Source organism: Erinaceus europaeus, chromosome 17 (assembly GCF_950295315.1).
Source record: "Erinaceus europaeus chromosome 17, mEriEur2.1, whole genome shotgun sequence".
In the NCBI taxonomy this organism is placed as follows: Eukaryota; Metazoa; Chordata; class Mammalia; order Eulipotyphla; family Erinaceidae; genus Erinaceus; species Erinaceus europaeus.
In genome coordinates this window covers 24,837,841-24,982,019 of record NC_080178.1, presented here as the reverse complement: position 1 = coordinate 24,982,019, position 144,179 = coordinate 24,837,841, and the positions used below count along the sequence as shown (strand labels likewise).

At 39.2% G+C, this 144,179-nt stretch overlaps 3 protein-coding genes across 8 annotated transcripts; 2 read left to right on the top strand and 1 right to left on the bottom strand.

The window, feature by feature from the left end:
* The first annotated feature begins 8,521 nt into the window (after positions 1-8,521).
* Positions 8,522-11,650, top strand: RAG1 (recombination activating 1). Its single transcript, XM_007521831.1, has one exon. It carries the CDS (start codon positions 8,522-8,524, stop codon positions 11,648-11,650), a length of 3,129 nt encoding a protein of 1,042 aa, XP_007521893.1.
* Positions 11,651-24,572: 12,922 nt separating this feature from the next.
* On the bottom strand, positions 24,573-26,156 carry RAG2 (recombination activating 2). Its single transcript, XM_007521832.1, has one exon. The coding sequence runs from the start codon at positions 26,154-26,156 to the stop codon at positions 24,573-24,575; it is 1,584 nt and encodes a 527-aa protein (XP_007521894.1).
* A 318-nt stretch (positions 26,157-26,474) lies between these two features.
* On the top strand, positions 26,475-132,301 carry IFTAP (intraflagellar transport associated protein). Of its 6 annotated transcripts, XM_060176585.1 has the most exons (8): positions 26,853-27,000; positions 51,950-52,105; positions 87,146-87,303; positions 88,485-88,562; positions 92,005-92,071; positions 92,209-92,296; positions 119,726-119,865; positions 132,070-132,301. In XM_060176585.1, the coding sequence occupies exons 2-7, from the start codon at positions 51,973-51,975 to the stop codon at positions 119,835-119,837; spliced, it is 636 nt and encodes a 211-aa protein (XP_060032568.1). In that variant the 5' UTR covers positions 26,853-27,000; positions 51,950-51,972; the 3' UTR covers positions 119,838-119,865; positions 132,070-132,301. The 6 variants fall into 6 exon arrangements, with proteins under 6 accessions (XP_060032565.1, XP_060032569.1, XP_060032568.1 ...); XM_060176582.1 differs by lacking the exons at positions 26,853-27,000; positions 92,209-92,296 and adding an exon at positions 26,475-26,613; XM_060176586.1 differs by lacking the exon at positions 88,485-88,562 and having other exon boundaries at positions 26,852-27,000.
* The last annotated feature ends 11,878 nt before the right edge of the window (positions 132,302-144,179 follow it).

Genomic DNA, 144,179 nt, shown 5'->3' with positions numbered 1-144,179 from the left:
TAGAGAAATATTGTGCAGATCTAGGCAAAATAATGATGACGACAATGATAATAATAATCAGAACCAAAGAAATTTCTGAAAGAAAGGAAATAAAATCAGGATTTTCCTGAACCGCACTGGTCTAAGTAGGAGATCAATATTTCTCTTCTCCTCTCCTCTCCTCTCCTCCCCTCTCCTCTCCTCTCCTCTCCTCTCCTCTCCTCTCCTCTCCTCTCCTCTCCTCTCCTCTTCTCTCTCTCTCTCTCTCTCTCTCTCTCTCACATTTTTTCCAGCGCACTGATCCACTCTGGTAAAGGTGGCATAGGGTAATGAACCTGGGACCTTAGACATGAGAGTCTTTTTTTTTTTTTTTCCCCACAGACATTATGCAATCTCCACCACTTAAGACCGGTATTTTTGAAAGTGTGACCTGTGGGTCACTTGTAGAAGGATCAGTGAATGTCTTATTAAAAGATACAGTTTCTGGATTCCATCCTAGACAAATTGAATCAGACCCTCCGAGACTTGATTATCTGTATTACTTTCTAAGCAGAGGAGCCCTTAGTGATATTAATACAGCACAGTTTCAAAATTGTCACCATGTGGAGGTTATGTTCTTGAGGTAAGATTCCTGTCAAGGAGATGTGACAGTATATTTCTGCTTCTCAAGCGGCTCAAATCAGAAGATACCTGGAGGAAGGGCAAAGATCTCCAGGTCATTTTGTGTGTGCTTGAGATGTACAAAATGGCTTTTGATATCAATGTTTTGATGATGGTGCTTGGCAAACAGACAATAGTTTTGAGGTGTTGATGAATGGGAAAGGTATGACAAGGAGGATCATACTTGGGCATGAGGTGATCACTTGGGAAGTGGGTGTAGATCACATTGCAGATGTTAAGAATGGGGGAGATTATGAGTCAAGTTCATGGATATGGGCTTGTATGTAAGTATGTGTTAGATGGGTGACCGGTCCATAAGAGTGTTGCTGTGGTCCAGGTTCTTCCCTCCAATTACAGCTCTGCCTCATCCAAACCTCCCAGAATGATTTGTTAAAATGCATCAGTGCCCTGTGGAGAGATGGACCCTTGTAACTGAGGTGGCAGGTGATGGCAGTGCCCTGTGGGAACGAAGCTGAACCAGCAATACCCAAGCTACCTTTTATATATTCTGAGGTTGTTCTACTGCTGAGATGTTTTGTTAGGAGTCAAGAGTTATAGCATTGGCAAGATTTATGAGTTTCAGAAATTATCACAAATTCTTTTTTCATGTCCTCACATCATCCTGTCTTTAAGTTAATAGCTGAGTTTTCCTACATGTTTACCAGGAAAGACAGATAAGCTAACTTTGACAGTCAGATTTGAAGTTTATTCAATGATCAGACATCTCTGGAGAAGATTTAGGAAGAAGTATGAATAAATGACTATGGATACCTGCAACTCTGGTCTTAAATTTTTTTTCTCAAGCTGACACTGTGACTTGGTAGTAGGATAGATGCCCTCTATGAATGTGGTTCTGGATTCAATCCCCAGCATCACATAAAAAAGACAATAAAATAAAATAACAAAATGGGAATGTAGTGCTTTGGTATTTCATGAGAAATAAATAAAACAACTTTTCCACAAAATAAATTGATAATGCATAATTCTAAAAAAAAAATATTTCTGTAAATATTTCAAATGCACTAAGAGGAATAAAAAACAGAGGCCATCTGACCAGTACCAATTCTATTTTCTTAAGAACAAACATTTCTAGGAGTTTTAATATACAATCTTCCATAATATCTATATTGTATAAACTAGGAACAAATATTCATAAGTGAAGTTATTATACTTTATTGTGGTATCTAGTTCTTTGCTTTATCATGTGGCTATATTTCCTTATCATTGATGCAGACTGAATAGGTCTAGGAATTGCAAATATGCATCAATGCATATAGAAATTTTGAATTCTTGTGCAACTTCTCATTACCTGTCTGGATTGCAAATTATTTAATAATGCATGACTGGTGTTTATTCTACTATTAAAGTAGCAAGTGATTCTAAACAAATCTTCCCTAGTTTTCTTTATCTCACCATGTAAATATCACTGTATGCTTCTAGGAATGTTTCTATGTGCCACTCTCTTAAAAAATCAGATTTACTGCATCAAAGATAATACATTTTTAAACTTTTTAAAGATATCAATACAAATTTCACTAGAAATTTAATGTTAGTTTCTATCCCTAGCAAGCATGTATGAAGATATTTTCACTTCCACATACCTTCATTAATACTGAGTATTATCAGCATTTATCATCTTTACTAATAAGATAAAGACTCTCATTAGATTTAGTTCTTAAAAGTTCTGTCTTCTAAGAGTAAAACATGTTTATTTTAGAAAAATAGAAATCATGGTTAAATTAAAGTAGCAATAGCTTCCACAGAAAACCATTCTTCAGATCTTGGTGTATAGTCACTTAAAACCAAGAAGAATGACATATCAAACCTCCTCCCCTTCTTGCTTCTAGCTTGAATATACTTTTGTCAGTTGAATTGAAGAACAATATATTAAAGACATTTGATTTAAATGTCAATGACTAACAACTGCATGGTGATGCCACTCTTCCTGTGAAAGTATTTAAATGTAGTTTGCTAGATTTTGACATTTCAGGCCAATGGGGCTCAGGGGAGGAGTGAGTAAGCAGGGGAGAGAGTTCCAGGGATCCTTGCAACATGCCTTCTAAAAGTTCAATATTTAACTTGCTTTTCTCCAGAGATGGTGATGCAGTTTTTCTAGCAACTCAAAATATTATCTGGAAATGCCAGAGAACAAGTACATTAGAAGAAAACTGGGAAGGGAAAATAGAGTGGAGTGAAAAAGGTATTTGGGTATGGACTCCAGTCAATAAGGCAGAGGAGAAGGGGGAAGGCCTTGCACCTGATCCAGGACAGAATTAAGAAAGCTCATAGAACAATAAACAACTTGACTGTGTTTGCTGGTCTGTGACTGAACAGCTTTTGAGGTTCATGAGACCTTTGAAATGGCTTGGAATTGGTATATTCTCACACAGTCCTGTGTATAGAACAAGCTGACAGGATTTCCTTTCTCAGGCAAATGTAATTCATCCTGTAAGGTGTCATTTTAAAAAATTATTTATTTATTTTTAAAGGAAAGGTGTACATACACATATGCACACTGTAGCACTGCTCAGCTCTAGTTTATGTTGGAGTGTGGGAGAGAACCCTGGGACCACTAGCATCCTGCTCAGGCATGGATGCAGGTCTGATGCACTCACATGTTGAGCTATCTCTCTGGCTCCAAGATTTTCTTTTTCACTACATCTTGGAAATTAACTCTTAGTTTCTGTGAAAGATATTTCTGAATCACAGTATACATCTGAAACATAATACACATGAAACCGGGAAAATAGCAGTAGCCTAAAGGGATGACTTAAAAAGAAACTTTGTTAACACTACTAGTATGGGGAGAAAAACCGGGAAAATAGCAGTAGCCTAAAGGGATGACTTAAAAAGAAACTTTGTTAACACTACTAGTATGGGGAGAATTGCAGCCTCCACCTCCTCCCCAGATCCTATTCCATCCCTGACCAAAGTGAGTTCCTCTGAGGATTAGTCTCCATTACCACATGGCTATTAAAAAACTCATTAACTTGGTTAGTTAATTAATAGAGGGGGAAATAACGTTGCTTGATATAATTGATGGGTCAAAAGCATTAACCCATGTAAATTTGAGAGATATAGATGATAGGTTGAAAATATATAATAGTTGCTCTTCTACTAAGAGGTACTAAAAGTATTTTGCGAAGAGAGGGCCAGTGGGGTTTAGAGAGGACTCAATTGACATTTGCAATTTTTTTTTTCCTGTAACACAGTTCATATCTATTTCACAAGCCAGTTAAGTAGAATTTTCCAGGCATGTGTAATTGCTAGACCAGAAGAAATAAACAGTCACAAATCTCTCTCTCTCTTTTTTCTCCCTCCAGGATTATTGCTGGGGCTTGGTGCCTGCACCACTCCTGGAGGCCATTTTCCCCACATTTGTTGCCCTTGTTGTTATTATTGTTATCATTGTTGTTGGACAGGACAGAGAAATCAGAGAGGAGGGGAAGACAGAAAGGGGGAGATAGACACCTGAAGACCTGCTTCACCACTTGTGAAGTGACACCCTGTAGGTGGGGAACCAGGGGCTCTAACTGGGATCCTCCCCCCCCCTTTCCCCACTCCCTCTCCTTCCCCTTCTCTTTCCCCCTCGCTCTCCTCCTCCTTTCCCCCTCAACTAAAAGACAGCTGTTGTCCCTACGGAAGCCTCTATTGTAATCGCTAAACAAAAAAAATGGAGGCAAATTTAAGGTTGACTTAGTGGCCCTTGGAGAATAGATAAGTGAGCCATGGGGTTTACAGTCAACAGTGTTTATACACCTTTCCCATATTTGAAAGCTATTCTCTTCCCTGATCCAACTTTCTGGTCCTTTTTCCAGCTATGACATCATCTTCCCAGACAATAACTTGAATCCACCTGCATATCAGATTTCAGGCTCAGGGGAAAAAAAAAAAAAAGAAAGAAAGAAAGAAAAAAAAAAAACAACTAGTATAGCCAAGGTACTTTTGGGACCCAAGGAAACAGTATAACAGCTTGAGACACTGAAGTCCCAGGTTCAATCCCTGGCAGCACCATATGCTAGAGTTTGAGCAGTACACGGTTGTAAAGGGAAAAAGAAAGAAAAGGAAATTACATTTTGTTTTGTTTTGTTTTGCTCTGATTCTGGGGATGAAGCCCGAGACTTCACAGATGCACAGCACCGCACTCTCTCACTGAGTTACTACTGGTCAGAGGTTACGCACATTTCATTGTTGCTGAAAGGTTACATATTCCCATGGTACCAGTCAGTCACCAATGAGAAGCCTTCTCTCCCTTCCTGTTCCTCTGTCATCTAGTCCTCGCAGATCATTCTCTGATTTACAAGCACTCACAGTCTGTGTATGTGTGTGCATGTGTGTGTGTGTGTGTGTGCACGCGCGCGCAATTATGAGCACACAAAACACACCACCTCACCCATTCTTCTCCATAGCCTATCATAGAGATCATGTCTGCTCGTTCCTTCCAGTGCCCTTATTCTATTTGTCTGCTTCACATTCCTTTATGTAGATCAGGGGTCTCGTGCACGAAGGCCCTCAGTCAACCAGGCTTAGTACATCTTGTCTTTTTTTATATTATTACAATTTATTGGATAGAGATAGAAATCAAGAGCAAAGGGGGAGATAGCGAGGGGAGGATAGAGGGTGCTGGGCATGGCTCACCGAGTTAAATGCACATAGTACAAAGTGCAAGGATCCTGGTTTGAGCCCCCAGCTCCCCACCTGCAGAGGAGTTGCTTCACAAGCGGTGAAGCAGGTCTGCAGGTGGCTGTCTTTCTCTCTTCCTCTCTGTCTCCCCCCTCTCAATTTCTCTGTCCTGTCCCATTTAAAAAAAAAAAAAAAAAACACCAGCAGCAGAGGACTTGTAGTCACCGAGCTACTACCCTGGAGACAAAAAAGGAAGGGGGAGGGAGATAGATAGGGACACCTGCATCACTGCTTCATGCCTCATGAAGCGTCCCCCTTGTAGATGGGGACCCAGGGCTTGAACTGGGTAACTGTGCATTGTAGCATGTACACTCAACTGTGTGTGCCACCATCTGGTCTCAGGTTTTTGAATTCGAAATTGTTGACAAAAGTCAGTAGCTTAAATATTTTAAAGCTTCTGGAAATTGGATGAAATTTAGTATTTCACTTTTTTTTTTTCCACCAGGGTTATCACTGGGCTCGGTGCTGGCACTACGAATCCACTGCTCCTCTGACAGCCAATTTTTTTTCCATTTTATTTTTATTTGACAGGACAGAGATCAATTGAGAGGGAAGGGGAGACAGAGAAGGAGAGAAAGGAAAACACCTACAGAATGTTTCACCATTTCTGAAGTGTTCTCTTTGCAGCTGGGGAGCCAGGGGTTGAACCTGGATCCTTGCACGTGATGATATGTGTACTTAACGGAGTGCACCACCACCTGGCCCCTAAAATTCAGTGTTTCATAGAAGCTTTCTTCCACACAACCATGATCCTTTGCACATTTCTTATGTCTGCTCCTGAGTGACCCCAGCAAAGTCAAATAATTACAATAAATATCAGCTATTCTGCTGAGTCCAAGATACCTGTTATCAGGCTTAAAAAAAAAGTTTGCTGCCTCCTCACAGAGATAGTCTATAATGTGTTTGATTGGGGGCCTCTCTTCCCGTTGTCATGTGATAATGTATAATTTCACGTGTAGGTACCAAATAGAACGTGAGTGTGCTCCTAGATGTTGAGCTGCTGTCACGTCCTGAGACTGTGTGGCTGCTCATCCTGCTTTTTCCTCTTTCTGTCAAGCCACGGGGGATGATGGGGCTAGCGGATGAACTCTTTCCACTCCTGGAAAAATGAGCCCAAGTAATGTCAAGCTAGGCTTGTATTGAATTCCAGTTAGGCTAGTATCTCGAGGAGTGTCGTTTACCCCTGCTCCTCTCCTGGGTTCTCCAGCCTTGGCCGAGTTGGGTCAGGGTCAGACGCAAGTCTCTAGGGCCGTTGGCTTTGGCTGACTGACTTCTGTGACCCAGAGGTAAAAGCAGAAGCAGAGAGATTATTGTCCTCTCACGCTTGCCTGTCATTTGATTTGAGGTGATTTTTGTTTTCACAAGCTCTGAGAAAATAATCAAAGCAAGTGACCATATGTAATAAGAGAATTGGCATTTGATCAGTTGTGTGCAGTGTGAGTCTCTGGGGGGTGGTTTAGTTCATGGAAGGGGGATGGATGTTTGGAGGCTGCTTGTGACAGTAGCTGAGGGCAATGTCTGGCGTTTATCTCATTTCATCTTCACGTTCTCCTTCAAGAGGGGAAACGGCGGAAGGAATTTACTTGTATCATTTGCTAAGATTTTGTTTTCTGTTTCTTTTTTCTTTTTCTTTTTGCTTCCAGGGTTATCGCTGTGGTGCGGTGCCTGCACTACGAATCCACTTCTCCTAGAGGCCATTTTTCCCATTTTTGTTGCTCTTGTTACTGTTGGGTAGGACAGAGAAATCGAGAGAGGAGGGGAAGACAGAGGGGGAGAGTCATGTGCCCTTTAAACTGCTGCGCTCCCACAAATGTCTCTTCTTATTGCAGATGAGAGAGTAATGACTTTCAGATTAATCTGTGAAAGAGCTCAGATTTCTCCTCTAGAAAGTCCTTTGGAATCTTGATATATATACACTATGCCTTGTTGCAGAGTTCTGTGGGTTTTGTTTCTAGTGTACATGCAGCCTTATAATTTACAGCAGTGTTCACTAATTAAAATTGTAGGCATAATTACTATCCATGATACTTATTATTAGTTTGCATTCATAAAGCTCAAAATTCTCTTCATCCTTCAAGTAATGAGTAATGAGTTTCTTTGGGTTTGTAGCTTTATCATCCCTTTATGACCCATTGGAAGAAATAAACAGTTTCCCAGGAGACTGCTTTAAAAAGCTGGAAATATATTGTCCAGCTAGTGCAATGAGGCTAATACAGTGCAGAAAATGACTTCTCTTTTATTTTAGCAGTTAGTTTTTTCTTGCATTTTCTTAGCAAATAATTAATTATTGAGAATCAATTGTGTATATTAGGAAACTTAGGGACTTGGAGATGAATCACTCAAGATTCTGTCCTGAAAGACATTTAAGGTTTGAGTAGATGGGAATTAAGAATGCGCATGCGTGCACGTGCATATATGTGTGAGTGTGTGTGTGTGTGTGTGTGTGTGTGTATGCATATAGCAAGCCTAGTACATGTACTTATATACAAAGTAGGCATGAGCCTATGTTAAAACAGAATGACACTACAGTATGATCGTTACCTGACACAGTATAGTGGAATAGGAAGTTGAACAAAAAAAAACAATAAAAATGTATCAAAATTGATCATATTAATTCTTCTTCTTTCTGAAATGCATCAATTGAATATTGTTGAAGTGTGCCCGCCCTCACCTGAATTTTTTTTTGAAGAGAAACAGAAAATATAATACTTAATTTAAAAAGAATCAGCAACTGGGGGGTAGATGGTATGTCCCATTGTCATTCCCCCCAAGAGGGAGTTGGAGATCAATTTCTCAAATCATTCCCCTCACCCCCCTTACTAATATAGTCTACTCTTTGCTAATATAGCATCATATAGTCTCCTCTTTTCTGTTTGTGTGCTGGATTCCTTGTTTTCATATGCTAGGAGTCCATTGGGAGCCTCAGGCATGAGTCTCTTTGCATAACCATTGCCTCAGGCGTGAGTCTTTTTGCATAACCATTAAACTATCTTCCTCCACCCTTAAAAGTCCGTCTTATAAAGTTAGGTGTTCCTTTTTCAGTGCAGGATAAGCAAACAAAATTTCTTTTAAAAAAAGACTATAGTGTTTAATGGTCAAATTAAAACTGCTTTTTATTCTAGTAGATATATATACATTGGAGTTCTTTTATTCACACTAAATTAACTTGTCTTCTTTTTTCACAGGTATCTCAGCCAGCATGGCTGTCTCCTTGCCATCCACCCTGGGACCCAGTTCTGTCCCAGAGGAAATCCAGCACCCACATATGAAATTTTCAGAATGGAAATTTAAGCTCTTCAGGGTGCGATCCTTTGAGAAGGCACCTGAAGCTCCAATGGAAAAGAAAGATTCCTCTGAGGAGACACCCTCTCTTGAGCAATCTTCAGCAGTTCTGGATGAGGCTGGTAGTGAGAAGCCAGTCCTGTCTCAGTCAACACTGAAGCCCCACCCTAAATTTCTGAAGCATTCCCATGATGCTGTGAAAGCAAGAGACAAAGTCATTCACCAAGCCAGTCTTCGACAGCTCTGCCGCATCTGTGGAAATCCTTTCAAAGCTGCAGGACACCACAGGCGATATCCAGTCCATGGGCCTGTGGACAGCAAAACCCAAGGCCTTTTACGAAAGAAGGAAAAGAGAGTCACTTCCTGGCCAGACCTCATAGCCAAGGTTTTTCGGATCGATGTGAAGACAGATGTTGACTCCATCCACCCCACTGAGTTCTGCCATAACTGCTGGAGAATCATGCAGAGGAAGTTTAGCAGTGCCCCATGTGAGGTGTACTTCCCAAGGAATGCAAACATAGAATGGCACCCTCACACATCATCCTGTGATATCTGTCACGCCTCTAGTCGGGGCCTCAAGAGAAAGAGTCAGCAGTCAAATGGACAACTCAGCAAAAGACTCAAAAGTGTGGTTGATCAGGCAAGACAAATCCATCAACGTAAGAAACGAAATCAGGCAAAGATCAGCAGTAAGAAAGCGATGAAGAAGATCACCAACTGCAGTAAGATTCATCTTAGCACCAACCTTCTTGCCGTCGACTTCCCAGCCCATTTTGTAAAATCTGTCTCCTGCCAGATTTGTGGACACATTCTGACTGACCCCGTGCAGACCAGCTGCAAGCATGTGTTCTGCAGGATCTGCATTCTCAGGTGCCTCAAAGTCATGGGCAGCTACTGTCCCTCCTGCAGATATGCCTGCTTCCCTACTGACCTGGAGAGTCCAGTGAAGTCCTTCCTGAGCATCTTGAATTCCCTGCTGGTGAAATGCCCAGCCAAAGGGTGCAATGAGGAGGTCAGCTTGGAAAAGTACAATCACCATGTCTCCAGTCACAAGGAGTCAAAAGAGACCCTTGTGCATATTAACAAAGGGGGGCGGCCCCGACAGCATCTCCTGTCCCTGACCCGGAGGGCTCAGAAGCACCGCCTGAGGGAGCTCAAGATGCAAGTCAAAGCTTTTGCTGATAAAGAGGAAGGTGGAGATGTGAAATCTGTGTGCCTGACCTTGTTTCTACTGGCACTTCGCGCAAGGAATGAGCACAGACAGGCGGATGAGCTGGAGGCCATGATGCAGGGGCGAGGCTCGGGTCTGCAGGCTGCTGTCTGCTTGGCAATCCGTATCAACACCTTCCTCAGCTGTAGTCAGTACCACAAGATGTACAGAACGGTGAAAGCTATCACAGGGAGGCAGATTTTTCAGCCTCTGCATGCTCTGCGGAATGCTGAGAAGGTCCTGCTGCCAGGCTACCACCCGTTTGAGTGGCAGCCACCGCTGAAGAATGTGTCTTCCAGCACTGACGTGGGCATTATCGATGGTCTGTCTGGACTGTCCTCCTCTGTGGATGACTACCCAGTGGACACCATTGCCAAGAGGTTCCGCTATGATTCAGCTTTGGTGTCTGCACTGATGGACATGGAGGAGAACATCTTGGAAGGCATGAGGGCCCAAGACTTGGATGACTACTTGAGTGGCCCCTTCACTGTAGTAGTGAAGGAATCTTGTGATGGAATGGGTGATGTGAGCGAGAAGCACGGCAATGGGCCAGCCGTTCCAGAAAAGGCAGTTCGTTTTTCCTTCACTGTCATGAAAATCACCCTAGCACATGGATCTCAGAATGTAAAGGTGTTTGAGGAAGCCAAACCCAACTCTGAACTGTGCTGCAAGCCTTTGTGCCTCATGCTGGCAGATGAGTCTGACCATGAGACCCTGACTGCCATCCTGAGCCCTCTCATTGCTGAGAGGGAGGCCATGAAGAGCAGTGAATTAATGCTGGAGATGGGAGGCATCCTCCGTACATTTAAGTTCATCTTCAGGGGCACTGGGTATGATGAGAAACTTGTCAGGGAAGTGGAAGGCCTTGAGGCCTCTGGCTCAGTCTACATCTGTACTCTTTGTGATGCCACTCGCCTGGAAGCCTCTCAAAATCTTGTCTTCCACTCCATCACCAGGAGTCACACTGAGAACCTGGAGCGCTATGAGGTCTGGCGTTCCAATCCATACCATGAGTCTGTGGAAGAACTGAGGGATCGGGTGAAAGGAGTCTCAGCAAAACCCTTCATTGAGACTGTCCCTTCCATAGATGCACTGCACTGTGACATTGGTAATGCAGCTGAGTTCTACAAAATTTTTCAGCTAGAGATAGGGGAGGTGTATAAGAACCCCAATGCCTCCAAAGAGGAAAGGAAAAGATGGCAGGCTACACTGGACAAGCATCTCCGGAAGAAGATGAACCTGAAGCCAATCATGAGAATGAATGGTAATTTTGCCAGGAAGCTCATGACCAAAGAGACTGTCGAAGCAGTCTGTGAGTTAATCCCCTCAGAGGAGAGGCATGAAGCTCTGAGGGAGCTGATGGACCTTTATTTGAAGATGAAGCCTGTGTGGCGGTCATCATGCCCTGCCAAAGAGTGCTCAGAATCCCTCTGCCAGTATAGTTTCAACTCACAGCGTTTTGCTGAGCTCCTCTCCACCAAATTCAAATACAGATATGAGGGTAAAATTACCAACTATTTTCACAAAACGCTGGCACACGTTCCTGAAATTATTGAGAGGGATGGCTCCATTGGGGCATGGGCTAGTGAGGGAAATGAATCTGGTAACAAACTGTTCAGGCGCTTCCGGAAAATGAATGCCAGGCAGTCCAAGTGCTATGAAATGGAAGATGTCTTGAAACATCACTGGCTGTATACCTCCAAATATCTACAGAAGTTTATGAATGCTCATAATGCATTAAAAAACCCTGGGTTTACTGCAGACTTGCAGGCAAGCATAGGGGATCCATTAGGCATAGAGGACTCTTTGGAAACTCAAGATTCAATGGAATTTTAAACAAGGAAGCCACTTTTGAGTTGATTTTGCAAGAGTTTTCCTCTGGGATACATTAAAGCCTTCTCCTAGCACCCTTCACTTCTGTGTGTGGGGCTTCACTGCTCAAGCAGTGGTTTCCTGGGGAGGCCACAGATGCTGAAACCATGCCACAAATGGGTTAACTGATGAGCTGATTGCTTGAGCTGTTTAGGGAGTTCAGAAAAGCAACAGGAGAAATCAGTTATTTGAAGCTCAATAAGTCAGAACAGGAGTAACTGCAGAGGACTAGAGATGAATAAGGCTAGGTGTGTGTATAACTGAGTGACATGAAAATCAGAGAACAGCAGTGAAATCAGGAAAGGAATTTGTCTTGTGGTTTGCATTGTTTCCCTTGATTTATTGTAGTTTGTATTGCAGTGTGTTTTCTATTTAATTTTTATTGTATTTTACAAATCTTACTGGTTTATTCTATAAGAGTCAAAGGAACTTTTCAGATTGCTCTAATAATAGCATTCTATATTTGTGTCATACAATGACCTTTGCAAAGCATTTTCTCATTTGGTACATTTATGTAGATGTACCCAACATCCAGAAAGGTTTTTGTTTTTTTTTTTTAAGTCCTTTTCTAGGCTTAAATGAAGTCTTTGTTGGAACTTAAAGAGTTTAAGAGGTCATTTGTTGCCATGGATTTCTCAATAATGAAGTTAGAAAAATACAGCTGTTAGCTACAGCTACTTATTAAATCTTCTGACAGTGCATTTACTTAGCTATCAGTAGCCAAGTGTGGCTTTTTATTTCCACATTATAATTTCAATTAATTTACAGTCTCCAAAAGCTTTTCCATCTAATTTCAAAGCCACAGGGCTTTTGCATTCTGAGTGTACTCACTGTTTTAAAAACAGATTTATCCTCTTGCTGGAAATTTCAGCCAGGTTTTCTTCACATGTAACCTGATTCAGTTTTACTAAATGCAGATTTTGTGGAATCCTTCTGTCTGCCCTTGGTTACTTTTTTCTAGTTTTAGGGCGAGTTTACTCTCATTACATTACAATTTTTCTTTCAGTGGCAGGTTATCTTTGCCCTCCATATTAAGACTATGTATCATAGCCTGGGAGATAGTTAATATTTGTAGTATGTTTTCTCACTTTGGAATGCCCTTACATTCTTTTGTCTCATTTTTCCTCATAATAACTTTGTGGACTAGGTACTATTATCATCCCCTCTTAATGGTGAGTTACTTGATAAACTCAAGTTATAGGCTTATAAATACCTGATCTAGAATTTGTCTCTAAATTTTGTGTTCTTTCTACCACAAAAGACTTGAGCATACACTTTTAAAATAAATTGGTATGATAATTATGACCCACAACCAATCAGTACATTTTATAACTTTAGAATTATATTTATTGTTGGCAAAAATGAGTTTGTTTTTAAGTCAGTGATGTGTTTTGGGGCATTTTGATGTAAGAAGGTAATTCTAGGGCTCCTAGGAAACACCCCAAGACACTGGTGTTCCAGTTATTTGGAAATTAATTTCTGCCTTATGATTTGTCAATTGCTGGTAATTTAGAGCAGGTGTGAGATTTTACATGCTAGTGATTCATAATGATATGTTAGTATTAATTAGGTTTTTTGTTTCTTCCTTTGATCTTATTGGCTATAATTGCTACTTTTAATGCACAGTATATCAAAGAGCTTTGTAATTTAGTTGTCAAACATGTATCGGTGTCATCATCTTAACTGTTATTCATTTGGTATTTTTGTAGGAATAAACCCCAGTATTTTCCATTAAAAATATAGCAGTTTCCTTGTTTTATATAATATATATACATATATATACATACACACATACATATATGTGATATCAAGACATTTTTAATTTACTTGTCAAATGATTTTTATACCTACTCTAAAATCACCTTTTCTTGAAATCTTAGTTTTGCATTTTATAAATTAATGCAGTTTTAATCACCCTTTCCTTTCATCTCCTTTAATCCTTACAAGCATGTCTCTGCAATAATAAACAGCTAAATTCATGTAATCATCCTGTTCCCTGAAGCAAGCTAGCATTAGGTTGTAGATTTTTTTTTTCCAGTTTCTGCTCTGCTACTCAATTGGTGGCACTGTAAATACTTTCCAGTTTTAAATTCCCCTTTTCTAACATTATAGGAACTATTTTGAATTCATGTGACTAGCAGTGTGATTTATAACACAGCCTTCCCAAGAACCCCTTAATCAGATCACATTTTGATAACCCCCAAGAACATCTGGCTTCAGGAATTTCAATATGTAGAAATGCTGCCTTTGGTGGTTTTTGTCCTCATTGTTAAGGCTGCAATATCCCAGACCCAGGTTTTACGCTCTAGCTTTATTTCTGATAATGCCCATTGTAAATGCAGTCACATACTTCAGGGAAATTCACTACACTGAATGGATTTTTTCTTTCTTTTTTTCCTCTTTTTTTTTTTTTTAAGTATAGACTGAGACTTTAGAGGTGCAATACATTTTTCTTACATGAAACCCAATTCTACAAGTTTTCTTGCTAAACCAGAAAGCTACACTGCAGGGAATAGTGATAATGGCTGATGAAAATTGATGAATGGTTGGAGTGAGATCAAAAAGTGCACTGGGATTAATAAACATACACTGAAAAGCAAGAGTAGGAAGAAAAGATGTCTTTTCCTTCCAGGTAAATTAGAATTTAGCTTTTCCTCAATTTGTTTTCACAAAATATACATGAAGATAAAGTCTTTTCTTGGGTAAGTGTGGGTTTTGCATTATATCCAACAGCATTCAAATTCCACACAGCTAGGGGGCAGAATTTATAAGCACTATAGGCAGCTGGGAGAAAGGAATCTTCATTTAGGTGCAAATGATTTTTGATTGCAGATTGTATCACGTCCAGTTATTGTATGAGAGAGGGTTTATTCTTTCAATACTATGTGCTTTTAAATAAAAGTGGGTGTTTTGTTACTCTTTTATTTTTTTTTTTTTCCTTTTAACTACAGTTATCTACATAAATATACCTCAGAATTCATTTTTGGTAAAACTTTTCTTTTTGTGCAATTGCACTTCACTTTATTTTCCTATAAATAATCATACTATTTGTTTAATGGATTCCAACAGCCTTATTTTGTCTGTGAAGGGAGAGTTCAAGTACCAGAATGCAATGAATTTATTTGATACTGGGACTTGTATTTGCAAATCAGTGTTTTTAATTAAGTGGATTATATGCTTTAATGCTTACTTTTATTCTTTAATATTTCTGTTCTTTGTTAATATTATGGTTATTGTTAAAAACTGTATGTTTAAGTATTTGAAATAAAAGGTTAAAATTTGGAAATAGTGGGTATTTGTGATTTTTATTCTTATCATAATATTGCATGCAATATTTTAAAACATGAAGCAATCCATTCTCTTTTGAGGAACATGCGATACAAATTTGCCTTTGGAAGAAAAGGTAACAAAACAGTGATAACAAATCTAATTTACTCTAAAATAAGATGAGACATTTTAGTTTTGGATACATGGGGTAAGTAAATAGCCTTTTTAAAATGTAGAATTTGAGTGGGTGGGAGGAGATAGAATAATGGTCATGTAAAGAGACTCTCTTGCTTGAAGTTACAAAGTCCAGGTCATAAACAGACCTGAGCAGTGCTCTGGTAAAAATAAAATAAAATAAAATAAAATAAAAAGTAGAATTTAAATATCAGTGATTTTTTACTTTTTTTGAGAACCTAATGAAAATATGAACTTGTTGTCCAGAAAAGTCACATATTCATAATACTCAAGATATTGGTCAGAGAGGTGACTTGACCTGGGTCACACAGACCTTAACAGGACTGATCTAGTACCCAAGTTCCTTCACCAAGGACTTTTCCTAACAATAATAACAACAGCCGCAACAACAAGAACTACCATTTACCAAATACATTATTGGTGGTAAGCATTTTGCAAATATTTAATCATTTGATCCTTTTGAAACTGGTACTACTATTATTAACTCCATGTCACATAGGAGGTTGCTAGAATTTATCTATCCCCGCAAAATAGCAAAATCACATTTCACAACTTCCTCTAGAGCTCTGTTCATTTTCCCCAGTGCACTACTCAGTAATCTCCTTATCATCCATGAATTTTCAAATATCTCAGCAGCACCTCTGACAGACACTTCTCAACTCCCTGCTGCTTGGAACTGAAACTCAGTTTGCCCACCTCTGTGCAGCAATACCAGTTTCTAAACTATTGCAATATGTTTCTTCTTGTAGGTAAGTAGCCTGTGTTCCGAAAGCCCCAAGAAGTCCTATCTCATCCCTCATCCTTCAGAAACCCACAGCCTACTGCTTAACAGATTAAATCTGGGCACAGCAAGGAGCTCTTCTAGTACCGATAACTTCCTCTCTCATATCATTTTACTAGTATAGTACTTGCCGTGTTTTAGTTCTTCCAAACTCCAATTTATTGAGGAATAATTAACAAACACAAATGAACAGTTTTAAAGTGTAAAAAGCAATCAAGTTAATTAACACATCCATCACTTCATATGTGTACTTTCTTTCTTCTCTTCTCCTTCTTCTCCTCCTCCTCTTCCTTCTTCTTTTTAAGAGAGCACTGCTCAGCTCTGGCTTATGGTGGTGCAGGGGATTGAACCTGGGACTTTGGAGCCTCAGGCATGACAGTCTGTTTGCATAACCATTATGCTATCTACCCCTGCCATATATTTACTTTCTGTGTGTGTGGTGGGGTCACTTACAATAAACATTCTTAAAATATTTCAAATATACAATCCAGTATTATTAGTTATAGCCATCATGTTATGAGTAAGATCCTTAGAACTTGTTTGTTCATCTTACAAATGTAAGTTTTTGCCCTTCCACCAAGTATTTGAATATTTACCCTGCCTTGGTGAATACATGTACTATCTCTTTACTTTTTTAAAAAATATATTATTATCTTTTTATTCATTTATTGCATAGAAACTGTCAGAAATTGAGAGGGAAGGGAGAGAGACATCTACAGCACTGTTTCACCAATGGCAAAGCTGTCCCCCTGCAAGTGGGGACCATGGGCTTGAACCCAGGCCCTTGTGCATTGTAACATGTGCCAAACCAGGTGTACCACCACCCGGCCCCTCATCTCTTTACCTTTTAGGTCCAACTAAATTCTGTTTCATTACTTATACTTCTTCTAACTACTCCAGCTTTATTTTTAAGTGGATTAATTTCATAAGAGAGATAACCAGAGTGTCACTCCAACATATTCAGTGCCATGGGTCAAACTCAGACCTCTTGTATGCAAGTTCTGCCACTCTAGCACTTAGACACCTCCTCAATCTATATTTTAAATAAATGTTTACAGGATAACTTCAATGAACAGACAATGTGTGCCTGGCACAGGAAGGAGATGGAATAGTGAGGATTTCTGAACACATAGTTAAGGAGAGGCAAACACTAAATCAACAGTAAATCTGATAAATGCATGACTAACTCACTCATGAAAGAGAAGTACAGGTCCAAGAAGCATTCAGGGGACCTAGTGGGGGTTGTATTGTTATATGGGAAACTGGGGAATGTTAGGCATGTACAAACTATTGTACTTACTGTTGAATGTAAAACATTAATTCCCCAATTAAAAAAAAGGAAAAAAAAAAAAAGAAACAGAAGTACTTGATGCAGTCAAAGTACAATAGGATTGTGGAACTTAAGCCAGAGAAAGTACAATAGGATTGTGGAACTTAAGCCAGAGAAAGTCTACAGAAAGATGAAAACTAAGCATACACTAAGGAAATGGTTGGAGTGAGGGCAGGCCAGAGGGCAATAGAGCTTGGGAATACTGAGATGGGAGAACAATCAACACAGAGAGGAGCTGGAATAAGGTCCTAGTGGGTAGAGTAGATTGAACAAAGGTGAGGGCAGGGCTGTGAATCTGGAGGATCAGACACTGGCTGTGAGGCAGTGCTTTGGGCAAAGCCTTTGAGTCCTGCCTGCCCTAGGCGCTAACGGAAACCATTAATGAGTTTGCAGTCTCTGTTATGCCAAGAAAAGGGTGTGCATTTGGGATGCTTTTGGAAGAGACTGCATGTGACAGTATTTGTCCAAGATTGAGAAAGGTTTTGCATATGAAGTAGCAATTCCAAGCACTTTTTGGGCACAGTTATACCCTGCCTGCTAATGTACAGGTTTCACTCCCTCAAGTGAGGATACCCAGCATTAGGTCAGAGGAGATGAAGGGAGGTTCCATGGTAGTATCAACTTAGTAGCTATCTCTCTGTTATTCCCTTCAAGTTCAGTGGAGTTTTTCCTCTTAGTGCAACCAGCTCTTCAATTCTAGGATACCAACTGGTCGTTGTTCCATTGGACTCCTTATTTGCACAAAGTTATCCAAGACTACACAGATTAAAGGCTAAATTCAAGAACATGGGGTTTAGGGACTTTTACAGAAGTTTTATAGTGTAGGCATAAGTTATTATATCATTTGCCATTAGTAATTAAACTCAATCTCTAATCTTTCTTGCTAATTGCAAGTTGGAGCTGGTGGCAGAACTGAAAGTGCCAAGCTTCCAATCTAGACTTGGTCTTTTTTGGTGAACAGTTCCCATATATTTTTTTTCTTTCTAAGATTTATATTATGAGTGAATAGGAAAAAGAGAAGGAGAGAGAGAGAGGAAATGGATAGAGAAAGAAGAGATCTCAGCTCTGGCATATGAAATGCCATCACACATGCAAGTCCTTCCCATTGAGTCACTTCCCATGCCACCTGTTCCCGTCTTGAAGCTCTATGTATGGACCTGTCAAGAGTCACCTCCTTAGAGCAAAATATACCACTATCATGCTTACCACTCAGGAGATTTCAAAGATTTTAAGAGTTCTGTGACCTACAAAGCAGGAGCAAAGACCAAATATTTTTTTTCTATAATGCTACATTCACACTTCTTCAGGGTTTAGAATGCATTGGATCGACCTTCTCGTGGTGCATCCCGTGAGTATCCATTTATTGGGGAAACTGACGATCCTTCCTAGCCAACTGAATCCACATGGATCCCAGTCACTTTCAAAGCCAGCAACAAGCAGACATCAGGCTCAGCCTGACGCTGTTGACTGGCTACGTAAGAAGGGCAAACGCTAGAAGAAGAAGAAGGGTTTAGAACTGGGAATTTTGTTATCTTACACACATACACACACACACACACACACACACACACACACACACACTCCCCTCTTTATAGGTATTGCTTGAAGTTTTGAGTGACACATCAAGCTGCTTTTTCTAGATTCTTTTAAAGATGTGTTTATTTCAAGTAATGTGTATCATTTGAAATTATATGTGTGTGTAGTTTCACATGAGATAGTGAAAGACAACAAAGAACCACTCCAGTACATGTTGAAATAACGTGTAAAAATAATTGCAAATATTGGTACCAGGTTTTCAGGGGTCATCTATAAATTCCAATTAATCACCTTCCATCTTTTGGTGTTTGTATGGCCCTGAGAGCTTTAAGCCTTTTACTACCTCTGCCCATCTTCTAGTCCTTCCATACCCAACTGTGACTCATAAGCCAACCTTTCTTGGTCAACTGTTTTATTACAAAAAAGAAACTCTGCTGAGATTTGGGGACCAGAACTTGTAGCATGAGCTAGTTATGAGTAGGTGCCAATAAATTCTGTGTTTTTTTTAAAATTTTTATTTATAAAAAAGAAACGCTGGGAGTCAGGTGGTAGTGCAGCGAGTTAAGCACACGTGGCGCAGAGTGCAAGGACCTGCATAAGAATCCCGGTTGGAGCTCCAGGCTTCCCACCTGCAGAGGAGTCGCTTCACAGGCAGTGAAGCAGGTCTGCAGTTGTCTATCTTTCTCTCCTCCTCTCTGTCTTCCCCATCTCTCTCCATTTCTCTCTGTCTGTTCTATCTAACAACGACGACATCATAACAACAATAACTACAACAACAATAAAAATACAACAAAAGGGAAAATAAAAAAAAATTAAAAAAAGGAAACACTGGCAAAAACCATAAGATAAGAGGGGTGTAACTCCACACAATTCCCACCACCAGAATTCTGTATCCCATCCCCTCTCCTGATAGCTTTCCTATTCTTTAACCCTCTGGGAGTATGGACCCAGAGTCATTATGGGATGCAGAAGGCTTCTGTAATTGCTTCCCTGCTGAACATGGATGTCGACAGGTCTATCCATACTCCCAACCTGTCTCTCTCTTTTCTAGTGGGGCAGGGCGCTGGGGAAGCAGGGCTCCAGGACATATTGGTAGGGTCGTCTGCCCGGGGAAGTCCGGTTGGCATCACAATAGCATGTGGAACCTGGTGGCTGAAATAAGAGTTAACATATGAAGCCAAACAAATTGTTGACTAATCATGAACCTAAAGGCTGGAATAGTTCAGATGAAGAGTTGGGGGTTTCCGTTTTGTAGATAGTTAGTAGTCCTATTTTAGTTATATTCCAAAGGAACCTTGACTATACTAGTGTTTTTTTTGTTGTTGTTGTTTGTTTGTTTGTTTGTTTTCTGGGCCTGAGATCTGATATGCAGGTGGACCCAAGTTATTGAGATGATATCATGACTGGAAAAAGGACCAGAAAGCTGGGTCAGGGAAGAGATTAGCTCCCAAATGGGGGCCAGGTGTATAAATAATGTTGAATAAACTCTGTTTTTCTGCACCCCAGGTGTCATGGCTTTTGTTCAGATACCCATTTATAATGTGAGCTGGGGTTGAGCCTGGAGCCTCAGGCATGCAAATTTTGAGCTCCATCAGTTTTTCTCCAGTTACAGTCCTTTCCACAGAAATGTCTAGCTTGACTCTTTTTTTTGTTTTGGTTATAGCATTTACATTATTTATCTTGAGTAAATTAATTTTCTTATTTTACAAATGTAGTCAATCAGAGCTTTTTGTTGTCTCTTTCTCTTTTCTTTTCTTTTCTTTTCTTCCTTCCTTCCTTTCTTTTTTTTTTTTTTGCCTCCAGGGTTATTACTGGGGCTCAGTGCCTGTACTATGAATCCATTGCTCCCAGAGGCTATTTTTTCCCTTTTGTTGCCCTTGTTGCTTATCATTGTAGTTGTGGGATGCATTGGATCGACCTTCCCGTGGTGCATCTCGTGAGTACCCATTCATTGGGGAAACTGATGATCCTTCCGAGCCGGGCAAATGCTAGAAGAATTGTAGTTGCTATTCTTATTGTTGTTATTGCTATCACTGTTGTTGGATAGTACAGAGAGAAATCCAGAGAGCACGGAAAGACAGAGAAGGGGGAGAGAACAATAGACACCTGCAGACCTGCTTCACCACCTGTGAAGCAACCCCCTTGCAGGTGGGGATCTGAGCCTCAAACTGGGATCCTTATGCTGGTCCTTGTGCTTTGCGCCATATGTACTTAACCCATCCAGCCCCTTTTTGTTTCATTTTATGCTATTTTAGTTTATTCATTCCTTTCCCCCTTCTCATGTTCTTGTGTATATTTCTACCTTCTGCTCTTTTCTCCAGGTTCAAGTCACTCTACACTATTTACCAAGTCTTAAATCAATAATCTTTCAATTACTCTAGAGAGACAAGCACCATTTCACTTGGGTCCAAAGACAAACTACTCCTTGTTCATGTTTTTCCTTTTGCTAACATATTGAACCACTCATACTTGTAAATGAGTAGTCCCTTAAAATCATCATTTTGATAGTTATATCCTAATTTACTGGTATTATTCTTGTGTAAAGGTTTTTTTTTCTTCCCTCATTTCTTTCTTACTCCTTCTGCTCCCCCTCCCCCCACACTCACACACTTCCAGAGCACTGCTCTGCCTTTTAGTGAATGATACAGAGAACTGAATCTGGAAACTTGAGTCCTCAGGCACAAGAGTCTTTTGATGAATTGTTATGTATTTCCCCCTACCCTGTAAACAGTGTTGAAACTTATCTTTATAGTCTATTTTTGAGCCATATCAGAAAAAAAATCATTTTTCTAGGTGTACACAGAAGTCATTTCTGACCAAAATTAGTATTATAATAATGAGAATTACACCCTAAGGGTCTTTAAACAACAATTGTCTGTTTCCAGAAACCAAGTACACTTCTGATGGAGGAAGAGGGACAATGGTTGAGTTGCTCTAAAGGGATGATCCATAGGTCTTAAAGGTGATTGAAATATGACTTCCTGAAACATTTTAAGTAAATGTAATATATTACTGTAATAAGTGAATAGTCTTCTAATATGTTTCACTAGGGTATTTACATATTCTTATTAAAAAAGAAGGCTCATTACACCAAAGCAAAGGACTTTGTGGAAGGAAAGGGATGGAGGATAGGAAGAAGGCTTTGGGGCCTATTACATAGTGAAATTGTATACATATGTCAGTGATTGCACTGCATAGCATTTATCCCCTCAATTAAAAAATAAAAGAAGACTCATTTTCATAAAGTTACATTTGATGGACTCATTGTTTAGATGGCTTAAAAGAACATTTTAAATAATTTAATTAAATTATTTAACTTAAGAATGATTTTAAAATTACATTAATAATTTAATTTGAAATTTATCAAATATTTGCTAAGTTAAGTATTTGCTCTTGAAACACACATACACACACACTCCTAATGTAGATATCTTGGTGAGACATAAGCTTGATTAAAGAATTTAAATGAGCTCAGAATTTAACCACATTATCAAATCTTGGTTGCCTTATGAAACAAATATGGACTAATAATTCCTTAGTTATTCAGTCACTATAAACAAATCAGTATAAGGGGATGTATCTAGTCCTTGAGGAGTAGATATACCTTCAACTTATTTCACTTTCTACCAACAAAAAGAAATCAAAATAGGGTGATGCTGAGCAAATTAAGTAGCATAATTTTGTCCTTCACTAGGCAACTCTGATACCTAATAATTGGTATAAATAATTATAAACAGACGATATCTACATATTTTATTTGTTGGAGATAGGTGACAGAAAAAACAAAAAAGAAAACACAACAGTAAATTGCTCAAAAGGAATATTTATTAACTACATAACTGAAGAAAAATAAAGATGATTTAATTTGTTCAGGTTAATTTCAATATCTGATAAGAACTTGTGTTGCAGGGTTTCATATCCTGTGTGGTTCATGGTTTCCCTAAACAGGACAAAATTGCTTTACACATTGGGGACTCTCAAAAAAGACATATAAGACAATATGGCTTAAATTCTTAGGGCAAGGTGAAGTGATTTTGTCAGAAATAAAATAAATGGGAAGAGTTTTTAAGATATTTGTTTCCCAGGTTACCCATCCATGTCTTGAAGCTTCAAAATTAGTACTTTGAAATTTCCTTCTAGCACATATTTAATTGAACCACTGCAAAGCTCATTGATTTATAATTGGCAGCAGATGTCAAATATCAACTAGAAACACAAGCACAATAAAAAAAATCATTTACAACCCATCAGTTACCTTCATGAAATTATTCAGACTTTCATCATTGGGGGAAAACTGTGATATTCTGCTCCATTAGATTTACTTCTCAGTGTACTTCCATTCATTTCCCCCTTTTCAGAGTGTGAAGTAGCAGTGGATTTCAGTTCTCAAAGAATCAGTGCAAGTGACTGACAAGGATTCATGATCTGTGCACTATATGATGTGGGAAGGCCTTTGAAGAAAAGTGCATGCAGATACTTTGATAAAATGTAACAAACTTGATGTAGATTCTTTTTCTATTCCTTCATGTCAGTGGAGTCTGTTAATCATCAATCTAGTTACCTATCTATCTGAGCTCTATGTTATGATGACATTTTCTTCTGTTCATGGTCATAATGAAAAGGTCATCTTCATGGTAGATAGAAAGCGCTGGTGCAAGATATAGGTGGCCTCAGTTTTCATTTTTGGCTTAATACCAAATTGATATATTGTACAAAATAATCCATTTAATTCCTTTGAGTGCTAGCTTCTTTACTGGTTAATTTGTGTTAACTGTGCTATAAATTATTTCTAAAATAATGTAAAGGGTATAGACATACTTTACTATTACTTTTTTCTGATCAGGAATTATGATTTAAGAAACTTCTGAATGAAATGTTTTTAAGCATTTATCATTGTGTTATGGATCTATTTCTTTGTCTTTTCTTTTTTCTTTCTCCTTTATGTTGTATTTGACAGGACAGAGAGAAATTAAAAGGGGAGGGGAGATAGAGAGGGAGGAAGAGGGACATGTGCAGATCTACTTCATCTCTGATGAAGCATCTCTTGCAGGTGGAGAGTAGGGGGCTCAAATCAGGGTTCTTGCACATGGTAGCATGTGTGCGCCACTGCCCAGCCCCCATACTATTTATTTTTCTATTTTCCTTTAGTGGTTGTCACTGGGGTTCCACTATTTTATGGCTTCTAGCAACCATCCTTCCCTTTTTTTTTTTCAGTGATACAGAGAGAAACAGAGTGATTGAGAGAAAGAGAGACATTTGCGTCACCACTTTTTTAAAATGTTTTTTTTCAATATTTATTTATTTATTCCCTTTTACTGCCCTTGTTGTTTTATCGTTGTAGTTATTATTGCTTTTGTTATTAATGTCGTTGCTGTTGGATAGGACAGAGAGAAATAGAGAGAGGAGGGGAAGATAGAGAGGGGAGAGAAAGAAAGACATCTGCAGACCTGCTTCACCACTTGTGAAGCTACCCCCCTGAAGGTGGGGAGCCAGGGGCTTGAACCGGGATCCTTACTCTGGTCCTTGTGCTTTGTGCCAGCTGTGCTTAACCCACTGTGCTACTGCCCGACTCCTGCATCACCACTTTTGTATCATTCCCCCTACAAGGATGTGTGAACTCAGGTCTGACACTTATTATCAGCTCTTTTCACTTAATACATATAACTAAAAAGAAACATATGTGTTCAATAAGCAAAGAAAAATATTTTGACATTGTTATGATTCTTTAAAATAACCATAAAACTTCAGTGCACTTGCATTTGAAAGGCTTTGTGAAACTAATCAAACAACCGCCTAAGAAAGGATTTCTTGGCAGGAGTAAAGATTTTCCCAGAACTTTTTTTATGGAGCGCTTTCAGGGGAGTCTTTTTTATTGGTAGGCCTCTTTTGGGAGTTTGCAGTGATCTAGCTATCTCCACATGTTCATTGCAGTAATACTTGTTACTGCCTTCTGACAGATGGATAAGTGTGCGTTCTGCCAGACCCATGCACTGAGCATGAACCCAGTGTCCATCTCCATGAGAGCAGTAGATCATGGCAGGTTTGTTGAGCTCAGTTGAATAAAATGGTACCCAAGTGTTGATATCCACATCACAAGTATGGCAGCACGTAATCCAGTAGCCTGTCTCAGATTCATCTTCTTCATCATCTTCATTATAGGTATCAAATTCATCATCACCATCAAAACTAGTTGCTTCTGTACTGAAACAAAATTCTTCTGAGTCTTCAAAGGGTGTGGAATCCCCGGGGTCGTCTGTTGATGTCTGACTATTTGTGAATGTTTTCTGATCTTCATTCACATCATCTTCAGCAAATTTCAACATATGGAAATAGTATACTTCTGAAACAGCCTGTTTGTTGTCTCCGGGTATTCCAAGGAAAACAGTTCCATTTCCCATGTTGCTTCCAAACCATAACTTGCTGTGTTTAATATCTGGGGCCCAATCTGGGGTTTCCATCTCACGAATTTCTATCTTGTTTTCCTCCAAAGACACTATGTTGCAGACCATTCTTTTCTGATTTTCCAGCTGATAACCACCAACAATGACAAATTCATCATTATTTATTTGGGTTAGTATTGCACTGGAGACAGAGATTCCTCCAGGCAAGACAGTGCAATTGACAGCTGGGGTCCCCAAAGGGAGATCCACCCTTATTTTGTACAGGTTAGCAGGGCGGATGTTATTGGCAATTGAATGTCCTCCTAAAATATAAACTGTATCATTTCTGGCAATTGAGACATGAAAAGATAGTCCATCCTGAATTTCTGGAAGAATGTATGTTGTTGAACACCCAAATTCAAAATCCACCAAGAAAATATGGGGCAGGCAGTCAGCTACACTGTTCCATTTTTCTGTGATTCTTTGAGCAGAAGGCATGTATGACCGTCCTCCAAAGAGAACACCCATACTTTTCCCTCGACTATACACCACATCAATGGAATGACCATATCTAGCTTCAGGAACATCTCCTACCAACTCTTTCTCTGTACAGCGAAAAGTAACTTTCTTGTTATTTCTGCCAACAACAGACATAACATATATCTTATCAGAAAGCTCGTTGTTTGGCGTTTTCCCTCCATGAATAATGTATTGAGTCTTTTCAGACTCTGAGCTGCCTTTGACTCTGCAAATGGCTGGGTATCGAAGAGGTGGTAGGTAGCAGGAATCCTTAGAGAAAACTGCAGGCTTCAGTTTGACATGGTTTTGCTTTATATCAAAATGGAACACTCCGGTGGGACAGGATCTCTTGGGCCAGCCTTTTTGACCGAAGAAGAAAACTTGCCCATCAAAATTCATCAGTGAAAAACCCGGTTGGATTAAGGTTATGTTATTACTGACTGTTAACATCTGTAGGGACATGTTTTCTGGCTGTTTGTTTTTACCTGAAAGAATTACCAAACAAAAGACTTAGGATATGTTTTCACATATATTGTTGTTCAGATACCCTCACATCCAAAAATATCAAGATAAAAAATCGTCCCCTGTCTCTAACCCCCACTTCCCCCAAAAGCAGGCAACTAGATAAACAAGGAGTCACAGAACTTTTCAGTCAAATACTCCCCTTAGCTGCTGGGACACGCTTTAGAAAGAACTATTGCTCCCTTAGATTTCTGGGAATTGTAGTCTTTTTCCCCAATGAAGCTTCACTACTTGTCAACAGAAAGAACTACAATTCCCAGCAACCCGTTCTCGCTAATGTGTGGCGACAACAGCTTTTTGTTTCATGAACGAGATTTCTAGAATGTCGCTCTGCAAAAGACGTCCAAAGTGACCAGAGACTAGATGGGCGCCAAGACGGAAAACTAGGGAAGGGGAGGTGAGAGTGACTGATCTAGATCCAACATCTTGGGGTGGCTGGCGCACAACGAGGGGCGTCAGATAAGCCCCCAGCCCTCGCGTTGCCCCAGCCCCTCGCGGGTCGCGAGGAAGGAAACTTCGCTGCTCTTGCCCACCGTGTGGTTGCTTAGTAACCGCAGCGCGACGGGACGCCACAGCTAGAGTGGCCTTGTGGACTTTTGTCTGTAGTATTTCAACTCTGAATCGCATTCGCGAGCATTCTTAGGTTGGTGGGGCGGAGGATTTAGGGGGTTACCGAGCTTACAAAATCTCTCGACTTGTATTGAGCCAAAAGACCAGTCTCTGAATACCTCGAATACCCGGGAGAAGCTACCTGATAATTAATCATGGATCTTTCGCCACCCTGGTATTTAGTAACCGAAATACAATAGTTACATATTGAGGGCCACGTAAAAAAGCTCCTTGTTTTCTCAACAGCTCTTGCAGCTTTTGGGGGTGGTGGGGGGTGGGGATGAGTTTTCCAAACTCTTTTCCTCCTCCCTCTCTTGTGTTTTCCTTCCTTTTTCTTCCTCCTACCTTCTTTCTCTACCCCCTCTTGCTCTCCCTCCCTTTGTCTTTCTCTTCTTTTCTCCCTCCCTCCCTCCCTTCTTGGCAATTTTTTTTCAGACACATGCTATTTTATTACTTACCTTGGAGGATATGAACTTTAATCAGAAATACTTTCTCGGTTTGCAAAGTGAAATCCTAGGCGGCAAAGGTTAAAGGAAGCAAATTAGCACAGATTCATGAACTTTTAGGAATAAATTGTTAATATGCTTCTTAAAAAAAAAACACTGTGTGAAACATGGCTAAAAGTATGAATTCTGAAGGTTGACTGTTTTGAAACCCTGACTATGCTAAGAGGCATTGGGCTAGGAATTTAACTTTTTAAAAATCTCAATGAACTCTGTAAAAAGAGGGGACAATTTTACCTCTTCATAGGTTGATGAAAGTTGTGACTAGTGAGTTAAAACATTTAAAGTACATAGAATGGGGCTTCCGCATACATGCTGTTGATTGAAAGGGTTTTAGGCTCTCAGAATCTCCTGAATAAGATATGTAGAGTAAGAGCTTTTTGGACTAGTCAGAATTAGATAAGCATTTGTAAAGGCAACACTGATGGTAAATATTTCACTCTTACTACTCTTTCTCTGATTTCTCTTTATGTGCAGTCTGAAGTTGGATTTTCTAAGTTTAAATCTGGGCCTCTAAAATACAGTAGTTGTATAAACATTTTTTTCCTTACTGCAAAATGGTAATAATATTATTACCTCTTTATTGGGTTGTTTGTAACTGGTATATAATAAATATTTTGTAAATGTTAAGTTGATATTTATTTTTATTCTCAATTTACTTGGAGTCTGTAGTCAGTATGATGAGATGTTGGCATCTCTTACTATTTTTTAATGAGAGTCTTCAGGATGATATTTTAAATTACAATTTTGTATGTTATTTAACAAATGAGGAAATAAATGGTATACAAGGAAGATTGTATCAATTTTGAAAGCAAACCTCTTTTTTCCTCAGAGCTGGCTGATTTATAATTTCAGTAATTTGACCTGCCTATGAACTAACCCAGGCAAATGTTTTACCTACCCACCCTGTCCAGGGATACAGAAGAGAAACTTAGCTCTGTGTAGCTAAGTGCTTTCTATAGGAACTAAAAGGAAATACTCTCAATTTTTAAATTCAGAACCAAACGTAAGTCATTACAATCAACATGATATGACTGTCAGATAGTTGGTTACTTTTGGATAGAGAAAGTCTAAAACCAAAACTTCTTTCAAACACCTCTCAGCCTGTTATTAGGATATCCAGTGAGGTATACCATAGTAACTGAGTCCAAATTCCAACAGGTGAACATATACTAAGAAACACTTGCATTTTAACAGTAAGTTTTTTTTTTAAAAAAAAATACTCTCCTATAACTTGCATACTTCATTTTAAGGTTGTTATAGGTGTTTGGTTTCTCATCAGTGAAAACACAGTTATTGTAGATTAAACAAACATTTCCTTGGACAGGACATAAGAAATACTACTGATTTTTGCAGCTTGGTCCAAGTCCCTAAAGATTTTTGTGCTAGTATCCCTTTAATACCTTCCTGTTGGCATGCCTCATAATTTTAGGGCCCTGAACATAGTAAAGTTTGTTACTGTAAAGATGAATTACTTCCTTTTATATTTTATATATATATTTTTAAATTTTGTATTATTCATTTGAAATCATAGCTATACAATATACACTTAAAGAATAAATAGAAATATTAAACATATTTGCCATATTTGTTCTTTGAAAACTTGCTTTTAGATTATGTCTTCACTAGCTTTTCATTGTTTATTTTTTCCTGGTTTTAATATGACTGTGTTTGCCACATCTTGGTTTTGTAAAGTTAGTACTAGAACTAAAGTAATCTGCTAAAGTGTTTTTCTTTAAATGCCTCGATCAAAACAGTCCAATTAAAAAAAAAAAAGAGACACCATTCTTCGATGGAAGGAAGTTTAAAAGTCAACATTAAAATATTAAAAATTCTATTTAAAGGCCAGAAATATAGGGTCAATAAATTTATACAATTTCCCAACCCCATACTAACACTTCTCAGCAGGGAAATTTTCATTTATTCACTGTGAAGCTAGGGTATATTTGAGAATCTAAAGAGGACTAATGGTGTGAAGTCTGAATTTATGGCTTCCTGTGTCTGAACTGACTTTTCTGTCTAAAGAAAGATACTTTACTTTAAATACTGCATTTTACTGGTCAGTGTTGCCTGTTTCCCAATTACTTAAAAAAAAAAAAATCACAGATAGCCTTATGTAACTGGAGTCATTCAGTACATGAATTAACTGTCTTACATGGTGAATCAGGTTTGGGGTATTTCTTTTTTTCCTGTTAGCAGTAAAACCATGATTGGATTTTCCTCCTGACACTTATGCCAAGAAGGAATTGTGTACTGTGTACTAAGATGAGTCAAACACATAGACTCTGATGCCACAGGAATCAAATATTGCAGCAGTGTGAGACAAAACCCCACAGTTTCCAGATTCTGTATCATCCCTTCCCCTATCTGCATGACTGACCCACTAACACACTGCTAAGGTGTATGTGGGTGGGTGGGTCCGGGGGACGTACATCATCTTTCTCCCAAAAGTTTTCACATGTAGACTCCCATCTGTTAACTTTGGTAGATATTAAAGCATTGGACCTACCTGGAGGCCAGAGGGACAGCTCACCCCTCTCTGAATGTGCCGCTACCCCAGATACTAAATGCCAGCACTTGGGGGACGAATCACTTGACTGCCCACAACTCTTGACTGTGGCAAGCAGAAGGCTGGGCTTAAGAGAATGTGTATGTGTGTGTGCCTACAGATGTTCCTGTGAACACTGAGCAACTGCCTGTGACCTTTTTTTTTTTTTTTTTCTTTTCCCTCTTTAGATGGTTGAGGGAGATATCTAGCAGGGTGAATGAACCCTTAAACTTTAACTGTTTCCTTACTAGTGAACAATGTAAACAATCCACTATTCATGTATAAAGACAAAAAATATGGTTCAAACCTTTTTTTTTTTTTTTTAAGTTAGTGATTTAATACTGATTTACAGAATATAAGACAAGGGGTATAGATCCCCATCTTTGCCACCACCAGAGTTCCACATCGCCATTCCCTCCACTGGAAACTGCAGTAGTTCTCCCAAGATCACAGATACGGATTGGCTGTTAACTTCTATAACCGTCTGTCTGTGTATATGTATGCGTATTATTATTTGCCTATTTTTTCTTTAGTCTTCTTTTCCTTTCTAAGTTACAGCTGCACCTCTTACTACATCTGAGTGTCCTTCCTTTTTTCCTCCTCTTCTCTCTTGCAGTCCTGATGGAATTGGGGTTCAGAACCCTCTTGTCATCTTTCCTTAACATTTCTCCCTTTCTGGGAGTATGGACCAAAATTCTTTTTTGGGGTGCAGAAGGCAGGAGTTCTACCTTCTGTAATTGCTTCTCTGCTGGACATGGACATTGGCAAGCTGATCCATACTCCCCCTCCCCCAGTTTTAATGATATTTTTATTAAAACTAACTTTGCTTGAGGAAATTGCTATGTGCTATTATTACACTGCGAGGTGATTTAAATGGGCTTTGGCATTAAGGTTCAGCCAACTCTGGCATTATTCAGGTGGAGTCATCTTTATCCTTATTCTCTGTTTCCCAGTCCCTGAAATGGGTCTAGGGGAAATATCTACTTCAACAGGTTGTTACAAAAAAGATGAAATAATACCTTTAAAGGGTTGAGCCAAACAAGACATTGTGCAATGGTTGTCAGCTCTAGTTTATGGTAATACTAGGGATTGAACCCCTGGGACTTTGTAGCCTCAGGCATGAAAGTCATTTTGCATAACCATTATGCTGTCTCCTCAGCCCCAAGCATAAACCTGCACGGATACAGTAGCATTACCCAAAGTCTATATTTCATGGTTCATATCAGCATTTACTCTTGTGTGAACTCTATGAGTTTGGAGCAATTTATATGTCATGCATTCACCACTGTAGTAGCATAGTAGATAGCTTCCCTGTTCTAAAATACTCTTGTTCTCCACTAGTTCTACTCTTTCTTTCCCCTGACTCCTGAGGACCTCTGAATTTAATTATTATTATTTTTACTGTCTCTGTATTTTTGCACTTTCCAGAATGTCATATAGTTAGGGTTATATAATATATAGCCTTTTCTGATGGGCTTATTTTGCTTACTAGGGTACATTTAAGTTTCTTCCATGTCTTTTTTCTTTATTTCTTTATTGGGGAATTAATGTTTTACATTTGACAGTAAATACAATAGTCTGTACATGCATAACATTTCCCAGTTTCCCATATAACAATACAACCCCCACTAGGTCCTCTGTCATCCTTTTTGGACCTTTATTCTTCCCCCCCCCCCCCCAGAGTCTTTTACGTTGGTGCAATACACCTCTTCCATGTCTTTTCATGGCCTGATAGCTCATTGCTTTTTGGGATTAAAGAATGTTTTGCTGTATGGATGCACCACAAATGCTCCTTGGTATTTTGCAGTTATTAATAAAACTGTTCTAAACATACCTCTGCAGATTTTTTTTATGGCTATAGGTTTTTTTTTGGTCACTGAAAAACATTTGTTTATCATAGTTACGCAATTAGTGGACATCAGTGCTCATTCATTAACACTCAGGGAAGAAGACAAAGTAACTTTGTCAGCCAAAATACAATAAATCTTGAAGGACAATATGCCACTTCTAAAGGTACCAATGCTTATAATTACAAGGTGAATCTAATTGGTAGAGGGTTTTTCCTTTTTAATGCTTTTATTTTTCTTATATTTGATAGGACAGAGAGAAATTGAGAGAGGTGAAAGAGATATGGATAAACATCTGCAGCACTGCTTCATAATTCATGAAGCTTCGCAAACCCCCACCTTGCAGGTCCTTATGCATGCTAATGTGTGAGCCACCACTCAGCCCCGTGGAGTTCTCTTTTCTGCCCTCTTTAATCAAACCAAACAGAAAAAGTTCACGGTAATAGAATCACTCCAATGGTTTTTACTCAGTCTTTGTCTAAAAATTAAAATACACCAGAAGGTAAAGTAATAAAATGTTGCTATAGTTAAGGCAAAAATCAAATGTTAAATCTCTTCACATAACAAAAATAATTACTGACTGAAGTTGATAACTGCATTTAGTTATCACATTTACTCCAAAGTCTAACTTTCTCAATATATGTGACAAAAAATATATTTTGTCTTCTACCAATTACTGTAAATCTCCCTTTGTTTAACATAATAACATAAATATTGTCGCCCTTCCAAAAACTATAACCGATTCTCAAGAAAACTATGTAAGACTGTTACATATCCATAAACATGACTTAGTCTCCACAGCATAAAAGACACTTCAAGTTTTATTTTGGAAATAGGCAGAGTATTAAAAAGAAAAGTTCTTATTCCTTTCTACCTCTAAACTAAGCCTTTATTATGGTTAGATGACAATCTTAGGAGAAATTACAGAAACTATTATTCCGTTTGGCTAATCATTCTTGTAAAATTTAAATTTCACTAAAACCAATAGGTAAAATTAAGATTGAATGTTTGTGGGATCTAAGATGAAACTACTTTGGCAGCTGTCTCTGCTGTTCATTTTCGGTTTTCATGGATCTTGCACAAGTACCACTTAGTTTAAATTTAAATGCAAGTGTCCAAGAACAGTTTTATTTTTGCCCAGATTTTACTTCAGATGTAGGGCAGAAGGTGGCTAGTCTGCTTTGCATTTTATAAACAAATTAGTTTTCTTCACCAACAAATAGGGAAGGATAATCAATGAACTTTTTCAATCTATTTGTATGTGCATATATGTGTATATATATATATATACATATATATACATATATATATATACATATATACTTATGGCTTTTGAAGTTTGATTACTAGCTTAATGTTATTGGATATAAGTTTTCAACTCCTTAGGTTAAAAACCAGGGGGCACAACTCATGAATCATACGGCATGAGTATATTTAGTTTTATAATAAACTAGTAAACTGTTCTTCCATAGTGATTGTACTGTTTTGCCTTGCCACCAGTGATGAATGAGAGTAACCACTGATTGCTTCATGTCCTTGCCAGAATTTGGTGTTGTCTATGTCCTGGATTTTGGCCTTTCTAATAGATATGCAGTGGTCTATTTTTCTTTTTAAATTTTGTTTTATTTGTATTTTCCTGATGCCATATAGCTTGGCACATCTTTTCATGTACTTCTACACAATCTATATGTCTTCCATGGTGAGATGTTTGTTAGGGTCTTTGATCCACTTTCTAGTTGGGTTAATTGCTTTCATATGGCTTAATTTTAATATTTTGGCTAACAGTCCCTTATCAAATGTGACTTTTGCAATATTCTTTGCTTTTTTAAAAAATATTTATTCCCTTTTGTTGCCCTTGTTTTTTTATTGTTGTAGTTATTATTATTGTTGTTGATGTCATTGTTGTTGGATAGGACAGAGAAATGGAGAGAAGAGGGGAAGACAGAGAAGGGGAGAGAAAGACAGACACCTGCAGGCCAGCTTCACCGCCTGTGAAGTGACTCCCCTGCAGGTGGGGAGCTGGGGGCTGGAACCAGGGTCCTTAGGCCGGTCCTTGTGTTTTGCTCCACCTGTACTTAACCTGCTGTGCTACAGCCTGACTCCCTATTCTTTGCTTTTTTTTTTTTTTCCACAGAGAGGAAGTTTTTTGTTGTTGTTGTTCTTGTCTCCAAGGTTATCGATGGGGCTCAGTGCCTGCACCACGATTCCACTGCTCCTGGAGGCCATTTTTTCCCATTTTGTTGCCCTTGTTGATATTGTTACTGTAGCCATTGATGTTGTTGGATAGGACAGAGAGAAATCGAGAGAGGAGGGTAAGACAGAGAGGGAGAGAGAAAGGAGAAAGAGAAAGATAGACACATGCAGACCTGCTTCACCACTTGTGAAGTGACATTCCCCCCCTCCCCCCCCCCCCCCCCCCCCCGCATGTGGGGTGCTAGGCCTGGAACCCGTATCCTTATGCCAATCTTGCACTTTTTGCCATGTGCACTTAACCTGCTGAGCTACCCCCTGGCCCCCAAGTTTTAAAATTTTAACGAAATCTATTTGTCAATTATTTCTTTCATGGGGTATGCTTTTAGTATTGTATCTAAGAAGTCACCACTATACCCAAGGCCGTGTAAGTTTATTCTGTTTTATAGTTCACATTTTGAGTTACTTGTGAAGGCTTTAATAAGTTTTATGTTTAGGTTCTTCTTCTCTCTCTCTCTTTGGCATTCTAGTTTTTGCACCATTTATTGAAAAGACTATTGTTACTCCACTGTGTTGCCATTGCTCCAGCGTCAACTTTTTTTTTTTACTGTACTTATATGTGTCTGTTTGGGGGCTTTCTATTTTGTTTATCTATTTGTTCTTTGCTACACTGTACTAGTTACTATAACCAACTGGATGCTACACTGTCTTAATTATGATAACCAACTTGATTTTAAAACTTTATTAGAAACAGTTACATAAAATTGAATTCTACCTCTTAAGTACATTAACCTTACTCTAATATTTTTTTATTTTTTGTGCTAATTTTATAGTATTTGGTAGACTACTAAACATTTATTTCCATATTTTAAATGTTAGTAGTTGCCTGAAATTCTGTTAAATAAATTCAATTTCATTTAGCTGGCCGTGCAGTTCTCTTGGCCACTTAATCAGTTTCTGTGTGAGTTTAGAGTGCAGTGGTCACAGATAAATAGATATGGGTTTGAGTCTCTATTCCATCACTTACTTACTGAGTAGCTTTTTGTAGGCTTTAGTTTCCTAATCTCTAAAATGGATGTGACTTTGCCTTATCCTGAGGGTAAATGGATATAAAGTGTCTGTTATAGGATAGTCAGTAAGCTTTGTCTAACTAATTATCATGATGGTCTGTAAGTGGCTATTTCCTTTGCAAAATTTTATAGTATTTACAGAATTGGCCTTTTAAAATTTGAAGAATAACCAAGTTGCTTTGTTATATTCTTATATTGTATTAACTGAAGAGTTATCCAATATGTCAACTGGATGAAAGCTATCATTGCTATTGATAGGATCTCAAAATTCTCAGTAGTTATTATCTAACATCATAAGTAGGTTAGGGAAATAACTCTATATTACTTGCAGACAAAGAAAAAAATTTACCATGGAAGTAGCCAGATGAGATTAATTTTTTTTTTCTTTGACAAAGCTTTTTTTTGAAAAAAGATTGCTCTTCATTTCAAACAAAACAATCAACAAAGCAACTTGGTGCTTAGCATTGAAACCAAATGTGAAGCAAAAAATACTTTCTTTTCTTTTTTCTTCTTTAGTTTTCTTTTTTTGAATATATATATATTTACATTTATTAGTGAGTTAATAATGATCAACAAGATTGTGGGATAAGAGGGGTACAATTCCATACAATTCTCACCACCAGAGTTCTATCTCTCATCCCCTCCATTGGATGGTTCTCTATTCTTTTTTTTTTTTTAATTTTTATTTATAAAAAGGAAACACTGAAAAAAAACCATAGGATAAGAGGGGTACAACTCCACACAGTTCCCACCACCAGAACTCCATATCCCATCCCCTCCCCTGATAGCTTTCCTATTTTTATCCCTCTGGGAGTATGGACCCAGGGTGGTTATGGGGTGCAGAAGGTGGAAGGTCTGGCTTCTGTAACTGCTTCCTTGCTGAACATGGGCGTTGGCAGGGTGATGCATACTTCCAGCCTGTCTCTCTCTTTCCTAGTGGGGCAGGGCTCTGGGGAAGCGGAGCTCCAGGACTCCTTGGTGGGTACTTCTCTATTCTTCATCCCTCTGGGAGTACGGACCAAAGATCTTTATGGGGTGCAGTAGGTGGGATGTCTGGCTTCTGTAATTGTTTCTCTGTTGGACATGGGTGTTGACAAGTGGATCCATAACCCCAGCCTGTTTCTCTTTCCCTAGTGCAGTAAGGCTCTATTTCTTTTCCTTTTTTTTTTTTGCCAGCTGTGTAATTTCTGGGACTTGGTGCTGGCACTATGAATGCACCTCTCCTGATAGCAGTCATTCTCTCTCTCTCTCTCTCTCTGCCACCTTCCTTCCTCCCTTCCTTCCTTCCCTCCTTCCCTCCCTCCCTCCCTCCCTCCCTTCCTTTCCTCCCTCCCTCCCTTCTCCTTCCTTCCCCTCCCCTCCCTTCCTTCCTTCCTTCCTTCCTTCCTTCCTTCCTTCCTTCCTTCCTTCCTTCCTTCCATTATACCTGATAGGACAAGACAAATTGAAAAAGGAGGGGACAGAGAAGAGAGAAAGATAGACACCTGCAGACCTGCTTCACTGTGAAATGTCCTCCCTGCAGGTGGGGAGAGGGGGTTTGAAGCTAAGTCTTTGCATATAGTAATACGTATGCTTAACGGATTGCACCACCAACCCAGATCCCAAAACATTTCTTGACCCTCCCACTATGCATAGAGTCATGTGGATATTTAGAGAAAACAATCACAGATACAGGTCTTGCCCTTAAGGAACAATCATGATAGTAGGATGAGTCTATTTTGATTGTGTATAATCACACTTTCCACCTCCCACATTCACTCTTCTTTTTGTTTTGTTTTTAAGTTTTTTTATTATATTTATTTATTTATTGGATTGAGACAGCCAGAAATTGAGAGGAAGGGGGAGATAGAGAGAGGGAGAGACAGAGAGATACCTGTAGCACTGCTTCACCACCTGTGAAGCTTTGCCCCTACAGGTGGGGATAGGGGGCTTGAACCTGGATCCTTGTGCATTGTAATATGTGTGCTCAACCAGCTGTACCACCACCCAGCCCCATGCTTTATTTTTTATTAGTGACTGAATTGTGATGAACAAGATTGTAAGCTAACAGGGGTATAATTCCATACAGTTCTCACCACCAGAGTTCCATATCCCATCCCCTCCTTTGGAAGCTTCCCTATCCTTTATCCTTCTGGGAGTATGGACCAAAATTCTTTATGGGGTGCAGAAAGTAGGAGTTCTGGGTTCTGTAATTGCTTCTCCACTGGACATGGGCATTGGCAGGTCGATGCATACACCCGGCTTATTTCTGTCTTTCCCTAGTGGTGTAGGACTCTGGAGAGGTAGGTTCCAGGAAGCATTGATAAGGTTGTCTGCCCAGGGAAGTCAGGATGGAATTACAGAAGCATCTGCAGCTTGGTGGCTGAGGCTGCAGTGCTTATGTGGAAGTTTCTGTTGTAGTTGGTAAATTTTGTTAAAATCAATAGTTGTAAATATTTGTTATTTTATGGGAGAGTCTGGACCATTAATAAACTTCCTGGAAACTTTCTTTTCTCTCTTTTTCTTCTCTCTTCTTAGAGTTATTATTAGTATTATTTTATTTCTTTTTGGGGGATTAATGGTTTACAATCCACAGTAAAATACAATAGTTTGTACATGTATAACATTTCTCAGTTTTCCACATAACAGTTCAACCCCCGCTAGGTCCTCTGCCCTCATGTTCTAGGACCTGAACCCCCCACCCTAGATTCTTTCACTTTGGTGCAATACGCCAACTCCAGTCCAAGTTCTCCTTAGTGTTTTCCCTTCTGATCTTGTTTTTCAACTTCTGTCTATGAGTCAGATCATCCCCTATTCATCCTTTTGTTTCTGACTTATTTCACTTAACATGATTCCTTCAAGCTCCATCCCAGATAGGGTAAAGAAGGTGAGTAGTATTCCATTGTGTATATATACCACTACTTACTCAGGCACTCATCTGTTGTTGGACACCTGGGTTGCTTCCAGGTTTTGACTATTACTAATTTTTCTATATGAACACACGTATATACAAATCTTTTTGGACGGGTATGTTTAGTTCCTTAGGATATATCCCCTGAAGAGAATTGCGGGGTCATAGGGTAGGTCCACTTCTAGCCTTCTGAGAGTTCTCCAGACTGCTGTTCAAAGGGGTTGGACTAATTGACATTCCCACCAGCAGTGCAGGAGGGTTCCTTTGACCCCACAACCTGTGGGGTCAAAGGAACCCTGCTTTTTTGCATTTGCTGCTATCTTTTCTGATGGTTGACATTCTCACAGGAGTGAAGTGGTATCTCATTGTTGTCTTTATTTGCATTTCTCGGACAGTCAGTGACTTGGAGAATTTTTTTTTTCATATGTTTATTTGACTTTTGGATCTCTTCCATGGAGAATATTCTGTTCATATCCTCTTCCCATTTTTGGATGGGGTCATTTGATTTCTTGTTGCTGAATTTGGTGACCTCTTTATATATTTTGGTTATTAGCCCTTGGAAACTTCTACTTATTTACCCTTTCTTCTGTTTTTTAAATGATATTTAAAAAATTATTATTATTGGATAGACAGAAATTGAGAGGTCAGGGGGAGATAGATAGATAGAGACAAACAGACAGAGAGATAGATGCAGCTCTACTTCACCACTGGTGAAGCTTTCCTCCTCCAGGTAGAGATGAGGGGCTTGATCCCGGGTCCTTGTACACAGTAGCATGTACACTTAACCAGGTGTACCACTGCCTGGTCCTCATTTACTCTTTATTTTTTGTTCATCTGATTTGGTGCCTGAGCCTTTGTACATGTGAAGCATACTTTTTGCTACTGAGCTACATCTCTCAATCTTTATTAAAAGTTTGTCAAGCTGTCATAGTAAAGCATACAACAGTTACTCAACCAACTTTTTCTTGGGGGAAGGGATCATCTCTGGGCTTCCCCCTCTTAGCTAACTTTACTTTTTTTGTTGTTGTTGTTGACTTAATAATGATTGACAAGATTGTAGGACAAGAGGGGTACAATTCCATATAATTCCCAACAGAGTTGCATGTCCCATCCCCTCCATCGAAAGTTTCTCTATTCTTTATCCCTCTGGGAGCATGGACCCAGGATCATAATGGGGTGCAGAAGGTGGAAGGTCTGGCTTCTGCATTTGCTTCCCTGCTGGACATGGATGTTGGCAGGTTGATCCATACTACCAGACTGTTTCTGTCTTTCCCTCATGGGGCAGGGCTGAGCTAACTCTCTAAGGTAGCGCTGAAATATTCTTCAGTGGAGTAGGTGGTGGGCTGGAGTTTGGGTTTCACACGTGGAAAAGCAGTGCACTAAGTGAACTATTTTGTCAACCTTACTCAGACCAATTTTTTTTTTTTTTTTTTTTTTTACCTCCAGGGTTATTGCTGGGGCTCGGTGCATGCACTATGAATCCACTGCTCCTGGAGGCCATTTTTCCTATTTTTGCTGCCCTTGTTGCTGTTATTGTTGTTATTGCTGCTGTTGTTCTTGGATAGGACAGACAAATCGAGAGAGGAGGAGGAAGACAGAAGGGGAGAGAAAGACACCTGCAGACCCACTTCACCGCCTGTGAAGCAACCCCTCTGCAGGTGCAGAGTGGGGAGTTCGAACTAAGATTCTTATTCTAAGGTTCTTGTGCTTTGGGCCATGTGTGCTTAACTCGCTGCGCTACCGCTGGGCCCCCTCAAACCATTTTTAAACCTTGAGATAGAACAATAAAATACAAATTCCAATACTAAAGTATAGTAAGTCAGTACTGTACTTTATAAAACAGTGCATAATTAATTTAATACATGCCATTGTAATTACAAAATACATGTTCTCCCATAGTGGGGTTGGAAGAAGGCCATATATTTGTAGTAACTGAATATAAAGGAAGCATAACTGGAGAAAAACCAAATGTTAGAGGTGGAAGATAATTTCAAGTCTACTTCTTTACTTTTACATTCAAACTACTTAAAGCCAGAAAAATGCATACTTGGGGCCAGGTGGTGGTACACCTGCTTGATTGCACATATCACAATGCCCAAGGAGCTAGGTTCAAGGCCCTGGTCCCCACTTGAAGGGGGAAAGTTTCACAAGTGGCAAAGTAGTGCTGCAGGTGTCTCATTGTCTCCCTCCCTCACTTCCTTCCTCTCAATTTCTGGCTGTCTCTAACCAATAAATAACTAAAAATAATATAAAGAAAAAAAAGAAAAATGCAAGTACTGATGTTCTTCTGCCTGAACTGACAACTCAGAATTTACCCTAGATGTGTAAACCAAATCTCAGTGCAAGATTCTAAGCTCTTGACAGAACAGACGCTCAACAAGGGGGGGAAAAGTTAAGGAAATGAGAACTGTGTAACTTTGACCAAGTCACCCAGTCTCTATGAGCCTCTCTATCTCCCAAGCAAGAATACTTAATGGTTCATCTTTGACTCTTTCTTTTCCTAATCCTCTATCAGTCACCTGTGACAAAAGCTGTCAATTGACTTGGAGTAAAGTGTAGCATAGTTGCAGGGGTGTGTCCATGTGGTGGGTTGAGGAGAGGCGGATTCACAGTGTGCTTTCTTAAGAAATGCTACGTACCCCTCAGCCATTTCATCCTCATTTACAAATGGAGAAACAAATTACATTGTGGCCCAATGTAAAAAATAAGTGTTTGAAATGAGATTAGCGGCAGCTTTTCTGCTTTATAATAGGCACAGGCAATTTTTACTCTTTTAGTCAGTGGTTTATTTTCAAGGAAATAAGTATAAATTTAGGATAGATAAGGGAGATGTTTGACTTGTTGAGAGAACCCTGCTTCAGGAACCACAGCTGAAACTGGTGAAGGGTAGAAAAGAGGAAGGAAGAGGAAATATATAGAAGGAAGCAATCTACAGTTAGTCTGATGGATTGTCATGAGAACATGATAAGTGACTTGTCACTTTTCATTTAAAGCAGTCAGTTAAGCAAGTTCACCTAAGTAGAATGCCTCCTATTTTCTGATTTGAGAGAGATAATTTGAGAAGAACTTCAGAGTTGTTTATAAGAAAAAGAATTCACTTAAATTTTTATGTTTAGAGAAGTTTTCAATTTGGTTTTCTTAATTTCTACATTTAAATGTAAAATTAAATTAAATTAAATTTTACATTTAAATGTAAAAAACCATATTGGTAAAAATCATTTGTGTGTGTGTGTGTGTGTGTGATGTGTACACTGACAAAAAATGCAAATACATACTGAGAGAAATTGGAAGCGAGGGAAGTATACTGTATTGCGTCTTAAGTTCCATTTATTATTCCAGTCATAGTAATGTACATCAAAAAATGACTGAGAAGTACGTCTTTAAGGTCTTATGTCTTTTAAGAGAATGTCAAATGAAAAGGTCGATTTTATTTGCAAGATCTGGCATTTTGAAACACCAAAAATGAATTCCTGAAAGTAAGAGTTGATTTATTTTGTTTGGTCTACACTGGCTCCTAACTAGCCTCTGTCTGGTGTTGTGAAAGTGCTTTGTTCTGAGCACATGGCTGACAGTCTCAGGAGTGGAGAGGAAGGGATGACATTAATTAGAATTAACGGTGGACACCATTGTGCCACAATTGTTAATATAGATAAAGAAGACATTAGGTGGTCCAGGAGGTGGTGCAGTGGATAAAAGCATTAGACTCTCAAGCATGAGGTCCTTAGTTCGATCCCCAGCAGCACATGCACCAGAGTGATACCTGGTTCTTTTCTTTCTCTCTCCTCCTTTCTTATAAATAAATAAAATCTAAAAAAAAAATAATAAAAAGTAGAACCTAGGATAGCTTCCCATGTGTAGGTAGAAAGACAACTGATCTAACCAATCTTCAATTGAAAGATTGCTGTCTGATTATAGAGCCATAAAGCTAACTCAGAAACACTACTGTGATGTTGATTAATTTACAGCCTTTAAAGAGGCTCAAAAAATTGCTCACTGATGAGCTCCTTGTTATAATTATACCTCACTGATATAGTTGATCACATTTCTGAGGAGAGGATAATAGTTTTTTAAGTGGTTGAAATATGTGTAATGCACAGATTTCTTTTTTTTATCACTTTATTGTGATAAAATGTAATTTTATTTTTTAAGGTAATGTTAACAACTATTACTGCTTTTTTTTTTTTAAGGACAGAGACAGAGAAGCAAAGGGTGGGAGAGAGAGATTACAGCACTGAAGCTTCCTTCAATATGATGGGGGCCAGACTTGGGTTGTGCATATGGCAAAACAGTACACCGAGCAGCACACTATCCAAGTAAGCTATTTCACTAACCCATCTTTAAAACAATCCATGTATTACACACAGACACACCACACACACACACACATACACACACACACACACACACACACACACACACACACACACACACACACACACACACACACACATCACTCTGGTACATGAAATGCTGGCAATCAAACTCAAGACCCCAAGAATCATAATGCTTTATCCACTATACCACGTCCTGGGCCACTCTAAATTTATATATTTATTTTATCAGTGATATCTAAAATTATAATAGGGATATAATTTCACATCATTTCTACCACCAGAGTTCTATGTCCCTATCCCCTTCTAGCAGAAACTGCAATAGTGTTCCCAAGGTCACAGATATGGGTTGTCTCTCTCACTCTTTCTCACTCCTCTCTCTCTCTCTCTCTCTCTCTGTATCTATCATCTCTCTATTCTATTTTTTTTGTTTTTGCCCATTTTTATTTACTTCTGCAGCCCTGCCTTCACTTCCTAAGACACTCCTGCATATATTACTACTTCCCATTGTCCTTTATTCTTTTTCCTCCCAGATAAGCAAAACACCACTATAAATTCTTTTTAAAGAAAATACAAATGCTAATGGAAAGGTAATAATGCTTTTTTTTAGGCAGTATTTTCTTTGCTTTTTTCTTTATTAGTGATTTAATAATTAACGAGACTGTAAGATAACAGGGGTATGACTCCATACAGTTGCCACCACTAGCGTTCTGTATCCCACCCCCTTCATTGGAAACTTCCCTATGCTTAAAACAGGGTATTTTCTGAATTTTGTCTTGTGGGAATATACTTCATATTTTTGTGTAAAAATTTTGTTTGTTTAGAGACAAAGAATTGAGAGGGAAGAGGGAAATGGGGAGGAGAGAGAGAGAGACCGAGACCTGTAACATTGCTTTCCTCCTGCAGGTAGGGACCGGGGGTTGGAATCTGGGTCCTTATATACTTCAGATTTTATGCAAACAGTTAATCTGCTTCAAAAAAGGTAGAGTTTGTGACCTGAGAGGTTGTTTGCAGTGACTACAGAGTTGGTAATGGAAACTTGAGGTCCTCCTTTAATCCCTGGCACTGCATGTGCCAGAGTGATGATGCTCTGGCTATCTCTACTTTCTCTCTTTTTCCAGTTTTTAATTTTTAATTGTACTTATTTATTTATTGGATAGAGACAGCCATAAATTGAGATGGAAGGGCAAGATAGCACGGGAGAGATACGTAGAGACACCTGCAGCCCTGTTTCACCATTTGCAAAGCTTTCCCCTTGCAGGTGGGGACCGAGGGCTCAAACCTGGGTCCTTGTGCACTGTTTAACCAGGTGTTTAACCAGGTAAACCACCACCTGTCCCTATCTCTCTACTCCCCCCCCCATTAACAAACAACTCTTTATTTTAAAGGTAGGTAGTAATTGGGGAAGGATAATTTCTTTGATTAATGGATTAGTAACTATGTAGTTAAAACAATCCAATACTCAGTTGACCTGCCTTAGTGAGTCAATGCAAACATTTCTGATGACTTAAACAGCTTGGAGGAAGAGTACATTTTGGGAGAATTATGAAACTGATTTTGTATAATTTGCTGATGAATAGCAGGGCTTAATGAGTGATAGCCTCAAGAAACCTCATTATAGTGGCCTGGATGGGTGAACAGGAAAGGGAAGCAAATTTTCAAGAGGAAAGTTTCTCTTTAATTTTATAGATTAGTGTTGACCCCATGCCCCCAAGTTTTCTATAGGGACAAGAAAACAACAATGATAACAAAAAGTCTGAGTTCCAACATTCTTGGTAAATGTTTAGTAATATTGTGTCTTTTCTTTTTTAATTTAAAAAATTCTATCACTAGATCATGGGGAGATATAAAGAGAAAGAGAAATAGAGACACCTTCAGAATTGCTTCACCACTCAGGAAGCTTCCCCTCTGCAGGTGGAGACTTGGGGCTTGACCCTGGGTCCTTGTGCACTGTAACATGTTCACTCAGCCAAATGCGCCACTGCCTGCTCCCTAAAGGGTCTTTATTAGATCTCTTTTCCCTTCACTGCCTTGCCCTTCGTTTCCTATTTCTCTACCTATACCCACTCCCCAACTTTAAAAACTTTTAATTTTAGAAGATTATAGATTTTCAGGGTAGCTTCACATGAAGTTCAAAGATAGAGCCCATGAAACCCAGGTTTAGCCTTCAGCAATGTTAACATTTTGTGTAACTGTAGAATTCACTAAAAGCTGGTAGCTTGATATTGTTACCGTCCACAGAACTTATTCCTATGTGGCCATCTGTACCTGTACTCATTCGTGTACATGTGAGCAGTTCCGCTATATCAGGTATGCAGGCTTGCACAATAGCTACCACAATTAACAGTGCTGCACCTTTACTTCAAGGTGCATGTTACCTCCTTATAGTCATACTGTCAATATTTTGTTAGGAAGTTTATCAATTTTCCCCTTATGGATTATGCTTTTATGTAAACTTGAGGATTTGTTTTGCCTAGTCTGTATCCAGAAGATGATCTATATACTTATTGCTTCCTTTAGGAAACCCACTATTTTGTTTGGCACATTATTATCCTTCTTATTATGATCTTCATTTTGAAATACTTTTACTCAGTTTCGTATTGTTCTAATTTAAAAAGAACCACAAAACAGGTCATTAGAGTTATTCCTGTGACAGTGTAATTCTGTGTAGACTGTAATGCTGTCTGGGGGCAAGAGCTAGATTTTTTTTTTTTCTGTTAGCACAACTTCTGTGATGTCAGTGTTCATGGTAAGCATGTACAGAGCCCATTCATTTTGAATTTTTTTTTCTTTGTATGGTTGTTTACTGCTTTCATTTTTCCTTAGAGTAAGATTTTTGTCAGGGAAAAAAAAGAATTATGGTTCAGATGTGCTTACCTCTAAGAAATACAATTTTTCTCTCCTAAAGCTTTGTAGTCAGCAGTTACCTCCAAGTCTTTCCTGCATTCCACTAAATGCTACCTTTAAAATTCACTGCAGAAAAGAAATCACAAGTAAACAAACTCTCTCTAAGACTTTGTGAGAACGATGGTGGTTATGGTTAGGAGGGTGGGTGGTGGGTGCAATGTGTAATCTGACAATCTTGTAAACCACTGTTATCACAAGAAAAAAAAAGGCTTCACAAAAATAAAATGCACTGCAGAGATTGTGGGACTTTCAATAGAGAGAGCACATGCCTTACTGGGTGTGTGACCCTGGATTTGATCATTGCTTCCACCTGGGAGCTCCATGGATAGATAACTCTAAAGAAAACTCCCAGAATGGTGGAATGGTGCTTTGATACCTTTCCATCTGGTAGTTGAATTTCATTCACCTCCTTAGTTCACTAAGCATGATCATGTATATTATATCCATTTTGCCTCAAGATTAGTTGTTTGTTCTTAATAGTGTAAGAGCAACACAGATGAAACGCTAGGGCACCAGTCAGCTGTGGCATATGTGGTGCTGGAAATTAAACCTAACACCTCAATCAAGCAAGTCCTGTGCTCTGCTGCAGACATACCCACTTGACCTTTGCTTTGAACATTTACTATATTAACCATTCTTGCAAGCAGAGTACTAAATCTCTCTCTTCATTGCCTCCCCCCCCCAATGTGTTCAGTTTATCAATTTCAGGTTACCTTGTCTCTCTTGGGCCACACTAGGTAGCTCTGCCTGTTTGGTGCCATGCTTTCAATATACCTTCTTACCTTTCAGCACAGGTAGAGAATTTTATTGAGCAGAAAATAGGAATAATTGACAAAGTGGGTTTGTTAATCCCTCTCCCCATGCAAATCCTTAAAATGTGTTCTGTTTTTTGCTTTCAATTATTGGTAGTGTACTTCACTATTTAAAAAAGAAGCTTTTGGTTTGGGGAGACGGCATAATAGTTATGCAAAAGACTCATGCCTGGGGCTCTGAGATCCCAAGTTCAGTCCTCAATACTCGTCCTATGGTCGGTCAGTCCCTTTGTCTCTCTCTTCCTTTCTCTGTACCTCTTATTAAAGTAAATGAAATATTTAATATATATATAGTTAATATTTTATTGATTTTAATGAGAGATACAGAGAGAGGGGAGAGACACCAGACCACTGATAATCTCTGACTTATTTTTGGTTATACTGGGGATTGAACCTGGGACCATGGAGCCTCAGGCATGAAAATCTCTTTGCATAACCATTATGCTGTCTCCCCAGCCTGTAAAATATTTTTTAAAAAGCTTTTATTTTTTATAGACTTACAACTCTGCATTGATATCTTAAGAGAGAGATAGAGTGAAAGAGACGATACCACCAAAACTTCCTTTAATGTGGTGGGGATCAGACTTCTTCTTCTTCTTCTTCTAGCGTTTGCCCTTCTTCCGTTGCCAGACAACAGTGTCAGACTAACGTTTGGCCACTCTCATGGCTGGGCAGCACACTCTACAAGTGAGCTATCCCACTGGCCATGCAACTCTATATTGAAAAAAATGATTATGTACTTTGAGAGGAAACTAATATCTAAAGGTTTACTACTCTTTTCTTTGAAACCTCCCTTTAGTCTGTTGCAGTAAGCAGGAATATGAAGATAAACATCAGGACTGGTAATTCCACATTCTATATTTCATACTAGTCCTTTTTGACTGCCTGCAACAATACCTGGCTAGGGTGGTTGCTAGCTTCACAGTAGAAGACAGGACCAGGGAAGGTTATCTGATTCTCTTGCTGCCTCCCAATGTCTTGGCAAACAGAAAATCTTGTCCCTAAATAAGCCTGTGATCTTTCAGTGACACTGGGTGGCCCCAGACAAAGCATGACATCTTCCCCATGTCTCTTTCTGGAGGCTATGATTGTGAAGGTATTACTTCTGATTTACCAGTTGATATTTCCGTACATGCTCTGTGTCTTTCATGTGGAGCTGTTAGCCTAAAACATCAAAACCAGACCAAAACACAGATTTCTGTTATCTAGATTCTCTCTCTCTCTCTCTTTCTTTTGTTAAAATACTTCATGAGGAAAACACAAAAGTATGGTAACTAAAAGAGCATTACTTCCTTCTCGAAAACCACTAGGATTTGCATAAACCACTTGACAGTCTGGTAAATGTTATCTGCTCTGTCAGTCCCTGGAGATTTTTAACTTTAAGTTATCTGTATTTTTTAAAAATTTCTTTATTCGGGAATTAATGTTTTACGTTCGACAGTAAATACAATAGTTTGTACATGCATAAAAATACAGTTATCTATATTTTTATAGATAAGGAGAGTTCTAAATTTGAAGGTGGGTTATTTGTTGAACTCTTCAAATAATGATAGTTTGTGAAACCAGATTTTCGAAAAGTGTTTATAGTTAATAAAAGTATACCCTCTTCTGTATTATGATTACATGACATTAAAAGCCTTGAAGGATTTATGCTGTATACAGCCTAATGATTATTTGCCTTTCATACAACTAAGATGTGTTAAGTCTAGGTACTCAAAATATAACAATTTCAGAATTGTTAGTGAAGTCTAACAAGATTTCTGTTGTCACTCAAAGTAACCAGAAGACATTTTCAGAAATATAAAATGCAGTCTGGCTGCTTCTTTATGTTATGGTATTTGATCATCATAGTGGATTACCCATGAAGCTTGTTATAATAAAGTGCTGGAATTTTGCTAGGGTCTAATTTAGAAAAGCAAATTGACATTGACATTATATAATTAAATACATATCCCACTGACAGTGAAATAATAGCCACTGTTGAGTGTATTTATTATTATATATTATCTAGCAAGTACACATACAATTTCTTAAACTTTGCATGACTGATCCTGACATTACTGCAAGTTTATTTCCATAAGCTATAACTGATAGTTTTCCAGGTACATAATTTTCAGATACAAATTTCTTGAAATGCTTTTATTTTTAGCTGATAAACAGCTATGCTTTTTGTTTTCACTTGGTCTTCTCCAACATCATGTTTTTTTTTTCTTTCTCTCTATTTTTTATAGAGCCAAGACCTCATGCATGTGTGATTTCACCATGGACCTCTTTTCCCTTTAGATAGGAGACACAGAGAGGGAGAGACACCACAGCACTGGAGTTTCTCCCCCCAGTACTGTGTTGTCTATAGGACTATTAACATCTGAGGAGTTATCTTGGCTTATCTTTAGGCAACATTAATATCTTCAAAGTCAGAAGGGCCCCAGTTCATCTAAGATATATATATATATATATATATATATATATATATATATATATATATATATATATAGTTTTAAATAGGCAAAGGACACAATATCAGGACTCACCCATCATTTCTTGAGGTGGCTAGTAGGCTCATTTAATTCTAATCTAATTATTATTATTATTTTTGCCTCTAGGGTTATCACTGGGGCTCGGTGCCAGCACTATGAATCCACTGCTCCTGGAGGCTATTTTTCCCATTTTGTTGCCCTTGTTGTGGTTGTTCTAGCTGTTGTTGTTGTAGGACAAGACAGAGAGAAATCGAGAGAGGAGGGGAAGACAGAGAGGAGGAGAGAAACATAGACACCTGCAGACCTGCTTCCCTACTTGTGAAGTGATCCCCCTACAGGCGTAGAGCTTGGGCTCAAACCAGGATCCTTACGCTGGTCCTTGTGTTTTGCACCATTATGCCTACGTTTAACCTGCTGTGCTACCACCCAGCCCCCTCTAGTCTAATTCTATGAAGTTCATGTACTTCACAATGCCTTGTTTAAAACCCCTAAACTTAGATGTATTTAAGAATTTTGTTTTTCGTTTGTTTTTAGATAGAGACACGGAAGGGAGGGAGGGTGGGAAAGAGAAATAGACATAGAGAGATGGGGGAGAGAGAGAGATACCACAGCATGAAAGCTTCCTTTAATGCAGTGGGATCTGAGATCAAATACGAGTCTCACACATGGCAAATCAGCACACTATCCAAGTGAGCTATTTCAATGACCCTAGTATTCAGAACTTTTTAGAGTTTAGAAAGGTAATCTGTTCAAATGCCTCATATTGCACAGTGTTTCTCCAGTGGAGTCTGGGAGGGTGTCTCAAGTACTAGTCTATTAGTATTTCTTCTCTCTTTCTTTTTAAAGATTTTGTTTTATTTATTTATTTTTAATTTATTGGGTAGAGACAAAGAAATTGAGAAGGAAGGGCAGAGATAGGGAGAGAAAAAGGGATACTGGCAGCATTTTCACTTCTGCAAGGAAACAAGTAGTCTCACTGAGTTAGCAAATAAAAGTCATTAATATTTTAATGTTAAATTCAAAATAGGCCTTTTTACCAAAAATACTTTATCATAATCTTATGAAAACATTTTTTTTCCTGAGCTTTTTGGCATTCTTGTTTTCAGAGAAATAGAAGAGGCCTGGTGCTGTATGTCCTGCTATTTTATATTCAAGAACGCTTCTCTTTACTGTCCCTCACAAATTACAGTGACTTCTTAAGTTTGTAGTTACTTTTCTGAAAGCTATGTAAGAATGATATTTGTTGCAGAATGGGTGGGATTTGACAAAATGAACTATCACAAGTGAAAACAAAGTTCAGACTGCAAGGGTTAAAGCATTGTGTCTTAGCTGACAGGTGTTTAGCTAGCAGACTGTTAAATGTGCTCACAATGTGAAGGGCCCCTCAATGAAGGGCCCCTCAACACTGTGATCTTCAGCTGTGAGACAAGTCTGTAAGATTTAGAGCGTGAGACTTAATCAAATTTCACTGTGTCCAGCCACACCAGAATCCTCAACTTCATTTGTAGATGGCTTATTATTAGTATTAATTAGATTTCTTTATTTAGTGAATGAGTGAGAGGGAGGGGGGGGCGGAAATAGACAATGCCCTGAGGGCACAACATGGCGGAACAGGCACTCCGAGAATGTCCCAACTCTCTCGGGAACTAGCAGTAGCCTGAGGGGACAACATGGCAGATGTGACTGCATCTGCACAATTTCCCAGCAGGAAAGAGAGAGAGAGAGAGAAACTGAGACCAGAGCACCACTCTATTCTGGTATATGTGGTACTGGGAATTGAACCTGGGACCTCAGGTTTGTAAGTTCTGTGCTTTATCACTGAGCCCCTTCCCTGGCATTATGGATGAATGGCAATATTTTAAAGGGATGCAGTAGTCTGAAATCTTTTCCAGGTAGAATTATAAAAAAGGTAAAAATACTTGAAGCCATGTCATGTAGTAACACAGGTGTAGTAAAGCAAGTTTAGTTGTTTCCATTGCCAGCTTCTAGCAGTATTTGACTATAATACTTGCTCAAATAAGTAATTTTCTTTTTACTTTTGTTTCTCCTGCCACTGAAGTTGAATTTCTGACTTTATTTCTGAAGATACTGTCATGGAGTGTTTTCCTTTCTCCATTTTATGCTTTTGATTCCTTTTGCCATCGATTAACTGTTCATTTATATTAGTTCTTGTTTCTGGGCTCTCTGTTCTACTCCATTAACCTTTGTGTGTACTTTTATTATACTACCACACTGTTTTGGTAGTTATAGATTTGTTGTATATTTTGAAGTTGGGGAATGAAGTCCCATTATTATTATTAATTATTATTATTGTTTTAAAATCACTTTACTGAGGAAATGTTGATTTATAGGATTGTTGTCAGGGGGTTAAAGTTCTGTATGTCCCCATCACCCATAAGGCACTGCATTCCCAACCTTCCCTACACTCTCTTTCTCTGCTGTGAAAGGCCACAGTGATTATGGTTTCATCTTGTATTCTTTGTTTTGTTCCTTAGGCCCTACATATAAGTGAGATTATCCACTGTCCACCCTTATTCTGGTTTAGTTCACTTAACATTGATAATGACTTTCTCTACTTCTGGTTCTTTTATTTATTTACTAGTGAGAGAGATAAGAGAAAAGAGAGAGAACCAGAGCATTGTTCTGAAATATGTGCTGCTGGGGGCCAAACTTGGGACCTCATGCTTTATAGTCCAGTGCTTTGCCCACTGTACCATCTCCTGTACCACTTATCTCCTGTTCTATTCACATGGTTACAAAAGAGACTTATTATTATTTTTTTATAGCTGAGCTTGACTGATTCGGAAGTTAGTATTCCAGTGCTCAGACAGTACCTGGTACATTGTAAGTGCTAAATAAGTAGCTAATAGGTATTAACTATTATTATTGTTGTCATTGGATGGGCATAGTTTGGCATATTTTTTGGAATTCACATCCTCTTGAAAGACTAGATTTCTAATTGTGTGATGATATTTCAGGGATAAGGAAGCAAAATAAAAAATTTAATGGTAATTGCTAACAAATTCACCAACAAAGATGTAAACAAATAGAGAATGGGAAATCTATCAGGGGAGGGGATGGGATATGGAGACCGGGTGGTGGGAATTGTGTGGAGTTGTACTCCTTCTATCCTATGGTTTTGTTAATGTCTCTTTTCTTAAATTAAAAAAAAAATTCTGGACTCTTGCCCCCGGCTCCCCAACTGCAGGGGGTTTGCTTCACAAGTGGTGAAGCAGGTCTGCAGGTGTCTATCTTTCTCTCCCCCTCTCTGTCTTCCCCTCCTCTCCCCATTTCTTTCTGTCCTATCCAACAACAAAAGCTATGACAACAATAACAACTACAACGAGCGCAACAACAAGGGCAACAAAATGGGAAAAATGTCCTCCAGGAGCAGTGGATTCATAGTGTAGGCACCGAGCCCCAGCAATAACCCTGGAGACAAAAAAAAAAATTCTAGTCTCTTGAGCAGCCCATTTCAGAACTGGGAATATTTTCAGGAGAGGCTGGTACCACATGGCTTTCTAGCTTATGGTTTTCTTTTCTTCACAGATAAAGTGACCTTGTGAAGAGGAATGCCTGCTTACCTATCAGGACAGGACATCATGGATGAACATCAGTTAATTGAAGAAGTCTTGGACAAGTTTGTTAATGGTCATGAGCAAACATATGAAGAATTTCTGAGTACTTTCACTCATCTTTCTAAAGGTAAACTGGAGAATTAAATGTTCTGTAGCAGTCAGGGTCAGGCTTTTTATTACACTTTTGTGTCTTTGCTGCCTTTAAAGAAGCTCTATTTAATGTTCATTCTTTCCCAGACCTTTGATCAAGTAATTTTCAATAGGGCATATGCAGAAAATTCACGTTGATTCCCAATATGTTAATACAGCCAGGAGTTGTATTTGAGCCACTGACTCTGAGAACAAAGTAAGGACATGAAAAGTTGTTTAGGGGGCTGGATAGGGGCACACCTGGATGAGTGCACGTGCTACAATGCGCAAGGACCCAGGTTCAAGCCCCTGGTCCCCACCTGCGTGGGGAAAGCTTCACAAGTGGTGCACTGTTGCAGGTCTCTCTCTCTCTCTCTCTATATATATATATATATATATATATCCCTTTCAATTTCTAGCTATCTCACCAATAAATAAATAAAGGTAATAATAAAAACTTAAAAAACTGTTTAATATAATCCTTTCATTTAATTTTGAAGAAATGCAGGTGTAAAGAGTGGAGGTTGTTGGGCAGGGATATAAACTCAGAGGTGGATGGAGACTCATGGAGATAATCCATGTAAAACAACACAGTGTCAAAGCACTTAGTGAATGTACTGTATTGTTGTTGTAATGCTGCTGTTACTGTTGCTGTTACAGTTTCTAGAGAATGGGAACAGCTCTTTACACTAGAAATGATAAACTGGACCAAATCTCTGTTATTTCATTTGTTCGTCTGTAGAGTATCATACTTGCTAGTTGTTTTGTGGAATCCTCATACATGTGTAATTTCACTGCTCCCCAGCAAGCAGATTTTTTTCATTCAGACAGAGAGACAGAAAGAGACAGAAGGGAAAACACAGAGAGAGACAGACAGTCAGAGAAGGAGCAACACCACAGCATCAACCTTTACTCTGTTGCTGTGACACTCTCATGTGGGTCTTGCATATGGCAAGGCAGCTATCACTCCAACCCAGTTGTTACGTTTTATTTGTGTCAACTTTAAGTGAGGAGACCTATAATCTGTTATTTTCTTCATGTCAGTAGCATGCATGGTTTAGGAGCTGTTGTCCTGTGAACTCCTAGATCATCATGCTCTCTTGTTCTCATGAAGTCTAAAAATATGTATATACACTGCCTGCATTATTGACTTCTGTGACACTGTAATTACAAACTCAAAGGCATTTGAGTTTGTCACCTCTATTCTCAATTCTGCTTCAGATTGCCATTGACTTGCTCTCAAATCTGACCTTTTCTGGGAAAGATCTCCACAAGTGGTTGCGGCCATTAGTTCTCCTCCAGTCTGCATATTGGACTCCACAGAGAGTATCTAGAGCATGATGATATCAGAAACCACTTTTGTTAAGAATATGAATATATATATATATATATTTAAAGAGAGAAAGAGACCAGAGCACTGCTTGGCTCTGGCATATGGTGGTGCTGGTGATTGAAAACCTAGCCTCAGGCATGAAAGTCTTTTTTTTTTTTTTTTTTTTTGCCTCCAAGGTTATCTCTGGGGCTTGGTGCCTGCACTATGAATCCACTGCTCCTGGTGGCAAGTTTTTTTGGATAGGACAGAGAGAAATTAAGAGAGGAGGGGGAGATGGAGACTTGAGACAGGAGAGACACCTGCAGACCTGCTTCACCACTTGTGAAGTGTCCCCCCTGCAGGTGGGGGGGGCTGGGGGCTCAAATGGGGATCCTTGTGAGGGTCCTTACTCTTTGTACTCTGTGTGATTAACTGGGTGCACCATCACTTGGCCCCTGAAAGTCTTTTTGCAAAACCATTATTCTATCTCCTCTGCCCCAGAAGCCACTCTAAATCTTAACTGGGACTTAGGTGTAATCAGTGTTTTGTAAAATTTACTTTGACGATTTTAATATTTATCCAAGTCTAAGGATAGGGAATTTCATAATCTCAGAGCTCATAGTACTCTTCAAATAACTTGATTTCATGGTGTTAAGTCATGATTTATCATTAATCACTGTAATACAAAGGTAGGTAAGGTAGTTATAATAGAGAAAAAGGAAAATTAATTCTAACCAGTTTCTTTTATTATTGCAAAATATGCCAGATGTCAATAGATAACTCTTTTTGTACTAAAAATGTGAACTGTGGTTTTGTGTACACTTAAGGGAAATAGAAAATTCAAGAAATGCCTATTTTACTTTGTGACCCAGAATGATCTATTTTGACATAGTATGTAGGTAAGTTTCAACTTGATTCTGACCAAGTCATCTTTGGTCTATAAATTTAACTTTAAGACTTTGGACTTTGTCTCTTCTGAGCCTTATGATTTAGATTCTTTCTGAGCCTGAACATGGTAGCATGAATACTGGGAATGGATATGACAGTAAGGGTAAAACTAGCAGAAATAATGCATTTCAGTATGTTAGTGGAAATTTGGCAATCCAAATTATTTTGGAAATTATTTGTAGGACTGACTTGATTTTTATACTCTCAAGGAATGAGAACTTTGTACCAGAGTTCAAATAGTTTAAGAAGGTTATGGTGATTTTTTTGCTTAGTACTAATGGGTCTAGTCTATTTTCAGATTTCTGTACAATCATTGCATGCTGAGAAAGTAACTGTTAGACATGTGATGACTTCATTTTGGGTTCAGTTTTGAGTCCCAAATTGAGCTGAAATAAATGATGACGCACGTCACATAAACTGCATCTCCAAGCACACTAGGCTTTTTTTCTTTCAAAATATCCCTAGGCAGCACTTCACATTATAAACTAATGACCTGAAAAATTTCCTCTTAAAGCACAAAGAGTTGTGAATGCAAAATGTGCCCTAAATCAGTAGGAGTCCTTCTTTCTGCCCCCAAACATAATATCTTCTGAAAAAGCAAAGTAGACTTAGGGACAAGCCTGAATTGAGTGATAAGCAGCAGAATTGATCAAAGTGAACGTGGTTAGTTTTCTTTTAAAGATATGCTTTTTCTTTTTAAATTTTCTCCTTCACTCCCCACTTGTCTTAGTATGTTTGGCTATTTTGTTGATATGTATAGAAATCCTTTCTCTGTTGAAGTGGTTATGACTACACACTTAGGCATATTTCCTTAGTAAGGTTAGTTTCTCAAGTCTATTACCATTTCTGCTGATTGACTGTTCTATTTATTTTTATAATAGTTATACACTAGAATGCTTATGGGATTCATTTTTCTTTCCAAAACTGTTAAAAGGGTCAGTAATCCTATTAAAAATATTTCCCTGGAAAAATTAAACTATAGCCTAATTGAAAGAAATTCACATTACTGTTTCAGACTCTTAGAAAACAGTTGGAGACTTAATATAACAACATAATACAGCACATTTATGTTGATTATGTTTTGCAGGGTTTTTTTTTCCCCCTAAAGAAACTGTGTTTTTAAAACATGGTACATATTAGATGATATATACACTATTTTCTCAATGTGTAAAGGTATAGGTTAATTGTTTTAAATAGTTAACTTGAATTCTTAATAGTGCCTTTGGTTTAAAAGAGTAAGATTAAATTATAAGATTTGTAATAGAAAATCAGCACACAGTTTGGTTTTATTCATTATAGATGAAAATGCTACAATGTTTAAAGGTAAGAGGCTAGGTTCCTATCTTTGGTGTTTTGGTCTCTTTGTAAGTATGAATAATTTATAGACTTTTATATAATATCTCTCTATAGGAAAATGCTTTTTGCTTCTTTGCCATAGTTTTCTCATTTTTTAGGTTATAGAGACACAGGTCTGAATATTGGTGCTTGATTTTTTTTGTTAGTACATTTATTTCTTCATTATTTTTGAGTGTCTTTTTATGGTTTAGGTATTATTTGCCCTGTGGATTCAAAAAATAAAGTATAATTTGTGTTCTTGAGCATTCATAGTCCAATGAGAGACATAAACATGCAAGAAATTACACTTATGTATGATGTCATTATGGAGAGAAGCACAGAGTTCTGTGCGAGCTTATACAAGGGCCATGCAGTCTATACTGTTTGGAGAACATTAACTTCTGCTCACTGGTAAAGAAGCCCAAGGTTCCCACTGAACCAAAAATGTCTTGGGTCCTAAGACATTAAATAAATGGAGTGTAGGAGGGGTTGACAGATCAGAGCTAAACTTGAAGCATGTTAAAATACCTCCACTGGTAATGAGTCGTATTTTAATATGTATATATATTTTGTTCTAAATGTATATATTTATACTAATTGTCTAGTTGTCTGTATGTGAGCATAAGGATCATTTTTTTTTAAGTAGTAAGCTTTTTAAATCTTTTTAAATATCTTATCATTTGTTTTGGATAGAGACAGAGAGAAGTTGAGAGAGAATGGGAAAATAGATAAGGAAGGAGGGAGAGTAAAAGAGAGAGAGAGAGAGAGACTGAGAGAATCTAAGCCCTGCTTTACCATTCATGAAGCTTCCCCACAACAGGTGGGGAGACTTGAACCACCTGGGTCCTTGCACACTATAATATGTGTGTTCATCTAGGTGTGCCAGCACCCAGCCCTCTACGTAGTAAGCTTTTGAGATGGAAATGTAACCTTGCTTTTGAGTCAAGTTATTTCTAAACTGCTGAAAGAAAATTGCAGGTTCTTTCCACATATGTATTAATACCACATGATCCAATTTGGGACGCATTTACTCCCATCTTGTAGAGTTCCCATAACACTGCTTTCACACTGAAATTACGTATTTAGGGAGCCAGTCACTTAGAAACTGACAGTCGATTCATCTCCATTTTTTTATATAATAATCTTGGATTACAATACGTAGATAATTCTCACTTCCTCTTACTACTGTTTTTTTAAAAATGTTTTATTTACTTTATTTTAATGAGAGAGAGATACAGAGAAAGACAGAGATGAGCCACTGCTCAGCTCTGGCTTATGGTAGTACTAGGGACTAAGCCTAAGCTATCAGACAGAGCCTCAGACATGAGTTTTTTGCATAACCATTATGCTATCTCCTCAGCCCTTCCCTTGCTACTATTACTGATCAGATTTTGCACAGGCTACACTTTAATTTCTATTAAAGCTGCCAATTTCATTAACTATTCAGCTTAAAGTAGTTTGGTGTTTATATAGATCTAAAGTAATTTTGTGGTTAACTTTTAGATAGGCCTTTGCATTTCACTCTTGAAGTGAAATACAAAGTACCTAACATCCCATTTCTCAAGTGAGTCTATCAGTTCTGATATTACCTCATGTTAACAGTTTTCTATTCACTGCCAGGTTTATTTACCTTAACTTGGTTTTGTATGTCTGTGTCAAAAATGTTTCTGGTTCTGATGTATAATTTGAAGTGCACTCTCCCTAAAACTCAGTAGTTCCTCTTCTAGCAATCTACTCAAAAACACCTATGTGAAGACATCTGTGTACACTTATATTCATAGGAGCACAGTTTGTAACAACATTCTTGGAAACAATCCAGATGCCCAAATACAGATGAGTGGCTAGGAAAGCTGTCTGTATCTGAAACACTCACCTAGAGGAGTGAAGTACAGGATATAACAACCAACCAAATCAGACAACGAAAAAAATCTTTTAGAAATGTATTGTAAATTACCACAGTAATATTTTTATTTTAAATATTTTTTAATTAGACTTTTTTTTTTTTTGCCTCCAGGGTTATTGCTGGGGCTGGGTTCCTGCACCACAATCACACTGCTCCTGGAGGCTACTTTTTCCTCTTTTGTTGCCCTGTTGTTTTTTCATTGTTGTGGTTATTGTTGTTGGATAGGACAGAGAGAAATGGAGAGGAGAGGGGAAGACAGACAGGGAGGGAAAGATAAGACACCTGCAGACCGGCTTCACTGCTTGTGAAGCACCCCCCTCCCCCACAGTGGGTGGGTGGGGGTGTCTTGAACTGGGATCCTTATGCTGGTCCTTGCGCTTCGTGCCATGTGCACTTAACCCTCTGCACTACCGCCCGACCCCCTTTTAAAATATTTTTATACTGACTAGATTTGAAATGGCAGTATAACTATATTTGGAGATAGTGCCTTTTAAGGAGATAACTCAGACTATCTGAGATCAGGGGCTGAGGACCTGATATAGTATGACTAGGGTGAGAGGAATACCAGGGAATACACCCTTAGAGAAAAGACCCAGGGAGGACACCAACAGAGGGGCCTTAAAAGACACTCAAACTGCCAAGGTCTTGACCATGGGCTTCTAGTTTCCAGAATTTTGAGAAATTACAGTTCTGCTGTTTAAGTCACCCAGATTCTGTTGTTTATGACTACTCCAACAGACTTGCTTAGTTAGTGTGGCACTAAAGCCCATACTCTGACCTACTTTAGTTTTCTTCCTTCCTCACAGTGCCATGCAGTTCTTTTTCAAGATCTGGATGTGCATTGGCTTGTATGAGCCATAGGAATGGATATGTTGTCTCAGAACACTGTTATTCTGTCTTTGCTAGAGTGTGAGCTCCATGAGGTTGATTTCTTGCGGGGTTTATTCATCATCAGTACTCCATCATTACACTATTACTACCATAGCACTATCAAGTAATAGAGAACGACTAGATGCTTCATAATTACTTGTTAAATAAAAGCAAATAAAAGGGAGTGAATATGAAACGAGAGAAAAAAACAAAAACAAAAAACGAAAACCAGGAAGGTGTTAGTGCAGACCCTGAAGAATGTCCACATTTGATGAACAGACTCAGAATGCCCTATGCAGGAGACTTTGTCTCTGTTCCCCAGATTTGGATTTGACATACCAGCTGGTTGGGGGTCATAGTAAAGCACACACGTGCATGCAAACATCACAGGTGTTTTTGAAAGATAGTCAGCCTCTTGCAAAGGAGGGAACTAGCTGGATTTGGGGACTCTAGCTAGGAGACTGAATAAATAAATATGTATATATAATGGTGTTAGTGTTGGCATGAGGGGAGAAATGAGAGCAAAGGGCCAATGAGAAACCCCAAGTAAATTGATAGCATTTGTAACAGGTGACTGATAGAGGATTAGGAAAAGAAAGAGTCAAAGATGAACCATAAGTATTCTTGCTTGGGAGATAGAGAGGCTCACAGAGACTGGGTGACTTGGTCAGAGTTACACAGTTGTCATTTCTTTAATTTTCTCCCCCCTTGTTGAGCGTATGTTCTGCCAAGAGCTTAGAATCTTGCACTGAGATTTGGTTTACACATCTAGGGTAAATTCTGAGTTGTCAGTTCAGGCAGAAGAACATCAGTACTCATACTTGACACTTCTAAGAACAATATAATTAAAAATGAAGCTAGTGGCAGCGCATAAAACAACCTGTTTCCAAAGCTGACATATTTTTTTTTGTCCCTGAAGCTAGTTTGGATTTGAATGCTAGAAATTCATCTTTAAACATCCAGAGGGATGCAAAGAGTCTTTTCCCAATCTGAAGAATGAATTTAAAGTCTGCTGTAGAAAAACACCACTGAGAAAAATATAGTGAGCAGCTGGCCCCCTTACCAGTTTCAGAGCAGGAAAGAAATTTCAGTAGAGCATAAAAACAGCATACTCTTATAAAAGAAAACACAACAACAACAACAAAATAATCCTCGCTTTGTAGCCTTTTGCAGTTGTTTTCTTTCGAGTATTAGATAGAGACCAGTGGGCTTAACATTGTTTTGATACCCTTGCAACTGGTAGATTGCCTGCCAGAGGAAGTTGGAAAGGAACTGACCAGTTTTATGCTTCCAGGTGGCACTTAAGCCACATTTTCTGCACTGTTGTTATCAGTCACTTAATTCCCTGCTGAATATTGAGTGGTGTTTTTTAGTTCACAGGCCATTTGCAGTGCCTTTCTGTTTCCTTTTTTTCGTTAGCCACGTTAAGAAAAAAAAGCAACTCGGGAAGCACTTTTGCAAATGTGAGCCTAACAGTAAAGCACACAATTGAAAATAACACAGCAGATCATAATAAACTTACTTGAACCTAAGGCATACCCATTGGGATGGGTTAACCTCAAGAGAAATTTATAGAAAACATCATATGAGGGTTTGCTATAAAAGCAACTAGACAATGAAAAGGAAAAACCACACCTAATTAATCTGCTCTTTCAAAGGAGGAAATAAGGGAGCAGTATTATTTGAAAACGTTTCATCCTTGTTTTTTTTTTGTTTTTTTTTTTAACTCTTACTGAAAAGCACAAAAGAAGGGGAAAGTTTGTAGTTTCCTCTTGGCTATAAATTCCATCTCTCTGTATGACTTTTTTTGTTTTTTAAATTACAGCTCTATGTAGCAGGTATAGAGAATGCTGAAGGAGAGAAAAAGGATTGGATGAAGTGAATTAATTTATAGCAGAATCCTATGGAAGCAACAGCATCAGCTGCATTAACCTGTCCTTTCTTTTTTGGGGAACATCTGCAAACTATAATTAAGCAATTTGCATTTGTTTCTCTATTTCTCTTGTCATCGCTAAATCACTACACTTAGTGAACAAATTGACAAATTAGGAGACACAGAAAACTGCTGGTTCAGTTGCATGAGGAGTTCTCTTCCATCAAACTATGATGGATTTTAAGCTGATCGAGCCATTTTGTTTTAGATACATTAGCATAAATCTTCAGCTGTGGTTGTTAAAATTCATATTCATTCTATACATGAATATTTGGTCCGTAGATACACTTTTGTTTTCTGTGTATTCTATAGTTTAGGTATAATTGGGTAAGGAGGGGCTGAGTGGTAGTGCTCCCAGTTGATCGCACACATTACCATGTTTGAGGACCTGGGTTCAAACCCCCAGTCCCCACCTGTAGGGGGAGAGCTTCATGAGCAGTGCGGCAGGTGCTTCTCTTTCTCCCTCACTGTCCTCTTCCTTCTCAATTTCTCTCTGTCCAATTGAATGAAAAAAAAATTAAAAGGAAAAAAACATAAAGAAAAATGTATTTAAGTATTTATAACATTTTGTATTGGATTATTACATTTTTTGGCATTTTTTTTTTTAATTTAAATTTTTAATTTAAGAAAGGATTAGTGAACAAAAGCATAAGGTAGGAGGGGTACAACTCCACACAATTCCCACCACCCAGTCCCCATAACCCACCCTCTCCCATGATAGCCTTCCCATTCTCTAGCCCTCTGGGAGCATGGACCCAGGGTCGTTGAGGGTTGCAGAAGGTAGAGGGTCTGGCTTCTGTAATTGCTTCCCCGCTGAACATGGGCGTTGACTGGTCGGTCCATACTCCCAGTCTGCCTCTCTCTTTCCCTAGTAAGGTGTGTCTCTGGGGAAGCTGAGCTCCAGGACACATTGGTGGGGTCTTCAATCCAGGGAAGCCTAGCCAGCATCCTGGTGGCATCTGGAACCTGGTGATTGAAAAGAGAGTTAACATACAAAGCCAAACAATTTGTTGAGCAATCATGGATCCCAAGATTGGAATAGTGGAGAGGAAGTGTTAGGGAGGTACTCACTGCAAACTCTAGTGTAATCCTGCTTTCAGGTATATATTTTGCAGTAGTTTATGGATACGTGTGCACATACGCTCTCTCTCACAGAAACTGGTGTATGTCTAGGTTATGGGACTTTGTTAGAAAGTGAACTACCTGAGATGAAATTAGAGTGTACTATAAAAGGAAAGGTCTCACCCGAGTAATGAAGCTGAAGGGTTGTCATTCCACACGTGAAGTCTCTGGATACACACTGAGGTGAAGCATGTTGAGATGGCAATCGTTGCTTTGGTTAGGTTGTGATCGGCGGATGCAATATTATTTGGTATGGATTGGGAGAAGCATACGGGAAAGTGAGCCCTATCCAAGGGTGCCAGGACTGGGGGAAGTAGGGGCTCTATTGTGAAGATGTGAGGTTCCTGCTGTCTTAGGGTTCAAAAAGACAATCAATAGTTAATATTATCATCACATTATTTGTTAATTGGGTTAACTTTGAAAAGTCCCTTTGTTATGGTTTGCTGTACAGTACCCAGTATCTTGTATATAGCTGTACTATTGGAAGCTTCTAATCTACTTGGTCTAGGCTTTTGAGAGAGTCCACATATCAAACACGTAGCCTATCTATTAAAAAGATTCAGTTTGTCTTTTGAGAACCTTTGAGACATACAATTGATTTCCCCCTCTCATATTAATTAACTACTGATTTATATGTCTACATTTTGCTAGGAGTGTACATAAACACCATTCCCATCACCAAAGGACCGTGACCCATCCCTCCCGCCCATTCCCACCCCCCACTGGCCCAGGAAGCTACATGTCTACCCCTCACCACTGGGTTTTTACTTTGGTGCCCTACTTACAATTTGATCAGGTCCTGCTTTTAGTTTCCCTTTCAAATCTTCTAAGTCAGCTTCTGTTGATGAGTGGGATCATCCCATACTCATCTTTAACTTTCTGACTTAGTCCACTTAACATAATTCCTTCTAGCTCTGTCCAAGCTGGGTCAGAGAAGGTGAGTTCATTGTTCTTGATAGCTGCATAGTATTCCATTGTGTATATATACCACAGCTTTCTCAGCCATTCGTCTGTTGTTGGGCACCTGGGTTGCTTCCAGGTTTTAGCTATTATGAATTGTGCTGCTATGAACATAGGAGTACACACCTCTTTTTGGTTGGGTGTTATGGAGTCCTTGAGTTATAACCCCAGGAGAGGAATTATTGGGTCATATGGAAGGTCCATGTCTAGCCTTCTGAGAGTTTTCCAGACTGCTCTCCACAGAGGCTGTACCAATTTACATTCCCACCAGCAATGTAAAAGAGTTCCTCTGTCCCCACATCCTCTCCAGCATTTGTTGCTACTGTCCTTTTTGATGTATGCCATTCTTACAGGAGTGAGGTGGTATCTTAGTGTTGTCTTAATTTGCATTTCTCTGACAATCAGTGACCTAGAGCAGTTTTTCATATGTTTGTTAGCCTTTTGGATCTCCTCTGTGGTGAATGTTTTGTTCATTTCCTCTGCCCATTTTTGGATGGGGTCATTTGCTTTTTTGCGGCTGAGTTTGCTGAGCTCTTTATGTATTTTGGTGATTAGTTTCTTGTCTGATGTCTGGCATGTGAAGATCTTCTCCCATTCTGTGAGGGGTCTCTCTGTTTGTTTAATAGTTTCTTTGGATGTGCAGAAGCTTTTCAATTTGATGTAGTCCCATTGGTTTGTTTCTGCTTTGGTCTTCCTTGCAATTGGGTTTGATTCATCAAAGATATCCTTGAGGTGTAGATGGGAAAGTGTTTTACCAATGTTTTCCTCTAAGTATTTGATTGTTTCTGGTCTGACATCTAGGTCTTTGATCCATTTGGAGTTGATTTTTGTTTCTGGTGAGATAAAGTGGTTCAATTTCATTCTTCTGCATGTTTCAACCCAGTTTTCCCAGCACCATTTATTGAAGAGAGCCTCCTTCTTCCATTTAATCCTTTGGGCCCCCTTATCAAAGATTAGATGCCCATAGGTGTTGGGATTTACTTCTGGGCTTTCAATTCTGTTCCACTGGTCTGTGTGCCTATTTTTGTTCCAGTACCATGCTGTTTTGATGATGATGGCTTTATAATATAGTTTAAGGTCTGGGAGTGTGATGCCTCCATTTCTGTTTCTTTTCCTTAGGATGGTTTTGGCAATTCTAGGTGTTTTCAGGTTCCAGATAAATGATTGTAGTGTTTGTTCTATTCTCTTAAAGAAGCTTGGTGGAACTTTGATGGGTATTGCATTAAATTTGTATATGGCTCTGGGGAGAATGTTCATTTTGATGATATTTATTCTTCCAATCCATGAGCATGGGATATCTTTCCATTTCTTGGTATCAGTTTCTATCTCCTTGAGTAGCGACTCATAGTTTTCAGCATACAAGTCTTTCACTTCTTTGGTCAACTTTATTCCTAGGTATTTGATTGATTTTGCTGAAACAGTAAATGGGAGTGATTTCTGGATGTCTTCTTCTTCAGATTTAGTGTTTGCATAAAGAAATGCCACTGATTTTTGTACATTGATTTTGTAGCCTGATACCTTGCTATATTGCCTAACAACTTCCAGTAATTTTCTACTGGATTCTTTAGGTCTTTCTATGTATACTATCATATCATCTGCAAATAGTGAGAGCTTGACTTCTTCCCTTCCAATCTGTATCCCTTTGATTTCTTTCTCTTGCCTGATTGCTATGGCAAGAACTTCCAATACTATGTTGAAGAGTAACGGTGACAGTGGGCAGCCCTGTCTAGTCCCTGATCTGAGGGGGAATGCTTTCAGCTTCTCTCCATTGAGTATGATATTGGCTGTAGGTTTGCTATATATAGCACTGGTCAACTCTGGTTTATATTGGTGCAGGGGATTGAACCTGGGGTTTTGTAGCCTCAGGCATGAGAGCCTCCTTGCATAACCTTTATGCTATTTGGCAGTTTTTTTTTTTTTTTAGTATTTATTTGTTAGCACTAGAGAGAGATAAAGGGTTGGAGATAGAATCAGATAGTCATCTGGGTACATGTTATGGTGGGGAATGAATTTGGGACCTCATACTTGAGAGTCCAATGTTCTAGCCACTGTGCCTTCTCTTATATGTTGCATTAAAAAAAATACTTGGCACCATTTTTAATGCACAGCATTTTTTTCAATAACTAGCTTTCTCATAGCTAAAATAAATACATTTTTCAAGAAAAATAAATGCCTTCTCTAACATAGTTTCATAGTGAAATGAGATATTAGTTGGTCTAAAATTTGTTCAAATAAAATAATTGTTTTTTTAATTTTCTGTATCTTTTAAACTTACATATATAGTATATTTTATGTGCATATATAAACTAAGAAATAAACTTTATTTTTAAATTATTTATTTGTTATTTGATAGGACACAGAGAAATTGAGGGAGGAGGAAGAGGTAGAGAGGGAGAAAGATAGACACCTTCAGCTCTGCTTCACCACTTGTGAAGCATTTCTCCTGCAGGTATGAGCTTAAACCCAGGTCCTTGTGCATGGCATTATATGATGAGCTCAGCCAACATGTGCCATCACATTGTTTGTTTTAATGGCAGACACAGATCAGACCTAAACATCAACATGCAGGGAGACTGCTCAGAGTGTATGCATGGAAAGCATGCATTTTATCCACTGAGCCACCCCAGCAACTTCTTTTACATTTATTTATGTGCTTATTTGTTTGCTTACTTTGGTGACAGAGCTTTGAGCCTGCACAGTTCCAGTAGACCTTTTCTCCTTTTAATTTGAGATAGAAATGGGGGGCAGGGGGTGGGGAGGGAGGACCATAGCACCACTGCTCCACTACTCATGGTAAAATGTGAGCTATCCCCTAGCCTCCAAAGAAGTAAACTTTCTTAAGTCTAGTTGTCAGATTTTACAAAGAGTGATCAGAAAACTACTTAATGACAAACTTTTCAGATGGTCACTATCATGTTTGAATAGTTAATATAATGTTAAGTGTATACTCCAACCCTTTGTAGCTTTTTATCTTTAGCTTGAAGATGATTTTTTTTTTTTTTTTTTTTTTTTTTTTTTTACTTTTTAGATATTTTGTTACTTAAGGAAAAGAGTAAGTAAGTTATTTAGCTTGAAACTGAAGTGGTCATAAGACTGCATCCTTTGATCAGTTAAAAGCACATGTATTCAAATCTTGGATGGTTTTAGCCAAGTGCTCTTTCAGCCATAAAACAATAATATTTTCTTTGAAATGGTCAGCTAAACCCAAAGGGATACAAACAGGAAACTTTGTCTTAACCAAAATGATATCTTCCTTATATGAAAATCAAACCACAGTTGGTCTAGTATGAGCTTTTTAGTGCCACCCCCCACCTGCTCCCCCCAACTTGGCTTCTTTCCAGATGAGATAAATTTAAGTTAGTTCACTATAGTTGTAGCCTATTGTTTCCTTTAGCACAGGGAGGAATCTTTGTAACACTTTCCTGTGTTTTATGGGCAATCTGCATTTGTATTCAATTTTATAGTATATGAATTGCTGATTAGAAAAAAAAGGAATTATGAATCAAGCACTATATGCTCTCCATTCCTCCCTCCATAAATTTTGCTTTGTGTTACTTGTTAATTCTGGGATCAGCCCCTAATTATAGTGCTAATCCTTTTCTTGCTTATTTTGAGGTAATTTTAAAATTGACTGTGTCTTGTATCTTGAGCTTTGAGCTAAGGTCTAGGAATAGAAGTTGGAAGAGGCAGAATCCCACCTTAGTATTAGTATTACTTTTCTTTTTTTAAACTTCTGTTTGATAGGTGTTCCAAATGTATATGAACACGTAATTAATCCACTTGTTATAGATGGTTACTTAGGGTTGATGGGCAAGGCAATACTTCAAATATCCAGAGTATTGTCTTTGGTTTTGGGGGCCTTAATTTTGGATTGAATAAACATACACGTCCCAAGAAATACTTATTTGTAAAGGAGACAAATATAGCTCTATATAACTTTCTGTGGTTAATGGGAGTAAAAAGGATTGGATCTTTCATTATGTAGATAAATTTTTATGCATCATGATCTCTCCTCAAGGGAATTTTTTTTTTTTGGCAGGTAGGATTTAGTTTCATAAAGTGTTTAGAATACTGTACCTGTATTTCTCATTTTGTTGTGGGCAAGGCCAGTATAATGGAAAGGCACTATTTCAGGTTCAGAAGATCTACTTGAGGCATTTGTTAATTTTTTGAAGCTAGAGACCTGCCACTTGTTCTTTCTGAGCCTATACATCGGGTAATTTTGCTCACATGAAACATCTCAGGACTGTGGTGAGAATCAGATGAACTATAGACAAATGTATTTTGGCAGTATTTAAAGATTTACTCAAGTGTGCAATTTTGTGATTATAGGTACAATTTATGATTCAAAAGAGGAACATCAAGGTTAATTATTAGCAAAATCTTGAATCTGTAATAATATAAAAATATAAAATACTGCCTATAATATTAGTTGTTCACTGCCTGTTCCTTTAAGTAGTTAAAACAAATTATACATAGTATGTGTTGTACAGTGTGTATGTATAGTGTATTGAATAGTGCAAGACTTTACAGTTTAGGGGCTAATCCTACACTGGCCTCTGGTGGACTAAATAATATGTGTATACCTTAGGTGAAGGTATTTACATGCTTTGACAAAGATAAGACATCATATACTTTTTTTTTAAATGCACATGATTTTATTTTACTTTTTTAAATTTTAATTTTATTAGTGATTTAATAGTTATTGACAAGATTGTGAGATAAGAGGGGTACAATTCCATACAGTTTCCACCACCAGAGTTTCATATACTCTCCCTTCCACTGGAAGGGTCCTTACTCTTTTTTTTTTTTTTTAAATATTTATTTTATTTATTTATTCCCTTTTGTTGCCCTTGTTGTTTTATTGTTGTAGTTATTATTGTTGTTGTCGTTGTTGGATAGGACAGAGAGAAATGGAGAGAGGAGGGGAAGACAGAGAGGAGGAGAGAGAGATAGACACCTGCAGACCTGCTTCACCGCCTGTGAAGCGACTCCTCTGCAGGTGGGGAGCCGGGGTTCGAACCGGGATCCTTATGCCGGTCCTTGTGCTTTGCGCCACCTGCGCTTAACCCGCTGCGCTACTGCCCGACTCCCTGGGGTCCTTACTCTTTATCCCTTTGGGATTAGCATGATGTTTTTTTTTTTTTTTGCCTCCAGGGTTATCACTGGACTTCAGTGCCTGCACTATGAATCCACTGTTCCTAGAGGCCATTTTCCCCATTTTTTTTGTTGCCCTTGTTGTTGTTTTGCTGTCCTCATTGTTGGACAGGACAGAGAGAAATCGAAAGAGGAGGGGAAGACAGTGAAGGGAGAGAAAGATAGATACCTGCAGACCTGCTTCACTGTTTGTGAAGCAACCTCCCTGCTGGTGGGGAGCAGGGGGCTTGAACCAGGATTCTTGGGCCAGTCTTTGTGCTTTGCACCATGTGTATTTAACCCGCTATGTTACCACCAGCCCCTTATTTTTTAATTTTTAACTGTTAGATTCCAACAGTTTAGTCTCTTACCTTTAGTATATGTAAAGGTTACTTGAGAGATGTTAATTAAAATGTGCATAGCTGAGGATCATTTCCCAGAAGTCTGATTCAGTATTTCTTTTGTTAATTTTTTGTTTCTTTATTATTTTATTTTAATTAATTAATTAATTTTTGCCTCCAGGGTATTGCTGGGGCTCGGTTCCTGGAATACAAATTCACTGCTTCTGGAGGCTATTTTCTCCCATTTTGTCGCCCTTGTTGTTGTTATTATTATTGTTGCCACTGATGTTGTTGTTGCTGGATAGGAAAGAGAGAAATGGAGAGAGGAGGGGAAGATAGAGAGGGAGAGGGAAAGATAGACACCCGCAGACCTGCTTCACCACTTGTGAAGCGATCCCCCTACAGGTGGGATCCTTTACACTGGTCCTTACACTTTGCACCATGTGTGCTTAACCCACAGCGCTACTGTCTGGACCCCCTGATTCAGTATTTCTAGGGTACGTCTTAGGAAAATTGCCTTTCAGACCAGTTTTGAGAAATATGCCCGAATGAGATTAGGAAGGATAGTAATATATATGTATGACTCAAAATCCTGTGCTTCAGTATTAACTCTATTTTTCTAGTAATAAAGTCTGTAGCTTTTATGAAATGCTCCACATTTTCCATCTAAAAGGGAAGACTATATTTTCTGAACAGAACTTTTTGTTTAGTGTTATTACAACTTACGAGTAAATCACTCAGTGAAAGTGTGTGATGGGTGACATGACCAATTTTACTGTGATTTAGGTGATTTCTGATGCAGAGACTAAGATAAGGTGTAATAGCTCACAGAGTTTTAGGATGGACTTTAGATCAGGATACATTCCTTCTCAAACCTGAAGGATTAAAGTGCATGTCTATAGCAGGTCATGGGCCATGTATGTATAATTTGGTTTGGGCATGCCAATATAACCGCAGGGAGGCCTCAAGTTCAATAAACCTAGGATATTTTTTCTTTTTATTAGTGATTTAATATCGTTTACAGAATTATAAGGTGATAGTGTAATTCTACACTGTTCCTACCACCAGAGTTCTGTGTCTCCATCCCTTCTCCATTTGAAACTGCAATAGTTCTCCCAAGGTCATAGATATAGGTTGACTTATTTATTTATTTATTTACTTACTTCTTTATTTATTTTTGCCTTCAGGGTTATCGCTGGGTCTTGGTACCTACAGTACAAGTCCACTGCTCCTGTGGCTATTTTTTCGATTTTTTTTTCTTGGATAGGACAGAGAGAAATTGAGAGGGGAAGATAAAGAGGGAGAGAGACAGAGAGACACCTGCACACCTGCTTCACTGCTTGTGAAGGGACCTCCCTGCAGTTGGGGAGCCAGGGGTTTGAACCGGGATCCTTGAGCAGGTCATTGCTTTTTGTACTATACGCGCTTAACATGGTATACCACTGCCCAGCCCCTGGGTTCACTTTATATCTCTAACCATCTATCTATATCTACTTATTTTTTTCCTTTTTTTTTTTTTAACAGTCCTGTCTTCACTTCCTTTCTAAGTCACACCTAAACCTATTACTATTTATGAGTGTCCTTCCTTTTGTCCTCTTCTCTCTCAGATAAGAGAAACAGTGCCTGACTTCTGGTGGTTTCCAGATTGACTTCCCTTTCAGTGATGGTATAAAAACAAGATTGCTGGTGACCAACTATTTGGGTCCCTAGGAATTTTTTAATAGCAATGTTAAGTGCTGATTTTTAAATTGATAATTTACTATGACCTGAGAATGATAGAAATATTCAAGTAGCCCTAAGGAAAAACAAACCCCCCCCAGAAAAGTAACGATTCCCCACTCCTGGTCTATCGGGAAATTTTCTGGCTCTCTACTGCTAACCAAAGAACTATATTCTTTGAGTGTTTTAACATTAGCAAGTGCACAGGGAAAAAGGTAGAAGCCACACAGACTAGAGGCATCTTGTTACATGTATTTCTAGGAAATAACCTCCTCTCCAATAAGGTTTTTTAAAAAAAATTTTTATTTATAAAAAGGAAACATTGACAAAACCATAGGATAAGAGGGGTACAACTTCACACAATTCCCACCACCAGAACTCTGTATCCCATCCCCTCCCCTGATAGCTTTCCTATTCTTTAACCCTCTGGGAGTATGGACCCAAGGTCATTGTGGGATGCAAAAGGTTGAAGGTCTGGCTTCTGTAATTGCTGCCCCCACTGAACATGGACGTTTACAGGTCGATCCATACTCCCATCCTGTCTCTCTCTTTCCCTAGTGGGGAAGGGCTCTGAGGAAGCAGAGCTCTAGGACACATTGGTGGGGTTGTCTGTCCAGGGAAGTCTGGTCGGCATCATGCTAGCATCTGGAACCTAGTGGTTGACAAGATAATTTTTTTTAAAAATTATTTATTTATTTATTTATTTATTTATTTATTTTGGTATGTTTAGTGAAAGAGAGACATTTTGGTTAGCTCTGCTCTGTTCTGCTTCTGGTAGTGCTGGTGATTGAACATGGAACTTCAGAGCCTCAGGCATGAAAGAGTAACCATTATGCTACCCTCCCAGCAAAGCATATTCTTTCTATGGCAGTAGAATTTTTAGCTACTCTGTGGCCACTCAAAATAAAGATTATATCTTCTACTCTTCCTTATAGTTATTATAGTCATTTGACTAAGTGTGGACTAATAAGAAGAGGAGTAATGTATGTATGTAACTTCCTTAATAAATGTGCTTTGAATTACTAAAACTGAGGTCGGAACAATAGCTCATTTGAACAGTGAGCATGCATGCAACCCAGGTTCAAGCCCAGCTCCATTGCATTTAAGGAAGCTTCAGTATTATGGTCTCGGTCTCTCTCTTTCTCTCTCTCTTTCTGTCTCCTTATCTGAAAAAAGTCTGCCTGGTATTGTCTGTCTTTCCCTCCTCTCTCCATTTCTCTCTGTCCTATCCAACAATGACAGCAATAACAACAATGACAACAGAAATGGGGAAAAATAGTCTCCAGGAGCAGTGAATTCATAGTGCAGGCACTGAGTCCCAGCAATAACCCTGGAGGCAAAAAAAGAAAAAATATATAATAAAAAAACAAATTATGAAAATTATTCAAAATGTCTTGTCATTAAAAATGTGCTTCAGTATCACCACTGATATAGTGGGTATGATAATCCCTATCGTTAGTTATATATAAATAATAAATTTACACACTTATTTATACTGTCTTTGAATAGAAAAGTAAATATCAACCCATTATTTTGTATTCATTTACATATTCAACACATTTTTAATACTTTTCAGAAGTGGGATCATACAATATGTAGCCTAATTTTTGCAGTTGTCAGGGCTTCATTGCTATGGGATAACTTTCTGATAGAGAGAGAGAGAGACAAAGGGAAAGAGGGAAAGATATTATAGCACTAAAACATCCTCTAGGGTGGTGGGGCCAGGCTTGGGCAAGGCAAGTGCACTGTTGAGACGAGCTGTCTTTCAGATCTTATAATCTTTGTTGCTTGCTTTTCCACATAACATTAGATTATACTTGTAATTTTTTATAATACTATGTTACTATATTATGAATATCTTTTCATGTCAAAAAATGGTAATGTGTAACAGTTTTTAATGACTGCATGCTAGTCAGTTGTATAGAAATGTCATAATTTAACTCATTTTTGTTGGACACATGTATTTTCATTTTCTCGTTATATGAGTGATTGTACATTGTTCACTCATTCATTCAATAAATACTTATTGAACAACAACTATTATGTGCCAAACAATACTCACATATGTAAACAGAAGAGGTAAATAAAGATCATTATTTTCAGGGAATTTGCAGCCTAGAAAAATACTGATAACAGAACAATAAACAACACAAGAAAAATGTCTATGTCAGAAGAAGTTAATTGTTATGGAAAAGGAAAAAAGAGCAGAATTTGGGGCATTGTTGATATCCTGTGATTAATTATGAATGCTGTTAGGGCTGGAATAGAATTACACTTTGATGTTGAATGATCTAGGTAGGTCTTACTGGGAAGGATTAAAACTTCCTAATTTGTAAACCATGTAAGGGAAAAGAATGAATCTGTCTACCTTGTGCATGGCTGCTGTCCAGAGCATAACTTTATATAAGATTGGAACCCAGCGAGGGAGTTAAGTCTGAAGATTAAAAAAATTTTTTTTTTAATTCCTAAGGGAAAAGCTTATCTGAGTATTGTGACCCCAACAGGAGTTTGTGACTATTAGCATACAAATGACATCAGCCTGAGGAGAAGACACAGAGAAGGAAATATATAAAAACAGGGACTTGGAGCAGTGCACGCTCTTGGTTGCATCACATTCACCACAGCACGCTTCGGTTTGTTTTTACTGTGGATTTATCGCTACACATGGTGGTCTTGGGTGGCTTGGTTGCAGATTTTAGACTTTACCTACTTTCTATATATATAACTTTTATTTATAAAAAGGAAACACTGACAAAAACCATAGCATAACAGGAGTATAACTCCACACAATCCCCACCACCAGAACTCTGTATCCCATCCCCTCCCGATAGCTTTCCTATTCTTTATCCCTCTAGACGCATGGACCCAGGGTCATTATGGGGTGCAGAAGGTGGAAGATATGGTTTCTGTAATTGCTTCCCCGCTGAACATGGGCATTTGCAGGTTGATCCATACTCTCAGCCCGTCTCTCTCTTTCCCTGGTGGGGTGGGGCTCTGGAGAAGCGGGGCTCCAGGACACATTGGTGGGGTCATCTCCCCAGGGATGTCCGGTTGGCATCACGGTAGCATCTGGAACCTGGTGGCTGAAAGAAGAGTTAACATATAAAGCCAAACAAATTGTTGACTAATCATGAACCTAAAGGCGAGGACATTTGTTAATGTATGGAAGGGGCGATACGCTTTACCTGAATCTTTAGGAGTCATAGTCACAGCTGTGCTCCGAGAAGATAAAATGGACAGAATAGAGCAGAGTGGTTTGGTACTGAGGGTAGATAGCATAGAGCCTTTACAGTATTCCAGGCAAGAAGTAAAGGGAGCCTCAGAGGTTGGTTTCAGAAAGAAGGGCGGTGGTGGGTGGCACACCCAGCTAAGTGCACACATCACCATGTGCAAGGACCTGGGTTTGAGTCCTCACTCCCCACCTGCAGGGAGGAAGCTTCACAAGTGGTGGCGCAGGTCTGCAGCTGTCTCTCTTTCTCTCACCCTCTCTGTCTCCCATTCCCTCTCAATTTCTCTCTGTCTGGTCAAATAAAATAGAAAGAAAAAAAAAAATACCACCTGAAGCAGTGGATTCATAGTAGCGGCACCAAGCCCCAGAGACAATGCTGGTGACAATTGAAAAAAAAAAAAAAGATAAAAAGAAAAAAGAAGGAGAAGCCCCAAACTTATAGACATTTCATTTTTCACAAGGGGGCCAAAACTATTAAATGAAGAAAGGAGGGTCTCTTTAACAAACAGTGTTGGGAAAATTAGATTGAAATGTACCAAAGAATGAAAGTGAACCACTACATTTCACTAAAAACAAAAGTAAACTCCAAACGGATCAAGGGCTTGAATGTTAGACCCAAAACTATCAAATACTTAGAGGAAAATATTGGCAGAACACTTTTCAATCTAAGTTTTATAGGCATTTTCAATTATAAAAACCCAACTATAAGGAAGACAAGAAGAAGAAGAAGAAAAAGGAGGAGGAAGAGAAGAAGGAGAAGAAGAGGGAGAAGAAGAAGAAGAAGGAGAAGGAGAAAAGAAAGAAAGTAAGAAAGAAAGAAATCAAGGGGACTACACCATGTTAAAAAGCTTTTGCACAACAAAAGAAACCACCACCCAAACAAAGAGACTCCTCGCAGAATTGGAGATCTTTACATGCCATATATCAGTCATAAGACTAATAATCAAATTATATAAAGAGCTCACCAAACTCAGCAACAAAAAATAAATAACTCCAAAAGTGAGGAGCAGATATGAAAAGAATATTCATGAAAGAAGAGATCCAAAAGACCAATAGACACAGGGGGGAAAATGCTTTAAATCATATTCTATTCTAGAGGGAGGAAACATAACCATTTGGAGATAGTGTCTTCATTTTTGTGTTAGAAACATGAAAATAACACTTTTATTTATTTATTTATTTAAGAAAGGAGACATTAACAAAACCATAGGGTAGGAGGGGTACAACTCCACACAATTCCCACCACCCAGTCTCCATATCCCATCCCCTCCCCTGATAGCTTTCCTATTCTCTATCCCTCTGGGAGCATGGACTCAGGGTCGTTGGGGAAAGAGAAAATAACACATTTTATGTGTTCTTTCACCCTTTAAAACTATTTTATTGGGGGGTTAATGATTTATAGTAAGTACTGTTGTTAATACATACCATAGAATTCCTCAGTTTTCTGCAAAAACACTGTCACCCCCAGCCTAGGTGCTCTTCCACCATCGAGTACCAGGACCTGAAAGGTCCTCGCCTCTCTTCTAGAGTACTCCATTTCTGCCTCAGGTCTTGTGCTTTCCCAGGTGGGTGCTATGCTCACATAGTTTTCTCCTTTGAGGAATGACTCTTCCGGATGTGCACTGCTCAAATTATAGCTGTCTTTCAAAGCCTAGTGACAGTCCCTTGTGATTCTCCCAAACCAGTCATGACTTTTACCTTCTCTTGACTTTGTGCTGCCCTTGAGTCCCCTGTCATTATGGTATCTCATTTGGGTGGTTTGCATTCCTGTCATAACTTCCTAGTTGGTAAACTCTCTAAGGTCAGGGACTGGGGCTCACCCATTTTGGTAACTTGCACATTGTTGGTGCCCAGAATACAACTTTGGGATTGCATACATTGTATGACACCACTACCACTCTGAATTTCCCCCCTGAAAATAAACTTTCAGCAACTTTCCACTTTCTTCACATTTTTCCCCCCTCTACAAATGCGTAACACTGGACATTTCAGAAATTTCAGCTTACTGCTATTGTGTGTGTCCCTCATCTTGGCTTCTGACACACGTTTTCCCGGGCCAGGGTTGTGCATTTGTGTCTTGGCAGCTTGAGAGCTATGACTGTGAATAATGAGTCAATTATCATCCAGCCTCGGGAAAGCACAATTATTCCCGACCGGCCAGGCTGAGGTAATCCTCTCCTCCCTGTGCCCTTTCAAACGAAGAACATAAAACAGTTGGAATTCAGAGCACTGCAAAGGGAATTTAGACAAAACATTTGTCTGCTGAATTTAGCTTCTTTGGATTTATTCTGATTTATGATTGATTGGTTTTTAAATTGCTTATTTAATCCTAACGACTATCGCTCCAAGGGAGGCCAGCTACCAAGGAGCATGTGATCAAGAAGCAGTGGAGTGAAGTAGTTTGGCTGGACAAATCAAGAGCAGATATTATTGTCCAGAGAAACATTGCTCTAGGCTAGGAATATAATGTGAAAATCACCCCTTTACTTTCAAAGCACCCAACCTTGTTATAAGCTTGATTGCTTATCCCCTGTTCTCTTTGCAGAAGCCTTTTTGCGACTGCCCAGTGTTGCACAGAATTTCTCCCTAGCACCCCCCATCCCCGCAGAAATTTTCTTTTCCTTCTAGCAACATAGTCAATATCCCTTTGTGACTGAGATCATGTTCTTGATTGATAATGCGATTGACCAGGGTGCAGAAGAGCAGACACACAGAGGTTGCTAGCAGGATTTGGCTTCGGATTTGAATGTTGGCTGTGTTGTTCTGTAGAGACTGTCCTGAATATGTGGTGATGTTTCTCAACATGTGAATTTATCCTGGTTTTTGTACGGATGGATATGAATTTTTTAAAAGTGTCTTTCACCATTGATTTCTTTGAAAGTGATCGCTTTCATCTGGATGATAGCTAATGAATATGTGATTAGCGTTACAATATATGAAGGCGGCAAGTGTTTCTGGTCTTTTCAAGGAGTGTAACCCATTCTCTCTGGCCTGAAATTACACACTGTAGATGTAGTTGGTGGCCTTCTCAGGGAGGTCTGTTAGAAGCTTGTCTGTTTGGTATCAAAAGGAAATTGAAATTCCATTGCTTCAGAATAATGAAACCTTTTTTAAAAAAAAAAACCTTTAGAAAAGACCTCTGTTTCATCTGCATTGAAGTTTTGACTCAGAAATGCCCAAAGACTTCCTCTTTCAGGTCTCAATAACCTACTTGTTCTCTGAAATACTGCTGTCAGATTTCTAAAGTGTATTATGTCTGACACTTATTTCAAAGAAAGAAACATTAGGGATAAGATGAAACAGTAAAAAGGGACCATGATGAAAAATAGAAATTGAAGAAGATGAGAGAGGGACACTTGGGGGGCACTTTTGGATTGCCACCAGGATGACTCTGGGAAGTCGCGTCTGGCCCTCTCTAATCAGACTTTAGGCCACTTTGGGTTCCAGGCTGTGCAACATCTGGCATTTTGACATTATCATATTGAAAAAGAACTTTCATCCTACCTCATTTGCCAAGAGATTTATTATTTGCTGTTTAAAAAATGATAAAAGCCTGTATTTGGAATTTTTCTGGGTATCTGGAGTTATATAGTATATACTCTTATAAAACTACTTTTAAAGATGAGGAAGTTACTTAAAAACCGTAAGTTTAATCATAGAGAAAACCAGGTTGTTTTCTGAATCTTCTGATAGTTTAAAAATTAAGGTTTGTTTTTTTTTTTCTAGTTTTGCTTCTTTTTTTAAAAAAATCTTTTTTGGGGAATTAATGTTTTACATTCGACAGTAAATACAATAATAGTTTGTATATGCATAACATTTCCCAGTTTTCCATAAAACAATACAACCCCTACTAGGTCCTCTGTCATCCTTTTTGGACCTGTATTCTCCACCCCACCCCCCACCCCCTAAGTCTTTTACTTTGGTGCAATACACCAACTCCAGTTCAGTTCAGTTTTCTCTTCTTATCTTGTTTTTCAACTTCTGCCTGAGAGTGAGATCATCCCATATTCATCCTTCTGTTTCTGACTTATTTCACTTAACACGACTTTTTTTAAAAAAATAATTTATTTCTTTATTGGGGAATTAATGTTTTACATTCAACAGTAAATACAATATTTTGTAAATGCATGACATTCCCCAGATTCCCATTTAACAATACAACCCCCACTATGTCATTCATCATATTTCATGGACCTGTATTCTCCCCATCCACCCACCCACCCCAGAGTCTTTTACTTTGGTGTAATACTCCAATTCCATTTCAGGTTCAACTTGTGTTTTCTTTTCTAATCTTGTTTTTCAACTTCGGCCTGAGAGTGAGATCATCCCATATTCATCCTTCAGTTTCTGACTTATTTCACTCAACATGATTTTTTCAAGGTCCATCCAAGATCGGCTGAAAACAGTGAAGTCACCATTTTTTACAGCTGAGTAGTATTCCATTGTGTATATAGACCACAACTTGCTCAGCCACTCATCTGTTGTTGGACACCTGGGTTGCTTCCAGGTTTTGGCTATTACAAATTGTGCTGCCAAGAACATATGTGTACACAGATCTTTTTGGATGGATGTGTTGGGTTCCTTAGGATATATCCCCAGGAGGGGAATTGCAGGGTCATAGGGTAGGTCCATTTCTAGCCTTCTGAGAGTTCTCTAGACTGTTCTCCACAGAGGTTGGACCAATTGACATTCCCACCAGTAGTGCAGGAGGGTTCCTTTGACCCCACACCCTCTCCAGCATTTGCTGCTGTTACCTTTTCTGATGTGTGACATTCTCACAGGAGTGAAGTGATATCTCATTGTCTTGATTTGCATTTCTCTGACAATCAGAGACTTGGAGCATTTTTTCATGTGTTTCTCGGCCTTTTGGATCTCTTCTGTGGTGAATATTCTGTCCAAGTCCTCCCCCCATTTTTGGATGGGGTTATTTGTTGTCTTGTTGTTGAGTCTGGCAAGCTCTTTAAATATGTTGGTTATTAAACTCTTATCTGATATATGGCATGTAAAGATCTTCTCCCATTCTGTGAGGGGTCTCTTGGTTTGGGTAGTGGTTTCTTTTGCTGTGAAGAAGCTTTTTAATTTGATGTAGTCCCATAGGTTTATACTTGACTTAGTCTTCCTTGTAATTGGATTCATTTCATTGAAAATGTCTTTAAAATTTATGCGGAAAAGAGTTCTGCCAACATTTTCCTCTAAGTATCTGATAGTTTCGGGTCTAACATCTAAGTTTTTGATCCACTTGGGATTTAGTTTTGTATTTGGTGAAATATTAGTGGTTCAGTTTCATTCTTTTGCATGTTTCAGCCCACTTTTTCCAACACCATTTGTTGAAGAGACTCTGCTTTCCCCATTTAATAGTCGAAGATTAGATGTCCATAGGTGTGGGGGCTTACTTCTGGGCTCTCAATTCTATTCCACTGGTCAATGTGTCTATTCATGTTCCAGTACGAAGCTGTTTTGATGACAATGGCCCTATAATACAGTTTGAGATCTGGGAGTGTGATGCCTCCAGTTCTGTTCTTTCTTCTCAAGATTGTTTTGATAATTCTAGATCTTTTCTGGTTCCAGATAAACATTTGTAGCTTTTATTCTATTCTCCTACAAAATGTGGTTGGGATCTTGATGGGGATAACATTAAATTTGTATATGGATCTAGGTAATATATTCATTTTGATGATGTTAATTCTTCCAACCCATGAAAGTGGAATATGTTCCCACTTCTTTGTGTCTTTCAATTTCCTTGAGTAGTGACTCATAATTTTCCATATAGAAGTATTTCACTTCTTTGGTTAGGTTTATTCCTAGATATTGCATTGTTTTTTTTGTTATAGTAAAAGTAATTGATTTCTGGATTTCATCTCTTCTACTTTAGTGTTTACATAGAGGAATGCACTGACTTTTGAATGTTAATTTTGTAGCCTGATACCTTACTGTATTGCCTGATGATTTCCAAAAGATAATTGCTGGATTCCTTAGGTTTTTCTATGTATACTATCATGTGATCTGCAAATAGGGAGAGTTTGACTTCTTCTCTTCCAATCTGTATTCATTTAATTCCTTGCTCCTGCCTGATTACTATGGCAAGAACTTCCAACAGTATGTTGAATAGTAATGGTGATAGTGGGCATCCCTGTCTAGTACCTGATCTGAGGGGAAATGCTTCCAGTTTCTGACCATTGAGTATGATGTTGGCTGTAGGTTTGTTATATATAGACTCCACTATCTTGAGGAATTTTCCATCTAGTCCCATTTTTTGTAGTGTTTTGATCATAAAGGAATGTTGTATTTTGTCAAAGACTTTCCTAATATGTGCTTGTATGGCTATGAACTTCCCTCTCAGTATTGCCTTAGCTGTTTCCCAAATATTTTGATAGCTTCTGTCTTCATTTTCATTGGACTCTCGAAACATTTTAATTTCTTCCTTTATTTACTCTTTGACCAGTAGTTACTAAATAGTATACTGTTGAGCTTCCAAATTGTGGGACTATTTTGTTGATTGTTAAGTGTTAGTTTAATTCCACTGTGGTCTGAGAAGATGCCTAGGATGATTTAAATGCTCTTAAATTTGATGATTCTGTCTTTGTGGCCTAACATATGGTCTATCCTTGAGAATGATCCATGTGGACTTGAATAGAATGTGTATTCCAGTTTCTTGGGGTAAATGGCTTTGAAAATGTCCAATAGTTCTAGTTTATCTATCTCCTCATTTAGTTCTCTCATTTCTTTATTGATTTTTCTGCCTGGATGATCTGTCATGTTGAGTGAGTGGAGTGTTGAAGTTCCCTACTATGACTGTGTTGTTGTTAATATATTGCTGTAGTTCTTTCAGTAGATGTTTGATGTATTTTGATGGCTTCTCATTGGGTGCATACATGTTAATAATTGTTAAGTCCTCTTGATTGACTGATCCTCTGAGCATTAAATAATGTCCATCCCTATCTTTTTAAATTTTATTTATTTTAAAGTCTATCATGTTAGGTATGAGAATAGCTGTTCCTGCCCCTTTTTTTGTGGGCCATTGGCTTGTATGATAGTTTTCCATCCTTTCACTTTGAGTCTGTGTTTGTCTTGTTGAGTTGGGTGTGTTGTGTTTTCCTACTCTGTGCCTTTTAATAGGTGAATTCAGGCAATTGACATTTATTTACATCAAAGATTGAGGATATATTTTAATACCATTCTTGTAGATTTTTAGAGTGTTCTGATATATGGCCTGTTTATGGTAGTCTCACTATTTATAGGAGACCTTTCAGAAATTCTTTCAGGGCAGGCTTGGTGATAGTTGATTCTTTCTACTGTTGCTTGTCTGAGGTTTTTTTTTTTGTCTCCATCTAGTCTGAATAACAGTCTATCAGGATACAGTAGTCTTGGTTGAAAGCCTTTCTCATTGAGCACTCGATAGACATCTTGCCATTCTGTAGTGTTTGTGTGGAAAAGTCAGCTGCTAATCTTATGAGGTTTCTTCTGTATGTGACTCTTTGTTTTTCAGCCTTCAGGATCCTTTCTTTATCATTATTCCTGTTCATTATAAATATGATGTGTCTTGGTGTCTTTTAAGTCTGGGTTAATTCTATTTGGGACCCTCTGGGCTTCTTGAACCTTTGTGTCTTTGATGTTGTCTATACTAGAGAAGTTTTCAGCTATTATGTCCTGAAGAATGCTTTCTTCCCCTCCCTCTCTTTCTTCCACTGGTAGGCCTATAATTCATATATTATTTCTTTTGAAGTCATCCCATATGTCTCTTTTGTTGTTTTTAGTATCTATTGATCTCTTTTGAGATCTCTTATTTCTTTATTAGTTTTCTCTAAGTCTTCCTCAATCTTGCTAATTCTGTTTTCAGCCTCATTTATTATATTCTGTCTCCCCTATGTTGTTTTCTGTAGCTCAGCTATTTTGTTACCCTGTACTGATACTGTTTTAACTTGTTCAGCTAGTTGTGTTCTTAGCTCAGCTATTTCAGTTTTTAGCTCTCTAATAAACTTGAGATAATTAGTGTTTTCTTCCAGAGTCTCATTATTGTTTCTGAATTTCTGATGACAATTCTTTCAAACTCTTTACTCACTCCTGTGATCATTTCCTTAACTAGTGTTTGGATGTTGACCTCATTATTTTTTACTTCAGCCTTTGGGGGACTTTTAGCTGGACTCTTTCCCTGGTTCATTTCTCCAATATTTCTTCTTGTTGGTTTAACCATTCTATATAGTATGTTATGAGGTCCCTCTCTCAGTACTGTTCAAATTACTGATAACTACTGCCTGGATTGACTTGTGTCTAAGTAAGGTATTTAAGGGGTTCACAGTTGTTGAAATTGACAGTTGTTTCAATATTGTTTTAATCCCTGAGTTGGAACACAGTGGCTTTATTTGCTTCTTTTGTTCTTTTTCTTCCCTGTAGGCTATGGGAGCCTGAGGGCTTTTAAACTATAAGTAGGCTTCTTAGCTTAATCACTCACTCCTGACCAAGAGATAAAGTAGGGTAGGGGAGAGATAGTACAGTGGTTATGCAAAGAGAGTCTCACATACCAAGGATCCAAAGCTCCAGGCTCAATTCAGCTGCTATGCGAAGCCAGGCAGCACTGTTGGGCCCTGTGAGTTTCTAAACAAGTCCCGTTTATAGTCTGTAGGTTCTGAGGCAACTATTCACTATGTCCTCATCAGGAGAACAACATGAAAAACTCCCACCACACAGCCCCACCACTGGGCCTCCAAGGTGTAGATCTTCTCCTGAGTTTCCTGGTCAATTCTCTATCCCCAGATGTCAGCATAGGGCCTCCCCACTGCTGCTCCAGCCTCTGAGGGGAGTAGCAATGGAGACTCACAGTTGCATTTGGTGAATTTCAGGGGAGTCCTCTTCTCCCTTCAGTGGTCCCTTTGTTGGTGAAACAGACGGAGGTGGGGCCTCAACTGGTAAACTGCTGGACTGTTACCAGTCACTTAATCTCTCCCTAGACTCCTCCCTGTCCATGAGCCACACGTATTTGCACTCACCAGTGATTTGGTGGGTTCCTGAAGTCATTCTAGTCCTGCCTTGTTTCGGTCTCAGATGATCTCCTTTGGTATTCCTAGTTGAGGAGAGGAGAGGAGAGAAACACAGGAGAGGAGAGGAGAGGAGAGAAGAGGAGAGGAGAGGAGAGGAGAGGAGAGGAGAGAAACACAGCTGCTGCTGCTCCGTAGCCCTCTAAAAATTAAGCTTTTTTTTGTTTACAGAAGAAATTTTAAAAGTATTAACAAGAAAATTTGTTATATCTGAGACTGTAATATTAGTTCAGCGTCTGCATTAGAAGTTGGAAATACACACATACACACCCCATTATTTTGAAGAGGTTATTTCGTCTGGTTATCTGTCAAATAACCTGGATATTTCATTAGAAATAGTAAAGGAATACATGGATTGATTATCAGTACAAATTGAACATGCCCTTTTAAAACATTCGTTATTTTCCATGACTTCAATATGCTTTTCAAGTATTGATGGAAGCAGACTGTTATAATAGAATTGTTCAGGGACATAAGTACTCTCTTAGTAAATCATTTAAAAATCTTTTATTTTTTATTTCTTATTTTTTTATTGCTACAGGGACATTCCTCGTGCTTGGTGCCTGCACGATGGATCCACCACTCCTAGTGGCTATACTTTCTTTCTTTCAGTATGACAGAGTAATTGAGAAGGTAGGAGGAGACTGGAGAGACAAAGAAAAACACCTGCAGACTTGCTTCACCACTAGAGATGCTTCCTTCTTGAGCAGGTGGGGATCTGGGGCTCAAACCCAGTTCCTTAAGTATCACAATGTGTGTGCTCAACTGGGTGTACCACTGCCTGCCCCTCAATACATTTTTATAATAGATTAAGATTGTGTTAGACTTGAAGGGTAGGCAGGGAGAACTGAAACAATTCTATCTCTGGTAGAACAGTATTATGAGGACTGGCAGGTTTTCTTGCTCCGAACTTCGATATGGTTTTAGGGCTCGCCCTTTCATCCCTCAGATTACTTCGCCAGCTTTGCAAGCAGCTTGATGCCTGCTTTGTTCTTTCCTCTCACTACTGCTTAATTTTGCCTTAAGACTGATTTAAATCAGGACATGTTGTGGCACTAAAGAGAAACCCAGGGTGTCACACACCCAGTTAAGTGCTCATTTTACCATGCTCAAGGACTCTGGTCCCTGACTCCCAACCCCCCTGATCCCCACTGCCTGTGAAGCATCCAGCCTGTAGGTGTCACTCTTTCTATCTTCTGTTCTTCTCTCAGTTTTCCTCTGTCCTGTCCAAAATAAATAAATTAATTAATAAATAAAATTAAAAAGCCACCAAGAGCAGTTGGATTTGCAGTGCCAACACTTGAGCCCCAGTGATAGCCCTGGTGGCGAGAGACAGAGACACACACACTCAGATTAAGATTGATTGATTCAAGAGGACCAGCCTTTTTTTTTTTTTTTTCTCTTTTCTTTCATGGTGCTTATTATTGTAGTAGTATTCTTAGCAACACACTCCTTACCTTACTCAGACCCCCTCCCCGCCCACCATGTCCTTCTGCCCTCAGTAGTGAAGGCTAGTGCTTCACATTAGCATTTCTGGGGGTTAGTTGAGACAAAAGCAGAGGTTATTTCTTTCAGTAGTAATTAGAAGTGTCTTGGGTGTGGGTGTGGGCGACAGTAGAGAGGGCTGGCCAGGACTTGTGTTATTTTCTTTCCTTTCCTTTCCTTTTCTTTTTATAAACCCTCTTTTTAAATATTTATTTATTTATTCCCTTTTGTTGACCTTATTTTATTATTGTAGTTGTTTTTGTTGTTGTCGTTGTTGGATAGGACAGAGAGAAACAGAGAGAGGAGGGGAAGACCGAGAGGGGGAAAGATAGACACCTGCAGACCTGCTTCACCACCTGTGAAGCGACTCCCCTGCAGATGGGGAGCCAGGGGCTCTAACCGGGATCCTTAATGCAGGTCCCTGCGCTTTGCGCCACGTGCGCTTAACCTGCTGCGCTACCGTCCAATTCCCTTGTGTTATTTTCTAATAATAGCCCCATTGAAGAGAAAATGAAGTGCTTAAGCTTTGTTTTCCCACTCTGGCTTATTGCTCCTTAGCAATATTTGTATTCAATGAGCATCTCTATTAGTGATGGGGGTATTCTAATAATACAAAGAATTCCAACTGCACAACACCAGGTTGTGATCATTAGAATAGCAAACATTTCGGGGCTGGGCGGTAGGCAGCAGGTTAAAAGAACATGGTGCCAAGTGCAAGGAGCAGCATAAGGATCCAGGCTGGAGCCCGGTCTCCCCACCCGCAGCGGGGTCGCTTCACAAGCGGTGAAGCAAGTCTGCAGGTTTCTTTCTCTCACCCTTCTCTCAATTTTTCTCCGTCCAGTCCAACAACAGCAGTGGTTACAATAACAACAATAAGGGCAACAAAAATGGGAAAAATGGGCTCTATGAGCAGTGGATTCGACGTGCAGGTACTGTAGCCCAGCGATAACCCTGGAGGAAAAAAAAAAAAAAAAGAATCAACAGACATCTCACCAATTTGGGGGCCATTTAACTAGTTGCTCAAGAGAAAGTTATTTTGCTGGGTTGGGCTGTCTCAGAACCTCACTAGTTTCACCTGCCTAAGAAATTTACAGATTTAACAATCCCATTGTCTCTAGAACCTTTTCATTGTGGGACAGTGTATTTGGAATAGGGTTCCCCTGTGTGATAGGATCTTTCTTGACTCCTGCCACTTCTTTTTTGTCCCCTTTATCACTCTTCCAGTGATCACTTATATAGATTACCTTACCTGCCATTGTCATCTGCAGTGAGTAAATTCTAGTTTTGTAATGTAACTTACACCCTTGGATCTTGTACGAAACTCCCCCTTTTCTGTTTATTTTTTTATTCTTCCTTTTTCTGCTTCATTCTTCGATTACAGAAGAATCCTTGTACTTCTTGCTTACCTCACTTAATATGACTGTTTCAAGTTCTATCTAAAGAGATTTCCTTATTCCTTGTAACTGTTAACTTTTGTGATTAATTTTAATATTATATCTCACATTAAGATAAATTTATGTATTAAGCCATGACTCCAGTATAACTAGCAGTTATTGTCTATAGCTATGGTAACTAGCCCACATTATTTAAATTAATTTTCTTATTGATTTAATGATGAACAATAACTTTAGTTGAAAAAAATGGGTATATTCCCACATAATTCCCACCATCAGAGTTCTGCATCCCATTCCCTCCACTGGAAACTTTCCTATCCATTATCCTCCAGGAGTATGGACCCAGGATCATTATGGGGTGCAAAAGTGGAAGGTGTGGTTTCTGTAGTTGCTTCTTCACTGGACATGGGCATTGGCAGGTCGGTCCATACTCCTCGCTTTTTTTCTGTCTTTCCCTATCGGGGCAGACTAACCTACATTTTTAGCTTATCTTTGCAGTTGACTCTGTGATATTTCCCTCAGTTTTTGACAACAGCATGACCTTGAGAGCTTGCCTGGAGGTTCTAGCAGGGGAGCGCAGCTACTCTTATACCCTTGACCGAAGACCGGTCAGTCTCTATTGGGGAAGGCCTTCCTCTTTCATGGAGTGCGCAGCTTCGGGAGGGACACACATGGAGCGGTGAGGAAGGAAGGGGACACCGCCTAGCCAGCCAGATCAGCCGAATCAACCCTGGCGATCAGTGGGGTGACAGATGTGGCAGCCTGATCGCCTTCACATCCGACAACAGCATGACCAAAGTTTAATTTTTCTTCTTGGGAGTCGGGCGGTGGCGCAGCGGGTTAAGCGCACGTGGCGCGAAGTGCAAGGACCAACTTGAAGATCCTGGTTCGAGCCCCTGGCTCCCCACCTGCAGGGGAGTCGCTTCACAGGCGAAGCAGGTCTGCAGGTGTCTGTCTTTCTCTCCCCCCTTTGTCTTCCCCTCCTCTCTCCATTACTCTCTGTCCTGTCCAACAACAACATCAATAATAGCTACAACAATAAAACAACAAGGGCAACAAAAGGGAATAAATAAATAAATAAATAAATAATGTTTCTTCTTCTTTTCTTAACCAGCGTATCGCTCAGCTCTGGTTTATGGTGGCGCAGGGGATTAAACCTGGTACTTTGGAGTCTCAGGCACGAGAGTCTCTTTGCATAACTACTATGCTATCTCCCCCTACCCAACCAGAGTTTAATTTATGATTTCATATTTCTGCTAATAGCATTACAGTTTTCTCAGTCTCTTAATTTAGAATTTATTGCAGACTCTTATAGTCATGACTGTGAACAGATTTAGTACAAAGATATTTCTTGTTTATAATATAAAATGTGGAGAATAAGAGATTTACTAAATAGATTGTATTAAAATTGTATTAACATAACATAATATTTGTAGAACTGTTACTAAAATTATGTAGAAAAATATTCAGTAATATAAATGGAATATCATTGTTAAATTGAGTTATAATATTTGTAGCATAATGACAAAATTTCATATGACTTTTATAAATGTATGGGTGCAGAGATAAATGACTGGAAAGATGGACATGGAAGATATTTACTACACCTTTTCTGTCTAGTAGGACTGAAAATGATTTTCAGATTCTAACCTTTTTCTCATCATTTTTTGTTGTTGTCACTGGTGCTTCATCACTTCAGCCTGACTTTTTCAGAGATACACATACACGTATGTACGTGTATCAGAAAAAAACAGAAAACAGGTTTTTTTTTGCATAGAAAATACATCATGACTTTTCTGACAACTAGATATAGATATTTGTGGGTCGACAGCATAGCACTGGAGTTTACCCCAGTGTTGTGGGAGCTTTGCTTGACTCTGGGTCACATGTATGACAAAGTAGATATCCTCTCAGGTGAACTTTCTTCCCTTTTCTCAACAAAATTTCTGAAAGCATCCAGACATGCTTTCCATAGAAGAAAAAAAATCCCTGGGACTTAGGGGGGACATGAAATAGGCAGTCTCTAAGAGAATTGCAAATATTATACTTTCTGTACCTTCAAGTAATGACTTGAGACCAGTGCTGGACATATAGTAAATACTTACTTAATATTTATTTCTTGACTAGTGAATGAAATAATTTTGTGTCTCCAGGAGTAATTTTATAAGGAGTACTTATTACTTCATGCTTTAAGTTTGTAGATTTATTGGAAAACTTTTTTTTGTAGGTAAGAAGTATTCTCAAGAAATAAAAAAATAAATATAAAAAGTAATAGTATGTGGTAGATGCTTTCTAATGTTATGTAATATATCATTTCAGAAGATCATGAGACCAAAAGAAGGGTATATGGAAATGATTCTTCAGAAAACATACTTACATCTATAAAATTTGCTAATGGAGATAAGCCAGATGACCACCACCTTGAAAATAAAACCATCTCTCTTCCTACTTCATTGCAGTGTTCAGAAGAGGAACAGGTGATGTCATGGCTTGTTAATGGAAACAGTCTGAGGGAAAAAAAATTGAAAGCATATATTAAAAAAAAGATTGTAAGGATACGAGAAGGTGTGGATAGTTATTGGATCAGTAGTTTAGATTCCTTATTCTAGAAGGGATACACTTCTAGAATTGGACATTTTACGAAAATCATCATTATATCTTGTGATTTTATAGCCAAAATTTATGACAGTAACTTGGATATCCCCAATCTTTGTTAAAAACTTTGAGTATCTACCATTCTTCTTGGTTGTTTGTATTTTTTTTAGTTTATCCACTATTTGAGACAGAAGAGTTCCTTTTTTATCATTACTTTTGTGAAATTGTATTTCATTTACCTGTTCTAAATTCGTCTCATTCATACAAAGTTTGTTATCTTGGTTTTACAAGAATTGGTCAATAAATGTTGTATACTCACATTTTAATTTTTAAGAGTTTAAAAATTATTCACATTCTCTTGAGTAGTTACTGTCTTATGAAGTAACCCAGCTGGAAGCTGTTCTGTTGTTTTTTTTTTTTAGCTATTTGAGTTTCTACTTTTTACATCGTCACGCCTACCTTGTGATATTATTAACAGAAATGTATAGGCAATGGTGGTTTTATAAAAGTAACAAAATCTGTGTTAGAAATATATTTATTTCTATTTAATAGACACTTATAATTCTTTAATTTCAAAACTTCCAGTGAGATGATTACAAGACAATGGCTTTTTAATTTTCTCTACTAGCAATTAGCCTTTGACAAGTGAGATATTATTTGTTGAATCTTTAACCAGTATGTGCGAGGCAAAGAATCACTCAATGGCATAATTTATAAGAACCTGAAGCTGCTGTTAGTATTCTTGTTCTTTAGAGGTTCAGTGGGATGGGTTAGGGTGGGAGCTGAGTGGGCAGTTCTTCACATGTAAGAAACTTGTGGTTAAGTAATCTGCTTTAGGTTATATAGTGTTGTAGTGGGTGAATCTAAGGAACAGAAATAGAAATCAACCCCAAAACCTCTTTCCCAGCTACTGATATGAATCAGTGAATCTGGTCCATCATGTATAGCTCATTAACAGAAACGAGAAGGGAAGTTATTTGTCATTGGAAGGGCTACAAGATCAGCTCCTGCATTTTCCAGTTGTTTCATTTTCCCATCAGCATGTCCTTATTACTTCTTTCAGTTTCAGATAGTGCTGGATGAAGGGCAGAAAGTGGGCAGTTCCTTACAAGGTGATCTGAATCGGGCAGGGAAGGTGAAGGTAATGCATGATTTAATTTTTTTTTATTTTTTTTAAAATTTTTTATTTAAGAAAGGATTAATTAACAAAACCATAGGGTAGGAGGGATACAACTCCACACAATTCCCACCGCCCAATCTCCATATCCCACCCCCTCCCCCGATAGCTTTCCCATTCTCTATCTCTATTAATTTTCTTTCATGACAAGAAACTGTTGAGGTGCAAAGGAAATCATCCTGTGTCGCTGTGGGTTCCTCAGAAGATGGGCTAACAAAAAAAAATCAAGTAAGCATTAGATTGAGGAAACAAATCAAAAGGAAGTTTAATAATATCAAGTATATGTCCTATATACATAGAGAGACCTGGAAAGACTGAATACATCATCACGTGGTTTCAGACACCTTCTTATAATAGCTTAGTTAAGACAAGACATTTGGAAGAAGAAAGAGAAGGCCTGTAGGGAGCATATCAGGCAAGACACTAAACTAAGTTATGCAGATTTCAATTCTGTCTTCCCCCATTACCTCCCTCCAGTTCTAAACTCTGCCCCCATCAGAGCCAGCTGTTGCCACCATTGTCAGTCTGGTATTAGTAAATAAGGGAAAAAAGGGAGTCGGGTGGTAGCACAGGGGTAAGCGCACGTGGCGCAAAGCAAGGACTAGCAGAAGGATCTCGCACATGGCGCAAAGCAAGGACTGGCGGAAGGATCTCGGTTGGAGCCCCCAGCTCCCCACCTGTAGGGGAATCGCTTCACACGCGGTGAAGCAGGTCTGCAGGTGTCTGTCTGTCTCTCCCCTCTCTGTCTTCCTCTCCTCTCTCCATTTATCTCTGTCAAATCCAACAACAACGGCATCAGTAACAACAACAATAATAACTACTACAACAATAAAACAAGGGCAACAAAAGGGAATAAATAAATATAAAAAAATTTTTTTAAAGAATAAAGAAAAAAAACACTAAAAAGATTCGATCCTTGGGTGCATACAGTAAGGGAAGTGCCTTTACAGAGAAAGTTTACGTATAAATGATTATATTTTTTCTTTTTTTTTTTTCCTCCAGGGTTATTGCTGGGCTCGGTGCCTGCACCATGAATCCACCGCTCCTGGAGGCCATTTTTTCCCACTTTTGTCGCCCTTGTTGTTGTAGCCTCATTGTGGTTATTATTATTGCTTTTGTTGATGCTGTTCGTTGTTGGATAGGACAGAGAGAAATGGAGAGAGGAGGGGAAGACAGAGAGGGAGAGAGAAAGATAGACACCTGCAGACCTGCTTCACCGCCTGTGAAGCGACTCCCCTGCAGGTGGGGAGCTGGGGGCTCGAACCGAGATCCTTTTGCCTGTCCTTGCGCTTTGCGCCACATGTGCTTAACCCACTGCGCCACCGCCCGACCCCCTATTTTTTCTTTTTTACAAAAGCAACTTTGGGGCTCGGTTGTGCGCACCTGGTTGAGCGTACATGCTACCGTGCTCAGGGGCCCCGGGTCCCACCTGCAAGGAGAAAGCTTTGCGAGTGGTGAAGCAGGGCTGCAGGTGTCTCTGTCTTTCTCCCTTCCTATAACCCCCTTCTCTCTCAATTTCTGGCTGTCTCTAGCGAATAAATAAATAAAAGATAAAAAAAAACTTCCCCCCATCTTCAGGGGGTTTGCCTTACAAGTGGTGAAGCAGGTTTGCAGGTGTCTATCTCCTTCTCTATCTCCCCTTCCTCTCTCAATTTCTCTCTGCCCTATCCAAAAATGAAAACAAAGCTCTGCCACCCAATTTTTAGAGCCCCTCCCATGAAATTATTCTTTTGCCAATGGCACATTTGGGGGTGGCAGACTGTTGCTCCTCTATAAAACCATAAAAGCACAGGACTCATTTGCTGCTTCTGATATAATTAGGAGATTTTAGAAGATTTTATCTTTACGCTTTCTGTAAAAGTTGATATTTTAGTGTTAAAAATCGTTGGTTGGAGGGATATTGGATCTTTTTTCTCCAAAGCTTAGCAAATAGAAGGGGTGCTTCGATAGGGAAAAATGGGTCTAGTACCCCATAAGAAATACCACTCAAAGATTTGACAGTATAACAGACTCTTAAGGTACACTACTGGAGCCGATAATATAGAAGAACATTTTTATTTTATTTTATTTTTTTGTCCTTTAGATGCCAAGAAATAGTTGTAGTTATACATGTACGAACAAGGGGAACTACCATTTTTAGTTTCTGTGTAATAGTTGTGAGCTGGGGGAAGAAAGATCCAGACTCTCTTTTGAATTTCAATTATGAGATATAAATTCTTAAGTTTAAAATATTTTGTTTTGTGCTTGTTTTTGGTCACGAGCTTAAAAATCATTTTGAACTACACCTTTTACTAGGTCTCTTTCAGTAGTGAAATTATTTTCTTATTTATACTCTTTGATATTTCCTAGAGATGAATTAGTTTGGTTCTGAAATGTTGCCATTTTGTTAATCTAACATGTCTCATTGTCTGCTTGCAATGGAAAGCAGTATTCCATGTAGAATAGTTTTTCATTGAAATTCTGCTATTGTGCCTGTAAAGGTCATTTGCTCTACTTTTTACCTTTGAAGTAATTTCCAGTTTTATTTGCTTGAAAGAGAGAACACTTGATTTTTTGCCCTGCTCACCTCTCTTGTGATTTACCTGGGGCAAGATGATTTTGTTTTGAATGAACTTTTTTTTTTTCTGTTTTCTTTAGTTTCTTCTCTCTGACTCTTCTGATTGAAAAACAAGCTGTTACAATAACAGCCAGACCATCACCACCACCATTTACTTGAGAAGCAAAAGCAATAAGACAGAAACAAAAGGACAAAGACTTTGTTTAGGATTTTCTTGGTGATAGTATGTATTCTAGGGTAGAACATGGAACAAAGCCCCTTTTCAAAAAAACTACTTTTTCTTTTTTTCTTCTGGCACATAGGACTTTACTTCCTATGGAACTTATAAAATCCAGGTCAAGGGGGTCGGGTTAAGCACACATGGTGCAAAGTGCAAGGACGGCACAAGGACCAGCGTAAGGATCTGGGTTTGAGATCCTGGTTTGAGATTTTGGTTCGAGCCCCCACCTCCCCACCTGCAGGGTGTAGCTTCACAAGTGCAGGTCTGCTGGTGTCTTTCTTTCCCCCTTTCTGTCTCTCTCAATTTTTCTCTGTCCCCTCCAACAACAACAATGGCAAAAATAACAATAAGGGCAACAAAATGGGAAAAAATGGCCTCCAGGAGCAGTGGATTTATAGTGCAGGCACCGAGCCCCAGCAATAACCCTGGAGAAAAAAAAAATCCATGTCAAATTTACTGTTTTTTTTTTTTTCCGGATGTCTCTGGAATGACATGTATCTGGGACTCAAAAGTTAGGAAGAAAAGTAGATTCAGTTGTTCATTTGAGTATTGTAGAGTGGATTCACTGATTCTTACATTATTTTTCTTCAGGTCTAATATGCATTAAAATGATGTTAATCATTTTCTAGGTAGACAATTTCCTAGATTTAGAAGATTTGGACTTGGATGAAGAGCTTAAGCTGAAAATGAACAGTGGTATGCCTTCCTTTCTGTATTATTATTACTGTTGTTGTTATTATTTTGTCACCAATATTATCATTGTAGCTTGGTATCTGCACAGCGTCATTGTTCCCACTGGCCACTTATTTCCCCTTTTACTTTACATTTGATAGAGGATGAGAGACAGAGTAAGACAGAAGGACAGATGAGAGAGACAGACACATGTAGTAGCTGTGTTCCACTAAAGCTTCTCTACTACAGGTGAGAACATGAGGTTTGAACCTAGACCCTTGCACATGGTAGATAACCTATGCTCTCTATTAGAGCACACTAGTCGTATTGTCTGGCCCCTCTGCTTTCTTTCTGTATTATTTGTCTTCATTCTAGAATGTTTAAGGCTTTAGATAGCTTTTTAAAATTCCTTTTTCTTTCCTTTTCTGGAAAAGGACTACCTTTCCTAAGGGGTGTGTGTGTGGGGGGGGGAGCGTGAGGGGGACTGAAGCCCTGCAATTCTTTTTCAGTTACAAAGATTTTAGTTGATGGGTGTCAGGTGGTGACACCAAGTGCAAGGACCACCTGCTGGGGGAGATGATGGTTTTTGTCTGCAAATTATTTGTTATATAAAACTAAACCCAAAAAAGTGCATGGGCTGGATTTTCTTTTTCCCCTCAGTGTTTTAAAGTTCTTGCTTCCCGCCAATAAAGAGAAAAAGGTCTGTATACTGACATTGTCACTGAATCTGATTTTGCTTTTTTATCTGTCTTAAATTAGCCTCTTTGCCTTTTTTAAATTATTATTTTCACATTCTTAGCTTTAAGCACTTTTTCAGATTGCAGTTCTATTGCCATGTCTTTATCTTTAGGTTACAATTTTCATAAAGTATCTCATTAGTATGATTTCCCCAGAAATCAGATAAACAATCTTGCCTTGGTGTATAAAAGGCTACTGAGGCTGAACCAAGTCTCAGTGGACTTGCATGAGCTAGTCAAGACCGTCCCACATGTGAAAATAATGTGAAAAATTAGGTTGAGAAGTATCCCAGCCTTCAGTGATTTATTCCAATTATGGAAAAAGACCACCAGGGCTTTACAGTTTTCATAACACACAATCTGGGTCATTTGAAAGGGGAAATATTAAATAGCTTGTGCCAAGGTGAGTTTTAGTTTCAGCCTAATTTGTATTACATTTCAGGAATGTGAGCAGAAGGCAGATATTTATATCAGATGGGAAATATGACATTTTCAATAGGCAAGTTGCTTGTATAATTTTGGCAGCTGAAAGGTTTACTGATTAGATTCTGTTGTTATTGTTTAAGCAACAGATTTGCCTTGGGCAACAAGGAAGTGAGTTTCATATTGTTTTTCCACCATTGATTTTATTCGTCCACTTTTATAAATATTCTCCAAGATTCAGGAACATGCTTTCCAGTAGTAGGTCTATCATTTTGACATCCCAGGTGGAAGTTTTCTGAGGAGCCAAATCATACCAAGTAGTTAGTTGTCTGTGGGTGACTTTTGCCTCCAAATTTAATACCCTGTGCATATTTGATATTAAATTAACCAGTTTCCTCCCCCTTGAGTGATAACCCTCATAGTTTTCCTAAGGTCATAGATATGGGTATAAATATGGGTTCTCTCTCTATATATATATACTCCCAGATGGGCTGTGGGCCAAAATTCTTTTTGGGGTATGGAAGGAGATCTAGCTTCTGTAATTGCTTCTCTCTGGACATGGACATCGACCAGTCAATCTATACCCCAGCCCTGTCTCTCTTTCCTTAGCTGGGTAGGACTCTGGAAAGTTGAGGTTCTGGGACATGTTGGTAAGGTCATCTGCCCAGGGATGTCAGGATTGATGGTAGAAGCATCAGGAACTTGTTGACTGAAAGACGGTAGATATAAATCAGCACAAAATATTTAATGATGAGGAACCAAAGGGAACCACTTAGAATAGGGACCCCAGGATGGAAAGCAGCAAGGATGTCTATCTTAGATATGTTCCTAAGATCCTAGAACTTGAGTGATCTTTGCTTGAGTTTGATGGCTAACATGAAGGTGGACTAGAAATAAATACTGTCTTGAAGGATGGTGTGGGACTGGAGAGTAGAACTTGAAAGCTGGAGTCAGGCAGAGTGGCTCCTAGACTTGAAAAAGTACATACATACAATTTTCACTTTGCTTTTCTTTCCTTTTTTTATTTTATTTTTTATTGGGGGATTAATGTTTTACAGTCGACAGTAAATACAATAGTTTGTACATGAATAACATTTCCTGGTTTTCCACACAACAGTATAATCCCCACTAGGTCCTCTGCCATCATGTTGCAGGATCCATGTATATTCATATTTAGCACAGGAGTCTATATTACCTTTGAGTGCCTGTCAGTCAGAGCTTGCATTCCATGGTCACAGCTGTGAACATTCTAAGCTGTACTCATTACATGACCAGTCTTCCTCAAATGGCAGAGTAGGATGATCCAGCCCCACTTCAGAGAGTGGAGCAGGCCTTAGCATTGCTAGTTTATAGTGAGGGTAAGGTACTAGATAGGCCCACAAAAGGGCCAATGAAGACATTCCTAATGGAAGTGACCAGTGATGGTAAAGAGAGGGATCTCTTAGAAGATTGGCCCCTAGTATCTATGGGAGAATCCAACGATTCCCTGAGTAGGATCCCAGGTGATGAGGTGGCTTGGTATTAGCCAAAATGGCCATCAGTTATGTGAACCATTATGAGATACTACTTTATATTTGTGAGAATGTCATACATTAGAAAGGACAGTGACAACAAATGTTAGAGAGGAATGTGGGGGAAGAGGGACACTTCTGCACTGCTGGTGGCAGTGACAGTTGATTTCAGCCCTTATGGAAAACAGTCTGGAGATTTCTCAGAATACTAGAAATGGACCTACCAAATGATCCAGCAATTTCTTTCTTGGGGAGTTTTCTAAAGGAAACAAAAACACCTATCAGAAGAGATCTGTGTACATCTATGTTCATAACAGCCCCAATTTGTAGGAACCCAAACTTGAAAGCAACCCAGATATACAATGACATATGAGTTGTTTTTTAAAATGTGGTATAATTCAATCACTAACAAAAATTTAAAAAAGAAAAAAAAGGCAAAATATATAGGTAATTATAGAAATAATAGTCAACCCGTACATGACCTTGGGAGAACCATTGAAGTTTTAAGGGAATGGGAACACAGAACTCTGGTGGTGGGATGATGTGGACTTGTACCCCTGTTATTTTGTAATTTTGTAAATCACTAATAAAAAGTCTAAAGGTAAACAATTGTGTTATATAAGCATGACAATACTACTCATCTGTTAACAATGATAAAATCATCTTTTTTGTATCATCTTGGAAGGAACTAGAAGATATCATGTTAAGTGAGTTAAGCTAAAAAGATAAGGACAAATAATTATGATCTCACTTAAAAGTAGAACATAAAGTGAAGTGTGGACTGGGCATGGTGTATTACATCAAGAAAAAGGACTCTGGAGAAGGAGGGAGAGGGATGGGCTGAAGTGAATCTTGGGGTCCTGGTATATGATAATGTAAGAGGATCTAAGGTGTGGATGAGAGCTTTCAGCAGAGTACTTTCACAGGGAGATGTGAAATTGTGCCTCTGTGTGAATGACTTTTCTGTAAACTGTTGACCTCCCCCGCACCCAAGAAAATGATAAAAAAGAAAAAAAGAAAGAAAAAGACCCACTGGTTAGTCAATAAAATTTGATTTTTAACAAATCAGAAATCACTGAAATGACTATTTTCAAGGAAAATGTCCTTAACGACTTGGAAAAAAAATGATTTTTGATTGAATATTAATCCTTTCCAATGTTTTGTGTGCTGAATCAGTGAGTAAACATAAAGCACTTGTATACATACTGCAATACAACGGTTATCATATAGAGAAACATTTGTGTGACTGACTAGTGTGCTGAACTATTTTTTTCTTACTTTTATGGATCAAAATTTTCACTTGGAGGAATGACAGCTTTGAATTCTGAAAAATGAATGAAGTACATGCATCTTGTGAAGATGGACAACTGATAGTATCTATTTCCAATAGCAAAAATTGACAGTGGTTCAAGTGGAAATTAGATTTTTGGAAAATTCGTTTCTAATATCATGAACAGACACTTTTCCAATATTTAAGGTTCTTCTAATAAAATTGATGTTGTTAACAAATGTGAATTACACAGGATAATTGAAATATGTCAACATTTGAAGATTATACATAGCATAGTAAACCAGTGTTTTCCATCTGTGATGTTAGAAAATCATTCATGGGGCAAGATTTATTCAGTGTATCAGACCAGTGGATTTTGACATGACAGTATGAAAAAACTGTTGAAATGGTTTCAGATTTCACATTAAATCTGATTAAAGACCCCACACATATGAACATCTAATTTTTGATAAGGGGCCCCAAACTATTAAATGAAGGAAGAAGGGTTTCTTCAATAAATGGTGCTGAGAAAACTGGGTTGAAACATGCAGAAAAACGAAACTGAACCACTTTGTCTCACCAGAAACAAAAGTCAACTCCAAATGGATCTAGGACCTGGATGTTAGACCACAAACTATCAACTACTTAGAGGAAAATATTGTTGGAACACTTTCACATCTAAAACTCAAAGGCATTTTTGATAACACACACCCAGTTGCATGGAAGACTAAATTAAAAACAAATCAATAGGACTACATCAAATTGAAAAGCTTCTGCACAGCAAAAGAAAGCATCACCCAAACAAAGAGACCCCTCACAGAAGGGGAGAAGATCTTTACATGCCATATATCAGACAAGAAGCTGATAGCCAAAATATATAAAGAGCTCAGCAAACTCAGCATCAAAAAAGAATATCACCCAATCCAAAAGTGGGGAGAGGATTTGAACAGAATATTCACTACAGAAGAGATACAGAGGGCCAACAAACATATGAAAAATTGCTCCAGGTCACTGATTGCCAGAGAAATGTAAATAAAGACAACAATGAGTTACCATCTCACCTCTGTGAGAAGTCATATATCAAAACTGACAGCAACAACAAATGCTGGAGAAGTTGTTGGGGACAAAGGAACCCCACTGCTGCACTGCTGGTGGGAATATAAATTGGTCCAACCTCTGTGGAAAGCAGTCTGGAGAACCCTCACAAGGCTAGAAATGGAATTTCCATATGACTCAGTAATTCCTCTCCTAGGGATATATCTTTTTTAATTATTTAAAAAATATATATATATAAAGGAAACACTGGCAAAACCATAGGATAAGAGGGGTACAACTCCACACAATTTCCACCACCAGAACTCCATATCCCATCCCCTCCCCTGATAGCTTTCCTATATCTTAAGGACTCAAACACCCATCCAAAAAGGTATGTGTACACCTATGTTCATAGCAGCACAATTCATAATAGCCAAAACTTGGAAGCAACCTAGGTGTGTACCAACAGATGAGTAGCTGACAAAGTTGTGATATATATTGCAGCTATTATGAACAATGAACTGCCTTCTTTGACCCATCCTGGATGGAGCTAGAAGGAATTATGTTAAGTGAGATAAATCAGAAAGAGAAAGACAAGTATGAGATCATCCTACTCATAAAGAGAAGTTGAGAAAGAACAGAAATGGAAATTCAAAGCAGAATCTGACTGAGTTTGGAGTATTGCACCAAACTAAAAAACTGGGTGGAGGGTAAGGGTAGATTTTCAACTTCACTGTGGGGGTTGGGGGGTAATGACACAGATGTTTGGTGATGGGAATGTTGTTAATATACACTCCTATTAAAAAAAAGGTTAACAAACTGTATAGTATAGTCACAAAGAAGAATATCCATAATTACACTGTTAAAAAGAACACTTAAAAATCTCTTCTTCCTACTACTTATGTGAGATTGGATTTTTTTTAAAACTTTATTTCAACTAAAATAGTAATATAGAATCTAGTTTTCTATTAAAGGCTAGATTAAAAAAGGTTTTATGTATGTTTGAATTGGAAAAAAAAGTTTTCATAAAAATTTATTTTTTAGCGCAGTGGGTTAAGCACATGTGGCACAAAGCACAAGGACCGGTGTAAGGATCCCGGTTCAAGCCCCCAGCTCCCCACCTGCAGGGGAGTTGCTTCACAAGTGGTGAAGCAGGTCTGTAGGTGTCTATCTTTCTCTCCCCCCATTTTCCCCTCCTCTCTTCATTTCTCTGTCCTATCCAAAAATGACGACATCAATAACAACAATAATAAAAAAAAGCAAGGGTAACAACAGGGAAAATAAATATATAAAAAATTTTAATAAAAAATTTATTTTCAAAATTTGTCGATTTTAATTTTTAATGTGGTGAATGTTGATAGCTATAATCTCTATAAATTAAAGATCTTTGGTGTCTTCAAAATAATTTTTTAAAGAACTGGAACCATTGATAAAGACCAGGAGTAGGGATCCTTTTTTTCTGATATTTGAATATTTACAACATCATTTACAGGCCATAGAAAATTATCAACTTAAAAATTAGCACTTTACATTGCTATAAACAATGGTCCAAGACATTGTATTTTCAGTTCTGCCTGCGGTGGTGTCAAACTAGCAACACGAGAGAGATGACCCAGGAACCAAGCTCATGGCGGCAAGACAATTCAAATCTTTATTCATTGCAAACACCCCAGAGTCGAGTGGTAGCACACCTGGTTAAGCCACGTGGCGCAAACCACAATGGCGGTGTCAGCCTTTCCAGTCTGCCTACTCGCCTCTCCAGCTGGAAAAGGGCAGAGACAAGTTGGAAATGGAAGTGACTTGATGATGCCATACATGGTTAGGAAAGGGGCGGAGAAAGGTGGACGGGGCTGGGAATGGTAGGGGCTTCCTTAGCAACTGTTGGTAGGGGTTTAACTGGTAGGATTAATAATACCCTGTGGTCTTGAGGGTAGAAAAGGAATATGTTAAATGAGCAGAATGGGTGGGAGAATAGGGTGGAGGCCTTAAGTCATTTGTTAGACAAAGCAGAAGACTGATATGTAGATAATAAAAGGACAGGCCATAGTATCAGGAATGCAGGGTGGAGCAGGGAGAGCTAGCTTAATGTTTTAAGGAATGCTGGGCTCCTGGAGGCAGAAAAATGCAGGGTGTTTTGTGAGGCAGGGAGTCTGATATGATATAATCCTTTGGGGTTCCTGTGTCCCCCCTTGCTCAACCTCTCCATAGAGAGAGACTAACAGGATGGACACAACCCTTAGGTCAAACCCTGCCAGGCTCTACCACCTCCTCACAATTTCCCTACACAGTGGCTTTGGTAGGGCCAGACCAAATGATTTCCAGACTATAGACAACCCACAGGACAGATGGTCCTTCCCCCAACTCCCATATAAACTTTCATAAATAGAAGCTATGTGTGGAAGAGGCCTGTATTATGAAATAATTTTTATTTTATTATAACATTGTATAAATTTCATGTGGCATCATTGAAAATCAATGTTAAGTTTACCTGCAAGCTTAATTCTATCCTTCATCACACATTTGTCTCATCCTAATTTACCCATCCTCTTTCCCATCTTCCCTTCTAGTAACCACTAATTGATCTTACAGTACAAACAGTGATGAATTTTATTTGGTGCATTTGTTTTCTTTCTCTATATATCACATATATGTTGATGGGAAGGAATGAAATCATATGGTGTTTGTCTTTTTCCATTTGAATTATTTCAGATTCATTCAAATTGTTTCAATTGACAGAATTTCATGATCTTTTATAGCTGAATAGTATTCAGTTTTACATGTATATATATTTCCAATGTATCTCCATCCTGTTCCTTTCCCTCCTACTGGGGTCCATTACTTTGGTGTAGTACACCATAGTCAGTTGAAGTTTCACCTTACATTATCCCTTACTGTACTTCGTTTTTAAGTTCCACCTATAAAGGACATCATTCAGTTTTGGTCTTTCTCCTTCTGGCTGGTCTCACTCAACATCATGCCTTTGTGTTTTGATCACTATATAGCAAAAGATATGTCCATGTCATTTTTAACAGCTGCATAGTACTCAATTGTATGTATGTACTACAATTTCTGTAGCCATTAATCTGTCATTGGGCATCTGGCTTGCTTCCAAGTTTGGGCTATTGCAAACTGTTGCTATGAACCTATAGTGTGCATAGGTATTTTTGGATAGATGTTTTTGTTTTCTCTGGGTAAATCCCTAGGAGAACAACAGCTGGGTAATAAGGTAGGTCTATTTCTAGAGTTCTGATAAATCTCCAGATTATTTTTCCATAGGGGTTGGACCAACCAATTTACTTTCCTGTCAGCAAGGTAGGAGAGTCCCTTTCTCCTCACAGCCTCTCCAACTTTTCTGCCTTTTCTAGTGTGTGACATTCTCATAGGCATAAAGTGGTGTCTCATGTTTTTATTTGCTTTTCCCTGATCATCTGGTGACTCTGAGCATTTTTTCATGTCTGTTGGACCTTTGGATATATTCTTTGGAGAAGATTCTGCCCATACCTTCCCACTCATTTTTCAATGGGGTTGTTAGTTTTTGTGTTGTTGAGTTTGGTGAGTTCATTGTGCATTTTGGTTATCAGTCTTCTGTCTGATGTATGACACTTAAAGATTTTCTTCCACTCCACTGGGGGCAGTCCTTTTTGTATGTGAGTGATTCCTTTGCCATGCAGATGCTTTTTAATTTGATATATTCCTATTGACCTATTTGATTCAAATCATGAATGTGGGTCTGATGTGTGTTTGAGCATGGATGGCTGGACCCCCCTCCCCCCCCAAGCTCATCTCAGTCTCCCCTTGGCATGCCAGCCTTGTGGTTGAGCAAGATGTGGCAAGAGTAAGTGGGGGAATTCCAGCCTTCCTATCAGCCTCACTGCATCACCCACTCCTCCCCTCTTTTCTGGTGGACTTTGCCTTCCTTATAATTCTATTTCCCTGTTCCTGCATCACCATCCATACCCTATCATTGCCTTGCTTTATTTTCCCTTATAAGGAGATATTGACCTCATTGGCTAGCTGGCTACTTCCCCTGCACAGCTACCCCTTTATGAATTTGTAACTGCATCAATAAAGTTGTTCCATTCCCCGCAATGGGACCCTAAAAAGGTTTGTGTATCATCCACTGCCACAATATGCTGGAAGACCCCTTTAATAAACTCGCTCCTGCGTCGTTCCCCCCAAGGAACCCCGAAACATGATGATGATGCAAAAATTTATATGGAAGAGAGTTCATATATATATGTTTGTTTATTTTCCCTTTTGTTGCCCTTGTTGTTTTATTGTTGTAATTGTTGTTGTTGATGTCGTCATTGTTAGGACAGAGAGAAATGGAGAGAGGAGGGGAAGACAGAGAGGGGCAGAGAAAGATAGACACCTGCAGACCTACTTCACTGATTGTGAAGCAACTCCCCTGTAGGTGGGGAGCCGGGGGCTCCAACCATGATCCTTATTCAGGTCCTTGCAGTCTACGTTCTGTAACTTTGTTTGGAGTTTTCTTTGTAAATTTATAACTCTGATCAAATGAAGTCCGAGTCTTGTATTTGTGTCTGTATGTTAAGTGTATATTCTTAAGTTGCCTCCATAATGGGTTTTCTGAATTTTATCTCTGAATTTTTTTCCAGATCTTTGTTGTTTGACCATTTGTATTTTCCCCTGTGGTTTAGTTGCTCGTAAGTTCACTCAAGCATAATTTCTGTTGTTAAGCCAACAGTTGACATTATAACTATGTTGTTTATAAGTCATATTATGAGGATGAGATATTTTACCACTAAACCTGGGCAGAATTAATGCTTGGTGACAACAAAATAGGGTCTTGCAGCCTTTAGAGTCTTGTTTCAGTTTGTACTCTGGCCTCTGGATGCTGTCTTCTGCAGCATGGGCAGACCACAGAACTTTAGTTTTCAGCAGGTTTTACTCTGATAAATTACCTGACTTCTTAGGGCTGACCTTGTGCTCTACTATCTAGCTATGAAGATGGTGCCAGCTGCCTCCTGCCTTAAGCAATTTCTTTTGAGAGTTTCTCCTTTATCCCTTTCCATGTGTGCCTGCATCCACCAAGTTCAGCGAGTTTCTTCTGAAACCCCATATGTAATTTGGTGTGGTACCAGGTAGTTTGTTAGTGCTTTATCTACTTGATCCTAAGAATGATCTTTAGGCTGCTACTTTATGGTCACACCCCTGGAAGTCTAAAAAGCATTTTTTACTTCCCTGGTCACCACTCAAGGCCTGAAGGTTTACAGTATTATAAGTCAACTGGGATATAATTCCACACCATTCTCACCACCAGATTTCTAAGTCCTCATTCCCTCTATTGGAAATGGCAGCACTCCCAAGATCACATATATGGACTGACAACATATATATATATATATATATATTATTATTATTATTATTTCTCCTCTTCTGACTATGAGTGAGATCATCCCACATTTACCTTTCTCTTTCTGGCTTGTCTCATGTAAGACAATTCCTTCAGACTACATTCAGGATAAAATGACAAAGGTGAATTTACCATTTTAATGGTTAAGTAGTATTCCTCTGTCTATATATTCCATAACATATTCAGCCACACACCTTTTGCTGGACACCTAGGTTGCGTCCAGGTTTTTTGCTGTTACAAATTGTGGTGCTATGAACATAGGTATATACAGATCATTTTGGATGGGTATATTTGGTTCCTAATACCTGGAATCACCAGAAGAATCTTGAGAAAAATGAATAGAACCAAAGGCATCACACTCCCAGATCTCAAACTAGACCACAGGGCTATTGTAATAAGAATTTCCTGGTACTGTAACAAAAATGACACGCTCACCAGTGGAATAGAATTGAGAGCCCAGAAATAAACCTCTCACCTATGAACATCTCACTTTTGACAAGGCGGCCCAAATGATTAAACAAAGAAAGAAGATTCTCTTCTACAAATAATGTTGGGAAAATTGGGTGGAAATATGCAGGAGAATGAAACTGAACTACACAAAAGTAAACTCCAAATGGATCAACGACTTGGGTGTTAGACCAGAAAGTATCAAGTGCTTAGAAGAAAACCCTGGCAGACTCTGTCTCCCTCCCTCTCTACCCCCCTCTTCCCTCTCTATTTCAGTCTGTTTCTATCCAATAAATAAAGATAATAAAAAAGAAAAAAAATGAAAAATAAAGAGAAAGAAAGAAAACAAAAATTAAAAAATTTTTTTAAAAGCATTTTTTAGGGGCCATGGAGTGGCACAACTGGTTAAGTGAACATATTACCATGCACAAGACCCAGGTTCAAGCTTCAGAAGTGGCAAAGCATTCTTTCTGTCTCTCCCCCTCCCTCTCAATTTCTCTCTGTCCTATCAAATTAAAGTTTAAAAACACTTCCAAAAACACAGAACATTAAAAAAATATTTATAAAATAAGAAATAGAATATATCGACAAAAACCATAGGATAAGAGGGATAAAACTATATACATTTCCCACCACCAGAGTTCCATATCCCACCCCCTCCACTGGTAGCTTTCCTATTCTTTATCTCTGTGGGAATGTGGACCCAGGATCATTATGGGGTGCAGAAAGTGGGAGGTCTGTCTTCTGTAATTGCTTCTCCAGTGAACATGGGCATTGGCAGGTCGATCCATACTCCCAGCCTGTTTCTATCTTTCCATAGTGGGCAGGGCTTCAGAGAGATGGAGCTCCAGGGTACATTGGTGAGGTTGTCTGCCTGGGGGAGTCAGGTTGGCATGATAGCATCTGCAACTTGGTGTCTGAAAAAGCATTAAGATATAAAGAAGAACAAATTGTTTAGTAATCCTGAACCTAAAGGCAAGAATATAGCGGATGAGATTTTGGGTTTCCATTTTGGAAAACTTAGTAGGTCTATTTTAGATATATTCCAAGGGGCCCGTGATTTTATTAGTTTTTGCCTGAGCCTGACAGCTAACATGCAGGTGGGCCAAAGGTATTATCTAGGGAGATGGTGTCAGGTTTGGAAATAGGACTAGAAAGCTGGATCAGGGAAGAGAGTAGTTCCCAAATATGGGAAAAGTATGTAAATACCATTAACTGTAAACCCTATCAATTTGATCTGGGGCCTATATTCAGTGCAGAAGGAGTTTGTGTAACCTCTGCATCCCTGTAGGTCTGAGCTCACATTCTGTGGTCATAGCTAGGAATGTACTAGGCTGTACCCATTGCCAGGCCCATCTTCCTTGAGTGGTAGAGGATTTTGGTCCAACCTGTCTTTGGAGAATGGGGCAGTCCCTACCATTGTTGATGTACATTGAGGGCAAGGTCCTATGGGGGCCCACAGTGGGGTCCATTATGCTATTCCTGATGGAGATGGCCAGTGACAGTGGAGAGGGGGATCTATTTGAGGTCTAGGCCCATCATGTCTGTGTAGGAATCCCAGGATTCCCTGAAGATCATTCCCAGAAGATGAGGTGGCCTGGTAGTAAGCCAAAGAACCATCATTAAAGTCTGCCAGTCTCTTACCCTTAAAATGCATGAAAAGCATTTCTTATCCATTTTCTTTTGGAATTGCCAGAATTTCATTATATTTTGTCCTTGTCTGCATGAAAATAAAGGAACAGATTGGTAAATATCATAAGTAAAAATAATCTTAGCAAATTAATTTTATAAAAATCTTATAAATAGGGAGTTGGGCGGTAGCACAGTGGGTTAAGCGCACATGGTGTAAAGCACAAGGATGGCATAAGGATCCCGGTTGGAAGCCCCGGCTCCCCACCTGCAGGGGATTCGCTTCACAAGCGGTGAAGCAGGTCTGCAGGTGTCTTATCTTTCTCTCCCCCTGTCTTCCCCTCCTCTCTCCATTTCTCTCTGTCCTATCTAACAATGACGACATCAACAACAACAACAATAACTGCAGCAACAAGGGCAACAGAAGGGAAAATAAATAAATAAATAAATAAAATTTAAAAATCTTATAAGTAAAATTATTCTTATAAAAGCGAGGTCAATAACCCCATCCAAAAATGGGCAGAGCATATGAACAGAACATTCACTACAGAAGAGATCCAAAAGACTAACACACGCATGTAAAATTGCTCCAGGTCACTGGTTGTCGAGAAATGCAAATAAAGACAACAATGAGATACTACCTCAACCCTGTGAGAATGGCGTATATCAAAAAGAATAACAGCAACAAATGCTGGAGAGGCTGTAGGAACAAAGGAATCCTCTGCACTGCTGATGGGAATGTAAATTGGTCCAACCTCTGTGGAGAGCAGTCTGGAGAACTCTCAGAAGGCTAGACCTGGACCTTCCAGATGACCCAATAATTCCTCTCCTAAGGATATACCTTAAGGACTCCATAACACCCAACCAAAAAGATATGTGTACACCTATGTTCATAACAGCACAATTTATAATAGTCAAAAGGAAGCAACCCAGGTGCCCAACAACAGAAGAATGACTGAAAAATGTGGTATATATACACAACGGAATACTATGCAGCTATGAAGAACAATGAACCCACCTTCTCTGACCCGTTTTGGATGGAGCTAGAAGGAATTATGTTAAGTAAACTAAGTCAGAAAGACAAAGATGAGTATGGGATGATCCCACTCATAAACAGAAGTTGAGAAATAAGAACAGAAAAGGAAACTCAAAGGAGAATCTGATTGAGTTTGGAGCAGGGCACCAAAGTAAAAATCTCTGGGTTGAGGATAGATTTTCGTCTTCACTGGGGGTGGGGGAGATAGGATGGGGCACAGTCTTTTGGTAGTGGGAATGGTGTTTGTGTAAACTCTTTTAAAATTTTTTTAAATTTTTTAAATCTTTTTAATTTAAGAAAGGATTAATGAACAAAAACATAAGGTAGGAGGGGTACAGCTCCACACAATTCCCACCACCCAATCTCCTCCCATGGTAGCTTTCCCATTCTCTAGCCCTCTGGGAGCATGGACCCAGGGTCATTGAGGGTTGCAGAAGGTAGAAAGGTCTGGCTTCTGTAATTGCTTCCCCGCTGAACATGGGCGTTGACTGGTCGGTCTATACTCCCAGTCTGCCTCTCTCTTTCCCTAGTAAGGTGTGTCTCTGGGGAAGCTGAGCTCCAGGACACATTGGTGGGGTCTTCAATCCAGGGAAGCCTGGCCAGCATCCTGGTGGCATCTGGAACCTGGTGATTGAAAAGAGAGTTAACATATGAAGCCAAACAATTTGTTGAGCAGTCATGGATCCCAAGCTTGGAATAGTGGAGAGGAGGTGTTAGGGAGGTACTCACTGCAAACTCTAGCATACTTCTGCTTTCAGGTATATATTTTGCGGTAGTTTATGGATACATGTGCACATAAGCTCTCTCTCACAGAAACTGGTGTATATCTAGGTTATGGGACTTTGTTAGAAAGTGAACTACCTGAGATGAAATTAGAGTGTACTATAAAAGGAAAGGTCTCACCCGAGTAATGAAGCTGAAGGGTTGTCATTCCACATGTGAAGTCTCTGGACACAGTCTGAGGTGAAGCATGTTGAGGTGGCAATCGCGTTGGTTAGGTTGTGATCGGCGGATGCAATATTATTTGATATGGATTGGGAGATGCATATGGGAAAGTGGGCCCTATCCAAGGGTTCCAGGACTGGGGGAAGTAGGGACTCTATAGTGGAGACGTGAGGTTCCTGCTGTCTTAGGGTTCAAAAAGACAACTGATAGTTAATGTTATCATCACATTATTTGGTAATTGGGTTAACTTTGAAGAGTCCTTTTGTTATGGTTTGCTGTACAGTATCCAGTATCTTGTATATAGCTGTGCTATTGGATGCTTCTAATCTACTTGGTCTAGGCTTTTGAGAGAGTCCGCATATCAAATACACAGCCTATATATTAAAAAGATTCTATTTGTGTTTTGAGAAACTTTGAGACATACAATTGATTTTCCCCCTCTCATATTAATTAATTACTGATTTATATGTCTACATTTTGCTTGTGTAAACTCTTATTAACTTGTCATATAAATTGTTATTTAATTAATATGAGAGGGGAAAAATTGATTGAATGTCTCACACTTTTAATGCACACACCATAGCCCGAGTCTTTGAAATGCTGACTCTCTTAAAAGCTTAGACCAGGGAGAACAGAAGCAACTGGTGGCATTACTCTATAAGACACAGTTATATACAAAAAATGTCAAAGGACATAAATTATGGTGATGTTGTGTATGACACAGCAAATCCTAACAAAGGGATTTTCAAAGTTAATCCAATCGACAAATAAATTGATTATAGCAGTAGCTATCTATTGCCTTCTTAATCCTTAAGACAGCAGGAACCACCCGCTTCCTCTATAGAGCCTGTATTTCCCCAGGTCCTCAAACCTCTAGGGCAGGGCTCACTTTCCTGCATGCTTCTTTCAACTCATACCAAATGATATTGCATCTGCTGATCCCAGCCTAATCAACACAAGTACCACCTTAGCATGCTTCACTTCAGACTATGTCTAGAGATGTCAGGCATGGAATGCCAACCCTTCAGTCTCATTACTTGGGTGAGACCTTTCCTTTTATAGGATTCTCTAACTCCATTCCAGGTGGTTCACCTCCTAACAAAGTCCCAAAACCTACATATAGACTAGGTCCCATGAGATAGGACATATGTTCACATGTATCCATAAATTAGGGCAAAATATATTCCTGAAAGCAAAAGTGCACAATAGTCTGCAGTGAGTCAGTATATGCAGCAAGCAAGTAGAAAGAAGTGAAAAGACACCATAAAGTTCATAATGAAGTAGTGTCTACCTAGACTTAGATACCCTCCTCACCTACTTCATATTATACTTCCCTTACTCACTCCAAAGCTAACACTTATCAAAGTAAGGACTGCAAAAGCTGAATAAGGGCAAGAGACTGGCATACTTTAACAATGACTCTTTAGTCACTATCAGGCCACCCCATAGCTGGGGCCCTATTTGGGGAGTCCTGAGATTCCCAAACAGATGATGGGCCTAGACCTCGAATAAATCCCTCTCTCCATTGTTACCGGTCATCTCTATCAGGAACAACAAGATAGACCCCTTTGTGGGCCCCCATAGGACCTTGCCTTCAAGTTCGATCAACAATGGTAGAGAATGTTCCATCCTCCGAAGGGAGGCTTATCAACATACTCTTAAGTTCCACCTGAGGAAGATGTGTCCTGATATTGGGGCAGCTTGGAACATTCCTGCTCATGACCACAGAATGTGAGCTCGGATCTACAGGGCTGCAGAGGTCACATAGGCTCCTAAGCTGAATATGGGCCCCAGATCACATCAAATCGATGGGGTTTACAGTCAACAATATTTATACACCTTTCCCATATTTGGGAGATACTCTCTTCCCTGACCCAGCTTTCTGGTCCTTCTTCTAGCCATGACATCATCTCCCCAGACAATAACTGGATCTACCTGCATATTAGATGTCAGGCTCAGCAGAAAAAAAAACAACACACTAGTATAGCCACAGTCCCTTTGGAATATAACTAAAATATGCCTACTAGCTATCTACAAAATGGATTCCCCACCCCCCAACTCTTCATCTGAACTGTTCCAGCCTTTAGGCTAATGATTAGTCAGCAATTTGTTTGGCTTTCTATGTTAACTCTTTTTTCAGCCACCAGGTTCCAGATGCTAACATGATGCCAACCAGACTTCCCTGGACAGCCAACCCCACCAATGTGTCCTGGAGCTCTTGATTCCCCAGAACCCTGCCCCACTAGGGAAAGAGAGAGGCAGTCTGGGAGTATGGATTGACCTGTCAACACCCATGTTCAGTGTGGAAGCAATTATAGAAGTCAGACCTTCCACTTTCTGCACCCCATAATGACCCAGGATCCATACTCCCAGAGGGTTAAAGAATAGGGAAGCTATCGGGAGGGGATGGGATACGATGTTCTGATGGTGGCAATTGTGTGGAGTTGTACCCCTCTTATCCTATGGTTTTCTCAGTATTTTCTTTTTATAAATAAAAAAAAGCCAAATTAAAGAATCAGACAAAAAAATAAAAAACAGGTCAAATATTGTTGCCTAATTTGTCAGATAGATTGTTTACATTTTACTCTTTAATGCATTAGATTACATGATTTTAGCCTTTAACTTGATAATGAAAAAGCAACATTTGGAATGTATGCATAGTTTATAAATATTGAAAACTCTTACCATGTAGTTGAGAAATAAGTGATTGAAATGTATTTAACTAGTCTTGGGGGCCAGACAGTGGTACACTGGGTTAAGCACACATAGTATGAAATGTTTTTAACTAGTCTTGCCATCTAACATCAGGAATAGTCTTTGAGAATGGTCTTGACTCACTAGCACACATTCGCCAGGATGTTAGTATTTAGTTAAGAGAAAAGCAGCACCTTTGTTTCATGCACACGTATTAGTAAGCTTGGGCTGAGTTTCTTAAGACCTTTTTGATTTAGAAACTTTAACACAGAACTTCCGATATCCTATTACTTACCATCAGTGAGTATGATCATTTTCATTCAAGATAACATGAGTACGTAAACAGCCCACCTATGATTGTGAAATGGCTAAAAGAAAAGATATCTTTCTTCATAATAAATACCTTATGAGACTTTCCACTCTAACTGGTTTCACTTATTGACAAATCTCTCTTTAGTTCATTCTTATTCTTGATTATTTTCTTATTGATTTTATGCATAAAAATCTTACCAAATTCATTTTTTGAGGATAAGGAATATACATATTTTATATCACCCACGATATCCTATTGATAGACACAGTCTTTATACTTTGTATTTAGTTTAAAAGTTGAGTTGTAGGAAATTAATTATTTTTCTATTCTCAAAATATCTATTGAGAATATACTGTATGTATATGGTGCTATGTTAGGCACCAACTTGCTTTTATACCTTTTGTTTTTACACTGAAGAAACAAATGACAAGAATTTTAATGTAGCGGATGCTGAGTCCTATTGTTTTGAAAGAATTGTTCCTATGGGCGTAGAATGTTTATGAAAGAAATGTTTTTTGTGTTGTTGAAAAAGTCTGCCTTCTCTGTAAACATGTTAGAGAGGGGAAGATTTTCAGCAAAGGAATGGCAGAATTATCTTTCTTAGTGCAAAATGTTGTTAATCTGATTTTAAATAATATTGAAAGCAGAATTGATTTTCTTTTCTTTTTTTTTTCTATTTGAGTAAGGATTAATTAAAAAAACCAGAGGGTAGGAGGGGTACAACTCCACACAGTTCCCACCACCCAATCTCCATATCCCACCCCCTCCCCTGATAGCTTTCCTATTCTCTATCCCTCTGGGAGCATGGACCCAAGGTCATTGTGGGTTGCAGAAGGTAGAAGGTCTGGCTTCTGTAATTGCTTCCCCGCTGAACATGGGTGTTGACTGGTCAGTCCATACTCCCAGTCTGCCTCTCTCTTTCCCTAGTAGGGTGGGTCTCTGGGGAAGCGGAGCTCCAGGACACATTGGTGGGGTCTTCAATCCAGGGAAGCCTGGCCGGCATCCTTATGGCATCTGGAACCTGGTGACTGAAAAGAGAGTTAACATACGAAGCCAAACAAATTGTTGAGCATGATTTTATTTTCATGTTTGGACTGATGCTTGCACTGGTGGGTTAATGGGCCTGGTAGTATTGGTTCTCACATTAAGAGACTTTCTCTTTTTATACCTTAGTTGCTGGCAGACTCCTAACCAAGCTTGTACAAGTCAGTCCTTTACTCCAGGGAACTTGGTGAAGGAGTTTGATTTTGAACTGATAGATTAAATAACTAGTTATGGGCCAGTGAGATAGCATAATGATTATGCTTTTATGCCTGAGGCTCTGAAGTTTCAAGTTTAACCCCCAAGAGCACCACCTGAATAACCAACAGTATAGTGGTAAAAAAAAAAGGATTAGATAGCATTTCTTCTTCTAACGTTTGCCCTTCTTCCGTAAGCCAGTCAACAGCGTCAGGTTGAGCCTGATGTAAAGTTTCGAGACCTCCTTTGAATCTGGAGAGGTGGCAGTCGTTGACTATGTGGGTCATAGTCTGTCTGGAGCCGCAGGGGCAGTTCGGGTCGTCTCTGGCTCCCCAGCGATGGAACATAGCAGCGCACCGGCCATGGCCTGTTCGATAGCCATTGAGGAGGGCCCAATCATAACGTGCTAGGTCAAAGCCGGGTTGACGCTTGCAGGGGTCTGTGATGAGGTGTCTGTTCTTTACCTCAGCTGACTGCCAACTCTGTTTCCAAGAGTCTGGAAAAGAGAAGTTCAGTGTAGGCGTAGGCGACCATATTGGGTGACGAGACGTCAAGCGTTGAACAGGGTGGGCGAAGATATCCGCGTATATTGGCAGGTCCGGTCGAGCGTAGACATGGGAAATGAACTTAGATGATGCCGCATCCCGACGAATATCTGGTGGGGCGATGTTGCTAAGAACTGGCAGCCATGGAACCGGGGTGGAACGGATGGTTCCAGAAATTATCCTCATGGAGGAATATAATTTGGAATCAACCAAGTGAACATGGGGGCTACGGAATCATACTGGGGCACAGTATTCTGCAGTGGAATAGCATAATGCCAGAGATGATGATCGTAATGTGGAAGCGCTCGCGCCCCATGAGGAGCTGGCCAGTCTTGCAATGTTATTCCTCGCGCCCACCTTTGCTGCAGTTTTTATGAAATGTTCGTGAAGTGACAGATTGTGATCGAGAGTAACGCCAAGATAGACTGGCTGGGCTTCATGCCGGATTCTTGTATCGCCAAGCTGCACATTAAGCTCACGTGAGGCCGAGGCATGGTGTAGATGGAAAACAGATGATACCGTTTTTGCAGTGCTAGGGATTAGTTGCCATTTTTTACAGTAATCAGATATCAGAGACATGTCTTTCGTTAGTGTTTCCTCGAGGATGTCGAACTTTGATGCCTGAGTTGCACAGCAGATGTCATCTTTGATGCATTGGATCGACCTTCCCGTGGTGCATCTCGTGAGTACCCATTCATTGGGGAAACTGACGATCCTCCCTAGCTGACTGAATCCACATAGATCCCAGTCACTTTCAAAGCCAGCAACAAGCAGCTCCTGACAGCTTTCAAGCTGTTGGTCCTGCTCTTCGAGTCCTCCAACTTAATGTTGAGGGGCTGTCCTTTGCCAAACGCGTTCTTATTGGTCAATTGGCGATACAGCATCAGGCAGATGTTATCTGCCTACAAGAAACACATATAGCAGTCGATGAAGCTGCTCAATTCACCATCAGTGGGTTAGATTTAATATGCTATAATCTCCATCCTAAACACGGCCGAGCCATCTACGCCAAATCGTGTCTTGCGGACGTTTACCATACGGCCTCTTCGACCTTCTATGACTCCATTACTATTGGAACTATTCAGCTCGTCAACGTATGTAAGCCTCCCAGTGCCTCATGGGATAATGAGGTCCTGCCTAGCCCGAATCACCCAGCCGTTTACGTTGGAGACTTTAATAGTCATCACCAAGACTGGGGATATTCCTCCACTTGTGCTGATGGCTTTATCTTAGCCGACTGGGCTTCAGCGAATGACCTCTCCCTATTATATGATCCCAAACAGCCAGGCTCTTTTCACAGTGCTAGATGGAATAAAGACTCGTAACCTGACCTGTGCTGGATTAGCACAGTCAACGGCCAAGCCTTTCCTGCTACGAGACAAGTTCTCAAGATCTTCCCGCACAGTCATCACCGCCCAGCTATCATCCACATTGGTCTCCAGCTCCCACTGATTCTGTGCTCAGAGAAACTAAGATGGAACTTTCGGAAAGCAAACTGGCGTCTGTTTAGTGATCTTACCAACAAATCTATTCCTGCAATTCCAATTAACTCTATCCCCTCTGAAGATTCCTACAGGCACTTCCGCCAAGCCATCTTCAAAGCAGCTTCCCAAGCCATTCTTCGTGGGAGACGTGCTAACTATACGCCTTGTCTTGATGCTGAATGCGAGCAACTACTAAAGCAGTATGATGAGTCGGGCGACCCAGATGTGGCTGACCATCTCATTGCCTCCCTAGATGCAGCACGCCAAGCCCACTGGCAACAACTCACGGAAAGTCTGAACTTCACCCACTCAAGTAGGAAGGCCTGGAAGCTTCTTCACAGACTGGGTGCCGGTAGCCAACCCCCTCCCGTCTCCCATCCTCCCGTATCTCCAAACTCAGTGGCCAGTCACCTAACTCAAGTTGGACGTGCTAAGATCGACCCAGTCTGGAAAAGAGAAATTTCCCATGAGTGGTCATCCCACTTCCGGTTATCTTGTCCATCTCCAAAACTCTCTCCCTTTACACTGTCTGAATTGGAAGACGCTTTGAAGAGGGTTAAACCGGGAACAGCTGCTGGCTATGATAACATCACCCCAGAACTCATTCTTAACCTGGGTCCCGTGGCAAAGAAGTGGCTCGCTTCATTCCTGTCCCACATCTTGGAATCTGAGTCTATGCCCAAAGTTTGGTGTCGTGCGAAGATTATAGCGGTTTTGAAACCAAAGAAAGACCCAACACTGGCCACCAGCTATAGACCAATTTCTCTCCTCTCCGTGTGTTACAAACTCCTCGAGAGGCTGCTTCTGTCACGTATTTCTCATCTTACAGAGAAATTCCTATCACCCGCCCAAGCTGGTTTCTGCCCAGGAAGATCTACCTGCGAACAAGCCCTGGCCCTCTCAACTTACATTGAGAATGGATTCCAGAAGAATTTAAAGACGGGTGCTGTCTTTGTTGATCTCACAGCAGCCTATGACACGGTTTGACACCGTGGTCTCCTAGTCAAGATCTCAAGATGCCTGCCTCCATGGATGGCCAACACTATATCGTTTCTTCTCCAAAACAGAAGATTCCGGGTGCATCTGGGTGACAAGTCTAGCAGATGGAGACTTGTCTCAAGTGGCCTCCCCCAGGGCTCTGTTCTGGCTCCTATGCTATTCAATATTTACATCAATGACCTCCCAGAAACTTCTTCAAGGAAGTTCATCTACGCCGATGACATCTGCTGTGCAACTCAGGCATCCAAGTTCGACATCCTCGAGGAAACACTCACGAAAGACATATTAGATAGCATAATAGTTATTCAAAGAGACTCACATGCCTGAGGATCCTTAGTCCCAGGTTTAATCCCCTGCACTACCATAAGCCAGAATTGAGCAGTACTCTAATATATATATAGAGAGAAGAGCCGCTTATTTCACCTGCTTTAATGAGTATTTTTTAAGTTCACTTAATGGTACTAGCCATATATATACTGGTGTAGTGACATTTGTCATCACTGAGTTTGAGTGCATAATCTGATTCATAATGACAATGTTTATTTAAAAGAAGTTCATAATGGGACCCTATAGGCTAAGAGCTTGGACTCTAGATACATTCCCAACTCTCCACCACTTTGTACTTGTGAGTGCAGCTACTCTATGTGCTTACAATATAAAGAATAACATGTAACTAATATGCTGCAAATAATAGCAGGTTGGAAGGATTAGTTGAGTTAGTGCATGTAAAATGGCAGTTCGTAAGTGTTGGCTATTATTTCTTAGTTTATTTTAATTAATTTAATCTCATTCTTTGATTTCAATAATTAACTGTAGAACTACCTTTTTTACAATTCCCCCATCCATGTTTCTTAGTTTCCAGAATATCTGTGTTTTTCTTATTGGCATCTTAAAATTTTTGTAGTTGTTTTTTTTATTATTCCCTTTTGGTTCCCTTGTTGTAGTTATTATTGTTGTTACTGATGTCGTCGTTGTTCGATAGGACAGAGAGAAATGGAGAGAGGAGGGGAAGACAGAGAAGGGGAGAAAAGGATAGTCACCTACAGACCTACTTCACCGCTTGTGAAGCGACTCCCCTGCAGGTGGGGAACCAGGGCTCGAACCGGGATCCTTCTGCCTGTCCTTATCCTTGTGCTTTGCGCCACGTGCGCTTAAGCCACTGCTACCGCCCGACTCCCCAGTTACGTTTTTTTTTTTATTGTGAAGGTGGTATCTGTTATTGTGAGAGATGTGTTTCAAATATTTTTCAGTTTTTGAATATCAATACCTTCTCAATTATCTCCCTATATATGCTGCCATTGGCAACAACCAAGGCATGCCTGTTGTTAATCATTTCCATTGAGAACTTAATTAGTGTCTTAATTAGGATCATCATTGAGTAGCAGGCAGCATCATCCTGAGCCAGCTGCAAATTATTGGCTAGCTCCAGCAGCACTCCTGTCTGAAAACAGTCTGTGCTGCTGCTTCTACCTCCTTTTCTCCTTCCCTTCCCTTCCTTTCCTTTCGTCTCCCCATCCCCCTTCCTCTCCTTTTCCCCTTCCTTTCCCTCATCTTTCTTTGCTTCCTGTCCTCCTTAAAGAAAGCTGTGGAAGATCATCAGTTTGTGATGCACTTATGTTATGCTACACATGCAAAAATAGAGACTATATCCATTTAATAGATCAATCAGAAAATCAAGATTGATTATTGAATTCTTGTGATTATGCTACAAGTTGGAGCTATAGTGTTTTTGTTTTTGGAGGGATTGAGAATTAGACCATGAATTCTGAATATGACAGAGTATCTCATTTTTCCGCTGCAAGTAAAAGTTTTTCCTTCTGGCATCATTGTTTTTTTTTTAATATATTTTTTTGAAATATTGCCATATCATTATAAGATGAAATCGGCACTCCATTTTCTCTCTCTTTCCCCCTCAGGAAGATAAGGAAAAATGAAGCAAAAGTAGCATCTTCTTGTTTTATTGTTCTACAGAAGTAGAAATTGGGCTGGGGGATGAGAGACATGATAAGATTATTCTCAAAACCTTATTTCCTCTAGACCTTATAGTAGTGGTATATTCTTTTGCAGCAACTGATAAAAATTAATGCACCAAAGACTTCTATTTTTATAGAAAGTGAAATTCCTTGAGTCAGGTTCCCAAGTGAAAGCAGGCATTATGAAATATACTCTTTATTTGGGTTTATTTGCTTCACTTTAAATTTTTTATTAGTGCTTTACAAGATTATAAGAGTACAGCGGTTTAGTTCTTTCCTGCACCCACCACCAAAGGTCTGTGTCCCTCCATTCCACCTACCCCCAATAATAACAACTGTAGTTCTCACAGAGTCTTAGACAGAGATTGGATACTTTTTTTTGTTGATTTCTTTCAATTATCTATATTTCACTTATGATTGAAATCATCTGGTAGTTGTCTTTCACCTCCTTAACTTAATTTGTTAGTTATAATCACCTCTAGTTCCATCCATTTTGTACTGAGGCACATGATCTCATCCTTTAAAATTGCAGAGTAGTATCCCATTGAGTATATAGCTTATAACTTCTTTATCCAGTCATCTGTTGATAAGAATTTAGGTTGCTTCCACTCCTTAGTAATGCGAGTAATGCAGCTATAAACATAGAAATGTATATGTTCCTTTAGAATTAGTGTTTTTATGTCTTTTGGATATATGCCTAAAGGTGATATTTCTGGTTCACAAAGTATTTCCATTTTCATTTATTTGAGTACTCTCCACAATATTAGTTTTTTTTATTTTTATTTTTTATTTAAGAAAGGATAAATGAACAAAACCATAGGGTAGGAGGGTTACAACTCCACACAATTCCCACCACCCAATCTCCATATCCCACCCCCTCCCCTGATAGCTTTCCCACTCTCTATCCCTCTGGGAGCATGGACCCAAGGTCATTGTGGGTTGTAGAAGGTGGAAGGTCTGGCTTCTGTAATTGCTTCCCCGCTGAACATGGGCGTTGACTGGTCGGTCCATACTCCCAGTCTGCCTCTCTCTTTCCCTAGTAGGGTGGGTCTCTGGGGAAGCGGAGCTCTAGGACACATTGGTGGGGTCTTCAGTCCAGGGAAGCCTGGCCGGCATCCTGATGACATCTGGAACCTGGTGACTGAAAAGAGAGTTAACATACAAAGCCAAACAAATTGTTGAGCAATCATGGACCCAAAGCTTGGAATAGTGGAGAGGAAGTGTTAGGGGGATACTCACTGCAAACTCTAGTGTACTTCTGCTTTCAGGAATATATTTTGCAGTAGTTTATGGATAGGTGTGAACATATGCTCTCTCTCACAGAAACTGGTGTATATCTAGGTTTTGGGACTTTGTTAGAAAGTGAACCACCTGAGATGGAATTAGAGTATACTATGAAAGGAAAAGTCTCACCCGAGTAATGAAGCTGAAGGGTTGTCATTCCACATGTGAAGTCTCTGGACACAGTCTGAAGTGAAGCATGTTGAGGTGGCAGTCGTTGCATTGGTTAGGTTGTGATTAGCAGATGCAATATTATTTGATATGGGTTGGGAGAGGCATACGGGAAAGTGGGCCCTATCCAAGGGTTCCAGGACTGGGGAAGTAGGGGCTCTATAGTGGAGATGTGAGGTTCCTGCTGTCTTAGGGTTCCAAAAGACAACTGATAGTTAATGTTATCATCACATTATTTGGCAATTGGGTTAACTTTGAAGAGTCCTTTTGTTTGGGTTTACTGTATAGTACCCAGTATCTTGTATATAGCTGTGCTATTGGTTGCTTCTGATCTACTTGGTCTAGGCTTTTGAGAGAGTCCTCATATCAAATACACAGCCTATATATTAAAAAGATTCAGTTTGTGTTTTGAGAAACTTTGAGACATACCATTAATTTTCCCCCTCTCATATTAATTAACTAGTGATTTATATGACTACATTTTACTAGGAGTGTACATAAACACCATTCCCACCACCAAAAGACTGTGACCCATCCCTCCCACCCACTCCCACCCCCCACTGACCCAGGAAGCTGCATGTCTACCCCTCAGCACAGGGCTTTTACCTTGGTGCCCTACTTACAATTTGGTCAGGTCCTGCTTTTAGTTTCCCTTTCAGATCTTCTTCCTCAACTTCTGTTGATGAGTGGGATCATCCCATACTCATCTTTATCTTTCTGACTTAGCTCACTTAACATAATTCTTTCTATCTCTGTTCAAGATGGGTCAGAGAAGGTGGGTTCATTGTTCTTGATAGCTGCATAGTATTCCATTGTGTATATATACATACCACAGCTTTCTCAGCCACTCATCTGTTGTTGGGCACCTGGGTTGCTTCCAGGTTTTAGCTATTATGAATTGTGCTGCTATGAACATAGGAGTACACACCTCTTTTTGGTTGGGTGTTATGGAGTCCTTGGGGTATAACTCCAGGAGAGGAATTACTGGGTCATATGGAAGGTCCATGTCTAGCCTTCTGAGAGTTTTCCAGACTGCTCTCCACAGAGGTTGGACCAATTTACATTCCCACCAGCAATGTAAAAGGGTTCCTCTGTCCCCACAACCTCTCCAGCATTTGTTGCTGCTGTCCTTTTTGATGTATGCCATTCTTACAGGAGTGAGGTGGTATCTTAGTGTTGTCTTAATTTGCATTTCTCTGACAATCAGTGACCTAGAGCAGTTTTTCATATGTTTGTTAGCCTTTTGGATCTCCTCTGAGGTGAATGTTTTGTTCATATCCTCTGCCCATTTTTGGATGGGGTCATTTGCTTTTTTGGTGCTAAGTTTGCTGAGCTCTTTATATATTTTGGTGATTAGTTTCTTGTCTGATGTATGGCATGTGAAGATCTTCTCCCATTCTGTGAGGGGTCTCTCTGTTTGTTTAATAGTTTCTTTGGATGTGCAGAAGCTTTTCAACTTGATGTAGTCCCATTGATTTGTTTCTGCTTTAGTCTTCCTTGCAATTGGGTTTGATTCATCAAAGATGTCCTTGAGGTGTAGGTGGGAAACTGTTTTACCAATGTTTTCCTCTAAGTATTTGATTATTTCTGGTCTGACATCCAGGTCTTTGATCCATTTGGAGTTAATTTTTTTTTCTGGTGAGATAAAGTGGTTCAATTTCATTCTTCTGCATGTTACAACCCAGTTTTCCCAGCACCATTTATTGAAGAGAGCCTCCTTTTTCCATTTAATCCTTTGGGCCCCCTTATCAAAGATTAGATGTCCATAGGAGTGGGGAACAATATTAGTTTTCTATAGGGGCTTCAACAGTTTGCATTCCCACCAAGAGTTCCTTTTTCTCCAGTTCCTCATCAACCTTTGTCATGTGTGTTCTTGGTGTAGGGCAGTCCCACAGGTATGAGGTGGAATCTCCATGTAGTTTTAATGTACATTACTCTAATGAAAACTGAAGTGGAAAATTTCTTCTTTGATTGTGGACCGTATGTACATTTTCTTTTCTTTTTTTTAAATTTATTTGGGAATTAGTGTTTTAAATTCAACAGTAAAGACAACATTTTGTATATGCATAACATTTATCAGTTTTCTGTATAACAATATAACCCCCACTAGGTCCTCTGTCATCCTTCTTGGACCAGTATTCTCCCCCCCCCAACCCCATATGTACATTTTCTTTAGAAAACTATCTACTCATCTTTTTGCCTACATTTATTGGATTATTATTTTGTTTGTTGACTAGTATAACTTCCTTTTTTTTAAAAAAAAAAACAAACTTATGCTAGTAGACTTTTTTTTTTACCAGAGCACCGCTCAGCTCTTGCTTGTGTTGGTATGGAGGATTGAACCTGGGACCTCAGAGATTTAGGCATGCGAGTTTGTTTGAATAAGCATTATGCTATCTACTCCCTCCCTATATGATTTCTTTATAAATGTTTGATAACAGTTTCTTGTCAGATATCTGTTATGTAAATATCTTCTTCCAGTCTCTTTGACTATTGATAGGCTTTTAGGTCATTTGGTTAAATGGTGAACATGGTGCCAGCATCAAGTGAAATATTTTGTATCCAACAGATTTTCTGCTGCTTCCAGGAGAAGTGGAGCAGGACCTAAGTGTCAGCATTCCTTCTTACATTCCTTCCATGGTCCAGTCTTCAGCCCCTGCAGTAAAGTTGAAGTCCACTAAAAAAGGAACCAATATACAGACTGAGGAGGTACTTTATAAAGAATTTGATCAATTTCAAAATTACCAGGGAGTTGGGTGGTAGTGCAACGGGTTAAGCGCAGGTGGCGCAAAGCACAAGGACCACAGTAAGGATCCTGGTTTAACGCCCCCCCCCCAGCTCCCCACCTGCAGGGGAGTCGCTTCACAAGCAGTGAAGCAGGTCTACAGGTATCTATCTTTCTCTTCCCCTCTTTGTCTTCCCCTCCTCTCTCCATTTCTCTCTGTCCTATCCAACAATGGTGACAATAAAAACAAGCGCAACAAAAGGGAATAAATAAATAAACATAAAAAAACCCCACAAAATTACCTTGATTTTTAGAAATTCCACTTTAATCATTACCTTCTGTATTTTTCTCAGAGTTGGGAAAGTTTAGAATTGAATTGGTTTAATTGAGTCCTTCTTACATCCATCTCTCATGTGCTTGTTTCTTTTTTTATTATTTTTAATTTTTTTAAATATTTATTTATCTTTTGTTGCCCTTGTTGTTTAACATTGTTGTGGTTATTGATGCCATTGTTGTTGGATAGGACAGAGAGAATGGAGAGAGGAGGGGAAGACAAAGAAGGGGATAGAAAGACAGACACCTGCAGACCTACTTCACCACTTGTGAAGTGACTCCCCTGCATGTGGGGAGCCAGGGGCTTGAACTGGGATCCTTCTACCAGTCCTTGCATGTATGTTTCTTTTTAATCACAGGGTACAGTAATGTTATATGGAAACTGCTGCATTTTAGAAAAGTCATGACTCATGTTTGCATAGAAAGCCATCGAAAAAATATGTCATGACTTTTCCAACGACTGAGTATTTTTGTTTATTATACATAATGTTCATGCTAAGCACATTGGAGACTATGCCAAAAAAAAGAGTGGAAAGTTTTTGGTTTTTTTTTTAATCTTCTAGTCTGAGCCATCTATTTTTCTTTCTACTGCTATTTATAGGACCTTACAAAGATTTCGTATTAGTTAAAGAAAGGCCAGGCTGCTACGGTGAAGGATCCCAACAATGACTCATTTGCTGAAGAGAAATAGGAGTGTACTTTTTTTTTTTTTTTGCAAGTTACAGTCTGTTGTAGAATCTTGGGAGTGAGCAAGTGGCTCTTCTCTTTGACGTCCTCGGGGATCCAGGTTCCTTCTCTTGATCTTAGCCTTAGCTTAGGACATTAATGTAGTGTGTATATCCCAAGCTACTTCAATGTCCTATCTGGAGGGACAGATGGTAGCAAGTTTCCCCGAGGCTAGGACCCAGAGTTTCACATTTCTGCTCACCTTCTATTCACAGCCTTCTAGTAATATGGTCCTGACTAGTGACAGGAGAGACTAGAAAAATGCCATCTTGCCATATGTTTCATGGGGAAATGCAAGGGAAAAAGGAATTTCTGCCACATCTTTACTCTCCCAGATAGTCAACTTTAAAGTCATGTTTCAGGGCTGGGGAGACAGCTTAATGGTTATGCAAAAGACTTTCATTCCTGAGGCTCTGAGGTCCTGGATTCAGTCCCCTGAACCACTAACAGCCAGACCTGAGCAGTGCTCTAGAATTAAAAAAAAATAAAAAAAAAATAGTGTGACTTGACTGAGCAGTGGTCAATCTCTGAGCATACAAGTATCATGTACAAGGATCCAGGTTCAAGCCCCTGATTCCCACCTGCAGGGTTGAAGTTGTAGTACAAGTCTCTCTCTTTTTCTCTCTCTTCCCTCATTTCTATTTTTTAAAAGTTTTATTAGTGACTTAATATTGATTTATAAAATTATGAGATAATAGGGGTATAATTCTTTTTAAAATTATTATTGATTTAATAATGATTGACAGGATCGTAGGATAAGAGGGGTAAAATTCCACACAATTCTAGCCACCAGAGTTCCATATCCCATCCCCTCCACTGGAACTTTTCTGAATTCTTTATCTCTCTGGGAGTATGGACCCAGGGTCATTATAGGGTCTGGCTTCTGTAATTGCTTCTCCTCTGGACATGGGCATTGGTAGGTTGATCCATACTCCCAGGCTGTTTTTTTTTTTTTTTTTTTTGCCTCCAGGGTTATCGCTGGGCTCTGTGCCTGCACTATGAATCCATTGCTCCTGGAGGCCATTTTTTCCCATTTTTGTTGCCCTTGTTGTTATTGTTCTTGTTGCCATTGATGATGTTGTTAGATCGGACGGAGACAAATCAAGAGAGGAGGGGAGATAGAAAGGGAGAGAGAAAGATAGACAACTACAGACCTGCTTCACCGCTTGTGAGGTGATGACCCCCTTGCAGGTGGGGAACCAGGGGCTAGAACCGGGATCATTACGTTTTGTGCCATGTGCACTTAACCCACTGTGCTACCGCCCGATCCCCTCCCAGCTTGTTTCTATTTTTCACTGGTGCAAGAGCCCTCTGTGGAGGCAGGGTTTGAGGACACATTGGTGAGGCCATCTGCCTGGGTAAGTCAGGTTGGCATCATGATGGCATCGGCAGCTTGAATGTGAGCTGAGACCTATATGGATGCAGAGGTTGCACAGGCTCCTGTGTTGAATATGGGCCTCAGATCAAAACAGTGGGGTTTACAGTTAAATATATATATATATATATATATATATGTCTATACTTTTCCCATATTTAGGAGCTACTCTCTGCCCTGATCCAGATTTATGGTCCTATTTCTAACTCCCCAGACAATACCTTTAGCCCACCTGTATATTAGCTGTCAGACTCAGGCAAAAAATTAGTAAAGTCATAGCCCCTCAGAATATATCTAAAACAGTCTTCCTAGCTATTTCCATAATGGAGACCCCAAATCTCTTCTGTTTTATTCTTACCTTTAGGTGCCTGATTATTAAACAAGTTGTTCTGCTTTATATCTTAATGCTTTTCAGCCATCAAGTTGCAGGGGTATAATTCCATATCATTCCCACCACCAGAGTTCTGTGTCCCCATTTCCTCCATTGGAAGCAGATATGAGTTGACTATTATTTTCTATAATGGTGTCTATATTTATATATATTTTGTCTTTTTTTTTTCTATCGTCCTATCTTCTCTTCCTTTCTAAGTCACACCTACACCTATTGCTACTTCCAAATATCCTTCCTTTTTCCCTCTTCTCTCTCTAGGTCCTGACTGAGTTGGAGTTCAGAGCCCTTTGGTCATCTTCCCTGTCATTTCTCCCCTTCTGGGATTATGGATCAAAAAATTTTTATAGGGTGTAGAAGGTAGGAGTTCTATCTTCTGTAGTTGCTTCTCCAATGGACATGGGCATTGGCAGGTCAAACCTCAACCCCAGCCCGTTTCCATTTCTCCCTAGTTGGATAGGGCTCTGGAGAGGTGAGGTTCTGGGACATATTAGTGAGGATGGAATGATGATAACATCTGCAACCTTCTGGTTGATAAAAGTGGTAATATATAAAGCAGGACAAAATGATTAATGAACAGGAACCAAAAAGTAGGACTAGAACAGGTGAGAATAGGAATCTTATGGTGGAAAGGAGGTAGGAAGTCTATTTTAGGTATGTTCCTAAGGATCCATGTCTTTGGTAATTTTTGCTTGAGTTTGATAGTAAACATAGAGGTGGACTAAAAATATTGTCTGTGAAGATGGTGTCAGAGTGGAGAACAGGGCTAGAAAGTTGGATTAGGGCAGAGAGTAGCTCCCAAATTTAAAGGAAACCTTAATTGCTGGGGGGCTGGGTGGTGGCATACCCCACTAAGAGCACATAGTAACATGCACAAGGAGCCAGATTTGAGGCCCCACTCCCCACCTGCAGCTGGGAACACTTCACAAGCAGTGAACCAGGTGTCTATCTTTCTCTCCTTCTCTACCCCTCCCCTCTCAATTTCTCTCTGTCCTGCCAACTGAAAATGAGAAGAATGGCCACCAAGAGCAGTGGATTCATAGTGCCAGCACTGATTTCCAATGATAACCCTGAAGGCAAATTAGTTAATTCTTAACTGTCTACCGCATCAACTTGACTTAGGGCCCATATATGTTCATATTTTGCACAGGAGCCTCCGTGTAACCTCTGAGTACCTGTCGCTCTGAGTTTGCAGGTCCTGGTCACAGCTGGGAACATTCTAGGCTACACTCTTTTCAGGACCAGTGGCAGGGTAGGCTAACCCAGCCTCCCTTCATGGAGAGTAGGGCAGTTCCTGCTGTTGCTCCTTTATAGGGAGGAAAAGTTCCTGACCCACAACAGGGCTTATGATGACATTCCAGATGGAAGTGACAATCACTTTCTATCTCCCTCTTTCCTATCAATTTCTCTCTGTCCTATCAAATAAAACAAAAAGAGAAGGAAGGAAGGAGGGAGAGAGCGAGGGAAGGAAGGAAGGAAGGAAGGAAGGAAGGAAGGAAGGAAGGAAGGAAGGAAGGAAAATTGGTTATTGGGAGAGGTAGATTTTTTGTGTAGGTACCAAGTCCCAATAATAACCCTGGTGACAATAAAAAATAAATGGTATGTGTCAGTGTGCTTTTAGAATTATAGACTTATTTTTCTGAATAGTACCCTTTTCCAGTAAGTATGTCCTGTAAAAGTTTACCAAAGGACTATTTTGGGTAAGAGGTGGCAGGTGCTTTTGGTGACCTCAGTCTCAAAATGTAAAAATGTAGCCTGAATGTCTTGACTTCCTCCTAATTACCTAATCACAATCTATCAACTTCCTGATATGGATTGGGCCCATTTAATCTCTCCTCTAATTTTATTGATGGTTATAGATGTCAACATCTTCTGTTTAGGTTCATACATTTTCCAAGAGTCTTCCATTGCTTATTTGTGAATAAATCCTTGCCTTAATTACTCCATTTTGATGAATTTTGGAAGCTTTGTATTGGAGCTAAAAGAGTTTACTTTTAGAAAGTTAAAGATTGTGAATTTTCTCCTCTGCCCTCAAATAGTAGAAGAGATCATAGGAGAAACTTGTAGTATTCTAATGAGATCTCTCCTCTCTCTCTCCAACTCATAATGGTAGTATAAAAGTTTTTACCTATAAAGACAGTTTATTTACATTATTACTTTCTGAGATAGCCTACAGCTAAATGCTGCATTTTTGATTTGAGCATTAGTCCTACTTTCTTTAATTTGCCTATGTGGTACTATAAATGAAAAAGATTCCTCCTCTAGCAGTGTCTTTGTTAGAATAAGTCACATGAACAATTTTAAGGAAACTAGCCATTTTTTGATAGTGTACAAATTCTATTCCCTGAGAGGGCACGAAAAGATTTCAATTAGATTTGAAATTAGACATCTGAAATCCACATATTTCTCTCAGCTCCTTAGGCAAAAAAAAAAACAAACAAAAAAAAACAAGTTAATTTAATTCACAAGTTGTTTTCTGTTTGGTAGCAGGGGACTTGGTTTCCATTGCACAAATTCTTCTCTTTGAAATAAATCAGAATTTCAGTTTGTAATCTAAAAACCTTACAGTCTTAGAGCTTAGAACCCATGAATGAACTTAACTTGAAAGAAGAGAATTCCCATAGCAACCAACAGCTGAAATACATAAATAGAAATTCAACCTTACTATATTTGAAAGGCTGCCATTTTTAAGATCACAGTGATGCCTTATGAATTGCAGTATACATCTAGTTTTACTCTGAATTATATGCCTCTTGTCTTGGAAGATTAAATGCACTTGAGAGTATTATCATAAACTTACTTAATTAAAATACAAAAAGGTCAGAACTAGTGCTGCGTTCAGTGCCATGCATGTTGTGGGCTTGCAATATTTATTGAATGAGCATATAAACAAAAATACCTTCCTACCTCCTACCTTCTGGGAGTGATTTTCTTTTTCTTTTTTTTTTTTCAAATAGTTTCTTTTTTTTTAAATTTCTTTTTATTAATTTTTTTATTTTTGAGAGAGATGCAGAGAGAGAGACACAGAGAAACACCAGAGCACTGCTCAGCTCTGGCTTATGGTGGTGTGGGGGACTGAACCTGGGACTTAGGAGCCTCAGGCATGAGAGTCTGTTTGCATAACCATTATGCTGTCACCCCCACCCAGGGAGTGATTTTCTAATATGATGTGGAAAAGGGTCATTCTTCTTTATTGGTTCATTTTCCCAATATGGAAGCCTATTCAGGCTTCTCTTTTTTTAAATTTTTATTTATAAAATGAAAATATTGACAAGACCATAAGATAAGAGGGGTACGATTCCACACAGTTCCCACCACCAGAACTCCATATCCTGCCCCTTCCCTTAAAAGCCCTCCTGTTCTTTATCCCTCTGGGAGTATGGACCCAGGATCACTATAGGGTGCAGAAGGTGTCAGGCTTCTCTTATCCTTAACAAAGTGAAAGGGGAAAAAAAAGAAAAACCTTTTGTTTACCTTGAACCTTTTTTAGGCTACTGGTCTATATTTTGTCCTTTTTTTCATCAAGACTAAAGAAATCTTTAGAATTGACTGCCACTGTCCTCTGCTTCTTCATTTGGTACCCTGCATTTTTTTTTCTTCAAACAACTGCCTGAATGTATTCAGAATAAAGACACCAATTGCTTCATAGTTCCTGAATCTCAGTGGACACTCTTCATTTGTGCAGTTTCTACATTAATGGATCAGTCATTCTACTGTGTTTGACACCGGTAATCATTCTTGATGCTTGTGCTGATTTTTACTTCACTATTCTCCTCAAGATTCTTTGTGTACAGCAAATCTTCAGATAGCATCATTGTTGTTTTATTATAGCAAAGGTAAGAGAAGAAAAGATTCCTGACTGTGTGGAGTTTGCTTGCTCCACTAGTGTCTGTGTGGGTTCTCTCCAGGTACTTCAGTTCCCAGTATCCCAAAGATGTGTTTGTTGTTTATTGATGTTTCTATTTTCCCCGTCTGAGCTAAAGCGGGTGTGTGTGAGTGTACCCTGTGACCGAAGGGCATCCTGCCCAGAGTTGGTTGCCACTTGAGCCCTGGGCCATTAAGATCACCTCTTCCCATCTTGAGACTCTAACCTAGATAAAGTGGGCTGGTAATTTAATACATATGATTATTGAATATTAGAAGGTATTTTTTTGTTGTTTGTTTTTGAGGGGGGTGTCTACCTAAAAGTGTGGTGATGCATTTTATGACTTAGGGTAAATTTAATGTTCCTTAATTACACTTTCTATCCATGCCATTAAATAAAGGCTTAGATTACCAGGGGCCAGGTGGTGGCACACCTGGTTAAGCATACACATTACTGAGCACAACGTCCGTGGTTCAAAGCCCTTGGTCCCCACCTGCAGGGGGAAAGCTTCAGGGGTGGTGAAGCAGGGCTGCAGGTGTCTCTCTGTCTCTTCTCCTTTCAACTACTCTCTGTCTCTATCTAATAATTTTTAAAAAATTTAAAAAGACAATCCCCCCCCCCTCGTTCAGCTCTGACTTACAGTGGCGCCGGGGGTTGGATTTTGGACCATGGCATGAAAGTCTTTTTGCATAACTATTAGGCTGTCCCCTCCATCCTGATTGTTCCCTGATTGTTCTTTCCTGGCCTCTTGGGAGTTTCGCCTCCTTGGGTGAAACTTGGGCCTTGTATGAGTTGGTATTCCACAGGACCCAAGTTAAATCTATAGCTCTTCCCACTTATGTGTATGAATTCATTTTCATATTTAGATTATCTTACATCCTTATGTCTCCAAAATCTGTCTCTAGCCTGACCCCTTTTTCTCCGCTTCAAGTCTCTGAATTCATTTGCATGCTGACCTCTGTATCAGGAGAAGATGCTCTTAATGTGTCTTCCAGCACAGCAGATTAAAAATTAGGCTTATTTCCCGATTATCTCCTGCATTCCTTTTTTAAAAAATATTTATTTATTTATTCCCTTTTGTTGTCCTTGTTGTTTCATTGTTGTGTAGTTATTACTGTTCTTGTTATTGATGTCATTGTTGTTGGATAGGACAGAGAGAAATGGAGAGAGGAGGGGAAGACAGAGGGGGGAGAGAAAGACACCTGCAGACTTGCTTCACCACGTGTGAAGCGACTACCCTGCAGGTGGGGAGCCAGGGGCTTGAACCGTGATCCTTACGCTGGTCCCTGCACTTTGCACCACCTGTGCTTAACCCACTGCACTACCGCCCAACTCCCTGTCTCCTGCATTCCTACTCTCACTCCCTCCCTCTCCATACCTCATCACATTTGAAATGCATAGATACGCATCTGTCTGCCCTGCTTTCAAAGTATTCTTCAGTGAGTTTTCATTGTCTCTAGGATAAGTACTACTTAAGATGTGCCATCCTCTCATGTTATCTGTGTCACTTGCCACTCTTTTTGCTCTGACAAGACTGAACTACATGTAAAATCACACATGCGATATTCTGTTACCTTATTTTCATTCCCTATTCATGACGACTCTCCTTGTCTACAAAGGTTTTCTTCATTCAGTCTTACCAATATTACCTTTAACATTCTGATTAGATGTCACTCCTTGTAGGGAGACTTCTTTGATTTCGTCCTATTGCCTTCCAACCTGGACTAGTTAGATCTCCCTTCTCTGTACCCATCACCTCCTACCTTTGCCATTTATATTTATTATGTTTTACTACAATTACTGCTTGTGTATCTATTTTGTCTTTCTAATTTCTTATCTCTTCATCTTTATATCCTTAGCATCTAGCAAAATGTATATAGAATATAATAGAAATTTAGAATGGGGGGGCGGTCAGGCGGTAGCGCAACGGGTTAAGTGCACGTGGTGCAAAGCACAAGGATCGGTGTAAGAATCCCAGTTCGAGCCCCCAAATTAATTCTACTATCTAGAATTAATTTTTAGTGTTAACCTTTAACAAAGAGTTTAGATATTCAACATAGAAGCCTTATTTTGGGTTGTTGAAGCAAGGTGGGTTTTGAGTGGGGTGGCTAGTAGGATTTTCTATAAATTGGCAATGCTCAATTTAGAGTAAGATAAGCTTTAGCATTTTCTCTCTCTCTCTTTTTTTTCCTCCAGGGTTATTGCTCCACTGCTCCTGGAGGCTGTTTTTTTCCCCTTTTGTTGCCCTTGTTTTTTTATCATTGTTGTGGTTATTAATACTATTGTTATTGTTGTTGGATAGGACAGAGAGAAATGGAGAGAGGAGGGGAAGACAGAGAGGGGGAGGGAAAAATAGACACCTGCAGACCTGCTTCACCATCTGTGAAATGACCCCCTCTCCCCGCAAGTGGGGAGGCGGGGGTTTCAACCAGGATCCTTAGGCAGGTCCTTGCACTTAACTCACTATGCTACCACTGACTGCCAGCATTTTCACAACTTTGCTTTTTTATCCCTTTTTACATTTCTCCCTCTCTGTCTCCCTCCCTCCCCCCTCTCTCCCTGTCCCTCTCTCTCTTCCTCTTCCCCCCACCCCCATTTCTCTACCAGATCAGTGATTAGCTCTGGCTTGTGTTGGTGGTGGTAGGTGGTGGAGATTGAACCTGGGACTTTGGAGCCTCAGGCTTGAGAGTCTCTTTGCATAGCCACTACACTATCTACCCCTACTCCCTTTTTATATTTCTCTGTTGGAAAATAATGGCACGTGGTATTGAATTTATTTTCATTTTTTTCTTTGAGGTCAGGAAACCTTGTGGACTCAGTTATTTTTCTTCTTTCTTTTTTTTCCCATCTTTGTGTTTTCAGCGTCTTAATACATTTTAAACACTCAGTGGGTACTTAAGAAGCAAACAAATAGAGAGGAGGCAGGTGGGAACGTGAGGGTAGTTTGTGTGTATAGAGGGTGTTTTAAGTATGGTATGGTATGGCGTTTATGAGGTTCTAGCACAACAAAAAGATTTCTTGAATTTGAAACTGTATTCCAGACTCAGAAGGAAGCAAGAGAAGACCCAGTGAGCACCTAGTGAGGGCAGTTTGTAAGACTGAAACAGGCTTCAGAGAGTCCATAAAGGGGTTCAAAGTCCTAGTGCAATAGACACGTGGGTAAAGGCAGCTGAAACCCTCGCAGACATGTAGATGCCAAGCCACTAAGCAAGCATGAAAAAACAGCCAGGATCCCACTAGACTAAATGCACTGGGAGAGTTGGGGGGGGGGTCCTTCTGCCTTCTGGATCCCCTTTTCTTATTTCCATCACTGATCCCCATGGCAGCACCTTATCCTTAGCTCAGGATGGAGCTGTGTCCAAACCACAGGCCTCAGCTTTTACTGCTGAGTAGAGTTGGGCACAGTAAGAACACTTAACGTTCAGAAAAGGAACGTGCCGTGACACTGTGTGTGTGTATTTCTCCATCTCGACAGTTCTGGGTCATTTTGCCTCACTGCCACTTTGACTGTGGTGATGATAAATTTCAGAAGGTGACTGAAAAGAATAGGTCAATTACTCTATACACTGATCCACTTCCTATGGACAGCTGCTTTTTTTTTTTTTTTTTTTTTTGCCTCCAGGGTTATCACTGGGGCTCAGTGCCTGCACTATGAATTCACTGCTCCTGGCGGTATTTTTCTCCCATTTTTGTTGCTGCTGCTGTTGTTGGATAGGACAGAGAGAAATTGAGAGAAAAGGGGAAGACAGAGAAGAGGAGAGAAAGATAGACACCTGCAGACCTGCTTCACAGCTTGCCAAGTCCTTCCCCTCCGGCAGGTGGGGAGCCAGGGGCTTGAACTTGGCTCCTTACCCTGGTCCCTGTGCTTTGCACTATGTGTACTTAACTGGTGTGCTACCACCCAACCCACACATCTGCTTTTTTTAGAGCCAGTTATGGCATTGCATGAAGCTCTGAGTGTTTTTTTTTTTTTTTTTAGATTATTTATCATATTCAGGAAAGGTCATTTCTCCCAAAGAGGTATGACTTGACTTTATGAAAAACTTAAAGGTTATTTGCTGAGTTTTGTTGTTGAGAAGGTAAAGCATTATTAGAAGCAGAGAGGGCTGGGTTCAAATCATGCTTCTCCCTCATACTAACTGTGCAGCCTTGGGAAAGTTACGTCACTTTTCAGAGCTTACAGATGGGCAGGGCTATTTGGAGATTAATTGCCTGTGTCCATAGGGTCCCACACAGGGCTGCCATCTGGTAGGAACTCAATGGCAGCTCTGGTTGTGATCTTGTCAGGAAATACAGACACTTTTCTAACACAGAGGAAGAGAACAAGTCTCTAAAATTTGTTATTTTGCTGATTTTTATTAAAAAGGATGATAGATGGGTGTTTGCTATTAGCACTACACACCTAATTACAAGACAAAAAAAAATCAAGATACAACTTGCCAAACAGATGAGTGATACCTACTAGTCATGTTCTTTTTTGTTTGTTTGTTTATTATTTTTTTATAACTGTAATAGCAGAGAATAGTTTCTAAGATGTATTTTTCCATTTCTGAGAACATTGCAAAACCCACTCAATAAGATCATTTTTCATGCAAGGATATTTGAGGCTGATTATAGCTCCAGGACATTTTTTTTCATTCTTTCAGAAACCATGGTTTTCAATTATTTCAGAATCACTGTACATATTGCGGAGCTACAGAGAGATGCTAGATGATTTCATTTATCACACCCTGTTTGTTTTTGGAGAGGTTTTTTAGGGTGTGATACAACAAGATTTAAGGCATTTGTCTTTGTTTACTGGAAATTATCATTTTTTTAAATTTACCTTCCCTTTAGGTAGGAAGTCATTAAAACTCAAAGATTATGAAACACACACATTCTGTGTCTTCTATACAGCGCTGACTTGTAGATAACTCATGTGGTAATTTCTCACTTCTTGGTGGGAAAAAGAGATCCTGGGTTTTTAAAAGCTAAGGTCGTGCTGTGTATTTAAAATTTTTTTCTTATCGGGAATTATATCTAAACAAATATATATAAATTAAAAGAAATTTTTATCTTTGAAAATTTTACTTTATGATACAAGTCTTTTTAGTAAGTGGTGACAGTAGGCATAAAGCTGATCAAAATCTTAGGACAGATTTTTCTCACACTCTAATATAACTCTTGGCTTTTCCCATATGACTCTAGCCCTGATACTACAAGTGGTAAAAATGTAATCAGTGTGTGCAAGAGAGACTTTCTGATCCCTGCCGTGGGTGGAATTAGTTAATGATACTCATTCAAATGTAGGATGGTACAAATGGGGCATATTAAGAGGCTTAAATTAGGTCAGATTGAATAATTGAATTTATTCCTTTGCTTAAAAACAGCTTAATCAGCCAAGGGTGCTGAAGTCTAAAAAAAAAAGTTTAATTAAATATTAATAGGGAGTTTATATTTTCTATTTTATTTTCATTTACAAAGGTTATATGTGCGTTTCCCCACTCTGTTACCTTTTATAGATACTTGGAGATGAAGTTCAGCCCTTCTCACTTGATGAAGAATTTGATTATGACAACGTGATACTCACCCCCAAGTTCACTGCTGCAGAGATAGATGCCATCAAAGAGCTATCCAAGCAAAAGAAAACTGCCAGCACAGACTTAGACTTAGAGGCACCCCATGACTGATTCACCAAGACATCTTGTGTTCATCTTGTGTCTAAACAACATTAGAATAAAATTAAGCTTATTGCAGTCCCCTTTGTGGAAGTCTATGTGTGCATTAATTTGTTAGAGATAGATATTTGTCACTAGGGAGATATGACCATAAGACCAAAAAAGACCTTTGGCCTTCCAGAATTCTCTTCTGTCATGTTGTCATGCATCTCATAACTGATAGAGGGAGATTGAAGTGGCAAATGAGAGCAAGCAACACTTAGAGAAAAGTTCATAGATAAAGTGAAGTAGTATAACAAAGACTGGGCGTGAAGAGCAATTGTACATGAAAATACACTGAATCACATTATGTGGATATAGGGATCTGGTTGCAGCTACCAAGAGATAGTGGTGTGAATATGAATGTTGAGAAGCTAGACTAGTATAGTTGGTAAAAAATCTTCTGAAAAAGAAGGTATCTACGAACTGATTATATATCATATATTAAGTATTTTTTACTTTGTCATCATAAATCACATGTACGGATGGTTGGGAAATATAAGAAGTCATCCACTTTTAGAAGCTTTAAATATAATTTGACAAGGAAAAGACAAAATAAAGGAAATAACGGCAATGTTCAAACATGTGGTATATTTATTGTTTAATTGTGCAGTGTGTAGACTCATTAAAAAAAGGGTAAAGGGGATGAAGATATAGGAGGAATGGTATGTAAGGCATGTATAAGGTAGCATTTGTTATTATTATTTAATTTTTTAAAAATTATCTTCAGTCATTGGATAGAAATAGCCAGAAATCAAGAGGGAAGGGGGAGGTAGAGAGGGAGAGAGACAGAGAGATACCTGCAGCACTTTGTCACCACTCATGAAGTGGGGTCCAGAGGCTTGAACCCAGGTCCTTGCACATGGCAACATGTGTGCTCTACCAGGTGTGCCACCACCCAGCCCCCAGCGTTTATTATTGAAGCAATCTGTAGTAAATAAAATTTTATTTTATTTCCCCTATAGGCTAATGTTCTATTCATATGCATGTGTGTGAATTTAAAAACGGTCATTTATAACATTTATTTATTTATTTATTTATTTTATTGGATAGAAACAAAGTCAAGAGGGAATGGGGTATAGAAAGGGAGTGAGAGACCCTTGGTCCATGCTCCCATAGGGACAGAGAATGGGAAAGCTATCAGGGGAGGGGATGGGATATGGAGATTGGGTGGTGGGAACTGTGTGGAGTTGTACCCCTTCTACCCTATGGTTTTGTTAATTTATCCTTTCTTAAATAAAAATAAATTAAAAAAAGATCTTTGGCCCATACTCCCAGAGGGATAAAGAATAGGGAAACTTCCAGTAGAGAGGAGGGGATAAAGGATAGGAAAGCTATCAAGGGAGGGGATGGGATACGGAGTTCTGGTGGTGGGAACTGTGTGGAGTTGTACCCCTCTTATCCTATGGTTTTGTCAGTGTTTCCTTTTTATAAATAAATACTAATAATAATTAAAAAAAAAGAAAGGGAGTGAGAAAGAGAGACACTTGCAGCACAACTTCACTGCTAGAAAAGCTCTTCTCTCCTCTTCACCCCAGTGGGGACCAGGGTCTTGAACCCAGGTTCTTACACATTGTAATGTGTGCTCAACCAAGTGAATACTACCTGGCCTCTTCTCTTATAATCTTTACAAAATTATGTTCTTAGTCTAATATTGTGGCAGAATCAAGTAATTTCCCTACATATCCCCATTTTTTTTTTAGTCAACTTTCACAAAACATCAAATATGTGTCAGACTTTATCCTTGGCGATGAGAAGGGTAAAGTCAGACATGGTCTGATTTAGTGGGGAAGACAGATGTTCTCACAAATAACTATAGTAGAGCTCTTCTCCTCAGTATAGTGGCCACTAGTTACATGTCACTGGTGAACATTCAAAATCTAGCCAGGAATGATTTTCAAATGTTAATTTTATTTCAGTTTAAAACAAAGCTGATATTTGATGTAGTTTTTACAAAGAATTCAAGTTTATTTGCAGCAACATGGTTATATAAATCTATTTTTCAGCTATAAACTTTAGGACACCAAAATTCAGATTTACTATATGTTAAATTAGTGTCTAAATTATGCTGTAATGTTCATCACGTTCATACCACTACACACTGGATTTTTAAAGAATTAGCAAAAGCTTTGCCTTCTCTTGTATCTTTAGCCTTGATTACATATTGAAATGAATATTTTTCATATTCTTGTTAGATAAAAATATATTACTAGGCTCAGGGAGATAGGGCAAATGGTTACGCAAAAGACTTTCAGGCCTGAGGCTCAGAAGTCTCAGGTTTAATTCCTACCACCATAAATCAGAGCTGAGCAGCGTTCTGGTAAAAACAAAAACAAAGAAATGTATTACTAAATTCATTAATTCAACAAACCTACTGAAGATTACATAATGTGACTTGCATGTTTTTGTTTTATAGTATTGGAGTAGAGACAGATCTGTGTTGTAAGGTACATACTGAGAACTTTGGGAAAAAGCAAGTTGGAGTTTTATAATCCTGTCCAGTAGAGCTGAGGAGTCTTCGATGATGTGAACAAACATTTGTTTCTTGGAAATTGATGGTAAGTGAATATAATAATGTGAGAAGTGTAATGAAAGAGACAATTTTATTACATATGTCTGTGTATATAGAAGAAAAACTCATATTCTCACCATGGCCTACTCGGTCTTTATGTAATACCCCCTTCATTGAGTCGTCAATCTCATTCTTAACCCCTTGTCCTCATTTTTATGTTTTGACAAGTTTTTACTGTTTTCAATAATCTTCTTTATTTCCACCTGAGAGCACTTTTTTTTCTTCTCTCTCTCTACCTAGTCTTCCCTGATCTCCCTGTGGCTGGATTATTCAAACCTCAGATATTCAAACTTCACAGTCCCCAAGTCTCTCAGATTACCATGTCTAAAGTAACTTCTTTCTCACAAACCTCTACCAATCACTGTGCATTCAAATACCCTGCCTTGCATTGTTTGTTATCTGACAAGTTAATAGAGCAAGTTGCAAGAGGGCAGGAATCTAGTCTGTCTTTTATTTGCCAAACCCCAGCGTCTGAATAACACCCGGAGTACAGTAGGTGGCCGATAAACATTTACCAAATGAATGAACTATGATATCTAGAGTAGTGGTTTGAAGACTTTGGAGGTCCATTTCATTAATTCAGTTTGTTTCAACATACATGATTTCTTAACTTGCTAGAGGATCTAATGGCCAGGACGAACTTGGAAAGCCTAGCCTGGTACAGTGGAACTGCATCATGGTCAACATGTTCCTTCTCTGCTTCTCCATAACCCCGTGGAGAATTGAATATAATTTCATATATGTGTGTATGTGTGTGTACAGCTCACTGTACCCACCATCAAAATTCTCATGGTCCTTCACCTATTCTCCTTACAACTCTCCCCCCCCCCCCACTTCATTTTCCTTCTAATAACCACCAGAGTTTTCACAGAGTTTTAAGAGTTTGGTTTGGTTACTGTTCAGGTTTATTTTGTTGTTGTTGAATTTCTTTTATTTGGCTATTATATTCCACTTAAGAGTAAAACCATCCCATAGTTGTTTTTCATCTTTTTATTTTTTTTTTTCTTTAGAGAACTCACCTCTAGTTCCATCTATTTTGTCCTAAGCTTTACAATTCCACCTTTCTATTGGTCATGTAGTAGTCCATTGACCATATATATATATATATATATATATATATATATATATATATATATATCCCATAAATTCTGTACTTATCTACTGATGGACATTTAGGCTGATTGAATATTTTGTCTTATTCATTTCCTTCTGATAGTCTTCTAATGTCCTAGTTAGTCTATTTGCTTAATATGATGTCAGAGATGGAAGCCATGGTTTCAGACATGTGCTTTAACAGCTAGACCACCTCCCCTACCCACCCAATCTTTAATTTTTTTAAATAAGAAAGAGAGTGAATGAAAGCTAACTACCATTTGTTGATCTCATGTAGTACCAGTGGTTGAAGCTAGAGCCTCACCAGTGCAAAAACAGGTGCAGTACTGTGGAGCCCTCTTCACCCGATCAGTTTTTAAGTTCTCCTATTCTCTCAATTCTATCATTCTTGCATATTGGTTTCACATAATAGTCACATTGCTGTCTCATTTCAGAACTACCACTCACTGTTCATTGTTAACTGAATTATTAGAAATTTTTCAGTTGGGGGCCAGGTGGAGGTGCGCTGGTTTAAGTGCAGATAAACACAAGGACCAGCACAAGGATCCTGATTTGAGCCCACAGCTCCCTACCTGCAGAGCTTCACACCTGCAGGTCTCTCTCTCTCTCTTCCCCTTCTTTCTCAGTTTCTCTCTGTCCTATCCAACAAAACAACAACAAAAATGGCCACCAGGAGCAGTGGATTCGTCACTCATGCACAGAGCCCCAGCAATAACCCTGGAGGCAAAAAAAATATGTTAAGTATTCAAGAACCTATTCTCAGGTGCTCCCACAATTCAGAGAAAACTAACTCCATGTGGCTCTCAAATGTTGCCCTCTGCCTTCATGTTTTCCTCCTTTTTGTCATTTCTTTCTGGGTGGTCATCATTTGTTTCTGTATGAATGAATTTCTACTCATCCTTTAAGCTGCACCCAGGTGTCAACTTCTTCACCAGTCTCCCAGCTGGATATGAATCCCTCTTCCCTAGAACATTGAGATCAACTTGTAACACTGCTGGCATTTTTCACTTCCTGCTCTATGTGTACACATCCCCCACCCACAGCCTGAGGGCAAGGACTACTTCTTCATTCTTGTAGTTTAGTACCATTTCTTGTTCAATATGCTTTTCATCATTGGCTTCATTTGCTTACAGAATCCAGCTTGGGTGCCATAAAAATGAATCCCATTAAGATGTATTAACTTGGGGGGCTGTGTGGCAGCCAGTGGGCTCAGTGTACATGGTGCAAAGTGCAAGGAATGGCGCAAGGATGCTGGTTCCAGCCCCTGGCTCCCCACCTGCAGAGGGGTCGCTTCATGGGCTGTGAAGCAGGTCTGTAGGTGTCTATCTTTCTCCTTCTCTGTCTCCCCCCCCCCCTTCTTGATTTCTCTCTGTACTATCCAACAGCAATAGCAACACTTACAATACCAACAAAGGCAAAAAAAAAATGGGGAAAATGGCCTCCAGGAGCAGTGGGTTTGTAGTGCAGGTACTGAGCCCCAGTGATAACCCTGGAGGCAAATAAAATAAAATAAAATAAAATAAAATAAAATAAAATAAAATAAAAAGATGTACTAACTTACCTAGTATTTATGTGGCTTCTTCACTCCCTATTGTTATAAAACAATGTAATGGTTGATTAACCCACTGAATTTATGGCAAAGAAGCTAATGCAAAATCGCTCTATAAGAATTTTGGTTTATTGACACTACAATCAGAAAAGTTTATTCTACATAGTACAAAATTGAAAAGAAAAAAAAAGCTGATAATTGTACCGTAAGTAAAGTTTGCATGAAGGAATATAGGAAGATGTTTTAATATCAAAATAATGGGAAGTTAGTAATAAAGGTCACAGTACATGACATATAATTATAATACTTTTCATGTCTATAGAAATGTGCAAAGAGCTGTTTTTGCTGGTTCCACTTCAGATGGTGGTGGATTAACTCCATTGTGTGCATTTAGAATATTGATATCCCTGTTAAAATTAAAAAAGTAAATCCAACGTTTCTCTAAATTGTGTTAATATTGGCTATATTCTCAGAAGAAATTAGCATCAATTTCAGTTTGGATTGAAAGTATTTTCAAAGAATGGCTTATGCACAAGTGGTGGTAATGGTGCTTGAAGTAATTAGAGTGTTTAACAACCAAGCAGAAAAAAAGAAGCTACTAATTATTCTCATTTTCTTTTATTTTTCCTTTACAAGACTGAAAAGACCTGGAAAGGATTTGAATCATACAGATTCTGACATTTATTTTCAGTCATAATATCAGATTTCTCTTTAAAATAATTTCATAGTCTAAGCAAGTTAGTGACTTGTAGAAGACTTTGCTTTCGAAAATAAAGGTCAACTGGTTCTTGTAGAGGAATTAGTTCCTAAGAAAATAGTTTGCCTTTATCTAGATGGTTTGGTTAGTGTCATCCTGTTGTGGCTTTCATAACCTCTGATGATTCAGTGTGTGTATGTATGCCATTGCATATGTACTTACATTATTTTTGTGAATCCAATTTATTTTAAAATGTGACTATGTTTCACAGATTACTTTGTGTTGCTTTTTTTTCACTGAAATTGAGTTTACTAACTTTTCTTTTTGCAGGGAAAATCATGCAGTATTTGTCTTTAATTTCATTCCTTTTTATTTTTCTGTCCTGTAGGTTATGACAGTAGCACCTGCATCTATCTGCTCCCCTCAATCCACTGGTGTAAGTGTAACAGGGAGATTCATGCTGCTTGTTGTTTTTGTGCTTAAATACATGAACACCTGGCTGCTCATGTGCAGGTGCACAGAACTCTGGAGAAGGGGGGCTTGCATTCAAAACAAACATGTAGAAGAATATATGCAAGTTGCAGCTGCAGGCTTGAGTACTGGACTTGAGTTGCTTCTATGCTCAAGAACAGTAAGGACATGTGAATCCCTTACACAACAAGGACTGTGTGAAATGTTGGCCATAATCTAGATTTTTTTTAAATGCACGAAGTGGCTTCTTATATAGCATTTCAAATGATCTTTTTTATATTTTTTGTGAACATTTGTGTTTTCCCTAGGGCTTTACTGTTCCAGGCTAGACTGAACAAAGCAAAGAGGCAGAGACTAAAGAGGGAAAGACATGACAGTACCAAATCTTCCTTCATTGTGATAGGGGCTGGGCTCAAACCAGGGTTCCCCAACTGATAAAGCCATGCACTATCCAAGTGAGCTATTTTGCAGGCCTTGTTATTTTCTTTATCAATGCTTTACAAGTGGTGAAGTAGGTCTACGGGTGTTTATCTTTGATACTCACTTCCACTCTACCTTCCCCCTCCTCTCTCACCTGCTCTCTCTCTCTCTCTCTTTCTCTTTCTCTCTCTCTCTATTCTAGCAAATAAAATATAAAGAAAAAAAAGGAAAAAATGGCTGCCAGGAGTGGTGGATTTGTAGTGCTGGCACTGAGTCTCAGCAATATCATGGTGGTAATAAAATATATATATTTACAGGGGTGTAGTGGACAGCCATGCAGAGTGTATGTATGTTACTGCACCCTACACCAAAATCCTGCCCCTCCCTTGATAACCACCACACCTCTCAAGGAGTCCAAAGACTGGTTACCACTAAATGCATCTTTTATATCATAGTTTCTGTTCTCAGTTTGCAAGAATTGCAAAGAATTTTACAATATGATCACTTCTCACTGTGCTGCAATCAAGCTTTAATACACTATGTATCAAGCAAATAACATGTTCGATGCTGTCACGATGATTTGGAATGAAAAATTAAAAAAACACTTTGCATAAAGTATGCTCACATACTCATTTCACCCTCAAACTGACTCATTATATCTTAAACAATAATTGATACAAAGTTTTAAGAAAATACTCAGTATCAAATAGATGTTTTCTCCATGTTCACTCCGCATCATTTTAGGTGAGATTTGGTAGAAAAGAACAAATACTTTATAACATCAGGGATAAGTTTTGACACAGAAAAGAGAAGTCAATTCAATCTCAGGCAGTCCATTAGTGAGTTCTTAGTACTAGGCTAGCTAGACTCATTGCTTAGAGAAGTAAACAGACTTTATACTTGGTAGCAGTTGAGCTCCATTTTCTTTTGAGGGAAGGGCATCTTGTCTCAATTATGTAGCACGGATGGCACGTACCTACATGTGTATGTATTTTCTTGGCCTGTCTCCAACCCTGTGAGACTCTTCTGCTACATCACAGATGGTACATGTTCATCTTGTGGTAGGGAAGGGTTGGCATCAAAGGCAAAGAAATCCTTGAAACCCATGCCTCTCAGCCCCACAGGAACAGCTTCTCTCTACCACAGTGATGTAAGCCCAAGATAACAGGGGCATTCCCACCGCTGAGCTTTCTGTTGTGGGTAGCTGACAGTTAACACAGGTGGGCGTAAGGTGCTGCCTACCTTTTGAAGGTCGTCTGTTAAAGAGGAATGCCTGCCTTCTGGGATCAGTGCCCTGTTTTGGCACATGGAGTTGCTTCTAAGAAGTAAGCAGGTGGTGAATACCTGCCCAGCTTTTCAGAAAAAGCACAGAAGAGTGTCACAGACTGTTAGGCAAGGTGGTAAGTCTTTGCAACATGTAATCATTTAAAGGGTCACCTTGATTTCTGTCCCACCCCCCAGCCTCCAGCCTCTAGAGATGAAGTTATCAGAGGCTAGTTGCTGGGAAGTTGTTTTCTGCCTCCTCCCTTAAGTTAGAAGGAAGAGAGACTGGGTCTGTTCAGCTTAGAGTAGGCACAGCTATAATGCACAGGGAGAGAACTAAGTGTTAAATGAGTCTGCCATTCAGCAAGCAAACATCATTTCGTTTAAATTACACTGTGCTGCTTTATCTTGACCTACAACCAAATGGAAATCATCACGTATAAGATAGTTGGCTCATTAATAAAACCCTGGGAAAGAAACAGAGGTAAACAATGAAGACTCGCACACATTAGCACCATAATGTACTACAACATTTCTCCTTCTTTTCATCAAAATCCTCCATGTAATTAAATCCCAAGTAAGTCAGTAAACAAATCTCTCCGCTTCTTTTATTGCACTTTTTTTTTTTTAATGGATTTGTTATTTCTCATACTAGGTAGTAACCACAAAGCCGTGGATGGTACTGAAAGTTTTTCTGTAGACCGTAAATATTTACTGAATGTTTATGTGATGTAAGACACTAGCACTCTGGAATCATAGCAGCATAAGGGAACATGTTTTACTGGTAAATGCCAGCCTGCATATCAGGCTGAGTGAAATGAAAGAGCATTAAGGGATGAGAAGTCCTTAAGGAGCCAGAGGTAAGCTGAGCCTGTGATGGCAAGCTAGAGTCAGATTTGCAAAGGCCTGGAGAAAGTGTTCTGGTTGAGTCAATAGCCAGGCTACGATGAGAACACACTTGGTGACTATAGGAACTTAAGGGAAGTCTGTGGATGGAATGTCCTGGGAGGAAACAATGGTTTTGAAGTGAGATCAGGCAAGTCGTGTGGATCTAGAGACTGTGACATTGTAGGCACTGGAAGAGATTAGATTCTAATTTCAGTGGTATAGAAAGCTATTGGGTTGTTGACTATCCATTAGTTTCTCCTTCTCTGTCTCCCTCTCTCTCTCTCTCTCTCTCTCTCTCTCTCTCTCTCTATATATATATATATATATATATATATATATATGAAACCAACTTTGCTTAATGGGGTTGAAATGGTGTGGAAGGAGACAAGCTGAGTAGTTAGTATTTCAGTAATTCAGATAGACATTAATGGAGAAGTGAGGGGAATGATGATGAATTCAACACCAGTACTGGAGAAGGAGCTGATGAGACTTAGCAAGGGATCAGATTTGAGCATGAACTAGAGAAGCTGAGTCTGAATTCAGGGTTGGTTTTTTTTTTTAAGTTTAATTTTTAATTTTTTAATTACTGTTATTTGTTTATTGGATAGAAAGAGCCAGAAGTCAAGAGGGATGGTGGAGATAGGGAAGAGGGACAGAGAGACACCTGCAGCCCTGCTTCACTACTCGCAAAGCTTTCCCTCTGCAGGTGGGGACCAGAGGCTCGAACCTGGGTCCTTGTGCATTGTAACATGTGTGCTCAACCAGGTGTGCCAACACCCAGCCCTCCCCTCTTTTTTCTTCTTTATAGAAGTTTCTTTCTTAGACCCAGGAAAAAGAAAAGCAGGATGATCCTGGAGTGAGAATTTTGTGGTTTGTCTGGTATGTTCAAACAGCAAACATGGAAGCATTTTTTGTTTTTTTCCTAGAGTACTGTAAGCTCTTTGTTATGGTGGTGTGAGGAATTGAACCTGGTAGCTTGGAATCTCATTCATGAAAATCTATTTGTATAACCAGTATGCTGTTTCTTCTGTCCCCTTTTATAAAAAAATATTTATGATCCTGGGTTCATACTCCCAGAGGGATAAAGAATAGGATATCTATCAGGGGAGGGGATGGGATTCAGAGTTCTGGTGGTAGGAATTGTGTGGAGTTGTACCCTTCTTATACTGTGATTTTTTTTCAGTGTTTCCTTTTTATAAATAAAAATTAAGGAAAAATATTTATTGGGACTAGGAGGTGGCACACTTGTTACAGTGCACAAGGAACTAGGTTTGAGTCTCAGGTCCCCACCTGCAGGGAGAAAGCTTTGTGAGTGGTGAAGCAGTGCTGCAGGTCTCTCTCTGTCTCTCTCCATCTCTGTCTCCCCCTTCCTCTCAATTTCTGGCTATGTCTATCCAGTAAATAAATACAATTTAAAAAGTTAAAAATATTTATTTTGGGTAGAGATAGAGAAACTGAGAGGGAAGGATGGGATTGAGATGGAGAGAGAGAGAGATCACTGATGAAGCACCCCCCCCATAGGTGGGGACCAGGGGCTTGAACCAGAATCTTGCGCTCTGTAATGTGCGCATTCAAACAGGTGCACCAATGTCTAGCCCTTCTCCTTCTCTGTTAAGCATGATTTTTCTCTGACTTAGGTGTGATGCATCTCAGTGTGCTATCCCTCCCCATTTTTAAGTTGAAAACTGTTGTTTTCGCCAGGCTGGCTTCACGGGCGGGTAACAGACGACCAGGGACTCATGGTTGAGCTGTAGGCAGTATCTCTTTATTCATGCAGGATGCAGCACAATCTAAGCCGAGCTAAGCTAAAACTCAAGGTACCGTAAAACTCACAATGTCTTTATATATACTTGCCAAGTAGGGTGGAAACAGGATGTGACATAGAGAGGGTGGAGAGAAAAGTGACTGGTGAAAATCAGAGTGTGACAAGGAGAGGATCAGGGTGTGACAAGGAGAGGGGGTAGAGCTGGCGAGAATTCTATCACTGAACCACTAATGCCCTGGAGGGAGGGTGGTGCTTGTTAACAGCGGTTATGTAAATAGAATGAAGTGGTTATGTAAATAAAATCGTGTTAAGCAGGGGGGATTTAAACCAAATGAAACAGAAGGGGTCTCATGCATACCAACAGAAAACCTGTGGATTATTTAATAATACGATCACTTAGCAGTAGCCTAGTTTCGTCCTCATTCATCTCCACATCCCAAAGAGGTTTTAAGCATCATCTAAATATCATTGGTGCCCACAGCACCTACTATAGACAGCATTGCCTAATAAATGTCTGAAATTGAATTGAAAAGGGATTTAGAGCAATATTGCTCAGTTTGGTCTGCAGTCCTGTAGGAATCTGTTTGTTATGAACTATTTGTTACAGGTCTATGGTAAGAGAGTTTGGAAACAGACAGTAAAATAATAGAAACTTACAGACATTTGAAATTGCTGTGCTAGCCAGGCTGAATTTCCTTTGTCCAGTAATTTACTTTTATTCTGTTTTAGAAAATATGAGCAATGGATTGTAACTTATCTAACAAGCAAAATTCCCATGATTTTTTTCCTTTTTGCTTGCTTTAAGTTATAGTTTGAGAAGCACTGTTTGAAGATATTAGACAATGTTTTTGCTTTTCTCAGAGAGGAAAGTATATACGGCAACAGCACATGGTGGGTCACAGGCATGAGGTGAAGGGGGGGGAAGCAAGTTCTTGCTTTTTCTAATCACAAGTGGTTCATGGGGGATCTGGGATGCTCCTGAATTCCATGGCCTCTGTGGAGAAAGTGAAAAGTGGGAACATAAAGTGAGTGACAGGATTCCAGGAGTTTGCATTATGGGGAAGCACAAAACTGAGCTTGGATAGGCAATTGAAAATGTGTGTTGTAGAGGGGGCTGATTTTATCTGTGTCTCCTTCCAAGGAATATTCTGTAAGCTGCTCCCGATGGGCAATTTTA

What these genes read in the sequence shown, in the direction of transcription:
- RAG2 (XM_007521832.1), bottom strand. Translation starts at nt 26,156, where the DNA reads ATGTCCCTACAGATGTTAACAGTCAGTAATAACATAACCTTAATCCAA.
- RAG1 (XM_007521831.1), top strand. Translation starts at nt 8,522, where the DNA reads ATGGCTGTCTCCTTGCCATCCACCCTGGGACCCAGTTCTGTCCCAGAG.
- IFTAP (XM_060176582.1), top strand. Translation starts at nt 51,973, where the DNA reads ATGCCTGCTTACCTATCAGGACAGGACATCATGGATGAACATCAGTTA. An exon ending in TAAGCTGAAAATGAACAGTG is followed by an intron (nt 92,072 to 119,725) that starts GTATGCCTTCCT and finishes TGTATCCAACAG; the next exon opens with ATTTTCTGCTGCTTCCAGGA. An exon ending in CCAATATACAGACTGAGGAG is followed by an intron (nt 119,866 to 132,069) that starts GTACTTTATAAA and finishes TACCTTTTATAG; the next exon opens with ATACTTGGAGATGAAGTTCA.